General features: G+C 39.0%; 5 protein-coding genes and 1 pseudogene across 8 annotated transcripts; 3 read left to right on the top strand and 3 right to left on the bottom strand.

The window, feature by feature from the left end:
* Positions 1 to 21,448: 21,448 nt before the first annotated feature.
* Positions 21,449 to 21,967, bottom strand: LOC122668628 (GDSL esterase/lipase At5g45960-like). Its single transcript, XM_043865166.1, has one exon. The coding sequence runs from the start codon at positions 21,965 to 21,967 to the stop codon at positions 21,449 to 21,451; it is 519 nt and encodes a 172-aa protein (XP_043721101.1).
* Positions 21,968 to 58,571: 36,604 nt separating this feature from the next.
* LOC122668626 lies at positions 58,572 to 69,066 on the top strand (annotated as a pseudogene).
* A 19,252-nt stretch (positions 69,067 to 88,318) lies between these two features.
* Positions 88,319 to 88,975, bottom strand: LOC122668625. Its single transcript, XM_043865165.1, has one exon. The coding sequence runs from the start codon at positions 88,973 to 88,975 to the stop codon at positions 88,319 to 88,321; it is 657 nt and encodes a 218-aa protein (XP_043721100.1).
* Positions 88,976 to 90,503: 1,528 nt separating this feature from the next.
* LOC122668624 (probable protein phosphatase 2C 80) lies at positions 90,504 to 99,657 on the top strand. Its single transcript, XM_043865164.1, has 5 exons — positions 90,504 to 90,644; positions 98,245 to 98,351; positions 98,484 to 98,841; positions 99,052 to 99,201; positions 99,361 to 99,657. Exons 1-5 carry the CDS (start codon positions 90,504 to 90,506, stop codon positions 99,655 to 99,657), a joined length of 1,053 nt encoding a protein of 350 aa, XP_043721099.1.
* Positions 99,658 to 103,259: 3,602 nt separating this feature from the next.
* LOC122666541 (binding partner of ACD11 1-like) lies at positions 103,260 to 125,966 on the top strand. 3 transcript variants are annotated; one of them, XM_043862554.1, is made up of 6 exons: positions 103,260 to 103,412; positions 109,616 to 109,699; positions 110,687 to 110,790; positions 110,870 to 110,945; positions 111,074 to 111,157; positions 125,290 to 125,966. In XM_043862554.1, exons 1-6 carry the CDS (start codon positions 103,407 to 103,409, stop codon positions 125,866 to 125,868), a joined length of 933 nt encoding a protein of 310 aa, XP_043718489.1. In that variant the 5' UTR covers positions 103,260 to 103,406; the 3' UTR covers positions 125,869 to 125,966. The 3 variants fall into 3 exon arrangements, with proteins under 3 accessions (XP_043718489.1, XP_043718491.1, XP_043718490.1); XM_043862555.1 differs by having other exon boundaries at positions 103,261 to 103,412; positions 125,293 to 125,964; XM_043862556.1 differs by lacking the exon at positions 109,616 to 109,699 and having other exon boundaries at positions 125,290 to 125,965.
* Positions 125,967 to 136,710: 10,744 nt separating this feature from the next.
* LOC122667131 (cyclin-SDS-like) lies at positions 136,711 to 141,747 on the bottom strand. 2 transcript variants are annotated; one of them, XM_043863330.1, is made up of 7 exons: positions 140,349 to 141,747; positions 140,064 to 140,231; positions 138,785 to 138,951; positions 138,232 to 138,360; positions 137,280 to 137,460; positions 137,011 to 137,055; positions 136,711 to 136,856 (listed from the first exon to the last, which is right to left on the bottom strand). In XM_043863330.1, exons 1-7 carry the CDS (start codon positions 141,627 to 141,629, stop codon positions 136,824 to 136,826), a joined length of 2,004 nt encoding a protein of 667 aa, XP_043719265.1. In that variant the 5' UTR covers positions 141,630 to 141,747; the 3' UTR covers positions 136,711 to 136,823. The 2 variants fall into 2 exon arrangements, with proteins under 2 accessions (XP_043719265.1, XP_043719266.1); XM_043863331.1 differs by lacking the exons at positions 136,711 to 136,856; positions 137,011 to 137,055; positions 138,785 to 138,951 and having other exon boundaries at positions 137,302 to 137,460.
* Positions 141,748 to 144,179: the final 2,432 nt, after the last annotated feature.

Below are 144,179 nucleotides of genomic sequence, written 5' to 3'. Positions count from 1 at the left end.
TGTACATGTTAAAAAAGAAAAGAAAGAAGGAGAAGATTAATTAGTTGAGATAATGGTATATCCTAAGTCTGATATAACCCAACTTATTATTTATTGGAGTAGAACAAGGATTGGATCATGGGCTTTGTGGTTTTGATCTGAATTGACCCAATTTATTAGCAACATGGAAGTTATTTTAAGGAGACAATAATGAGATAAATAGTGAATATGAAGATGAATTTTTAGGAGATTTACAGTATTTAAAATGTCCTATTTCCCCTTCTTTAATTTGCTAGTTCCAATTCTGAGATTTGTTTTATTATATGGAACATTTTCTAAAGATCTACTAAACCGCTCCATGGTTCTTGATTCTTGTATCATCAAACTAAAAAAACAAAGAAAACAAAAATTTTCTAAAAATAAACAAGAGATTAAGTTTTTTTTTTGGAAAGGGAGCATATATAATATTATTATTATTACAAAGGAGGAATAGTGGGGGGGGAGGAGGTAACAGCGAGGAGGCTCAAACTCAAAACCTCCTAGTAAGCATGGCCATGAAGCGCACCACAACTCACCAGCTATGCTAGGCAGCTATTGTTACAAGAGATTAAGTTGATCATGGGTAGGGATGAAAACCACTTTGGGTCCCCTACTAAATAATCCATAAATTTAAGGAGAAAGTTTTACTCCATTGGAGTACAAAAATCCATGATCCAACCTAACAAGGCCTGGGTTAGGTTTTTCAACCCACATGCCACAAGTTAGGCCAAGATTGAGATTTATAGGCCTAGGATAGGACCGATTCGAGCTTGGGGAGAGGCCTTTGGTTGAACCGAGCCCGGTCCGGCCCAACCTTTTTATGAATGTATAGAATATCAGGTATAATTGTAGAAGAGGAGAGATAAATACAAGGATGCACTAGCGTACGCTATGTAGCTAGACATGGAACTCAATTTCTAATATCACATATACGTTAAAAAAAGGGGGGGGGGAAGCGGAGGGAAAGAAGATAGCCAAGTTGTGTGGCACTCACGCCCAGACACAAGAAAGGCGAAAAGAATGCCCCAACCCTTGTGAAATGAAAAAATCCCAGTCCTGTAAAGACGCGCGCGTTGGTGCAAGGGACACCTAGCCTGGTAATGACTCCTTCCAAAAAATAAAACAAAAATAGCCCCCGACATTGCCTAGCCTTGAAATGTGAAAAATGAGGGAAGGGTACCAAACCAAACATGTGCAATGAAATTGTTGGGGTAAAATCCACACATCACCTTATATGGTTTTGATTATAACAAATAAGTTAGTTACACTAACTTGTGTTTTACTGTATAGAGACCTTGCAAGAAATAAGTATCAAGTAAGGGGGAGCTTTCACAACATTATTGAACCTAGACAAAGTATCAAAGTATGGTGTGAAGAAAAAGACTGAGAGAAGGACTATATTCAAAGACCATGATCAAACATCTCAAATACAAGAGTTTTTATAAGCATGTATTCAATGTTTTTGTATTAAGATGTAGTTAAAGTTTAAGTCCATTTGTAATGCACACACTCACGCATGCATACATGTAGAGTGACCCTAGGAGGTGTTTTTACATGGACCTAACCTAAGCTAATGGCCCCACACTTGTCCAAACATGGACTTAGCCATTTTCAGCAAAATCAGCTGATCCGGCATATCGAATCCTAATCCGGCATGCCGAATCCATCTTGACCTGTTTGTTTGCAATCTCAGGGTTTGCTCACAGAGAGCAACCGGAATGTGCTACATCTGATCCGGCATACCGAATTGAGAATCTGGCATACCGAATCAGATCCAGCATACCGAATTGCAATATGTCTGTTGGGAATTAGCTGTTTGACAAAGGATAGATTCCATGATCCGGCATACCGAATTGGGAAACGGCATACCGGATTAGGACAGAATTATACCCTAAAAGGACAATGAACCTTAGATGCTTTGAGCACCTTTGCCTATAAATAGGTAAGCTCATTTGGACTAATGACAATCAATTAAGACTAATCAAAAGCATCGCAAAGGCATTCAAAGTGTTGAAGCATTCATTCATCAAAGCATTCAAGTTCACTTCCCTCTCTAGCTAATTATATTCACTTAGCATTGAAGCTTCAAAGTGGAAGTTAGCTACACATTCACTAAGGTTGAGGTAATCCTTACTTGGTAAAGTTCTCTTTATTATATCTTGTGAGTCCTCTTGCTTGAAATCAAGAGTAGTTAAATGTGTTGAGTCCTCTTGCTCATCAATCAAGAGTAGTTGGTTGTGTGAGTCCTTTTGCTCCTAATCAAAAGTTGTACGAGTTCTCTTACTCATTCTCAAGATTCTTTTTAGTGGAATTCTCTCTAAGGTGAGAGGAGTGGACGTAGGTATATTTGGCCGAACCATTATAAAATGATTGTGTTACTTTCACAATTTATTTGCTTTGTTTTATCAATTATTTTATTTCCGCACTATTTCCACTAGCTTTACCTATTCACCACCCCTCTAGGTGAATTTACATTTGGTATCAAAGCGGGAGCTCAAGACCATGATTGTTCTCAATCCAACTAAGAGTAAAGACCATGGGATCCTTTGTCAATCGTAAGGTTGAAGGATACAATATTATCCGACCACCCTTTTTTGAAGGTGAAGGATTTTCCTATTGGAAGAATCGCTTCAAGAACTTCGTTTGTGCCAACAATATCGATGCATGGGAAGTCATAAAAAATGAACCAAATACCATAGATAAACCCAAAGAAGAATGGACCCCTGCTGAAAAAGGAAAGATGCAACTCAACTTTGTAGCTATAAGCTATATTCAATGTGCTCTAGGAGAAAAGGAGTACAATAGAACTTGCATGTGTGACTCCGCCAAAGAGATGTTTGACAAGTTAGTTGTTACCTATGAAGGTACATCTGAAGTCAAACAATCTAAAATCGATATGCTTGTAAACGAGTATAAATTATTTAAAATGAAAAATGATGAAGATATCTATGCAATGTTTACTCGTTTTACTAATATTGTGAACAAGCTGAAGGGTTTAGGGAAAGTTTATTCTAATGGAGAAAATATCCGAAAGATATTGAGATCTCTTTCAAAAGAATGGAGACCCAAGACTACGGCAATCAAAGAGTCCAAAGGCATAGACAAGCTAAGCCTAGATGAGCTTTTGGGATCTCTACAAACTCATGAAATGGAGCTTAAACTTGACACCAAGGAAGATGAGCCTAAGGAACCAAAAAAGAAAGTTGTGGCTTTCAAATCTTATAAAATAAGTGACGATGAAGAGAGCTTTCGGAGGACGAAATTGCGTATCTTATCAAAAAGTTCTCAAGGTTTCTAAAGAATAAAGGCAAGACCTCATTCAACAAAAGGAGGTTCTCAAAAGATCAGAAAGGTAAGAGTCTTTCAAAAGATGCCACTGACTCATCTTCCAAAGATATTATTTGTTATGAGTGTAGGAAAACAGGACATTTTAGGGGAGATTGTTCTAAAATGAAGAAGTATAAAAAGGCCTACAAAGTCAAACACACTCTTGATTCAAGCGATGAAGAAGAAGATGACGAAGTATCTCAAGATGAAGAAGAACAAACCAATCTCGCACTCATGGCTACTGAAGACGAAGAATCTCAAAATGAGGTAACCCCCACTTCTCCATCTCATAAAGATAAAGATTTTTTGGAGCTAGAAGAGGCTTTTGAAGATCTCTATCAAAATGGTTTGGAACTAGCAACCACCAAAAAGAATCTCTTGAATGAGATCAACATTCTTAAAGACCAAAACACATTCCTAACTTCTCAAGTGAACAACTTAGAAGAAGAAAATGAGAAATTGTGTAAATCCCTAGAGTCATTCACAAATAGTAAGAAAACACTTGATATTCTACTTGAAAATGCCTCCAAAACACCTTTTAACAAAGAAGGGGTAGGCTATGATGTGAACAAGAGTTCAAATCAAACCAAAGAGGCAAGTTCAAGTAAAATAGCAAGTAAGAAGGTAAAGAAGAATAAGTATTGCAACTATTGCAAAAAGAGAGGACACTCTATTGAGGAATGCTACATTAGAAAGAAAAGTTCTCAATCCAAGAACACCAATCTCAATAGGAAGACCTCAACTATTCCTCAAGTGGTTGTTTGTAATAATTGCAATAAGAAAGGACATACCATTTGGAAATGTCGTCACATGGACCGATCTTTCTTTCATCCTAAAAGACCCTATAATGGTTAAAATAGGAGAAGTTATCCTAATAGGCAAAGCTCAAATAGAACCCCACCAAAAGTACAAAGACCACCTAAGAACCATGGACCCTATAAAGCACCTCAAAGCCAAAGACCTTGGAAACCTCAATCATACACAAATTGGTATGAGAACCAAAAGGAAAATGGTAACCAAATGGTTTGGAAACCAAGAGGAATGTATGATACTAACAATTATGGACCCAACTCTCAATAGGGACCAAAATTTTATTGAGTATCTCTTGTTTTGTAGAGCAACATGGAATGGTACATTGACAGTGGCTGCTCAAAACATATGACTTCCAACCCAATGTTGTTCTCTGAGCTCAAGAAGCAAAAAGGGGGATGGGTATCCTTTGGAGACAACAGCAAAGGTAGAATCATAAAAAATGGATCAATCAAGTTTAGAGGTACAGTGATTTCTAACATTAGTTTAGTTGATAACCTCAAGTATAATTTACTTAGTATAAGTCAACTATGCAACATTGGATATTATGTAAATTTTAATGCTTCTAAATGTGAGATCATGGATTCAAAAGATAATGTGATTCTTAAGGGTTGTAAAAAGAATAATGTGTACACTTGCATATTTAGTGTAAATTCTGTTGATGCATGCCTTATTTCTAAATCTGATGATGTTATTTTATGGCATAGGAAGTTAGGACACATTAATTCTAAGACTATTAGATCCCTATCCTCGAAAAATTTGGTGAGAAACCTACCTAAGTTGAACTTTGATAAGCAACACACGTGGAGCATGTCAAAGAAGTAAACTTACAAAGGTATCTCATAAGGCTATAAATTCTATTGCTACATCAAGACCTTTGCAACTACTTCACCTTGATTTATTTGGACCTATCCAAACCACGAGCCTAGGAGGTAAGAAGTATACATTTGTAATTATAGATGACTACTCTCGTTTCACCTGGACCCTCTTTCTCAAGCATAAAAATGATGCTTTTGAAGAATTTGTGTCTCTTTGTAAGAGAGTACAAAATTAGAAGGATTATATGATTACCTCTATCAAAAGTAATCATGGCGGTGAATTTGATAATATAGACGAATTTAGAGAGTTTTGTCGAAAACAAGGTATAATTCACAAATTTTTGGCTCCTAGAACACCACAATCTAATGGTGTGGTTGAAAGGAAGAATAGAACTATCCAAGAAACGGCTAGGACAATGCTCAATGAGTACTCCTTGCCTAAGTATTTTTGGGCCGAAGCTGTTCACACAGCATGTTATGTGTTAAACCGGATTTTGATAAGACCTATTTTATTACAGACCCCCTATGAACTTTTTCATAATAAGCTTCCTAAAGTTGATTACTTTAAAGTATTTGGTTATGCTTGTTTTATTCTTAACACTAAGGACAACTTAGGAAAGTTTGAGGAAAAAGCCGATGATGGTATTTTTCTAGGCTACTCCACAAATAGTAGAGCTTATAGAGTCTTTAATAAAAGAACACTAGTTGTGGAAGAATCTATGAATGTTAAATTTGATGAATCTATGGCAAAAGAAAAATATAAAGACCTAGAAGAAGATGATGAGGATGAAGTACTTAAAATTAGGAAGAGAGTTGAAAAAGTCACTCTAGATGAACCTAATGATCAAGTACATCAACTTCCCAAAGAAATTAGAACTGTTAAAGACCCCCCTCTTGACCTTGTCATTGGAAATCTTGATACAGGTATACAAACTAGGAGTAAAATCCAAAATGTTTGTTCCAATGTGGCCTTCATTTCTACCATCGAACCCAAGAATATCAAAGAAGCACTTTTGGATAGTAATTGGATAATTGCTATGCAAGAAGAGTTCAATCAATTTGAAAGAAATCAAGTTTGGGACTTAGTGCCAAGACCATCTAACACCAAAATTATTGGAACTAGATGGGTATTTAGAAATAAACTTGATGAAGATGGTAATATTATTAGAAACAAGGCTAGACTGGTTGCCCAAGGCTATAACCAACAGGAAGGTATTGACTTTGATGAGACATATGCACCTGTAGCAAGACTAGAATCTATTAGAATATTGCTTGCATTTGCTTGTCATAAGAATTTCAGGTTACATCAAATGGACGTGAAGAGTGCATTTTTAAATGGCTTCATCAATGAAGAAGTACACGTCATTCAACCACCTGGATTCGAAGACCCAAAGCATCCTGACTATGTCTACAAATTGAAGAAAGCTCTCTATGGCTTGAAACAAGCTCTAAGAGCATGGTACGACAGGCTGAGTAAGTTTTTGATAGATGATGGTTTTACTATGGGTAAGATAGATACTACTTTCTTTGTGAAACATAGAAATAAAGATCTAATCCTAGTTCAAATTTATGTAGATGACATCATTTTTGGTTCTACCAATGAATCTCTATGTCTTGATTTTAGTAAGAATATGAGTAGTGAATTTGAAATGAGTCTTATGGGTGAATTGAATTTCTTTTTAGGACTTCAAATAAAACAGACAACTAATGGGATTTTCATTAGTCTAACCAAGTATCTTAAAGAACTGTCATAGAAGTTTGACATCAATGGACAGAAGTCATCCAGTACTCCAATGAGCACATCTGTAACTCTTTCTAAGGATGAAGATGGAATCCCAGTTGACCCAACTAAGTATAGAGGCATGATAGGTTGCTTACTCTACCTAACGGCTAGTAGACCCGACATTATGTTTAGTGTCTGTGCTTGTGCTAGGTTTCAAGCCCAACCTATGCAATCTCATTTGAGTACTGTAAAGAGAATCTTTAAGTACTTAAAAGGAACTCCAAGCATTGGCATATGGTACCCTATGGACAATGACTTTAACCTTATTAGCTTCTCTGACGCCGACTTTACCGGGTGTCATGTTGATCGGAAGAGTACAAGTGGTACCTGTCACTTTCTTGGATCATGCTTAGTTTCGTGGTTTAGTAAGAAGTAAAATTCAGTCGCTCTATCTACCACCGAAGCTGAATACATCCCCGCTGGACGATGTTGTGCACAAGTGTTATGGATGAGGCAAACTCTCCAAGACTATGGAGTTAAGTTTGACACTTCCTCAATCCAATGTGATAACACCAGTGCTATTAATCTCAGTAAAAATCTGATTTTACACTCTCGAGCTAAACATATTGATATCCGTCATCACTTCTTACGTGATACTGCTCAAAGAGGTGAAATTCGTCTTGATTATATTGAGACCGAGAAGCAACTTGTAGATATCTTCACCAAACCCTGAGTGAAGAGAGGTTCTGCTCTCTTAGAAGAGACCTAGGGTTATGCAATCCTTTTGATTAAAGTTTGGTTGTTCATGAATTGAAAGTATATTTTGCTTGAAAAATGAATTTTGTTCATGAAGACCGGTTTTGATTCCCTTAATTCTACACAAGCGAGCATACTTACAGCAATTCAATCTTTGCCTCTCAATCTTGGACATCTACCATTTGACACACCGGGAGCTACTCCTCAAGCCGGTGCCTCTCATAGTGTTGCACCTCAAGGAGTTATTCTCTCTATCCCTCCATTTTCGGGGATGTCATCTCTAGATCCAACTGTCCATCCGGAGTGATCTTTATTGTTATTTCCTCCCTTGTCCCTTTTTGATAATGCCAAGGGGGGAGAGAAATTGGATTTTGAATTTGAATTTGGATTTATGTTTGACTATGTTTTGCTAATGCTATGTATACCTTTTCATTTCAATTAAGTCAATGCAAGTTTTTCATTAATACAAATTATGTGTTTTTTGATACTATCTTGATATTATAATATTTGGTACTAAATTATTTGTCATCATCAAAAAGGGGGAGATTGTTGGGGTAAAATCCACACATCACCTTATTTTGTTTTGATGATAACAAATAAGTTAGTTGAACTAACTTGTGTTTTACTGTATAGAGACCTTACAAGAAATAAGCATAAGTAAGGGGGAGTTTTCACAACATTATTGAACCTAGACAAAGTATCAAAGTATGGTGTGAAGAAAAAGATTAAGAGAAGGACTATGTTCAAAGACCATGATCAAGTATCTCAAATACAAGAGTTTTTATAAGCATGTGTTCAATGTTTTTGTATTAAGATGTAGTTAAAGTTTAAGTCCATTTGTAAGGCACACACTCACGCATTCATACATGTAGAGTAACCCTAGGAGGTGTTTTTACATGGACCTAACCTAAGCTAATGGCCCCACACTTGTCCAAACATGGACTTAGCCATTTTCAGCAAAATCAGCTGATCCAGCAATCCGAATCCTAATCCGGCATGCAGAATCCATCTTGACTTATTTGTTTGCAATCTTAGGGTTTGCTCACAGAGAGCAACCGGAATGTGCTACATCTGATCCGGCATACCGAATTAGATCCAGCATACCGAATTGTAATATGTCTGTTGGGAATTAGTCGTCTGACAACGGATAGATTCCATGATCCGGCATACCGAATTGGGAAATGACATACCGGATTAGGAGAGAATTATATCCTAAAATGGCAATGAACCTTAGATGCTTTGAGCACCTTTGCCTATAAATAGGTAAGCTCATTTGGATTAATGACAATCAATTAAGACTAATCAAAAGCATCGCAAAGGCATTCGAACTTGAACATTCAAAGTGTTGAAGCATTCATTCATTAAAGTATTCAAGTTCACTTCCCTCTCTAGCTAATTATATTCACTTAGCATTGAAGCTTCAAAGTGGAAGTTAGCTACACATTCACTAAGGTTGAGGTAATCCTTACTTAGAAAAGTTTTCTTTCGCAATTTATTTGCTTTGTTTTATCAATTGTTTTATTTCTGCACTATTTACACTAGCTTCACCTATTCACCTCCCTCTAGGTGAATTTACAGAAATACTTATGACTCAAAGTCTGGACTAAGACATTGTTGTTGTGGCTGGCAGGCTGGTAGCCTACTGTTCTCTTGGAACAGTTAAAAGGCCAAAGAGAGAGACAGAAGGAGACGGATGAATCGAGGAAGCGAGCGGAGACTACGAGAAGTCTTCTTCTTCCTCTCTAAGCCTGAATTTTGTGTTCTTATGGCTTAATGTTTAGATCCTTCTTGTATATCTGCTTCTCCAAATCGGTTCTTCGCCTTTCTCTTTATGGGTTCTGCTTTACCAAATCTCAAGATCGAGTTCTACAATAGTATGTTAGTCGTTCTCCATACTGTCTTTATTACTTAGAATTGGGGATACATCTATGATACTCTGTGTCGCTATGCTTTCCTCTCTTCAAGAAATCGACGGATTAGAGGAAGGGATTTCATTCCAGTAGCAGAGCTGTTTCAAACAAACCAAATTATCTATCTGTGAGTCCTTTCTACTTCTCAGTAGTATACATGTACAAACATGAAGATCTTTTATTATCCAAAATCTATGCATTTATTTAATTCTTTTGTGTTCATGCCTTCTGGATTCATAACCTTTACTACTTCATCCCTGTTTGCATACAACCATCCTTTCTATTCTCTGCCTAAATTATGGAGCCTATTTTTTCACTTGCGGAAAAGCCTGGTTCCTTGTGCCTCTTCACTTTCCTTTCCCCTTTCTAAGGTTGGTTCCATAGGAAGAGTTGAACAACCTTCTTTTACCCCTGCAACCCCCCAACCTTTGTGTTGGTGCTTGTGGAGAAGTCGTGTAAAGCTAATCTTTTTCCTGTGAAGAAGCAATCTTTTCCCATCCCTCTCTTGCCCTTCTCTTCTGGAGTAACTAGAACTAAGGCCAATCGACTGGCAGCAGAATTATCCTCGTTGCTTGATCTTCCAGATATGCAAATAGCTGCGGTGACTGTTGTTGAAGGGATCAACCATAAAGCAAAATAGAATCTTCATGTTTCGATTGCGGGATGGGTCTCCTGGTTTTCATCTGTTGATCCTTGTGCTCTGCAACGCATTTGGATGTTCATCTCTAAGGCTAGGTGACTGGTCGAAAAAAGTCACCGGGAGGACTATGAAGCTCATGGCCCTTAATTGTCGAGGGATGGGTCAGCCTCGACAAAGCGGGAAATCCGCAACCTCGTTAGTAAACATAGACCGATGGTGTATTTTCTCTCAGAGACTAAGAGAGCCAATCCTCAGCTTCATAGTTTTAGTAGATCTTTAACTCTTCCTAATTTTTTTTGTTCTCCTGCCTCTAATGGTGCTGGCAGTACTTTGTTGATGTGGAGTGACTCAGTTCAAGTGTCCATACTTTGGCAATCTGAGTGGTGTTATCACACAAAAATGTATTTTCAAGACCTGGACCAAATTTGGAATCTTACTTTTGTTTATATGAGTTGTGATGAAAGTAAGAAAAAAGACTAATTTGATTCTTTGCTCAACTTAGCATATTTCATTCAACATCCTTGGATCATAGCAGGAGATTGGAATGCATATCTCTCCCAAGAAGATAAAAGAGGTGGTAGAAATGTCACTCACTCCCAAATTTTGGTCTTCAATAATTTCATAAACAATGCATGTGTTGCAGACATTCATCAGCTTGGCACAAGCTTTACCTGGGATAATAGACAGTTTGGAGACCGAAGAATTGAAGCAAAGCTAGATAGATTCTTATCAAATGCAGACTGGACGTCTCTCTATCCTCAGGCAACAGTTTTTACTAAAATAGTCGTATCTTCGGACCACAAGGCTGTTGGGGTAAATTCCACACATCACCCATTATGATTTTGATGATAACAAATAAGTTAGTTGTACTAACTCTTGTCTAAAAGATGCATAGATAAGAGCAGAACATCAAGTGAGGGGGAGCACTCAATTCAAGAGATTGATGCTCAAAGCAAATTGAACTTGTCCAATCTTTCAAGACATCAAAGAATCATGAAGAATGGAGAACAATGTTTGAAGTCAAAGATCAAGACAACTTAGAGGAACTCACTTTGAAGATACCCATGTAAATAAGTGAAGTTCAAGACTTGAAGAATTGTGAAGACTTAGAAATGTACTAAGATTTAAATTCATTTGTTAAAGTCCATATGTAATGCACACACTCACGCATGCATACATGTAGTGTGACCCTAGGAGGTTGTTTTAGACACTTCTCACTTGGACTAAGACTAAAGAAATTGGCCCAGACTTGTCCAATGGAATCAACCCAAGTAAGTCCAATCAAGGACTTAATAATGTCAGCAAAAATTGTATGATCCAGCATACCGGATCATGAAACGGTATACCGGATCAATAGTAAATCTCAAAAAATGGGAAACAACAGCTCAGTTAAGCATACTAGATGAGGATCCAGCATACCGGATCATGAACCGGTATACCGGATCATAATCCAGCATACCGGATCACTTTATGACTGTTGAAATATGACCGTTATTCTCTTGTTTCTTAAGGAAAGTAGGTAGTCCGGCATACTAGATTCCCATCCAGCATACCGGATTACTTATAGAATGTGGGATTCTTTTCTTAATTGGATTCCTAATTGGTTCTAAGCCTCTAGCCTATAAATACCCTCTTGATTAGTGTTCTAAATACTACAACAATCATCAATCAAGAGCTCTAAGCAATCAAGCACTCCCTTGTGAGATTATTCTTTCAAGATCAAGAAGATCGAAGAAAATTCAATCTCATCTTTGCTCCTTCATACACACTTGCATCCAAGTTGCATACATTGAAAGGTAGCATCTTTTCTACTAAAGTTTAAGGTAACTCTAAATCATTTAGTAGTTCTTTTACTTTGTTTAAAGTTGTTGTTGAGTCCTCTTGCTCGAAATCAAGAGAAGGAGTCCTCTTGCTCGGAATCAAGAGTAGTGAGTCCTCTTGCTCGGAATCAAGATTGGTTGAGTCCTCTTGCTCGGAATTAAGATTGGTTGAGTCCTCTTGCTTGGAATGAAGGGTAGTTGAGTTCTCTTGCTCTTAATCAAGATTTGTACGAGTCCTCTTGCTCTTACTCAAGATTCGATTTAGTGAATTCTCTCTAAGGTGAGAGGAGTGGACGTAGGCACATATTGGCCGAACCACTATAAATCTCTTGTGTCACTCTTTGAGTTATTGCTTTGTTTATTGCTTGTCTTTATATTGGTAATTTGTTTTATTTCAGCATTATTTTTTATTTTCCTATCTTCACCTATTCACCCCCCTCTAGGTGAATTCACAAAGGCAATCATTCTCCAAACTGAGGAAACAAGAACAAGGTATAAACGTCTGTTCTGATTTGAAGCTCTATGGTTGGTGGAACCAGATTATATTGAAGTTTTAACATCTTGGGCTTCTAACTTTACTAGAGGATCCCCCTCTTACCAAATTTGCAAGAAGCTGGAAAAATTACAAAGCTACCTAAGAAATTGGAACAAATATAAGATTGGCAATATCTTTTCGAAGATGGAACAAACAAAAGCTTCTCTCACAAATATTTATCAAGTTCCCCCTGTGCAGAGAGATGATCATTGGTTTTTGGAAGAAAAATCTCAACTTGCCCATCTCAGAAAATGGGCTCATTAAGAAGAATTACTGTGGCAACAAAAATCTAGAGCCAATTGGATTAACAAAGGAGATAGAAATTCAAGATTTTTTCATCTTACTACCATCAAAAGAAGAGCAAGAAATGTGATCAGATCGGTCAATGTCCAAGGTCTAACCTTAACTGAAGAAGCTGATATTGGCAGAGAATTCAACACTTTCTTTAATAACCTCTACAACACAAGCAATCCAACTTTGAATGCAGATTACTTCATTCCCATTAGAGGTTGTATCACCCCTGAAGACAATATTATGCTCTCAAAACCTTTTTTTGATGAGGATATATTCAAAACAGTGATGGCAATGCCTTCCTACAAGTCTCCAGGACCTGATGGGTTTTCAGGTATGTTTTATCACAAATCTTGGAATGTGATAGGTAGTGAAGTTGTAAGTTGTGTCAAGAACTTCTTTCATACAGGAGCATTCTCACTACAGCTAATCCAAACCTTTATTGCTCTTATCTCAAAATCTGAGCACCCATCTTCAATTTCTGAGTATAGACCAATCAGCTTGTGCAACTTCATTTACAAAGTCATTTCAAAGCTCATTGTTAGCAGGCTTGACTTATTTTGGATCGGATAATCTCTTTCAATCAAAATTGTTTCATTAAAGGTTGCCACATCCAAGACAATGTCTTGATCTGTCATGAACTTCTGCATAAAATAAAAAACACAAGGAGAGGAAGATAAGGATGTTTTTCCATCAAGATACACATACAGAAAGCCTATGATAGGCTGGAATGGAGCTTTCTTAAAAGCACTCTCCTCAACTATGGTTTCGATGAGGTGTGGGTTAAAAGAATTATGTTCTGCGTGGAGAGTACACAGTTGGGCATTTTGATCAATGGTTCTCCTTTGCCTTACTTCAAGCCTACTAGAGGATTAAAACAAGGAGATCCTTTGTCCTCTTATCTGTTCGTTCTCTGTGCAGAGGTTCTTTCTACTAAGTTGGCTATTGCTCTTCAAGAAAATCACATTCATGGGCTTCAACTTTGTAGAGGAGAACATATTTCACATATGGCCTTTGCCGATGACCTAATTCTTTTGGGAAAGCATCTGTGTCAGAAGCAAGAGCCTTGAGTTCAGTTTTGGATGAATATTGCAAATTCTCAGGCCAAACAATCAATTTGAATAAATCCAGGGCTCAATTCAGCCCTAATGTGGATTCCTCTACTAAAAGACAACTTAGAGAATTCTTTTAGATAAGCCCTACATCTGCTTTGGATACATACTTGGGGATTCCATTCATCAGTGGCCAGTTGTCGAAGGCTCACTGCACAAGTCTGATTGACAGAGTGTCAAAGAAACTCCAACATTGGAAAACACAGTTTTTGAGCCCAGCTGGAAAACTTGTTTTGGAACAGTCTTCGTTATCAGCCATGCCCCTTTACATGATGTCATGCTTCAAGATCCCCTCCTCAGTTCACAAGACCTTGGATGCAACAAGTAGAATCTTTTTTTGGTCAAATGGAAGCAAATCCATGATCTCCATTGTGTCATGGAACACAATCTGTGAACCGAAAAGGTATGGCGGACTCAACATTAAACTATCAGCCTTAATGAATCTGGCTCTTCTCGCAAAGAAGGCTTGGGAACTTTTAACTCCCATATCATTATGGGGGAGGTTGATGAAAGAAAAACACTTTCTTTCCACTACCTTCCTTGAAACAAAATGCCTAGGAAATTCATCTTGGGGATAGAAATCAGTCTGCTCAGCTAGAGACCTTCTCCGCAAAGGTATTTTTTATCAAGTGGGGAATGGGTGCTCAATTGACCCTTGGAATGATTTCTGGATCCCCCATTTTCCTCCTCCTTTAGCTCCATACCCTTTACCACATGATCCTCCTAGAAGAGTTGGTCACTTCATTCACTCTCATACAGGATCTTGGAATTGGGGCTTGATTTTCAAGTGGTGGCCCCCAGATATTGCTTTAAGAATCATATCCATTACCATCCCTATTTTCCCAAGAGATGATTCCATCATATGTGCAGAAACATCGAATGGAAAATTCACTGTGGCATCCGCATACAATATTGCAACCAAGGGCTTTAACTTCTCCACGGATCCTCATTGGAACAAAATTTGGCATCTCCCAGCTGCCCCCAAGGTTCAACATCTCATTTGGAAAATCTTACACCACAAAGTCCCTCTTCCTAATCTTTTCAATAGAAGAGGCCTCTCCCTTGATCCGTAATGTCCTTTATGCCATCACCAAAATCAGACTAAAGATCACCTTTTCATGAAATGCAGCAGGATCCGACAAATATGGATACGATTGGGTTTATTCTCCAATAGCTCTCGCTCATCAATCTCTCTAGCAATCTTGGACTTCATCAAGCAGTAGAACAATTCTAGTAAAGAAAATATTCTGAAAATAGCTCTATGTTGCAGCATTATATGGAACATTTGGATTGGTTATTGGGATTTTCTGTTCAGGCAAAGAACTCTAAATACTAATGAGATAATTCTCCGAGCGATTGCTGGTGCTAGAGAACAAGTTGAGAACTTCCACTTCGAAAGGAGTAGAGAACCCAGACTTATCAAATGGATTCCTCCTAATTGACCCTGCTTAAAGTTCAACGTTGACAGCGCTAGTCAAGGGAATCCGGGTAGATCTGGTATTGGTGGCGTCTGCAGAAGCTCTAAATCTTTCACTTGCTGCTTCTCGGAAGGAATTGGTTGGAATTTTGCATTGGTAGCTGAAGCAACTGCCATCAAGAGAGCGCTCATGGTTGCCCTTTCCCTCAATCTCAAGAAGATCATCATTGAGAGCGACAGTCTTCTAATAATAAAGCTTCTCAATAATCATTCTCAAGCAATTCCTTGGCGGATCGCTCCACTAGTATCTGACAATTTTCACCTCAGCTGTATTTTTTAAGTTATCCACTTCGTACATTCCCTGAGAGAAGACAATGTTGTAGCTGATATTTTGGCTTCTAGAGGAGCATATTATCAATGTAACTCTTTCTCTCTTCATTCACCTCCTAGCTGTATTTCTCTCTTTTTGTACTCCAACTTTGTGGGAACGTTGTTCTCCCGTTAATAAAATTTCCTTATAAAAAAAAAAAAAAAACTCAAAGTCTGGACTGGTCGATCTGATCTGGTCTGGTCTGGTCTGGTCTGTTCAGAGAGAAATCAAGTTGATGGCAGTTTGACCATGTACACATGGTGCGAGGGACCCAAAAGACTTCTACACACGTGTCTAAGCTCACCATAACACGTGGTATGAACCAGACTTTTTACTTAATTGGGGGTGACGTTGGGAAATAGCGCAACAACAAGCACTCAATTTCAATAATTGGCCCTACTCCTCTTCCAAATTCCAATGTTCACTTCTCAACTAACTGTCTCATCTTTCTAACTCTTCTTGTAGGAGAGCTTATAAATAAATATATAACTCCCTAGTGGATACAGCAAGAATACTTATAATATCTTCTTCTTGATTTGTTCGCTCACCATCCCTCATCATCTTTCCTCTTATTTATCTTTTTTCTCTATCTTTCTTCTTCTTCTTTACGTTGGGCTAATTCTTATATATATAAAGGAGTTTTTGAATTTCTTGGCGTCCCTCATAGAGCCCTTTTGCTTATTCAGAGATTTGAATGAAATCATAGATGAGTCGGAAAAATTTGGTGGGGCCCATTTCCACCCCTCCCTTGGTACCCTGTTACTTAGGGAAATTATTTCTTTCTTTTCTCTTGAGGATGTTCATTTTAATGGCCCTAGATTCATTTGGACCAATAAACAAAAACCCCCCAAGCTTGTGAAAGAATGCCTTGATAGAGGATTGGCTCAACATACTTGGTTTTCTATTTTACCTGATGCTTCTATTACCAAACTGTCTGCTCTCGGCTCTGACCATAACCCTCTACTACTCTCCACGGCTGGATCCAGACCGAGTTATAAAAAAAATTTCATTTCCAAGATGCTTGGACATTTCACCCTGAATTCAAATCCTTTTGTAACAATTGTTGGAACCATCTCCAACAGGACCAAATCACTGTCAAACTTGCCTCCTTGGCTAACTCCCTCAGAATTTGGAACAAAAATACTTTTGGTCACGTTTTTAACCTAAAAAATAGACTCTTTGACCAATTTTTTGAAAGTGCTGATGGGAGTAACCCTAACTCTATTTTGCTTGGTAAAATTCAAAAACAGGCGGAATGGATTTTTTATGCTGAAGAGGCTTTTTGGATACAGAAATCGAGACATATGTATATTAAAGATGGGGATCGTAACACTAAATTTTTTCATGCTGTAGTTAAGACGAATCTCAGGAAAAGAAGGATCAATTTTATTCTTAACTCCTCAGGTAATAAGGTGGAGGGCCCGATGGCTATTGCTCACTCCTTTGCTTCCCACCTGAAGAATATTTTTACCTCTTCTAACCCCCTTGAGGCAGAATTTATTGAATGCTTATGCCCCCAGGCCATTTCCATTGCGGATTCGGATAGTCTTTGCTCTCTTCCAACATTGGAGGAGATTAAGAAGGTAGTTTTCTCTATGGGGTCCTTGAAAGGCCCTGGAATTGATGGGTTTCAGGCCGTTTTCTTCCAAAAATGCTGGGAACTTGTTTGCCCTGATATTTGGAAAATGGTAATTTCTTTCTTTAATAATGGATCTTTACCTCCTGGGCTAAACCATACTCTCATCTGTTTGATCCCCAAGGACTCTACTGCCTATGTTGAAGACTTTGCCGATTAGCCTTTGCAATGTTTCGTATAAAATAATCTCTAAATTAATGGCTAATCGCTTGAAGAACTACCTAAACACAATTATTTCACCCTTCCAAGCTGCTTTTGTGCCTGGCAGACAAACTATTGACAATATTGTTATGGCGCAGGAAATCTTTCACTTTCTCAATCGAACTAAAGGGAAGAAGAAATTTGCAGCTATCAAAATTGACATATCTAAGGCTTATGACCGTGTTGAATGGTGTTTGATAACGTCTCTATTTAAATTTCTGGGATTCGGTGAGAAATGGGTTTCCTTGATTAATTGTCTGATCTCATCTACCAGTTTTTCTATTAATTAAACTGAATGGGAGTCCCTTTGATAACTTTAGAGCCTCGAGGGGAATACGCCAAGGTTGCCCTCTAAGTCCATACCTTTTCTTTTTTGCTATGGAGGCTCTTTCTCATTTACTAACCACTTACCGTGATCTGAATTTGTTTCAAGGAATCAAGATATCTAGGTCAGCACCTGAAATATCACATTTATTCCTTGCTGATGATATGTTCATCTTTTACCGTGCTGAGCAGGAAGATCTTCTGACTATCAAGGCTATATTGGATCTTTTTTCTGACCTGTCTGGTCAAGAAATTAACTTGAAGAAGAGTGCAATTCATTTTAGTAAAAATGTTCCTACAATAGAGAGACATGCCCTTTGCTCTCTTATTGGTATCTTGGAAATGTCCAAGGACGCTACTTATTTGGGCACTAACCTATTTCATTGTAGATCAAAAATAAAAGATCTTAATGGGATTGTTACACGGATGCAACACAAATTGGCTAAATGGAAATCTAATTGTCTATCCTTTGTAGGTCGTGGGTATTGATAAAATCTGCATCAGCTGCAACTCCTTCCTACCTCAGGAACTGTTTCTTATTTCCATTAAAAGGGTGTCGTTAAATTAATTCTATTTGCTTTATTTTTTGGCTTGGAACTCCTGAGGGTCAGAAAAGAGAGCTTGTTACATCTCCTAGGACAAATTGTGCGTTCCCAAAGCCAAGGGGGGTCTGGGGTTTAGAAAGGCCGAACACCATAATAGAGCGCTCATCTTAAAAGTAGGTTGGAGGTTAATAACTGATACTTCTTCTGTTTGGTCCAGAGTTGTCAAGGGGAAGTACTTTTCAAATAATTCCTTTTTTGACCCTGCTACTAGGAAAAGGAAGGGTTCTTGGGTTTGGAATAGTATTACAAATATTATTCTGGATCTTGAAAAATCGGTCATTAGGAAGGTTGGCAACGGCAAATCCATCTTCTTATGGACTAAAAAATGGATTCCTTCTCTCCCTGGGAACCTTTTGAGCACTCTTTAACTTCTGTTAATAAGGATATGCTCTCTTATTCTATTCAAAAATATAGGATGAGAAGTTGTTGGGATGTCGATTCCCTTAACCAAGTTTTACCTCCCAATATCATTTCGCATTTAACTCTTCTCAATTTTTCTCATTGTGAAGATGGTTGGTGGTATATACCCTCCAAGTAAGGCCTCTTCAAAACTAAGTTAGCTGCCACTAGACTGAATCCTTCCATTAAGCGCTCATCTGATTAACAATGCTTGGTGGAAATTTTTTTGGAAACTTCACATCCATCCGAAATTTAAAATTTTCTTCTGGCGTCTTCTGAATACAGGACTCCCTATCAAGGCTGCTCTCTCAAAATGGCTTTTGATCTACCCTTCCTGTGCTCTTTGTGGAAATTGTGCAGAATCATACTGGCACTTATTCATATCTTGTGATTGGGTTAAACATCTATGGGTGGCAGGACCTCTGGGCTTGAGAACTGAATTTTTGGCCTCTCCAAATCTGCTAGAATTATGCATTTCTATGTTCCTCAAAACCAACCTCGAAAAATAATCTCTGGTCTGGCTTTTTAATGTTTTTATTATAACTTGCAATTTTATTTGGACTGCCCGAAATATGGCTGTGTTTGGGTCAGAGAGTCCTAATCCAACTCGGATTATAAACCTAATTTCACTTTATTTATCTGACATGAAAATATCCCCCCCCCCATATTGCATCCCCGAATGTAAATAATGACCCGGATATTTGCTTGTCTATTTCACAATTCCATGGTTTACCAAAACTACACTTTCATGTTTTAATTTGTGCAGGATACTACATACCAGGGTTGAGTATGGCGGGATGGTCTTACTTTTTTTTGACAGGAGGACGACTTATCTTTTTTGTTGCTGGTTTTTAGTCTGCTTCGTCGGAACTGGAGCCGGTATTGTACAATATTCAGACTGGGTTGGATCAAGCTTCAATTTTGGGGTTGTAGATTCAAGAAGTATGGTGTTCTTACCCTATGATCACCGATGTTCTTCCATCTCCAACCAAATCAGCCTGGCCCTGGCAGCATCTTAAAAATCTGCTTTATATTTCAGACTCGTATAGTAACATTAAGTTTATAGCTCAGGGAGAACCTTTTTGTATAACTGTAGCAATGAATGTGGCTCATCATGCACTAATCAACAAAACTGTATATACCTCCTTATCTTAATACATCTTTTCTTGTTTTATCACCAAAAAAAAAATTCTTATATATATATAGGCTTTGATAGAAAGAGTTTGGTAGAATATGGTCCCAACCATGTGGACTACATGGCTCGGATAGTTGTGATTTGTTGACTTACTATCCAATATACTTATATTTTTCAGTGTTTTTTAAGAAACCAAGTTGAAAAGGAAGTTAATTGGAAGAAGGAGATATATTAACGATTAAAAATTTGTAGTTTCGTTCATCTAACCAACCACTCTCTCTCTCTCTCTCTCTCTCTTGGTAAAATCTCAGTTTCATATTGACTACTATTATTTGTTGTATAATATGACTAGGAATCTTAGAACTATAGGTTACACGTGTCTAGTGAATGGTTGAGATTGACTATGCTTATAATAATTAAGGATGTAAACGGATCGAATTCCGTGGAATAGTGGCATTATCATATTCGTATCCATTATATTTGGAAGGATCCGGATAATATCCTATTAGTTTTTAGATAGATTCGGATAATTTTTGGATAATGAATTTTTGAATTCGGATTCTCCTAAATGGATATGAACATGGAACGAATAAGAATCTTCGACTATCCTTTAACATTTTTATCGTTTTGTTGATGAGGGGTTAGGGTTGAGACTTGAGAATTCAACCTAGGGGTGTAAATTTGGCCCTATCAGCCCAAGCTCGCCTTGGCCCACCCTTAGCCCGAACAGGGCCTGGGCTGGATTTTTCAACCCTGAGGGCGGGTTAGGGTTGAAATTTTTAGGCCCTGGGTCAGGGTTGGGTTGGGCCAGGGTTGAGCTAAGAGGACTCAAGGTTAGGCTAGGGTTTTAAAAAATCCGGCCCATGTTTCACCCCTATTTCACTGGTGAATGGTGACAAAAATCAAGGGCAAAAAAGTAATTAAAAAAATAATGTCGAAATTGTATTGATATTAGTACTAATGGCAATCAATGTGGGTCCCAATACATGTACATTTATGTATGTTAGGTGATGACATGTGTCCTTTTTTCCTTCTATAAATGTCCCTTAATACTGCTTTAGCTCAATCGGCAAGCCTCCAACCAACCGAGCTAATAGCTGTTGACAATAACATCACCACCTTAGATAAAAATCTTTAGATTTAAGGGAGGGAAAATTATCCTCTCCAATTCCTTAAAGTGTGGCAGTGCGGCAATGCTAGGTGGAGATGTCAACACCTGGGAGCTGCTGCATCCAACGATCCATAACAATGAGATCGGACCATTGGATGCAGCTGCTGCCAAGTGTCAACATCTCCACCTAGCACTACCGCACTTTAGGAATTGGAGAGGATAATAATCCACGGGGTTTCTTTGTAAAAGGAGGAGAAATGTCTTCACATCCATATGAGTGGCCCACTAATCTCATGGTCATGTTGCATTCTGATATTCAGAGATAGAGCTGGGCCCACAAGAAGTCTAAAATCAAAGATTTGGTATTGCTACAACTTTGGATGAATCCAGAATAGAATCGGTCCAGTCAATCCAGAATAGAATCGGTTGGTCCAAATTTAGATCCTGATTCCTTGTTTTAAAATCAACTGAAGGGGGTATATATGTCAATTTAAAAAGGAACAACGACATTTGTCATTTGATTACTAAACTTGTGCATGTGTGTGCGCTGACGGTGTACACTGCACTCTTGGAAGTGGACCAACTGAGTTGACATTTTTATAACAGAACTTATATCGGCCATCATGTCGTCCAATCTGGAACCGGCAGAGGCAAAGCTGACACCGGTGAGCAAGTCATGGTTGGTGATCTTTGGATCAAGGTAGGCTGGGACTGAATCCTTAATCCCTAGACTGGAAACGATCATGTCTGTAACGAGCTTTCCATTAGTGAAACGGCCAGTAGGGATACCACCTTGGAAGTCATGACCGTATGGAAGGTGATCACCATGCATTAGAGTTGTCAATCCATCGTTATTCCCTGGATCTAAAGTTGAATCACCAAAAGCAAACACAACAGTAATCTTGTGATTATTTGCTTCTTGTTCAGAAACCACAAGAAGAGAGAAAGAGGAAACAAGAAGAGTGAAGATGAGGAAGAAGTAGAACATTATGGCACGTCCCTTCTCCATTGTCGAGCACGCACCAGAACTGAACTGCACTGAACTATATCTGATCAATATATCTTCTTATAATATAATACTAATAATGGCTATACCATGTATTGACTCTATCTATATATAGGGTTTGATTTGATTGAAAGAGTTTAATTTGTTGACTAATATTAAGATAAGAGTCCCTCTTCAAACAAAGATCAATCTAACGTACTTAGTGTAATTTACCAACTCTAGTTAGAGTTGGTGTTGGAGTGGGAGTATATATATGGGTTTACTATGGACGGAAGGTTGTGATTCGATGAGTTCATAGTTACAGTTCATGTAGAACGCTGATAAGATGCCACTTGTCCTTCCAACAAAGAGTTTCATCCACTATTATCTTATTTTTTAAGGTTTTTTAAGAAACCAAGTTGAAAAGGAAGTTAATTGGAAGAAGGAGATATATTAACGATTAAAAATTTGTAGTTTCGTTCAACTAACCAACCACTCACTTTCTCTCTCTCTCTCTCTCTCTCTCTTGGTAAAATCTCAGTTTCATATTGACTACTATTATTTGTTGTATAATATGACTAGGAATCTTAGAACTATAGGTTACACGTGTCTAGTGAATGGTTGAGATTGACTATGCTTATAATAATTAAGGATGTAAACCGATCGAATTCCATGAAATAGTGGCATTATCATATTCGTATCCATTATATTTGGAAGGATCCGGATAATATCCTATTAGTTTTCAGATAGATTTGGATAATTTCCAGATAATGAATTTTTAAATTCGGATTCTCCTAAATGGATATGCACATGGATCGAATACGAATCTTCGACTATCCTTTGACATTTTTATCGTTTTGTAGATGAGGGGTTAGGGTTGAGACTTGAGAATTCAACCTAGGGGTGTAAATTTGGCCCTATCAGCCCAAGCTTGCCTTGGCCCACCCTTAGCCCGAACAGGGCCTGGGCTGGATTTTTCAACCTTGAGGGCGGGTTAGGGTTGAAATTTTTAGGCCCTGGGTTAGGGTTGGGTTGGGCCAGGGTTGAGCTAAGAGGACTCAAGGTTAGGCTAGGGTTTTAAAAAATCCGTCCCATGTTTCACCCCTATTTCACTGGTGGTACAAAAACCAAGGGCAAAAAAGTAATTAATAAAAATAAGGTCGAAATTGTATCGATATTAGTATTGATGGCAATCAATGTGGGTCCCAATACATGTACATTTATGTATGTTAGGTGATGACATGTGTCCTTTTTTCCTTCTATAAATGTCCCTTGATACTCCTTTAGTTCAACCGGCAAGCCTCCAACCAACCGAGCTAATAGCTATTGACAATAACATCACCACCTTAGATAAAAATCTTTTGATTTAAGGGAGGGAAAATTATCCTCTCCAATTCCTTAAAGTGTGGTAGTACTGCAATGCTAGGTGGAGATGTCAACACCTGGTAGCTGCTGCATCCAACGATCCATAACAATGAGATCAGACCATTGGATGCGACATCTGCTAGGTGTCAACATCTCCACCTAGCACTGCCGCACTTTAGGATATCGAGAGGATAATAATCCAGGGGGTTTCTTTATAAAAGGAGGAGAAATGTCTTCACATCCATATGAGTGGCCCACTAATCTCATGGTTATGTGGCATTCCGATATTCAGAGATAGAGTTGGGCCCACGAGAAATCTAAAATCAAAGATTCGGTATTGCTACAAATTTGGATGAATCTAGAATAGAATCGGTCCAGTCAATCCAGATTAGAATCGGTTGGTCCAAATTTAGATCCTGATTCCTTGTTTTTAAATCAACTGAAGGGTATATATGTCAATTTAAAAAGGAACAACGACATTTGTCATTTGACTACTGGAATTGTGCATGTGTATGCATTGACGGTGTGCACTGCACTCTTGGAAGTGAACCAACTAAGTTGACATTTTTATAACAAAACTTATATCGGTCGTCATGTCGTCCAATCCAGAACCGGTAGAGGCAGAGCTGACACCGGTGAGCAAGTCATGGTTGGTGATCTTTGGATCAAGGTAGGCTGGGACTGAAGGCTGGGACTGAATCTTTAATCCCTAGACTAGAAACGATCATTTCTGTAACGAGCTTTCCATTAGTGAAACGGCCTGTAGCGATACCACCTTCGAAGTCACGACCGTTTGGAAGGTGATCACCATGCATTAGAGTTGTCAATCCATCGTTATTCCATGGATCTAAAGTTGAATCACCAAAAGCAAACACAACAGTAATCTTTTGATTATTTGTTTCTTGTTCAGGAACCACAAGAAGAGAGAAAGAGGAAACAAGAAGAATGAAGATGAGGAAGAAGTAGAACATTATGGCACGTCCCTTCTCCATTGTCGAGCACGCACCAGAACTGAACTGCACCAAACTATATCTGATCAATATATCTTCTTATAATATAATACTAATAATGGCTATACCATGTATTGACTCTATCTATATATAGGGTTTGATTTGATTGAAAGAGTTTAATTTGTTGAATAATATTAAGATAAGAGTCCCTCTTCAAACAAAGATCAATCTAACATACGTAGTGTAATTTACCAACTCTAGTTAGAGTTGGGGTTGGAGTGGAAGTATATATATGGGTTTACTATGGACAGACGGTTGTGATTCGATGAGTTCATAGTTACACTTCATGTAGAACATTGATAAGATGCCACTTGTCCTTCCAACAAAGAGTTTCATCCATTATTATCTTATTTTTCAGTGTTTTTTAAGAAACCAAGTTGAAAAAGAAGTTAATTGGAAGAAGGAGATATATTAACGACTACAAATTTATAGTTTCGTTCATCTAACCAACCACTCTCTCTCTCTCTCTCTCTCTCGGTAAAATCTCAGTTTCATATTGACTACTATTATTTGTTGTATAATATGACTTGAAATCTTAGAAATATAGGTTACATGTGTCTAGTGAATGGTTGAGATTGACTATGCTTATAATAATTAAGGATGTAAAATGATCGAATTCCGTGGAATAGTGGCATTATCATATTCGTATCCATTATATTTGGAAGGATCTAGATAATATCCTATTAGTTTTCAGATAGATTCAGATAATTTTTTAATAATGAATTTTTGAATTTGGATTCTCCCAATTGGATATGAACTTGGATCGAATACAAATCTTTGACTATCCTTTGACATTTTTATCGTTTTATCGATGAGGGGTTAGGGTTGAGACCTGAGAATTCAACCTAGGGGTGTAAATTTGGCCCTATCAGTCCAAGCCCGCCTTGGCCCATCCTTAGCCCGAACAGGGCCTGGGCTGGATTTTTTAACCCTGAGGGCGGGTTAGGGTTGAAATTTTTAGGCCCTGGGTCAGGGATGGGTTGGGCTATGAGGACTCAAGGTTAGGCTAGGGTTTTAAAAAATCTGGCCCTTGTTTCACCCTTATTTCACGTGTGGTACAAAAACCAAGGGCAAAAAAGTAATTAAAAATAATAATGTCGAAATTGTATCGATATTAGTATTGATGGCAATCAATGTGGGTCCCAATACTTGTACATTTATGTATGTTAGGTGATGGCATGTGTCCTTTTTTCCTTCTATTAATGTCCCTTGATACTGCTTTAGTTCAACCAACAAGCCTCCAACCAACTGAGCTAATAGCTATTAACAATAACATCACCACCTTAGATAAAAATCTTTAGATTTAAGGGAGGGAAAATTACCCTCTCCCATTCCTTAAAGTGTGGCAGTGCGGCAATGGTAGGTGGAGATGTCAACACCTGGCAGCTGCTGCATCCAACGATCCATAACAATGAGATCGGACCATTGGATGCAGCTACTGCCAAGTGTCAACATCTCCACCTAGCACTGCCGCACTTTAGGAATTGGAGAGCATTTTAATCTGGGGGGTTTCTTTGTAAAAGGAGGAGAAATGTCTTCACATCCATATGAGTGGCCCACTAATCTCATGGTCATGTGGCATTCCGATATTCAGAGATAGAGCTGGGCCCACAAGAAGTCTAAAATCAAAGATTATGTATTGCTACAACTTTGGATGAATCTGGAATAGAATCGGTCCAGTCAATCCAGATTAGAATCGGTTGGACCCAATTCAGATCCCGATTCCTTGTTTTAAAATCAACTGAAGGGTATATATGTCAATTTAAAAAGGAACAACGGCATTTGTCATTTGACTACTAGAATTGTGCATGTGCGTGCGCTGGCGGTGTACAAAGAACACTTGGAAGTGGACCAACTGAGTTGACATTTTTATAACAAAATTTACATCGGCCGTCATGTCGTCCAATCCGGACCGGCAGAGGCAAAGCTAACACCGGTGAGCAAGTCATGGTTGGTGATCTTTGGATCAAGGTAGGCTAGGACTGAATCCTTAATCCCTAGACTGGAAACGATCATGCTTGTAATGAGCTTCCCATTAGTGAAACGGCTAGTAGGGATACCACCTTGAAAGTCATGACCGTATGGAAGGTGATCACCATGCATTAGAGTTGTCAATCCATCGTTATTCCCTGGATCTAAATTTGAATCACCAAAAGCAAACACAACATATTCTTGTGATTATTTGCTTCGTATTCGAAACCACAAGAAGAGAGAAAGAGGAAACAAGAAGTGTGAAGATGAGGAAGAAGTAGAACATTATGGCACGTCCCTTCTCCATTGTCAAGCACGCACAGAACTGAACTGCATCAATCGCATGAACTATATCTCGATCAATATATCTTCTTATAATATCATACTAATAATGGCCATACCATGTATTGACTCTATCTATACATAGGGTTTGATTTGACTGAAAGAGTTTAATTTGTTGAATAATATTAAGATAAGAGTCCCTCTTCAAACAAAGATCAATCTAACGTACGTAGTGTAATTTACCTACTCTAGTTAGAGTTGGGGTTGGAGTGGAAGTATATATATGGGTTTACTATGGACGGACGGTTGTGATTCGATGTGCTCATAGTTACACTTCTTGTAGAACACTGATAAGATGCCACTTGTCCTTCCAACAAAGAGTTTCATCCATTATTATCTTATTTTTTAGTGTTTTTTACGAAACCAAGTTGAAAAAGAAGTTAATTGGAAGAAGGAGATATATTAACGACTAAAAATTTATAGTTTCGTTCATCTAACCAACCGCTCTCTCTCTCTCTCTCTCTCTCGGTAAAATCTCGCTTTCATATTGACTACTATTATTTGTTGTATAATATGACTTGGAATCTTAGAAATATAGGTTACATGTGTCTAGTGAATGGTTGAGATTGACTATGCTTATAATAATTAAGGTTGTAAAAGGATCGAATTCCGTGGAATAGTGGCATTATCATATTCGTATCCATTATATTTGGAAGGATCTGGATAATATCCTATTAGTTTTCAGATAGATTCGGATAATTTTTGAATAATGAATTTTTTAATTTGGATTCTCCTAATTGGATATGAACATGGATCGAATACGAATCTTTGACTATCCTTTGACATTTTTATCGTTTTGTTGATGAGGGGTTAGGGTTGAGACTTGAGAATTTAACCTAGGGGTGTAAATTTTGCCCTATCAGCCCATGCTTGCCTTGGCCGACCCTTAGCCTGAACAGGGCTTGGGCTGGATTTTTCAACCTTGAGGGCGGGTTAGGGTTGAAATTTTCAGCCCTGGGTCGTGGTTGGGTTGGGCCGGGTTGAGCTAAGAGGACTCAAGGTTAGGATAGGGTTTTAAAAATCCAGCCCATATTTCACCCCTATTTCACTTTGGTGGTACAAAACCAAGGGCAAAAAGTAATTAAAAAAAATAATGTCAAAATTGTATCGATATTAGTATTGATGGAAATCAATGTGGGTCCCAATACATGTACATTTATGAATGTTAGGTGATGACATGTGTCTTTTTTTTCTTCTATAAATGTCCCTTTATACTGCTTTAGTTCAACTGGCAAGCCTCCATCCAACCGAGCTAATAGCTGTTGGCAATAACATCACCACCTTAGTTAAAAATCTTTAGATTTAAGGGACGAAAAATTATCCTCTCCAATTCCTTAAAGTGTGGCAGTGCGGCAATGCTAAGTGGAGATGTCAACACCTAGTAGCTGCTGCATCCAACGATCCATAACAATGAGATCGGACCATTGGATGCAGCTACTGCCAAGTGTCAACATCTCCACCTAGCACTGCCGCACTTTAGGAATTGGAGAGGATAATAATCCGGGGGGTTTCTTTGTAAAATGAGGAGAAATGTCTTCACTTCCATATGAGTGGCCCACTAATCTCATGGTCATGTGGCATTCTGATATTCAGAGATAGAGCTGGGCCCACAGGAAGTCTAAAATCAAAGATTCGGTATTGTTACAAATTTGGATGAATCCGAAATAGAATCGGTCCAGTCAATCTGGAATAGAATCGATTCGACCCAATTTAGATCCTGATTCCTTGTTTTTAAATCAACTGAAGGGTATATATGTCAATTTAAAAAGGAACAACGACATTTGTCATTTGACTACTGGAATTGTGGATGTGTGTGCGCTGAGAGTTGTATGGGTGGACAGTGGTTGAACCACATTGAACTATCTTGTCCTCTTCTGTTTTCTTCCCTTTTCCCGTTCTTTTACATTTATAACCCATTCATGGTTTCAACAAGGGCAAAAGCCTTCTATCCCGGAGCGTGGCTCTAGCGCCAAACACAGACCTTAAATGGCAAAAATCCCGCCCTATTGATGTTTCTTTGCGTTTCTCAGTCGATAATGGATCCCATGGATCCCGAGGAAGCTCTCGGACAGAAAACCTCCTCCAAAATCATATGGAAAAATGGTTCCCACATGTGGCAGTTATTTTTTCTATATGATCTATTTTAATATGGGAGAGGGTTTTTTACAAGGTATTTGCATGTTGCAACAATGACGGGTGAGAAAATGGTATCATCCATGTAGATTTACCCCAAGGGGTAGTTCAATTGGCAAAGTCGAACACCTCACATTAGGAGATAAAAAAAAAATTCATGTAGAATGAATTCTTTTCTTCTCAGGTCCCCCCTACCTGGTAAGGTTATCCGGTTCCTCTCATAGGGGGTCAGAAATGACGACTTATGAAAGGAACCAGACAACTGCACCGGGCAGGGAACCTGAGAGGATAATGATCCCATGTACAATCCACTGGGTCAAAATACGAAAGAGAGAGAGAGAGTTAGTGTGGCCCATTGTTTTTTTTTTGTGAGAAGAGTATAATTTTTGGTGATAAAGGCATGGACAGTAAAAAGATGGTTATAACATTTAGTTCACCACTTTGGTGACAAAATGTTGCACCCTTTAAATATTGTCACATGAACGGATGATGTAGCTGTCTTGATAATTTGATTTAGAGGTCATGTTACAGATTGGCCATGGTCAATTTTTACGGTTTAAAATTCGACTAAATACCCTCTTTTGTATTGACACCATAGTTCTAACATCCCCAAGAAGGTATTGTATTGATATATTAGCCGATATGTAGCAGTATCACCCGGGCGATAACTTTCCAATACCAATATGGATTAGGCGTATCAGCCAAAATATGGACCATTTGACGCTGCTACCAGACGATCCGTATTGGTAATCATACCGGTAACGATTGAGACCAATATAATATGGTTAAACTTAAAACCGTTGAAGTTGGTATAGAAAATTTGTTTATTGGAACGAAAAGAGAGTGAGCTTCTGGATCCTTTTTCTAGCGACGTTCGAAAAGCCTTCCCCCATGGCCATCGGAACCTTGGATCCGGCGGTCCCCCACAGAGCCTTTTCTCCCTCATCATCTCAGATTATGGTAGAGGGACCGAGGCATGATTGTTCACGTCCATGGACTAGTTTTTTCACTGGGAAACAAACACATGATGTCACTGAAGCACTTCCTTACGTGGAGCCCGTTATTATCAATGGTGTGAAGACAGCTCAATGCTGTGCCGAGGAGATAATGGAGGAGAAAAACCACTGGGAATCAGCCCTTGTGGGCTACGTATTTGGTCCAAAACCACCCTTTTACACCATGAAGAGATTTGCACAGGAAAAATGGGCGCACCTAGGTATGGTTAAGGTGTTCGGCCTTGATAGTGGTATCTTCATATTCGACTTCTAGGAGACAGATCTCAGTAGGAAAGCTCTTGAAGAAGGTCCCTAATCAATTGGTGCCAGGCCTCTAATCCTTCGACCTTGGTCCACTGATATCTGCCTCACGAAAAAGGAAGAAAATGAGCTCCCATTATGGATCATACTGTATGGTCTCAATCTCCATCTTTGGGGAAACCGCACACTGGGTGGCATTGCCAGTGTTATTGGAAAACCCATCTGTATGGACAAGCGCACAGCCAATCGCTAGAGACTTTCCTTTGCTAGACTCTGCGTTCTGGTTAACGCTAAGGATGGCCTCCCTTCCACCATCACCGTTAATCTCAAAGATGGTTCCTCGGTGGAAAAACACGCTGAATATGACTGAGCTCCTCCCATCTGCAGCAATTGCAATGTTTTCGGTCATAACGATAAATCATGCCTGAAGTCCACAACAGATCAGAACTTGAAGTCGCCTGAGATGAACCAAGACACCCATATGGTGGAAGAGTCGTGGCAGAAGCCAGCCCATCGGAGGAATAGGGGAAAATGCCACCTCGACCATGTCGGAACCTCTCATTCCCGGCAGATCGATCCTTCCATTCCTAGGGCCCTGATTCCCAGTTACCAGGATGATCCCAAGATCACACAATCCGCCCCGATTGAAGTAGAAATGGAAAAGGAGGATTCGATGTAGCCAACTACTGGAGCCTTGCCTTCTATTGCTCAATCAAATCTCTTATTTGATGGCCACGACTCGGATGATACTGCCACCATCCTTGGAAAGACCTTCCATGCAAACGAAGATCTTGGACTGATTCCCAACCCTACGTTCGTGCATGGGAGCCCACCCCCCGTTCACTCTACCGATGCCAACTCAGCCCCAAGCCAAGCACCCACGTGCGCTCAAACAGTGGAAATTACTGAACCCATGGTGAAGGATCCTAACAGAACCATACAGAAGCACAATCCCAATGCTGAAGCTCGGTGACATACCAAGAGCTCTCTGCAGTCTCTGGCAAGAACAATGGATAAGAATAAAGATCGACTCACCTCTGTTGACCTCCCTCCCAACAAAGGGAATTGCTTTAGTCTCCTTCAAGCTCATGAGGAGGCCACTGGTGATGGAGATGGCGTAGAAATTACCACCATTGGGATCGAGGGACGCTTGTGAGATCGTAGTCCAAGGAGGAGCAACCCTGTGCAATGCTCCACCACCCCCACCACCCAATGATTAAAATTGGTTCGTGGAACGCCAGGGGCATCAACAACCCTGGGAAATGCCACGCATGTATGGACTGGGCTATGAAGAACCAGCTTACTCTTTTCAGTTTGGTGGAAACCCGTGTTAAAAGTGGAAACTTTGACAGCACTTATCGTCATTTTGCTAGTCGATGGAAGTGCATCCATAACTACGACTCAGCTAGCAATGGCAGAATTTGGTTGCTTTGGGATGGCAAACTTCTGGATATCCACCCTCTTCACATCACCTCCCAGATGATTCACACGTAAGTGCTACTCAAGCACTCCCAGATTCTTGTCAACATCACCATTATCCATGGTGCGAGCTTTGCCTTTGAGAGAACTGAACTCTAGAACGACATCTCCAATCTCAGTCATTCTGTCTCCCTCCCTTGGATCCTTCTAGGAGATTTTAACTCTATTAAGTCCCTGGTTGAAAGGATTGGCGGCAGGCCGGTGACTTCCAAAATTACCAAGCCTATGACTTACTGCCTGGCTGCCTCAAACCTTACCGATCTGAAGTGGTCGGGCTGCAAGTTCACTTGGAGCAATCAAGGTGTGAACCACGACCGTATTGCTTGTTAGATAGATCATGTCTTGGTTGATCCCAATTGGCTCCAGGTCTTCCCCACATCGTTCACCATCTTCCAGAATCAGAATGTTTCGGACCATAGCCCTGTGGTCGTTTCTCTTGGCTCCAAACCTAGACCTCGTGGGAAACAATTTTTCTTCTTCAACCATTGGGCAAATCATGATGACTTTCTCCCCCTGGTCCAAGAGGTTTGGAATTTGAATATCACTGGCTCCCCCATGTTAAGGCTTCTTTTGCGAGTGAAAGTCCTCAAAAACAGGTTGAAGACTTGGAGCAAGAGAGCCTTCCATAATCTTGATAGAAGGATTCAAATGACTGAAGAGGTTGTTGATCACCTTCAATCTAACATTCAAGGAGGAATTACTGACGAGAATACTATTCAACAAGAAAAGGCTACAGTGTGTGATGAGTTAAGGAAACTCCTATCGACTAGGGAATCTGAGCTGAGGCAAAAAGCTTGTGTCAAATGGTTGACCCAAGGTGATGGCAATACCGAGTTCTTTCATCGCTCAATCAAGACTCGTAGATCTAGCAACCGGATCTCCATGATAAAGAATCTTGATGGTAATATGATCATAGAGGGTGAGGCCATTTGTATGGAAGTTGCCCACTTCTTTGAACAAGCCTACATGAGAACCCCCCAGTCTATCTGCAGCACCTTCGACCTTCTTATCGACAAATCTCTTTCTTCTGAAGAATCTCTCCTCATGAGTAGACCCTTCACTGTTGAGGAAATGAAGGGTGTTATCTTTGCTAAGGATAATGACAGCACTCCTGGTACTGATGGGTTCGGGACTTACTTCTTTAAAAAAGCTTGGGGTATTATTTGGCGGGACGTCTACCATTCCATACTTGAGTTCTTCCACACTCAAACCATGCCAAAGCAGTTAAGAATCTCCAAACTCACTTTAGTTCCAAAAGGGTCCTCCCAAGAGACTTTCAGTGATTTTTGGCCTATTGCTGTGAACCCGCTCCTCCAGATTTATAGCCGATTCTTCACAAGGTTATTGGCCAGAATCAATCTGCCTTTATCGAAGGAAAGCAGATCTCCGATAATATTCTCCTCTGTCAAGAGATTCTTCATGACTACCACAGGAACTTTGGCATAGCCTGCTTTGCAGCCAAAATTGACCTCCGAAAAGCGTATGACTCCGTTCAATGGAGTTTTCTTTTCTCTTTACTCCACAGGCTGAATTTCTCAACTCCCTTTATTGCTTGGATTGTCCAATGTGTTACTAATCTTTCTTATGTCATCTTCCTAAATGGCACCCCATCCCCCATGTTTTTTGCCAATAGGGGCCTGCGCCAGGGATGCCCGCTATCTCCTTTTCTCTTCAACATAGTGCTTCAAGTCTTCACAGACTCCCTCACCCATGCAGCTAGCGAGGGCCGATTTGCTTACCACGAATACTGTGATAAACCGGGCATCACCACTAGTTGCTTCACGGATGACCTGCTCATTTTTGGGAAAGCTTCTACTACAAATGTGGACACCCTTAAGCTCCTGCTCCAGCAGTTTTCAACTCTTTTAGGCCTCTCAATTAACCATGATAAATCCAGCTTGTATTTTGCAAATACCCCGATGGATCTGCAGGATTTTTTTTGCAACTCTTTGGATTTTCTCAAGGGGGTCTTACCGATAAAATATCTGGGAGTTACTCTTTCTTCTAAGGCCCTCCGGATCCATGACTTCGATGATCTGATCTCCAAGGTTGAGAAACAACTCTACTCGATCATGGAAAGAAAAGGCCCTCTCCTATGCAGGCCGGCTCACCCTTATCAAATCTGTGACCATGGGCACGGTGGCTTCTGAACGTCCTTCGCATTCCTCAAGGCATTCTCAACACCTTAGAGCGGCTGATGGCTAAATTTCGTTGGCAAGGCACCGAGGGAAAGGGATCTTATAAAGTGGCCTGGAAAACAGTGTGCCAGCCGCAAGAGGAAGGAGGGCTTGGTATTCGTCGCCTTGATGACTGGAACAGGGCCGCGTTGATGCGTCATGTTTACTCTCTGGCTGCAAATGTCTCAAACTGCTGGACCAGCTTCATAAAACACCGAGGGCTTCAAAAACACTCTGTTTGGTCACTCCCTACACCCTCAAAATGCTCTTTAACTCTCAAGTCTATTTTAAAAACTTGCCCTGCCGTAACTAAATGTATTCGCTACCTACTAAAGAATGGAGAGCGTACCCTCTTATGGTTCGACCCATGGCTCCCTGAAGGCCCATTACTTCAACCTGTAATTCTCCTAGCTGAAGCAGTTGGTCGTTCCCCCTTCGACAGTGTGAGTATTCTTCGCAATGAGGACGGAGATGAAGACTGGAACACTCCCTTCATAGACATTGACATTGCTGCTAGAGCCCAGGAAATTACTAAGATCAAGCTCATTCCCAAACTTCAGGAGGATCTTGCTACTTGGACCCCCATTTCCGATGGTAGGTACTCTCTCAAGACCGCTTGGAACTCTGTTACACAACCAGGTACCCAAGTGCCGTGGCACAAGCTGGTCTGGTTCCCAAAGGCCCAACCCCGCTTCTCCTTCATCGCCTGGCTGATGTTTAGAAATCGTCTCCCTACCCGCGGTCGGCTTGCTGCTTGGGGAGGTACCCTGGATGCCATCTGCCCCCTATGTAAAGAAGACATAGAGTCTAGAGATCATCTGTTCTACAATTGCCAGCCCTCCGCCTTCATCTAGAAAGAGGTCTTAAAGATTAATGGATTCAACAGGGACCCGCTTGGATCCTGGACCGAAGAAGCTACCTGGGCTATGCAACACTTCTCGGACAACTCGACTTGTAACCAGATTCGCAAATTCATTATGACTGCAACCATCTACAGGATCTGGGGATGAGAAACGAAAAGGTGTTTAAAAACACTGATAGCAATCCCAATGCGATTCTGGCTCGTATTATTCATGACACCCGGGCTAGGTTCTCTGAGTGGAATACTCCCCTTCCAGACACAAGCAGAAACAGGGAGTCTTCATCACGAGATGGCAAATTCAGGCGCCTTTCTCTCCCCCCCAGCCTCGCCCTCTTACTTGGCCCAATCCTCTTGCAGGTTGGACTGCGATCAACTGTGACAGCTTGATCAAGGGAAGACTCGGTGGATATGGTTCCTTGGGTCGCGATACTAATGGAGAAGTTCTCTTTGCCATTGCGGGTGCTGTGGAAGATGATAATATTATTCGAATGGAGCTAACGGCAATTCTTCATGGTCTTTGAATGGCTAATCGCATGGCTCTTACTCAAGTTCAGATCCGGTCTGACTCTCGGCTTGCGATCGAGGCCATCCTTGACAACTTCAAAATCCCTTGGTTTGCCATTGGGCTTGTGGACGAGATTCGGACCTTAAGTAGTACCCTCTCTTACTGCTCCTTCATTCATCATGTTCGTGAGCTTAACTCATGTGTTGATTTTCTTGCCGGCCTGCTGAGTACCCCTAATGAGATTCAGTTAGATGTCGATAGCCTCCCCCAATGAGCTTATCTCCCTTGTTAGGGATGATACCAGAGGGAAAGTTTTCTACAGAATGTAATCCCCTTCTTTATTCTTACTGATATAATATTCTCCCTTCTTCCAACAAAAAAAAAAACCGTTTAAGTTAATGGTTATGGGTCCTTATAAATCATGGACTTTTATGTTGTGGGCTTTGTATTTTGGTTCAGGCTTAATGGTTTTGGGCATTCATCAAGTTTAATGTACCTCTTTTATTGAAAGGGTTTTATAGACTTATTTGGCTTGAAGTGTGGGTCATAAAATGTGGGAAGTTTTATCGGAAAATAATCTCCTCCCGTTCCCTAGTGTCGGTAATAGGGGGGGTTGGATCCCACTCGGGCAGGGGTAGGATGGTCATTGCCATCCTCCTTATTACAAGCACTGGGGCAACTAGACCGGGCAGAGAATTGGAGAGGACAAAGATCTGGAGTCTATCTTAGAATAAAGCATTCTGAGCTGGACTAAACCAGGCCCGGATGACTTAATTAGACTCGACCCAATTGGTTCAATCCATTAGCCCGACCTGAAAATTCGGATAAGGGACCTCTAACTCGATCCAAGAACCCAATTTTTTACACGTACAACCCATCTATATCCTTCCCATCAATCCAATAAGTTTCCTCATTGCTATTAATTTGCCTATTATTATAAACATAGTCAATCTCAATCATTGATCAAACACGTGTAACTTAAAGTCCTTAGATTGATCAAAAAAATCTCAACCATTGATCAGACACATGTAATCTAAAGTCCTTAGATTCCTAATTATATTATATTATACAACAAATAATACTAATCAATATGAAACTAGAAGATCGAGAGAGAGAGAGACAGAGAAAGTGATTGGTTAGATGAAAGAAACTTCAAGTGTTTACTCTTTAATATTATCTCCTTCCAACTTCCTTTTCAATTTAGTTTCTTCAAAAAAAAAAAAAATAATGGATGAAACTCTTTCTTAGAAGGACAAATGACAACTTATCTGTGTTGTATATGAAGTGTAACCATAAACTCATGGAATCACAACCATCCGTCCTTACTAAACCGATATAATCCCACTCGAACTCCAACTCTAATTCCAATTAGAATTGGTAAATTACACTATGTAGGTATGTTACAAATCAAACCCTATATATAGAGTCAATCAATACATGATGGTATAGCCATTTTTATAAGACGATATATTGATATCAGATATAGTTCCGTTCAATTAAGTTCTAGTGCGTGCTGGACAATGGAGAAGGGACTTGCCATAATGTTCTACTTCTTCCTCATCTTCACTCTTCTTATTTCCTCTCTCTCTTCTTGTGGTTTCTGATCAAGAAGCAAATAATCACAAGATTACTGGTGTGTTTGCTTTTGGTGATTCAACTTTAGATCCAGGGAATAACGATGGATTGACAACTCTAATGCATGCTGATCACCTTCCATACGGTCATGACTTCGAAGGTGGTATCACTACAGGCCGTTTCACTAATGGCAAGCTCGTTACAGACATGATTGTTTTGAGTCTAGGGATTAAGGATTCAGTGCCAGCCTACCTTGATCCAAAGATCTCCAACCATGACTTGCTCACCGGTGTCAGCTTTGCCTCTGCCGGTTCCGGATTGGACGACATGACTACCGACATAAGTTCTATTATCAAAATGTCAACTCAGTTGGTCCACTTCCAAGAGTGCACCGCTAGGATCCAGTCTATAGTAAGAAACGCCACTGCAGATGAGATCATCGAGAACGCCATATTCACAGTTGGTGCTGCTACCAATGATATGTTGTTTAACTATTACGATTTACCGACAAGGAGGGTGGTGTATTCCTTGTCCGGTTACCATGATTTCCTTCTCAGTAATCTTGAGACTTTTGTCTCGGTTAGTAATAATTCTTTCTTGTTTATTTTTTTTACTCTTCATATTAGTGGGTCATTAATCTTGTTTGTTTTTTATTTCATATATTAATTGTTATGGATGGAAATTACAGGATCTTTATAGAAACGGAGCAAGAAAGATTTCGATAACGGGTCTCCCACCGGTTGGTTGTTTGCCGATTCAAGCGACTGTGGGTACTTTCACACCGGGTCCAAACATACTACAACATAAGTGTGTAGTTGAACAGAATGAGGATTCACAAGTCTACAATGCCAAGCTTCAAGGTTATATCACAAGGTGGGAAGCTACACTCCCTGGTGCCAAACTTGCTTATGCAGACATCTCTAGTCCCTTGATGGACATGATTCTCTATCCCAATAAATATGGTAAGTATGCATACAATTGTGATTTAATTAATCTTATTTCATTAATTAGCTTTATATATAGGCTTATGATGTACCTATTCCTGATTGATAAATTGGGTAATTGGTTCTATTTATAGGTTTTGAACAAACCCTAAAAGGGTGTTGTGGGACCGGATACTTAGAGATGGATGAACTGTGCAACAGTTTGACTACGCCAATCTGCTCAGACTCTTCCAAGTATATTTTCTTTGATGCCATCCACCCAACACAAGCAGCTTACCAGAATATTGCCAATGTCATGCAGCAAACTGTGATTCCTCATCTAGCTAATTAGATTAACATTTTTTAAGCTGCTTCAGTTTTTTTTTTTTTAACTTGGATATGAAAACATAATCACAATTTCATTAGAAGAGTTCATAAGATTTCACTTCTTTTTCTTTGGTAGTTTCAAAGTCTGTTTTTTTTATTTTTTATTTGAATGATTTGGAGTTTTGATTAGAGCCCGTTATTTGTAATAATTAGTTACAGCATAGTTAATACATATTTGTATTAAAGAAAATTAAGGTATTCTCTCTCTCTAACAATATGTGGATGCTTTGATCTTGGAAGGAAATGTTTCTCTAAGCTCTGAGATATACACCAAGGAATCCTCACTTCCCCAATCCCCACTCTTCGAGAGAGGGCTTTCACAACAGTTTTCTTCAAGTCGAAGTATTATGGTTCCCTACACCTGTGGACTTTATGGAGTCAGTAGCTAACATCACCGGTCATATGTTCTGAATAGGCTCACATTGAACTCCTATTATCCATTCTGCTTCTTCTTTACTCTTCTTTACTTCAATGATACTAACCAACATAGTATCAAAGCAAAATCTGGGAGGAATTAATAATACAACAAAATAACAATAGCAAAAGAAAAATGAAAAAAAAAAAATATCTAACACATACAGAACAAAATGATTTTACGTGATACAACCAAAATGGGGTAGGTCCATAACAAAGTAATAAATCAGAGCTTCCACTATTCTGATGAAGAAAATTACCCACCATCACACACACACCATCCATATTAACTTTGACGACGTCAGTACTCGGAGGAGTTCAAGCAATGTGGAAGGCAGTCCTTTGAAATGTTGAGTTAACGATTGTAGAGATGAACTTTGAAGCAACAACATTTTAAGAGATAAAAGATAGTGTTTACGTTTCTCCATTGGTGTCTAAATATATTATCAGTAAATGTGATCTATAAGTGCTAAATTATAGTAGACATTAGAGCCAATCTCATATTATTAATGGATGATCACAGAGGATGAATTAATAAGGAGACAATCCACATCACCCTTCTATGAGACACAATTGGATGCACAGAGACGTGGTACAGTTATATGTAAAAGCAGATTAAGAAACTTGATAAAATAACCTCATCAATATACCTGTACCAAATCAATATTCGGTACAGTATCGAAACCATATCGGTATACCGAAACTGTATCGATTCACATCCTTATTCCTATCTCCTTCATTCTCTGATTCTCTCTTTCGTTTTATTCTTTTTTATTGAGCAATTTTTTCATTTTTTTTAGTCCACTTCTTCTTCCTAGAATCGGTGATTCAAACAACATTGATACGGTTCGATTCGATATACCAATTCGATACCAATCTGATACTGATTTTGATTGTCATAACACTATAGCGGTAAATCTTTCCATAGCATGAGATCGTCATATTGCCATAGCGAAGTATATCACATCATACCACCACAACTGGCCATAGCAGTAGATCATCATAGCGATAGATCACCAAAGCGGTAGATCATTCTATAGCGCCATAATGGCATATCGCACCATAGCTACCAGAGGATCCGGACTCCAAAAGGTAAGAACCCAAGCCGGATTTAGATCCTCTCTCATGCGGATGCGTCTTCAATGCCCATCTGACGGTTGGGCTATCATGATGCAAACTCATGCACACATTTCGATGCACATCATTCCATCCCAGCCGTCAGATGCACTCTAGAGAGGCACCCACATGGGAGAGGATTTGTTTCTACTCAAGGCTGATCTTGTGTTAGGCTGTAACTTTGGATCTACGTTGACAAGTTTTTAATTAATGGAGAAAAAATATAAGAAAATAATAAAATAGATAAATTTTCTATTATCACCTCAATTTGTCTGCCTGTCAATTTCCTCAATGCCCTCTAATAGAGGGAGGTGGACCCCACCCGGGCAGTGTGTTCGGGCAAGGGGTAGGGTGGTCGATCATTTCTCCCCTATTAGATGGAATTGAGGAAATTGACGGGCAGATAAATTGAGAGGATAAAAATGGACTCGGCTCCTGTCCAGCATGCAGCGTCGGACATAGTGAACGTGAAAAGATTGCCTCACCCCTGCCCGAGAGCCTTGCCCGAGCAAAGGTGAGCCGGTCTTTTAACGCCTTACTGAGTCCTGCGCTGCACATGCAGCCCAGGCAGGGTGATGGACAGAACCCTTTTGGGATAAAGATCCGCAACTTATCAGCTTACATGAAGTGTAACTACTTGACTCGGCCGCCCGGTCGCCCTACACTACTGGCGCTTCAAAAGGCTATAAGAGATGAAAGAGGAGGAAAGGTCTGAACACGAATCACAACCGTCCATGCATGGTAAGCCCATGTAGTCCACTCACTATTCTACCAAACTCTTCCAATCCAATCAAAACCTATATATATATATATATATATATAAGCAGCTAATTAATCTCTCCCAACAACTTATAAGATTGATCTATTGCTGATGACCATGGAGAAGGGACCCACCATTTCTATCTTCTCCTTCTTCTTCCTCTTCTTTAGTTTAGTTGTTTTCAATTTCCCTCTTCTTGTGATTTCTCAAAATGCAAATCTCACAAAACCTCATAATCACAATATTACTGCCGTCTTTGCTTTTGGTGATTCAACTTTAGATCTAGGCAATAACGATAGATTGACCATCTCAATGCGAAGTGATCATCCACCATATGGCCGTGACTTCCAAAGTGGTATCGCTACCGGCCAATTCACTAATGGCTTACTCGTTACGGACATGATTGTTTCAAGTCTAGGGATTAAGGATTCAGTGCCAGCCTACCTTGATCCCAAGATCACCAACCATGACTTGCTCATCGGTGTCAATTTTGGCTCTGTCAGTTCCGGATTGGACGATATGACTGCCGATATAGGAAGTGTTATGCACATGTCAACTCAATTGGCCGATTTTCAGAAATGCTTAACTCGGATCCAAGCTACAGTAGGCAATGCAATTGCAACTAAGATCATCCAGAATGCCATATTCACGGTTGGTGCTGCAACCAATGACATGTTGTTTAACTACTATATATGATATACCCACAAGGAAGGCAGAGTATTCATCGCCGGCTTATCATGATTTCCTTCTTAGAAATCTTGAGATTTTCGTCGGGGTAAGAAATTATTTATTTATTTATTTATTTTTTACTAAAGATTCAGAAAAGAAAACTAGTCAAAGAAAATAAATAAAAGAAAACCGAAGGTGAAGCCACTAGTAGAAGCAACCCTCACAAGACCCATCCCAAGCACCTTCCGCATTATCATCAGCAAAGGAGATGGGACCTATTAGCGAATCAACCTAAATTTAGATCTTCCTTGTGCATCCCATAAGACTTCATGCTAACAAAATGGGGATATTCATCACAAAAATTATATGTTTGAGATGAAGCTGCGTTCTTAGTCAAAAGGTCCACAAACTAGGTTTTCTTCCTTGTAAAAGGGGAGATTTGCCACACAATTAAGTCAAGATAGATCTTTGGCACCCACCATTGATGAAGAAACATAACCGGCATCCTCTAGTTCACAACACATGAAATCGTCGATTTAGAGTCAGATTCAATCCATGACCGCCTTATTCCCATACATATAGCATGTTTAATACCATCAAAGAAGGGTAAAATTTGGCTGCTGCCCGTGTTGTAGCCATGTTCCTGTAACTCCAATCATATGGGATAATTTGGAATCCCTTAGGATATTTTGGAAACTACTAAAACCTAAGGGGGTATTTGTGAACCCAAAGGGAAAGGGAATTATTCCAAATTGGAGCCTGCAATTGGGGGTTGTAGGGTTGCAGCCAAAAATTTTCCATTAAAGAACACTTGTAACTTTTCTTGGTTGTCGTGTATTTTAATTTCATTGTTATGTAAATTACAGGGTCTTTATAGAAATGGAGCAAGAAAGATTATGATAACGGGGCTTCCACCAGTTGGTTGTTTGCCCATTCAAGCAACTGTGGGTACCTTTACACCGGGTCCTAACACACTAGAACATAAGTGTGTAGATCAACAGAACGTAGACTTGCAGGCCTACAATGCCAAACTTCAAGGTTATATCACAAGGTGGAAAGCTACACTCCCTGGTGCCAAACTTGCTTATGCGGACATCTACACTCCCTTGATGGACATGATTCTCTACCCCAACAAATATGGTACATACACAATTGTGACCAAATCTTATTTCATTAGCTTTACAGGCTTGAGATGTGTTATTCCTTATTGAGTTAGCTTTGGAATTGATTTTATTAGGTTTTGGGCATACCCTAAAAGGGTGTTGTGGGACCGGATACATAGAGATGGGTCCTTTGTGCAACAGTTGGACTCCAGTTTGCTCAGACTCCTCCAAGTATATTTTCTTTGATGCCATCCATCCAACACAAGCTGCTTACCAGAATATTGCCAACGTCATTCAGCAAAACGTGCTTCCTCATCTAGCTAATTAGATTAAAATTTCATACTGCTTTAGTTATTTTTTGGGTTAGTGTTCTCTGTGGGGGAGCAAGATTCCTGTGTGCATGCGGGGCCAATGAGAGCACGCATTGATATCATTTTTTCTTGTCAGATGCCTTGATATCATGGGGGATAGGATTTCTATCTTTCATGGGGGGTGGGGCGGTCATTTCGTTCTTTGGATATTAGGATGTGTTCAATGCACTCCCTCATAGAGAACTTTCTTTCATATTTTTTTTTGACTTGGATTTGTAAACATAATTTTAATATCATGATAAGAGTTCATAGGATTTCACTTCTTTTTCTGTAATCGTTTTAATGCCTTTTTTAGTTTGAATGATTTTGAGTTTGATTAAAACTCTCTATTTATAATAATTAATTTCAACATAGTTAATACATATTTGTATTAAACAAAATCAAGGTATTCTCTCTCCATCGTAATGCTTATCCACCCCTTTATTTACATAAGCATCCCAATGTGATTTTCTTTTTTTAATGTTCTATGACACGATAGAGTTTGAATCAACTGATCCAAATGTGAAATTTACCTATGGGAAGCCCTTATGGATTGTCATTCTTGTGCTGATTATTTATACATCTAACAACATATATGGATGTAAAGAAAGGTTTCCATATGATGTGATGTAATGGTAAACCCTATGTGCCAATCTTGAAGCTCTTGATCCAATTTTACTTATTGTGAATATACTTATGTAGGAAAGCAAACATGAGCCAGTCTTTTCGTCAAAAAAAAAAAATCATGACCCAGCCTCCATTCAAATATAGACGTCCGAGGAAGAAAACTATTTTGCAACACAACAGAGAAATTCTTTGATTCAGATAGAGACCACACCCTCTTATCCTTCAAGGCAATTGACGGGAGGGATGATATTTATTTGGTCACGTATTACCCTTAACTCCGGGGAGAGGGGGGGATGATATTTATTTGGTCACATCGAACCATTGAATAAATGGCTAAGTTTTGGTTTCAAATTTGAGTTTGTTTGGTTAAACGATTTAAACCTAATCGAATCGTTTAAACCAACTGTAAAACGTTTATGTAAACCGATTAATATATACATACAATATAAGTCATTCATTATTCAAATAACAATAACCAATTCAATCAATGTTAAGTTTGCATTTACTTGAATAAAAAATTAAAACTTGTAAGCAATTAATATAACCTTACAAGTATTATAGATATAAAAATAATTAATTCAATTCGATGTTTTTTTTTTTTGGTGTGTGATTAAAAGATCATGTATATAAAAGAGAATTAGGTTATACAAAAAGACAAGGAAATCTAGAAAACAAAAACAGGAACTTCAAGGCCCAATCAACTCCTACGACAAGGCCCTCAATGTAAGGTTACATATATTTCAATAAAAAACATAAAAAAACAGTTTCAATGAAAAAAAAAAAAAGCATTTAAAACCATTTAGATTATTTAATAAGTCCATTTAAATCGTAAACCATTGAAACCAAAACCGTTTAAAATTAAAATCGTTTAAACCAAAACCGTTGCTCTACGCTACGGTTGCAGCGCTTCAAAAGGCAGGATTAGAGATGAAAGAGGAGGAAAGGTTAAGGTTAATCGATTGAGTATGTTGGATAATAAGTCAAATAAGTCAACGAATCACAACTGTCCGAGCCATGTAGTCCACATGGTCGGGACCATATTCTACCAAACTCTTTCTATCAAAGCCTATATATATATATAAGAATTAGCCCAGCGTAAATAATCAAGCAGTAGGTGGTGGTGGTGAGTGTGAATTGGTTGATCAATCAGTACTGGTACGTGGTCTAGATTGATTGACCATGGAGAAAGGACGTGCGATATTCTTCTTCACTCTAGTTAGTGTCTCCTATTTCTCTGATCTTCTTGTAGTAGTAGTGGCTTCTTCTCAAATTAATCCTTAGAATTACAATATTACTGCTGTCTTTGTTTTCGGTGATTCAACTTTAGAAGCAGGCAATAATGACAGATTGACCACCTCACTCCGAAGTGATCATCCACCATACAGCCGTGACTTCAAAGGTGGTATCGCTACCGGCTGTTTCACAAATGGGAAACTCGTTACGGACATGATTGTTTCGAGTCTAGGGATTAAGGATTCTGTGCCAGCCTACCTTGATCCCAACATCACCAACCACGACTTGCTCACCGGTGTCAGTTTTGCCTCTGTTGGTACTTGGTACTAGATTGGATGACATGACTGCTAACTTAGGAAATGTAATACACATGTCAACTCAATTGATTGATTTTCAGAAATCCGTAGCTCTGATCCAGGCTACAGTAGGCAATGCCACTGCAGCTGATATAATCCAGAATGTCATATTCACAGTTGGTGCTTCAACCAACGATATGTTGTTTAACTATTACGATATACCCACAAGGAGGGCGGAGTATTCGTTGTCGGGTTACCAAGATTTTCTTCTTAGAAACCTTGAGACTTTTGTCAAGGTATGTATATAAGATTTTTTTTTTGGGATGAAAGAAAAATATATTAAAGAAGCACATAGAATCTTTAGCTTCTTATTTCATTAATATTGTTATGTAAATTAATTACAGGGTCTTTATAGAAATGGAGCAAGAAAGATTACGATAACGGGTCTTCCACCGGTTGGTTGTTTGCCAATTCAAGGGACAGTGAGTACCGTCACACCAGGTCCTAACATACTACAATATAAGTGTGTAGATGAACAAAATGTGGATTCGCAGTCCTACAACGCCAAGCTTCAAGGTTATATCACAAGGTGGGAAGCTACACTCCCTGGTGCCAAACTTGCTTATGCGGACATCTACACTCCCTTGATGGACATGATTCTCTATCCCAAGAAATATGGTAACTACACAATTGTGATTTAATTATTCTTATTTGATTAATTTTATAGACTTATGATGTATGTGTTCCGCCTGATTGATAAATTGGAATTGGTTCTATTAATTAGGTTTTGAGCATACCATACAAGGGTGTTGTGGGACCGAATACATAGAGATTGCTAGTCTGTGCAATAGTGTGACGCCAGTGTGCTCAGACTCTTCCAAGTATATTTTCTTTGATGCCATTTACCCAACACAAGCAACTTACCAGAATATTGCCAATGCCATTCTGCAAAATCTGATTCCTCATCTAGTTAATTAGATTACAATTTCACAGTAATGTTTATCTTCCCCATGTATTTACATAAGCATCCCAATATGTTTTTTTTTTTTTTTCTTATATGGTGTGATTACCCATGGGAAGCCCTTATGATTCTTGTGCTTAATATTATTTATACATCTAACAACATATATAGATGTAAAGAAAGATTTTCATGTGATGTAAAGGTAAGCCCTATATGCCAGTCTTGACGGTTGGGATCAAATTTTACTTATTGTGAATATATTTATATGTGTTTTGGATTCATTTGGGCTTGCTTGGATTGATCCCAGATAGGCTGCACTACGATTTGTAAATCCCTATATAATCTCAGGTTAATTTGGTCTGGCCAGCATCGAAATCTGACCCACATTGTAGCTTAAATTTGATGCTTAATTCACTTCACTCTTCTATGTGACACAATTAGGTACACAGAACAACGTTCAAAATCCAGGTGTCGGACTCAAAAATGACGACCTCATCCCACCCGGGCAGGGGGTGAGGTCGTCATTTCTGGCCTCCTATGAGAGGAACCTACGAACCTGACCGGGCAGGGAACCTGAGAGGAGTTAGATTCCATATACTCACACCATAACAAACTTTTTCCATCATCAGAATGTATATCTCTTTTTGGACAACCAGGTTTCTCATTGATATAACTTTACCTTATTTTTTGGGATAAAGATTATAGATAATTCGTGTGGTGCTTATTGGATATTTTGTATTTATGCACCCCCGCAGCCATCTTTTAGATTGAGGTTTTGGAATGACCTTGCCTCAACCAGGTTTAGGTGTATTATAACATATTATTATGATGTACCTGTTAGGTATTTTCTAAATGCGACATGTGGGCTTAATTAATAATCGGGTCGATCATTGATGGAGATCAAGAAATACAAGGGTTGATGTGGCTTGCTACTATTTTATTGAGATGGACCGGATCAGCCTAGCCCATTGTGAAAGTGGGTTAGGGTTTGGGGAGTATTATAAATACTAATGATGAGGGGTCCCTGCAGTCACTATTCTCTTTTCTCTTTTCTCCACAAGAAAGGGATCTATGGGAGAGTCTAGGAGACTGTGGAAGATCCCCATCGCGGTTATCCAAGATCATTTGAGGATTCACAACTATTATTCGATGGATCGTCGTTGTTCTTCGGTGTTTTCTTACCTATTCTTCACCAACATTCGTGGGTGCCAGGTTTGCCTTATTTCCCTGTTCCTTTTATTCAATCGTGTTCTAGATCTTTGTATAGGATGGATTCGGGTTTGACAAAATCCAATGTTTCTCTAACAAGTGGTATCAAAGCCATCCATATAGACCTAGAATTGATTGATTGCTTGTTTAAGAACATGAATCAATTTTTCAACAGCGAATAACGGATTTTTGATCTGATTTATGGTGAAACCGTCCCCCTCCCCCAACATATGGCCACACGTGCAAAGGCATGTGGATGTTTACTAGTATATATATATATATACTAATAAAGGTGCACGTGTGACCATACATGGATTCTAAGTAGATATATTAGTGAGTCTAACTTACAGAATCATGATATACTTTTCTTTACACTACCATTGGTTTTTAAATGAAAATATAGTTGTTTTGTTGATGTAGTAGTTGTTATATCCTGTTTTGTTTTGTAGTAATTTTTATAATGTCATGTTTTCTTATAGTTTAGTTATTTAAAACCCATATTTAAATTCTAGATGTTGTTTTCAAAGAAAGATGCTTAAAATGAAATAGAAAAATAATAAAATTCTTGATCTTTTGTTATTGTGATTCTATTGTTAGCTTTATTTTGAAGTTAAAATCATTCCCTAAAAAAAGAAATTGAAGTAAAATTTGAGATTGAATATATTTAAAATGCTACTATAGTTAATATTTACATTGTTCATTATCATCAATCCTTAAATAACTTCTAAATACACTCTTTGTAGCTATGGTTTTTAGCTTTCCAAATCTATTCCTTCTCAGTTTTTATCTTCTTCTTTTTTTTTTTATCTTCATTGTCTTCTAATGTAATGACTTCCTTCTTTTTCGCATTTTTTTCTTGAGTGTATCTGCAACGATTCTTTTGGATGTTCTACTTGAATTGTTCATGTCATCAATTTTGAAGTAGAAACAGTTTATTTGGGATATGTAAGACTTTAAAGACTCTTTATGCTGCAAAACAGAAAATAAACATTAAATATATATTTAATATTTGTTGTATTGATATATTGGTAAATTAGAATCTTACTTTTGTGTATACTCTGTATCATCATTTGCACATTTTTCGCATGTTGCTTTTGCTCCTTTAAGGTGTACCTTTTTGCTACATTTGTGCACGCGTTATATCATGGTTCTTTAGTTTCAACTTTTGACATTATTCCTCTAATATAATAAAACTTATTCTGCAAATTAGTATATGTTAGAACCCTTAAAGCAAAATTGAAAACAGTTGTTAAATTTTATATTTTACTAACTTAAGTTACAATATATTAATTTACTAAAATAAATCGTTCCGGACTGGTATCGATGGAGATCAGTATCGATTCCTGGCCGATCCTGTATCGGTGGATCAATACGGACAAGGATAAAAATGAAATTAAAAAAAAAAAAAAAAAAACAGTGGTAAACCTAACCGATCCCGACCGGCACGGATCGGTATCTACTGAGACCAATATCGATGCCTAGTCGATCCCATATCGATGGATTAGTACGAACAATGGTAAAAATATTTAAAAAATAACAATTTTTTTAGAAGAAAATAGGGTAATCTAACCGATGCAGACCGATCCGTGTTGATCGGGATCGATTAGGTTTACCCTTGTTTTCTTTAAAAAAAAAAAAAATTAGATGTTTTTTTAAACATTTTTTTCAATGTCCGTACCAATCCACCAATACGGGATCGGCCAGGAATCGGTATCGATCTCCATCTCCACCGATACCTATCGGGGACCTTATTTATCGGACTGCATCGGTTAGGTTACCCTATTTTCTTCCAAAAAAATAGTTTTTTTTTTAAAATATATTTTTACCTTTGTCTATACTGACCCACCAATAGAAGATCGACCAGGAATCAGTATTGGTCTCAGCGGATACCGATCTAAATTGATCTAGTAAAAATATACAAAAAAAAAATCTAATTTTTTAGCAAAAGAGTGTAGACCTAACCGACAGATCGATTTGGATCGGTATCGACTAAGACCAATACCAATTCTTGACTGATCCCGTATCAGTGGGTTAGTACAAACAAGGGTATAAATATATTAAAAAAAGTTTTTTTTTTTTTTTGAAGAAAATAGGGTAACCTAACCAATGCAATCCGATACATATCGTTCCAAACCGGTATCGGTGGAGACGGAGATCGGTATCGATTCCTGGATGATCCTGTATTGGTGGATCGGTACGAACAAGGGTAAAAATGTAATTTAAAAAAAAAAAAAGAAAAACAGGGTAGACCGAACCGATCTCGACTGGCACAGATCGGTATCTGCTGAGACCGATACCGATTCCTGGCCAATCCCATATAGATGGATTAATACGGACAAGGGTAAAAATATTTAAAAAATAATAATTTTTTGGGAAGAAAATAGGGTAATCTAACCGATGCAGACCGATCCGTGTTGGTCGGGATCGGTTAACCCTGTTTTTTTAAAAAAAAAATTAGATTTTTTTATTTTTTTACATTTTTTCCATTGTTCGTATCTATCCACCGATACGGGATCGGCCAGGAATCGGTATCGATCTCCATCTCCACCGATACCGATCGGGGACCGTATTTATCGAACTGCATCGGTTAGGTTACCCTATTTTCTTCCAAAAAATTAGTGTTGTTTATTTTAAATATATTATTACCTTTGTCCATACTGACCCAGCGATACAAGATCGACCCGGAATCGGTATTGGTCTCAGCCGATACCGATCTTAATCGATCTAGTAAAAATGTACAAAAAAAAATCTAATTTTTGAACAAAAAAAGTTTTTTTTTTTAAGAAAATTGGTTAACCTAACCGATACAATCCGATACATATCGTTTTGAACCGGTATTGTTGGAGATGGAGATCGGTATCGATTCCTGGTTGATCTTGTATAGGTGGATCGGTACGAACAAGGGTAAAAATGTAATTTAAAAAAAAAAAAAAACCGGGGTGAACCTAATCGATCCCGACCGGCACGGATCGGTATCTACTGAGACCAAGGATCTAAAACTCGGGTTTCGACAAAGTTTCAATCAGCCAAAAATCGAGTTCGTCTCGGTTTCGACCAAATCTCGGTTGAAACCTGAGATTTTTTTCCATTGATGGGGAAACCAAGGTTTCGACCCCAAAACAAGGTTTTTAAGGTCTAATTTTTTGCAGGTTGACTATTTTTCACATTTTAAACACGATCCATGAATTAATTACATTCACCAAAAAATCACTGAAAATGGTACTTGTGGTTATTGACCCAAGTTTACTAACATACGCACTGATACGATACAGACACTAAAGTGGTATTATAAATTTATAATTAGTTCACATAATTATAAAGTACTTGAACCCTGAATAATACATTGAATCCAAATAAAACATTAAGATGCCTCTCTTCAATTCCATGCGGAGTTTCTTGGTGGGCCTAATCTACGAGCAACAAACCACTGAAGATTGTGAAGCCGTTCCTCCGAATGCACAACATACGTATCCTATGATATGTTATGGGATCAATTGGCCTGATAGTCCATTACTGCCCAATGATAAGCCCCATCATCTACTTGGTCTGATAGTTCATTACTGCCCATGACATGTTTGCGATTGTCTTGCTTGTTGCTTTCTTCGATCCCATATATTGGCCAGTACGATTGTGTTTTAACAGTCTAGAAATCAGATTCTTTTTGTTTTTTGATAAATTGTCATAGAGATTTATTGACTCTTCTTCCCAAATGATAACTAGGTTTAATTAATGAACCACTTCAATAATTTGTGTAGGTCATGATTAATACCCAGTGTTTTTTTTCCTAATTCAGCAAGTTTTTTCTTTTTAATCAAGTAAGAACATATGAACACCAGATAGAAACATGGAGTATAGAGTTGTTGCCATTGCAATGAAAAAACTGTAAACGTTCTTTAGTGAACCCATTTTTTGTCATATCTATTCTCTTAAAGTATCAAGTACAAAAATTTGGAGAAAGAACAGATAATAAATCAAAGAATCACATTCTGTTGCTTGAATCTGGGATCATTCATGAAATGCAAAACCAGTTTTATTACAAAATTCTCAATAAAAAGTATAATATGTTTCGACTGTTTAAACCAAGGAAAAAGCATATCAATTGACCGTAGTTTCGATCGAAACCGTCGATTTAGATCGAAACCTGATCGTAACGGTCGAAACCAGATCGAGTTACGGGATTTTTAAAAGTTCCACTCCAACTCGTCTCGGAACCTGTCGAAACCGAGACAACTCGACGGTTTCGACAGGTTTCGATTGAGTTTACGATCCATGACTGAGACCGATACCGATTCTTGGACAATCCCATATCGATGGATTAGTACGGACAAAGGTTAAAATATTTAAAAATAATAATTTTTTGGGAAGAGAAAAGGGTAATCTAACCGATGCAGACCGATCCGTGTTGGTCGGGATCGGTTAGGTTTACCCCTGTTTTTTTTTTACATTTTTTTTCATTGTCCGTATCGATCCACCGATATGGGATCGGCTAGGAATCGGTATCGATCTCCATCTCCACCGATACCGATCGGGGACCGTATTTATTGGACTACATCGGTTAGGTTATCCTATTTTCTTCTAAAAAATTAGTTTTTTTTTTTTAAATATATTTTTACCTTTGTCTATACTGACGCATCGATACAAGATCGACTAGGAATCGGTATTGGTCTCAGCGGATACCGATCTAAATGGATCTATCTGTTAGGTTTACCTTTTTTTTTGTTCAAAAATTGAATGATTTTTTTTTACATATTCACCCTTGTCAGTACCAACCCACTGATACAGGATTGGCCAGGAATCGATATCGGTATTTGCTAAGGAATTGGATAGAGAGAGATCATAGAGAATAAAAAAAGATATTTAAAAAAAAAAAAAAAAAAAAACATTTTGAGATTTTTTGGATTCAAATAGAGAGAGAGAGAGAGAGAGGGGGGGAGATATCGTTGAGATTAAAGAAGTATTTTTTGAAAAAAAAAATAAAAAAACAACAAGCAAAAGGGATAGAGAGAGAATGAATATCTACTTTATTTAATTAAGGGGCTTTGTTTATTGCCTTAATTTTATGAGAGAATTGGAGAGATTTTCTCTCCATAATTGTTAACCGATTTACTTTTGGTAAATCTAATTTTGTGGAGAGAATTGGAGAGATTTGCTTTAAATAATAATAAATATTATCAATATTAATTAATAATTAATTTTAATTACAAACAGTAATTAATACTAAGGGTATCTAAAATTAAGAATTTATAAGAAAGAATGACATAAAGATTAAGATTTGAAGAATGGAATTTTAGATAAGACTGAAGGGTACAATAGGTAAATGAAAGATTTGCCATTAATTAAAAACAATAATAATTAATACTAAGGGTACCTAAGATTATGAAATTATAAGAAAGAATGACATAAATATTAAGAATTGAATAATCAAATTTTAAATAAGAATGAAGGGTAGAATAGGTAACTGAAAGATTTGCCACAACGTGCTTTTATATAATAGTATGATAGTATGATATATAGGCTTTGATAGACAGAATTTGGTAGAATGGTCCCGACCATGTGGACTACATGGCTCGGACCGTTGTGATTCGTTGAGTTATTATCCAACATACTCACTCGATTAACCTTAACCTTTCCTCCTCTCTCATCTCTAATCCCGCCTTTTGAAGCGCCGCGACTGTAGCATAGAGCAATGGTTTCGGTTTAAACGATTTTGGTTTTAAATGGTTTCGGTTTCAACAGTTTACGATTTTAAATGGATTTATTAAATAATCTAAATAATTTTAAACACTTTTTTTTTTATTATTGAAACTATTTTTTTATTTTTATTGAAATATATGTAAACTTAACATTGAGGGTCTTGTCATAGGAGGTGATTGGACCTTGCAGTTCCTATTTTTTGTTTTCTAGATTTCCTTGTCTTTTTATATATCGTAATTCTCTTTTATATACATGATCTTTTAAGCACACAAAAAAAAAAAAAAAAACATTGAATTGAATTGATTATTTTTATATCTTTAATACTTGTAAGGTTATAATAATTGTTTACAAGTTTTAATTTTTTATTCAAGTAAATGTAAACTTAACATTGATTGAATTGATTATTATTATTTTAATAATGAATGACTTATCTTGCATGTATATATTAACCGGTTTACATAAACGGTTTACAGAGAAGAGTGCCATGGGATTTTAAAATTTTCACTAGAGAAGAGTTAATGGAGCAGTTTTTTGTTCGTGCTTCTAACTTTTGAGAGGATTATGCCTAAGCTTGAAGCTTGTTTCTGCCCATGAAGGATCCCCGATATATCAGCTTCCAAAATATTTGTTGACTTGACAACAGCTGCAGAAACGTTAACAGCCTGGCCAACTATGACAATGCACATGTCAACTCAATTGGTTGATTTTTCAGAGATGCTTAGCTCGGATCGGGCCAGGCTACAATAGGCAATGACACTGCAAATAAGATCATCCAGAACGCCATATTCACGGTTGGTGCTGCAACCAACAACATGTTGTTTAACTACTATGATACACCCACAAGGAGGATGGACTATTCATTGCCGGCTTACCATGATTTCCTTCTCAAAAACCTTGAGAATTTTGTCAGGGTAAGAAATTATTACTTACTCTTTTTTGTTTTTGCTAAAGATCAATAGAGAAATATTATTAAAAAAAAAAAAGGGCACACGTTTTTTGTTTGGGAGCGCATATGGGCGTAGGCTGCACCCAGATACATGGGGCGGGACTTGGGGGGGATTTGGGTCATTCAGGGGGCGAGCCGGTCATTTTGCCCACCCCAAAATGTCTAGGCTTACCCTGTGCCCCTAGTGCAGAAAATGTTATTCCAAAAAAGACAGAAAAAATTAGAATGGAACCGCCTTTGGCATAGACATCAGTAGAAACAACTCTCACAAGACACCATCTCCATCACCATAACCTTTGGCATTGCCATCAACAAAGGAGATGGAAGCCATCAGCGAACAAACCTAAATTTAGATCTTCCTTGTGTATCCCATAAGACTTCATGTCTAATAATATGAAGATATTCATCCCAAAAATTATATGTTTGAGATGAAGCTGCGTTCTTAGCCAAAAGATTGGCAAACTTGGTTTCCTTCCCTGTAACAATGGGAGATCTGCCACACAATTGAGTAAAGATAGATCTTTGCCGCCCGCCACTAATAAAGAAACATAACCGGCATCCTTTGGTTCACAACACTTCGAATCATTGATTCAGAGTCAGATTCAATCACAACCGCCTTATTCCAATACGTATATCATGTTTAATACCATCAAAGAAGGCTTGTAACTTTTCTTGGTACTCATGTTTTTTAATTTCATTGTTCTGTAAACTATAGGGTCTTTATAGAAGTGGAGCAAGAAAGATTTCGATAATGGGTCTTCCACTAGTAGGTTGTTTGCCCATTCAAGTAACTGTGGGTACCTTTACACCAGGTCCTAACACACTAGAACATAAGTGTGTAGATCAACAGAACATGGACTCAGAGGCCTACAATGCCAAACTTCAGGGTTATATCACAAGGTGGCAAGCTACATTCCCAGTTGCCAAATTTGCTTATGCGGACACCAATAGTCCCTTGATGGACATGATTCTCAACCCCAAGAAATATGCTACATAAAAAATTGTGACCAAATCTTATTTCATTAGCTTTACAGGCTTGAAATGTGTTCCTCATGATTCAGTTTGTTTTGAAGGTTTTGACCATAACTTAGAATTGGTTCTATTAGGTTTTGAGCATACCCTAAAAGGGTGTTGTGGCACCGGATACGTAGAGATGGATCCTTTGTGCAACAATGGGGCACCACTCTGCTCAGACTCTTCCAAGTATATTTTCTTTGATGCCATCCACCCAATAGAAACCGCTTACCAGAATATTGCCAACGTCATTCAGCAAATTGTGCTTCCTCATCTAGCTAATTAGATTAAAATTTCAGACTACTTAGATATTTTTTGGTTCAATGTTCTCTATAGGGGAGCATGATCCCTGTGTGCATGCCGGGGCCAATGAGAGCACTCATTGATATCATGGGAGGTAGGATTTCTGTCTTTCATGGGTGTGGGGCGGTCATTTCACCCTTTGGGTTTTAAGATGTGTGCGATGCACTCTCTTATAGAGAACTTTCTTCCATTTTTTTTTTTTTTGACATGGATTTGTAATCATAATTATAATTTCATTAGAAGAGTTCATAGGATTTCACTTCGTTTTCTTTGATCGTTTTAATGACTTTTTTAGTTTGAATGATTTTGAGTTTGATTAAAACTCTATATTTGTAATAATTAGTTTTAACATAGTTAATACATGTTTGCATTAAACAAAATCAAGGTATTCTCTCTCCATGTAATGCTTATCCGCCCCATTTATTTACATAAGCATCCCAATATGTTTTTCTTTAATGTTCTATGATACGATTTTTTTTTTTTGGGGGATAAAAAGAGCTTTATTATGAAAACGTGAAAGCTTTGGCCAAGGATTACATAGATCAACAAGACATGGATAAAAAATGGGTCACACCATCGTACACGTCATCAATAGCGCCCTCCTTGCCAGGGAGTCAACACAACTATTATTCTTCCTTGGTACAATAATTCAAAACAGTTGATCCAAATGTGAAATTTACCTATGGGAAGCCCTTATGGATTGTCATTCTTGTGCTTATTATTTATATATCTAACGACATATATCATCCCCCCTTCTCCCCGGAGTTAAGGGTAAGATGTGACCAAATAAATATCATCCCTCCCATCAACTGCCTTGAAGGATAGGAGGGTGTGGTCTCTATCTGAATCAAAGAATTTCTCTGTTGTGTTGCAAAATGGTTTTCTTCCTCGGACATCTATATTTGGATGAAGGCTGGCTCATGATTTTTTTTTTGACGAAAAGACTGGCTCATGGTTGCTTTCCTACATAAATATATTCACAATAAGTAAAATTGGATCACGAGCTTCAAGATTGGCACATAGGGTTTACCATTACATCACATCACATGGAAACCTTTCTTTACATCTATATATGTCGTTAGATGTATAAATAATCAGCACAAGAATGACAATCCGTAAATAAAGGGGTGGATAAGCATTACGATGGAGAGAGAATACCTTGATTTTGTTTAATGCAAATATGTATTAACTATATTGAAATTAATTATTACAACTATAGAGTTTTAATCAAACTCAAAATCACTCAAACTAAAAAAGACATTAAAATGATTAAAGAAAAAGAAGTGAAATCCTATGAGCTCTTATAATGAAATTATAATTATGTTTACAAATCTAAGTTAAAAAAAATATGAAAGAAAGTTTTCTATGAGGGAGTGCATTGAACACATCCTAATATCCAAAGGACGAAATGACCGCCCCACCCCCCCCCCCATGAAAGATAGAAATCCTATCCCCCATGATATCAATGCATCTAACAAAAAAAAATGATATCAATGCGTGCTCTCATTGGCCTCTGCATGCACACAGGAATCTTGCTCCCCCACTGAGAACACTAACCCAAAAAATATCTAAAGCAGTATGAAATTTTAATCTAATTAGCTAGATGAGGAAGCACATTTTGCTGAATGACGTTGGCAATATTCTGGTAAGCGGTTTACGTTGGATGGATGGCATCAAAGAAAATATGCTTAGAAGAGTCTGAGAAAACTGGCGTCCAATTGTTGCACAAAGGACCCATCTCTACGTATCCGGTCCCACAACACCCTTTTAGGGTATGCCCAAAACCTAATAAAATCAATTCCAAAACTAACTTAATAATGAATAACACATCTCAAGCCTGTAAAGCTAATGAAATAAGATTTAGTCACAATTGTGTACATACCATATTTGTTGGGGTAGAGAATCATGTCCATCAAGGGAGTGTAGATGTCGCTATGCCAATCTATCGCTATGGCAATTTGACAGGGAGGCAAATTGAGGTGATAATAGGAAATTTATCTATTTTATTATTTTCTTATATTTTTTCTCCATTGATTAAAAACTTGGCAACGTAGGTCCAAAGTTACAACCTAACACAAGGTCAGCCTTGAGTAGAAACAGATCCTCTCCCATGTGGGTGCCTCTCTAGAGTGCATCTGACGGCTAGGAATGCATGAGGTGCATCGAGATATGTGCATGAGTTTGCATCATGATAGCCCAACCGTCAGATGGGCGTTGAAGACGCATCTGCATGAGAGAGGATCTAAATGCTTTGGTGATCTGTCGCTATGATGATCTACTGCTATGGTCAGTTGTGGTGCTATGATGTGATATATTTTGCTATGGCAATATGACGATCTCATGCTATGGAAAGATTTACCGCTATAGTGTTATGACAATCAAAATCAGTATCATTTCACTAAAAAAAAAAAAAAAAAATCAAAATCAGTATCAGATTGGTATCGAATTGGTATATCGAATCGAACTGTATCAATGTTGTTTGAATCACCGATTCTAGGAAGAAGAAGCGGACTAAAAAAATAAAAAAAAGTGCTACGTAAAAAAGAATAAAACGAAAGAGAGAATCAGAGAATGAAGAAGGTAGGAATAAGGATGTTAATCGATACGGTTTTGGTATACCGATATGGTTTCGATACTATACCGAATACTGATTTGGTACAGGTATATTGATGAGGTTATTTTATCAGGTTTCTTAATCTGGTTTTACATATAACTTTACCACGTCTCTGTGCATCCAATTGTCTCACATAGAAGGGTGATGTGGATTGACAAAACCATAGATAGGTATTTCCTAATCTTAGTGCAATCCAATCAAAGCCGAGATGAATATATCACATGCTTCAAGATTCCCAACCATTACTACGGGAGGGGAGAGAGAGAGAGAGAGAAATACACCTTAATTTTCTTTAATGCAAATATGTATTAACTATGTTGTAACTAATTATTACAAATAAGGGGTTCTAATCAAAACTCCAAATCATTCACAAAAAAAAAAAAAAAAAAGACTTTGAAACTACTAAAGAAAAAGAAGTGAAATCTTATTAACTCTTCTAATGAAATTGTGATTATGTTTTCATATCCAAGTGAAAAAGAAAAAAAAACAACTAAAGCACCCTAAAAATTTTTAATCTAATTAGCTAGATGAGGAATCACAGTTTGCTGCATGACATTGGCAATATTCTCGTAAGCTGCTTGTGTTGGATGGATGGCATCAAAGAAAATATACTTGGAAGAGTCTGAGCAGATTGGCGTAGTCAAACTATTGCACAGTTCACCCATCTCTAAGTATCCGGTCCCACAACACCCTTTTAGGGTTTGTTCAAAACCTATAAATAGAACCAATTATCCAATTTATCAATCAGGAATACGTACATCATAAGCCTATATATAAAGCTAATTAATGAAATAAGATTAATTAAATCACAATTGAATGCATACTTACCATATTTATTGGGATAGAGAATCATGTCCATCAAGGGACTATAGATGTCTGCATAAGCAAGTTTGGCACCAGGGAGTGTAGCTTCCCACCTTGTGATATAACCTTGAAGCTTGGCGTTGTAGACTTGTGAATCCTCATTCTGTTCGACTACACACTTATGTTGTAGTATGTTTGGACCCGGTGTGAAGGTACCCACAGTCGCTTGAATCGGCAAACAACCAACTGGTGGGAGACCCGTTATCGAAATCTTTCTTGCTCCATTTCTATAAAGATCCTGTAATTTCCATCCATAACAATATATGAAATGAAAAACAAACAAGATTAATTACCCATTAATATGATGAGTAAAAAAAATAAACAAGAAAGAATTATTACTGACCGAGACAAAAGTCTCAAGATTACTGAGAAGGAAATCATGGTAATCGGACAAGGAATACTCCACCCTCCTTGTGGGTAAATCGTAATAGTTAAACAACATATCATTGGTTGCAACACCAACTGTGAATATGGCGTTCTCGATGATCTCATCTGCAGTGGCGTTTCCTACTGTAGACTGGATCCTAGAGATGCAATCTTGGAAGTGGACCAACTGGGTTGACATTTTGATAACAGAACTTATGTCGGCAGTCATGTCGTCCAATCCGGAACCGGCAGAGGCAAAGCTGACACCGGTGAGCAAGTCATGGTTGGAGATCTTTGGATCAAGGTAGGCTGGCATTGAATCCTTAATCCCTAGACTCGAAACAATCATGTCTGTAACGAGATTGCCATTAGTGAAACGGCCCGTAGCGATACCACCTTCGAAGTCACGACCGTATGGAAGGTGATCAGCATGCATTAGAGTTGTCAATCCATCGTTATTCCCTGAATCTAAAGTTGAATCACCAAAAGCAAAAACACCAGTAATCTTGTGATTATTTGCTTCTTGATCAGAAACCACAAGAAGAGAGAAGAGGAAAGAAGAAGAGTGAAGATGAGGAAGAAGTAGAACATTATGGCACGTCCCTTCTCCATTGTCAAGCACGCACTAGAACTTAACTGAACTGAACTATATCTGATATCAATATATCGTCTTATAATAATGGCTATACCATGTATTGATTGACTCTATATATAGGGTTTGGTCGTAGTGTTATTTACCAATTCTAGTTGGAATTAGAGTTGGAGTTCGAGTGGGACTATATATATCGGTTTAGTAAGGACGGACGGTTGTGATTCCATGAGTTTATGGTTACACTTCATGTACAACACTGATAAGATGCCACTTGTCCTTTTAAGAAAGAGTTTCATCCATTATTTTTTTTTGAAGAAACCAAATTGAAAAGGAAGTTGGAAGGAGATAATATTAAAGAGTAAACACTTGAAGTTTCCTTCATCTAACCAATCACTCTCTCTCTCTCTATAGATCTTCTAGTTTCATATTGATTAGTATTATTTGTTGTATAATATAGTTAGGAATCTAAGGACTTTAGGTTACAGGTGTGTGATCAATGGTTGAGATTTTTTTGTCAATTTAAGGACTTTAAGTTACACGTGTTTGATGAATGGTTGTGATTGATCTCTATCTTTCTTCTTCTTCTTCTTCAACTCTGAACTGCGCTGGAAAACGATGGAAGTTAGTGATCTCTGCAAATTTCTTCATGGGTTGAAACCGGCGTTGGTGATGGTGATGGTTATGGTGATGGTGATGGCCATCTTCGCTGGCCGGGAGTCAATGTGTGCTATATATAAGCTTGCAACCATAGATGGGATGAATATCAGAATATTGGTCGCATACAGATATATATATTCGACCAATATTCTCATATTCATCCCATCTATGGTCAGTCACTAGCTAGCTACTGCAAAGAATTAATTAATGCATGAGATCGAGTTTATCTAATTATTAATGATCGAGATCGAGAGGACTTCTAATCTGTTCTTGGACATGTTCTTAATTTTCAAGCATTTCTTTGTGGGTTACTTGGGCGGGTAAGTCTTTCATTCTTGTACGTACGTGGATCGATACAAAACTGTACGTTGTTCTTCACTCTTCAGTACGTTGTGGTTTCCTGAACTGAACTGAATTCAGAATTCAAAGTTGAAAAGTGTAATATTTAGTAGTTAATGATGTAACAAACAAACAAACAAACAAACAAACCTCTTTCTCCGTTTTTCGCTTCCATAAATTCTGCACATCCCATTAAATATTAAATTGGACTCTTTTCAACTTATTATTAGTAGTGGGTCTGGGTCTAGTAGGGGCCGGTGTCGATCAAAAGCTGGCCCCCACTGATCATAGGTCCGGTCCGTCCAACCATAAACCCAACTAACTGGTTTAATTAAACCCGACTTAGTGGGTTTACTTGCTTAGCGAACGGTACAGTACAGTGTCGGGCTCGAGCCTAGACTAATTATCATTTGGGCGGGCGTTTAGTGTTTGGTTGTGGCTTAATTGTTGCATGCGCACCAAACGGGACCAATCATTTCTAGAATGTTTATAGTTTGATCAACTCCTTAATTTATAGCCCAATATAATTAGCATGCTTATAGACTGATTTGATTAACTAAATGATGTGGCTATGGTGTACGTACGTGTGGCCTTGAATTTGTGAGGATTGATCAGCCCTGACCAGGATCCACCGAATTAACACCCCTACTTAGTTCTGTCTTAACGTAAATATTTGATTAATCACAAAATTTTCTTTTTCATTGATGAGTTTTAGGGGATCGGTGGCTCAGAATCTATATGTGTTAAGTTTAAACTTAACATCAGCAATGACATTTGCAGCGGCCATGACAAATCTTGTTCCAGTCATAACCTATCTCTTAGCTGTGATTCTCAGGTTAGTTTTTTTTTTTTTTTTGTTTTTTTTTTGGTTTTTTTGTTTAATTAATAATAATATTGTGCGATGGAGATAAATCATGACCATTGATGGGGTTGACTAATCAAAGGATGGAGAGGCTGGGGATTAAGACGATAGCAGGGAAAGCACAGCTTGTGGGGACGGCCATAGGTATAGGAGGGGTAATGGTGCTGACATTCTACAAAGGACATGAGGTCATCATTTGGTCGACGAATATTGACCTTACACGTGGACTCGGTAATGCTAGATCAACCACATCAGCAACTACACATGCGGCTGGTAATCCTGCATTGGGATCAATCCTAGCCATTGGTTGTTGTTGGTGTTATGCAATCTGGTTGATTGTTCAGGTGTGATTTTACAACTAACATTGATCCCTAGCGGACTGCACTACCTAATTAATTCATCACCTCCACTGATTTGGAATTTCCCCTCGTTCTTCCTTTAATATATGCCTGCCGTTGATTTTGTAGACTAAGATGAGCGAGAGTTACCCTTGTCCCTTATCAAGCACGGCTCTGATGTGCTTGATGGGGTCTGCACAAAGTGCTATTAGCTATTTGCGTTGATCAGAAGTGGGAGGAGTGGAAGCTTGGATGGAACATCAGGCTTTTGACTGTACCTTACTCGGTATTGGGATTCCGATTGGACGAAGGAGATTGAATTTTTTTTTGTTTTTTTCTTTTTTTTTCTCTTGATTGATTGATGATTGAATTAGCTTAATATTTAATCTTAATGGAGACAGTGTGTTGCGGTGATGTAGGGAATATTGGCATTAGGGGTAATGTTTACGTTGGTAGCTTGGGGTGTAAGGATGTTTCCCCCAAACTCCACAGTCCGGGAAATTAGATCAAGAGAAGAGGGATCGTTCACAGTGGGGGTTCAACTCTTGCCTCGGTAATCCAAGTACTTTCACAAAGATAAATAGTAGTTGAAGACGAAGGAAACGTGTATTTATTGTGGACTCTTGTCCGGGATGAACAGTCTACAGTGCAATGCATAAAGGCACAGAAAATGAACTCCCTAAGATCACACCATTGCTAAGCTAGAATTCCGAAAGGAAAGATAAATGAAAGATGCAAGTTTTGGGTATTTGATTGATGATCCCCTCTACACTCTTCCCCTGCTATTTATGTGCTGTGCAGAATCACAGATTAGTTGGTCACCATGTTGGCCACTATTTCCCATACCTCCTGATTCTGCTCTAACTGTCTGCACGAAAAGTAACCACCTGATCAATCATAACCGTAAGTGTTGATTGATTGCAACTGCTAGTCCCTCTTGACCGAGCGCAGCGAACACCCCCCTCTGCCCGAGAGAAGCAATCTTCGGGCAGCTACCACTCTGGCTTTGTGACAGAAGATCCTAGGTGAAATTAGGGTGTAAACAATACCCCCGACAACCACTGTGGATGATGCTATAAAGTCCATATGTGGTTACATAAGACTCTCTGTCCCCATGCGCTCGGTCTCCTTTTGATGATTCCGGCTTAAGACCGATTCAAACAGCATCACCATTCATTCACGCACTATCACCATTGCGGGATTTGCCCCTAATTGAAGCACCTGCATTTCCTCTGGTTGGTGATGAGTTCCTTCAAAAGATTCTCCACATTTGCCCCTTGCTTCAGGAAAAATTAAAATAAAGTTTCCCCTGGTCATTACTAGACTACATATCAAGATGACATGTGTCCCATTAATACATATCATAAAAATTAAGGTCAACTTTAAAACCACTATATGGTTTCAAATAAAACCTTTGTGTTTTACCTCCACCACATATCAAGGTCACATGTCAACACATGTCATAAAGAAAAGCTATCCTTAAAACTACCACACGGTTGGCTTCAAGATTCAAACAACCGTAGTAGTATATAATTTATCTCTTATGCACACATGTCGCAACCATGTAAACCATCAAATTAGGAATGATGAGTCTCATCTTCAACCTTTCACGTACTAGCAGAGAATGGAAACGGATGAAATTGAGAATAAACTTTCACTACCAACCGCTGTTGTGGCTGTTACCGGCAAGGCTGGTACATAAGACATGCCCCCTGCCGATAGATTACAGCTTTTTGGTGCTCATTTACAATGGGATTTGCCCCCTGCTGAGCACCTTTTAGTGCCTGATTCGGGATTGGATTCCCTTCATTGGCAATTCTTCTTCTTGGCAATAGGATTCAATTCTAGCTGGTCTCCCACCGGGTATGCCAAAATGTTTCCACTAAATTCGGCATCGACAACGTGAATTGAAGATACCACAAAATGAATTGAATCAAGTAGTGGATTCTACCAGTGCCTTGGTAATCCAAGGACTTTTCAAAACAAATGCAAAGATTGCAATGCCAAGAAAAAGAAAAAGAAGAAATCAAATTAATTTTCTCTCCAGATACATCTATGGTAAAATGTTTACAAACCCTCCATTAACGCCCAATGACGCCTCTTTTGAGATGCTCCCATCTTGCCATTGAAGGAATGTAGAGATCTTCAATTTGACTTAGAAAATAGTACTGTTGAAGAGTAACTCCAACAGGTTCTTTTAAGGAAAAGAACAAAAACCATTTACAACTAAGAAAAGGAAAAAGAAAAAGACAATAAAAGATAAATGTAAAGACTTGTTTGGTTTGATTTGTGGATCACTTCTTCATCTCCAGCATCACTTATATAGTTGTTGTTGGCAATCCCTTGCAATTATTAGGTGGTTAAGTAACCTCCCATCTTCTTCACTTCTCATTTTTGAATTTAAATTTGAACACCTTTAGGTGGTTACGTAACTATCCATAACTTCCTTCACCACCTTCCTCCTTTGTTGTTCAAATTTCAAAAAAGAACCAATTACATGGCACGTGCAATGCACGGCCTTGAAGTATGCATGGCTTTTCGGTCATTGATCGTTTCTGACCATTTTCGATCATTGATCGTTTTCGGTCTGACTGCTTCTGACTATTTTCAATCACTGACCGTTTTTCGGTCACTTACTAACAAATCAGTCTTGACATAAATAGATTTCAGTCTATTTGTCTATTGACCGAAATTAGGTGTAAACAAAGGGCAAGGGGACCACTGTTTGTATCGATTTTCAACCCTCTGATGCTTTTGATGGTGGCAATCATGGGTTCCTTGTTCCTTGCCGAGAAGCTACATGTTGGAAGGTAAACAAAAATTTTGCATACTTTTCCTTAATTAGGGTTGGGGAAAGTTTTCATACACGGCTGTGTAAGCCGTGTATGTGAGAGGGTGGGAGTTTCAAGGCCTTAACTAATGGGTGGGGATTTATGACTTTTCCAACTCTTTATGAGAGGGGACATGACCGTGCATGCTTACACGGCCATGTATGAAAACTTCCCCCATTAGGTTTTGTTTGGTTGTGAAAAATGAATTTATGTGTCTCTCTGTCACTTTTTTATATTTTTAAATAAACATTTTCTTTTCTTTACTTGGCTTATTTTGCAGCCTAGTAGGGGCAGCGCTGATAGTGGTGGGGTTGTATGGGGTGTTGTGGGGAAAGGGGAAGGAGATGAAGAGGATGTCTCTGGTTAGGCGGCCATCTCAAAAGAGCTCCAAAGATGCTGGGAGCCAATTGAGGTGGTTGTTACTACCAATCCTTCTTCTTCTTCTTCTTCTTCTTCTTCAGTAACAACTACTAGTACAACAACTATAACTAGCACTACTATTGATACCAGCAGTTTCAACGGCAACCATAACATTGGCCTCTCATCGACTGCTCCTCATAACTTGGCCGCTGTAACCTTAGCAGCAGCAGCAGCAGGAGCAAAAGAAGAAGAGGAAGACCAGGAAGAAGTGGTGGTGTCACCCCGTACGACATCACTCACCGTGGAGCATTGTATTATTTTCTTGTTTTTAAAGAATTGCAATGGTACATACACAAGCAAACACTAGAGAACATGTCAATATGGTCAACTGTTTTTTTTTTTTTTTTTTTCATCGCCTGTTTAAATATTTCTTTTCTTCAGATTTTCTTTAATTATAGGAAGAGAGTATGGGGAGCAGCTAATTTACCTTCTTTTGCTTGTTCCAATTCTGAGACAATACCCATAGCTAGTACAAGAAAGAAGTGGAACTGAAAGAGTTTTAAGTTTTAGCACCATTCATTGAATGCAGTTATTGACTTCCAAGTGAAAATGTGATTTTTCAATTTTTTATTTCGTGGATGAAATAATTAATAATTTTCTTCTTCATAGGGAGTTAAGATCAAGGATTTTAAATTCGGAATTGGGGATGGAATCTATCGGAAGTGGTCTCAAAAACTCTATAATTGGCCCTCATATCTGAAAATACAATGGTTTGGTCCTAAAAACCCTAGAATCTGTCGTTTCAAAATGGTTGGAATCGATGAATTTTTTAAAAAGTGGTTGCGAACTACGAACCTCTCTCTTTGATATTTTCATTATTGGGAGTACGATTTTAAGAATCAGGAATCGGATCAGTGAATTGGTCAATCAATTCATATCGAAATTGTCCATGACCTATTCAGCCAATTTTTGCTGATTCGGGTCAAAATTGGCATTTATTGATTCAATTTCCAATTACGTTTTTGGAAACGTTACGTGGGAGTGGTAATCTAGGCCTAATCGTGATGAGAAATTAACCCAACCTGGTTGTAAGAAGGATCCCAAATCCCAACCTCGGTCATGGAGGGAGAGGGTAGGGGTGTCAAAATCTAGCTTGAACCGATCGCAACCAAATCGAAGGTGATATGAGCTTATTGGATCATGTTTCAAGCTGAGGTTTTGTGATACCGGTAGCAAAGCAGACCACATTGAAACTGAGAAGACACTGAACCGAAATAACATGATTATAAACAGATAGTTGCCCTAAATTCATATAAAAAACAGAAATCGGAGCACCCTTACTTGCTTATATTTACAAGGTAAACCGTCACAGAAATCGTGAATCATGTTTGGAACTCACTCATTCGCATACCGAAGCAAATCCAAACCGACCGATTGACACCCCTAGGAGAGGGTAAACCCAACCCTAAGCCATGCCAGAGAAGCCAGCCTTGGGTTTAAACTTAAGAGATTGAGCACAAGACGAACATAATATTTGAAGCCTAGCGGGTTTCATACCACGACAAGCACTTCTCAATTCTATCAACCCAAGCCCAAGCCATGTCTGAAAGATTTATGAACCCAAGCCCAATACAGATCTTGGGTTGAGCTCAACGGTTAGGCACCTAAGGAGACTAGTATAATAAACCATCCGGCCTCCCTCACCTGGAATCGGGATTCGGATTGGAAGAAAAAAACCCTAAACCCTCGTTTTCAAACAGAAACTGCCGCATTAATCCGATTTTTCAAAGCCTGCTACCCAAGTAACCTTCTCACTATAACTAAAGGGAATACAGATTTTGAAAGGAGACGAAAGAAGAAGAAGAAGATCTCTAAGAGATCGAGTCTCGCGTCGCTTGTTGTGTTTGGAAAAGAGCCAAACCTGTATCTATATGCAACCAAAATTCTCATATTATTGAAAGAGGGATCGATCGATAGATCAAGATATAGAATATGAGAATTTTGGTTGCTTATAGATACATGTTGAGTCTCAAAAAGAAAGAAATCAAAACAAATCTATATATGTTGTCTGCATCTCTGCATCTCGGTCTTTTTTTATTTTATTCAGATGCTAATAATATGTTAATCCTTTGCTTTATTTAATTATTTATATGATTGGATAATTAACCTGCACTTTCTTGGACATGTTCTTGCAGAGACTAAAGTTAACATTGATCGATGGTCGCTTTCCAGGCATTTTTATGTGGTATATTTGGCTAAGTCAGATTTGGTGCGATTTCTATTTCAATTGCAAATTGATTTCATGAAATAATGGGAAGGCTGAATTGGAATGAGAGGGATTTTATGGTGGGGGTGCTTCTTGTGGGTGTAGTGCAAGGGTGGGGAGGGGAGAGGGTTGACGTTACAGGGAATCGGGGTTCATGAGTGCAGGGGGAGATAGGAGAGAGGACATCGTAAGGATGGGGAGGCAGAGGCAAAGAGGTAGGGGGAGGGTAGCCTTAATATGGTTGTTGTTTGTGTTATGCTCTCTGGTTGATTGTCGGGTGTGATTTTACTGTAAGATTTCCATAAGGTGGGCTGGCATAGTCCCACTTTATTTTATTAAAATCGGTTTAGTTGTGTTGATGGGAGCTGCCTTAATGGTATGAGTCCAGTTATCATGTGTAGACCTAAAGTATTGTTTCCTTAATGGGAAGGAAACCCTAGTTTCTATGCAGGGTCGGTCCTTACCCTCACCACTATAAATAGTTGTCACTGGCCCATTAAGTGACTTCTTAGAGAAAACCTAAAGTCAAGTGGAAGAGGGGAGACCAGACCAACATACGTGTGTGACAGGGATCGTAAAGCAAGTTTTCTGCATCAGCCATGGATCCAGGTACGCCATTCGCACCTCCATAATTTATGTGTATGCTCATTGATCTCCATGAATGTTCCGCATGATTGCTTTTATCAATGGTATCAGAGTCTGCTCATGGTTGATCAATGAGGCTGCAATTTTTATTATTGTTATTGCATGTGAATGCATTGGATCCAGATAGATCAACAAAAAAAAAAAAAAAAAAAAAAAGATTGCATCGGCCATGGCTGAAACCATGGTCGTGTGAATGAAGCAAGTTCTCTCGGCATGTCTATGTTTTTGAAGCCACAAATGAAGAAAAATAAATAAAAATAAGGTGGAGACCCTTCTCCGGCCATCGTAGCTGTTATGCTGTGTTTTTTATTAAAAAAAAAAAAAAAAAAACTCTGTTTGGCACCGAACCTCGGCATTGTGGTCGCCAAAGGGAGAGGATTTTTTGCTGGGGTTACCAGTAGCCGCCGTGCCCCTATCCGGCCACCGCAAGGGGCGGCAGTGGGGTTCTTTTGAAACCCATAAATCTGGTTTTTATTTTTTATTTTTTTAAATTTGGTTGCTGTTTGGGTTTTTTGCCGGAATCCCATCCGTGGTTGAGGTCGGCAGAGGGAGTGAATTCTTCGTTGGGTTTTTCCCTAGCCGCCGACACCTATCTGGCCACCGGTAACGCTCAACGGTGGTGGGTTTTCACAAAACCCGTAGAGCTTTTACTTATTTTTTTCCCTGTTTGCATTTTCGGGAAGAAGACAGGGGAATATTCCCCTGTCGATTCCTTTCCTTTTAATTAAATATATATTTAAAAATAAAAAAAAAAAAAAAAAAAGGAAAGTCAAAAAATCAAATTGGTAAGTAATGGTTTGCTAACATGCGCCTTTGGGTTTTGCTAACATGCACCCGGGTCGGGTCGACCCGGTGACCCGGGTATGTGATCCGAATTTTGACCCGACTCGGGTTAACTGACCAGTTGACCGGCCACAGTTTGACCATTGACCAAAAAACAAAAAACAGAAATAGATACAGAAACGGAAAACAGAAAACAGAAACAGAAACAGAAACGAAAAATAGAAAACAGAAACAGAAATGAAGTTGTTTTGGTTTTTTATTTATAGTTTATTTCTGGTTTATTTCTCCTTTCATTTATAAACAGAAATAAACAATGAAGTTTTGGTTTCCATTCTGTTTCTATTTATACCTTGTGCTATTCTGATCTGTCACGATAGGGAACACATAGCTACTAACACTCAGAAAATTTTGATGTGTTTCCAATTTTCACATTGTGAGACTTTGTGATTGTCATTGTGTTGGCATATTATTTACTTGTTGGATCTAGCAATGGCATGATATGAACACCTTGGATATATATTGTTTGATATCTTTGTGTTCGAAATTACAGTATAAATCTTTGATGGAAATTGTTTAAAATTAAATGGGCATACAATAGCAATTCAGGTCTGTAGGGTTCCGTAATTTTAATAATTATGCTTCCACTCAGTGGGCTGATTGTTGAGGTTGTGAAATCGCTATTGACCATCCAGATGGATTGCAGTCAAGGAAACCATATGACGAACGATGTGCTCTTGCTACCACAGGTAAGTCTTCGTTTGGTCAGTTTCACTTGACGGTGTAAGGGTGACGTTTTGGGCTTCACAGCTTTGGAGGTTCTTGTCTTGCCACCACAGGTGACGGAATCTTTAGAGTGGTGTTGTTTCAAGCGTCTCGCCTTGCATGTGAGAGATTCCACTGCGTGTTGGGCGATCTTGCCACCATAGGTGTGACCCCGATGACGCCAGATCTTTGCCCAGTTTATGTTTTCCTACAGTTATTGAAAATAAAATTGGGATAAATCTGATTAATGACCCCAAATTAATCAATTTTGATTATATTCTTGGGATGTTGATATGCTTCCAGTTTTTTGCATATTGTATGTTTTGGTGAATATTTGTAATTATGTTTGTCAAATATGACTTCCCAATTATCTTCCATCAAAGTTCTAAATGGTTCAAATTTTGAGAAATGGAAAGATTCTCTTATAATTACTCTTGGGATTATGCGGCTTGATTTTGCCCTGAGAGTTGATGAGCCCGCCAAGCCCACAGCTGATAGTGACACTGCAGCAAAGGCTCTCTATGAAAAATGGGAGGAGTCAAATAGGTTGTGCTTATTGATCATGCAGCACACCATGGACAAAATGATAAAGAAGAGTGTGCCTGCAACTGAAAAGGCTAAGGATTTTCTTGTAGCTATCAGCAAGAAATTCACCAAACATGATAAGGCTGAAAATGGTACTTATATGGAATGGTTCACAAACACCGAGTATGATGGTACAAGTGGTGTACGCAACCATATCCTGAAAAGATGACCAACTATGCCAACAAGTTGGGGGAGATGGAAGTGACCCTATCAGATTCGTTTCTTGTGTGGCAGATTATGAAGTCACTTCCATCACAGTTTGAAAGTCTCAAGAGCTCCTATGGTGCTAATCAGGCGGAGTGGAGTCTTGAGGAGATGACTACCATATTGGTGCAGGAAGAAGAAAGAAAGAAAAAGGAGAAAGCAAATTCAGCCCATTTTGTTTCCAATAATGGGGGTAAGAAGAAGAAATTCAAGAAAAATTGGAAAGGCAAGAAGTCAGGTGGTTAGCAGGCAAAATCTGAGAAAACTGATCAGAGTTTGAAACCAAAGAGTGAAGCTTTCAAGGGAAAGTGTTATTTCTGTAAGAAGGATGGGCATAGGAAGACAGATTGTTTTGGATACAAGAAATGGCTTGAGAAGAAAGGTACATCTTTAGCGCTAGTGTGTCTTGAATCAAATTTAGTAAGTGTTTCCCCTGATTCGTGGTGGATTGATGCTGGAGTAACTATTCACATCACTAATTGTTTGCAGGAACTAAGAAACAGGAGGAAACCAAGTGAAGGAGAGATGGTGGTCTACATGGGGAATGGAGAGGTTGAATACATAGGAGTAGTTAGATTACATTTTTCTACTGGTTTTGTCTTGGATTTGAACAATGTGGTTTATGTACTGTCATTAGGCAGAAGTTGATTTCAGTTTCTAAACTTGATGATTGTGGTTACACTTTTAATATTGGTAGTGGGAAACTTTCTCTCTATTTTGGTTCTTTTTTAGTTGGCTCTGCATTATTGTGTGATGGCCTTTATAAATTTGATTTGGACACTACCTCTCCCAATCTTGTTAATTATGATGTTGCAAATATAGCTTCTAGTTCTAAACGTGGTAGGCTGGATGAGAATTCTTCTATGTTATGGCATAGACATTTAGGACACATCTCCCAACAGAGGATAGAACGGTTGATTAAGGATGGTACTCTTCCTCAGTTGGATTTCTCAGATTTTGGAACTTGTGTTGATTGCATTAAGGGGAAACACACCAGAGCTAAAAAGAATGGTGCAACCAGGAAAGGTGAGGTACTAGAGCTGGTTCATACAGACATCTGTGGTCCATTCACTCCTGCTGCCATGGGTGGCTACAGATATTTTATTACCTTTATCGATGACTTTTCTTGTTTTGGCTATATTTACCTTATTCAAGAAAAATCAGATTCCTTAGATGTTTTCAAAATTTTTAAGTCTGAGGTAGAACTTAAAAGGGAAAAGAAGATAAGGAGTGTGAGGTCTGATCGTGGTGGAGAATACTATGGCAGATATGATGAAACTGGGCACAACCCTAGACCGTTTGCTAGATTCTTACAAGAATGTGGTATTGATGCTCAATACACTATACCAGGATCCCCTGAGCAGAATGGGGTGGCTAAAAGGCGAAACCGTACCCTTATGGATATGGTCAAAAGCATGATAAGCAATTCATCTTTACCGGATTTTTTGTGGGATACATTAAAAACAGCAGTATATATTTTGAACAAAGTGCCTAGTAAGTCTGTTCCCAAAACTCCCTATGAGTTGTGGACTGGCAAGAAACCAAATTTGTCTCACCTACATGTTTGGGGTTGTGCAGCAGAGGTTAGACCTTTTAACCCTCAGATAAGGAAACTTGATCCTAAAACCATCAGTGGTCATTTTATTAGTTATTCAAAAAGATCAAGGGGTTACAGATTTTACTGTCCTACACATTCTACCAGAGTTGTGGAATCTGATCAGGCAGTTTTTCTTGAAGATAATATAGAAATTCAGACTGCTCAACCATGTAATTTGGTTTTTGAGGAGGAGCGTGTTCTTGTGCCTGTACCCTTGACACATCCGCCTACAGTAGTACAGCCTCAGACTATACAAGATAATGTTCCCACTCAAGAACCTATGGAGCCTGTAGTAGTTGAAGCTGCACCACCTGTAGTTGATGAGATTCAGGACCAGCCTGTAGTTGATGTTCCCTTGAGGAGATCTGAAAGACCTCGTAAGTCTGCTATATCTGATGATTATGTTGTTTATTTGCAAGAGCATGAGTATGATGTTGGTATGGATTTTGATCCAATTACTTTTGACCAAGCTGTTAATGGTCCAAATTCTTCAAAGTGGATGGTTGCTATGCATGAGGAATTGGATTTCATGTCAATTAATGGTGTTTGGGATTTGGTGAAATTGTCAGGAGAAAGTAAACCGATTGGTTGCAAATGGGTTTTCAAGACCAAGCGGGACTCCAAAGGCAAGATTGAACGTTACAAGGCCAGACTTGTAGCAAAAGGGTTCAGCCAGAGAGAGGGCATAGATTACAAGGAAACTTTTTCACCTGTCTCGACCAAGGATTCTTTTAGAATCATTATGGCGTTAGTAGCACATTTTGATTTGGAGCTTCATCAGATGGATGTCAGAACGGCTTTCCTTAACGAAAATCTGGAAGAAAATGTGTACATGATGCAACCACCTGGTTTCGAACAGGCTGGGAGTGAGCGTCTTGTATGTAAGCTCAAGAAATCTATTTATGGTTTGAAACAGGCATCTAGACAGTGGTACCTCAAGTTTGATAAAGTTGTTACATCTTGTGGTTTCAAGGAAAATCTGGTGGACCAGTGTATTTATCTGAAGATCAGTGGGAGTAAGTACATTTTCCTTGTGCTTTATGCTGATGACATTCTCCTTACCAGTAATGATGTTGGTCTTTTGCATGAGACAAAACAGTTGTTATCTAGTCACTTTGATATGAAGGATCTTGGTGAAGCCTCTTATTATGCCTTGGGTATTGAGATTCATCGTAACAGGTCTTGTGGCGTCCTTGGTTTGTCTCAGAAAGGCTACATTGAGAGGATACTGAAAAGATTTAACATGCTAGCTTGTTCACCCAGTAAGACACCTGTTGTGAAGGGGGATAAACTTGTTAAGTCTCAGAGTCCACAGACTGAATTGGAATGTAATCAAATGAAGAACATTCCTTATGCATCTGCTGTTGGTAGTTTGATGTATGCTCAAGTTTGTATACGGCCTGACATTGCCTATATCATTAGTGTACTTGGTAGGTACTTGAGCAATCCTGGTGAAGCGCATTGGGTAGCTGCCAAGAAAGTCATGAGATATCTACAGGGTACCAAAGATTTCATGCTTACTTATAGAAGATCTGATTCTCTTGATGTGGTTGGCTACACTAATGCAGATTTTGCAGGATGTCCAGATGATCTCAAGTCTACATCTGGATATGTTTTCCTCATGGCTGGTGGGGCTATATCTTGGAAGAGTGTCAAACAGACACTTATTGCATCCTCTACAATGCAGGCAGAGTATGTGGCGTGTTATGAGGCCACTGTTCAGGCATTATGGTTGAGGAACTTCATTTCAGGGCTACATATTGTTGATTCTATATCTAAGCCATTAAGGATTTTCTGTGACAACTCAGCTGCGGTTCATTTTGCTCATAACTGCAGAAGCACTTCTGGTTCCAAACACATTGACATTAAGTATTTTCTCGTCAGAGAGAAAATTCGGGAGTCACAGATAACAGTGGAGCACATCACTACAGATATTATGATTGCTGATCCTCTCACTAAGGGTTTAACTCCAAAAGTTTTTCAGGAGCATATTACTAAAATGGGATTAGTTTGCTCTTTTGATGCACTTTATTAGTGGGAGTTTTACTTCTGTATTCAGTTACTTTTGATTTTCAGTTATCCCATCTTATTATTACTATTCTCGAGAATACATGCATTGTTTTATGGCCATTTGTTTATGTGTATACACTTGGATAATTGCCTCCTACAGAATAAATTGAGGCCATAAGTGGTGTATTTACCTCATTCGGTATTCGAGGTTCCAGTCAATACACACACATCCAGTTAATAGCAAAAGTCTCACTTGGATTGAGAAATGGTGCTAGTGTCTTGGGACATTCGGATCCAGTCCCAATGAGCTTCCTTAGGTGAAGCATAAGCGTTTTGAGTGACACTTGCGGTTGATGAGACCTCCAATTTTTGTCTCATGTGGCTCATTCGGTTTTTGAGCCTGAACCAATTTGGAAATTGGCATGCTGATCACGGTCTCATGCATTTTCCATACCACACTCTCATACTATACAGTCCAAGTCGGTGAGGCAATAAGCACTTTGACGTGTTAGGTCCCTTGTCTCTTTAGCTGTGATGATCTGCACTGTTGGGTGTTTGTAGTTTCATTCGGATCAAGGCATCAGGTTTAAGGTGTACTCCATTCAACACTATCTTTTGTGGCCACAATCAATTTGTCTAAATCAGAGAGTCATTTTAAAATGATTTTCAAAACAAAACTTGTGACATATGCAGCCCAAGTGGGAGATTGTAAGATTTTCATAAGGTGGGCTGGCATAGTCCCACTTTATTTTATTAAAATCGGTTTAGTTGTGTTGATGGGAGCTGCCTTAATGGTATGAGTCAAGTTACCATGTGTGGACCTAAAGTATTGTTTCCTTAATGGAAAGGAAACCCTAGTTTATATGCAGGGTTGGTCCCTACCCTCACCACTATAAATAGTTGTCACTGGCTCATTAAGTGACTTCTTAGAGAAAACCTAAAGTCAAGTGGAAGAGGGAAGACCAGACCAACATATGTGTGCGACAGGGATCGTAAAGCAAGTTTTCTGCTTCAGCCATGGATCCAAGTACGCCATTCGCACCTCCATAATTTATGTGTATACTCATTGATCTCCATGAATGTTCCGCATGATTGCTTTTATCATTTACAACTAATAGGTCGCCCTCCAGGAATTTCTGTGTGGTTTATTTAGCTTAAAGTAAGTCATTCTGATTAGATCAAAACTGTTATTCAAGAACTTATATCATATAATCTTGTAATCTTTCATGATATGAATTCAGAATCTCAAACTTTGGTGTAATTTTTTCAATAAATGATTCATCAAACCTTTTTCTCCGTTTTCTTTTCTATAAATTCTGCGCGATTCCAATAAATTGGGGTCTTCTCAATTTATTTACTCGTTCTTTCAAGATTTAATTTCCTTTTGGTTGATTTGCTTAGATTTAAGACATTATTCTGTGTGGGGTGTCAAAAGCTAGCCAAGATTGATAGGTCCGACTCGAATCCATTGGTTCAAACCCAAAACTGTATCAACCAGTTAGTAAACGGTACAATATCGAGCCAAGACCGATTATAATTTGGGTGTTTACAGTGATTAATTGGTTGTAGCCCATTGGGCATCAACGTTTCCGGGCCAACCGTTTATAGCTTGTTTATAGCTTAATCAATTAGTTTATGGCATGTTTACAGCTTATATATAGCCCAATTAGCTTGACATTGATTACATATCGGTAACCAAATGGTCGAATATAAACGTGTCCATGCCTAGCCTAAATCCCTGATTAACTTAAATGGTGTAAGGCCACCCGATCAAAACCGACTGATTAACACCCCTAATTCTATCTTAGTAGGTGTTTGTTTAATAACAAAATTTTCTTCCTATTAACATTTTAGGGGGAATGGTTGTCTCAGAATCTCAGTGTCATTTTATAAAATTAACATCAAAATGACATTTGCATCGGCCACGAAAAACCTTGTGCCAGGCTGCCAGCCATAACTTTCCTCGTAGATGTGATTCTCAGATAAGTTTTGTGTTTTCCATTTATTGTTTTAATATGGTGTGATGGATATATCATGTCGGTTAATAGGGTTGACTAATCAAAGGATGGAGGAACATCCACATCAGCACCACATGCAGGTAATTAATAGCGCATTATGGGCTCAATCCTAGCCCTTGTTTTCTATTTGTGTAATGCACTCTGGTTAATTGAGATAGTGTGTTGCGGTGGGGTAGGGAATATTGGCATCAGGGATAATGTTTACGTTGATAGCTTGGGATGTAAGGGCAAGTGGACCACTGTTTGTATCGATTTTCAATCCTTTAACGCTTTTGATGGTGGCGATCATGGGTTCCTTATTCCTTGTCGAGAAGCTACATGTACAGATGTAAACGAATCGGATTCGGCTTGAATAGTGCTATATCCGCATCCGCATCCGATTAACTTTCGAATGGATTCGGATAGTTCTAAACAGATAGAATACGGATATGGATCGAATATTTTATCTATTTATATGTAAATATAGTTTTTCGGATAGCTATAGCCTATCCGAACGGATTCGGATAATGCTAAACAGATATGGAAACATATTTCGGCTATTCATTTACATCCCTAGCTACATGTTGGAAGGTAAAAAAAATTTGCATTGTTGCTTAATTAGGGTTTGTTTGGTTGTGGAAAATGGATACAAAATAAAAGACAATAAAAACATAATAACAAAGGAATAAAGTTTTTCTTTGTTTGTAAAAATTCCCTTCCTTACTGTTGATGTGATCATGTGATTAGACTCTTGTGCCAATTCATGGTAATGTTAGTTATTGTGAGAGGATTCTTCCTTCACCGTAGGTGAAAGAAAACTCGATCCTAAGAAGTAGAAAAAAAATGATGAGTTTATGTGTCGTTTTGTCACTTATTATAGTTTTAAATTTTTTTCTTTTCTTTTCTTGGTAACCAAACATAGCTTATTTTGCAGCCTAGTAAACTCAGAATGGGGATTAGGGTTGGAAGAAAAATTATTTGACACTTGGAATAGATTTTTTATTTTTTTTGGTAAACAAGACACTTGGAATAGATTGCAAGGATACATGGTAGTAAAAGGGACAGTTAACCGTCTCTTACGCTAACCCGATGAAAGAATAAGAGGATCGGAAAGCAGCCTCTTTCTGACTCGGTGAAGGTGGGTTTTGAAGTGTTTATTGGGGCCGAGGCAGTAAAATCCATGAGGCATTCTAGTCCATCACCAGTATTCTCTTAATTTGTTTCTTTTTTTTATTATTATTATTATATTAAATTAAATAAACTGCAAATTTGGATTTGAAGAACATAAAACTCAAAACTGTAAAATCAATGAGGCAATCTAGCTGTTTTCAAATAGTAGTCAAACAGCTAAATCATACAAACATTGCCGAAGATAAATTTTAGGAGATTTTTAAGGACATAATAATGAGATTTTTGAAGGTGCATAGTAGACAACAAGTGCACTACTTATAGGTGGAAAAATTATCTCCTCAGGTTCTCTGTCTGGTATAGTTCCCTACTGCCTCTAATAAGAGGGGGGTGGATCCCACCCGGGCAGTGTGTTCGGGTAGGGGGTAAGGTGGTCATTTTTACTCCCTATGAGAGGAATCGAACGAACTGTACTGGGCAGGGAACCTGAGAGGATAAAGATCCCTTATAGATGCCATACAATTGTTTTATCTTGGAAGACGATTGATGTTTGAAGGTCTACGGCTTCGAACACAGTGTCATGCCGGAAACCACCTAGCAGCTCGGATCCAACGGTTCGAACTCATTGACCCGGATCATTGAATGCCTGAGCTGCCAGGTATCGACATCCCCACCTGGCACTGCCGCACTACACACGTCTAGGAATTGGAGAGGATTAAAATTCGTGTCATGCCACATGACTCAATGGATTTTCATCCTCTCAAGTGCAGTTCACTACCTAGTACATCGGATGGTGGCCACTGCACTTGGGAGGATAAAAATTCAATGCACTTTAAAGGTGCACAACACCGCACTTGAGAGGATAAAAATTATGACTCAACCCTCCTACATCTTTGACATGTAATCCTGTTGCAAAACTATTGTCTTTCCACTAGATGCTTCTCTAACATCAAGAGCTACACAGAGGTTGGTTGAGTTACAAAGAGGTTGGTTGTGGCTCCGTGCTTAGTAGACCTACAAAACTGGATTTGTTGGTCAAACAACGGTCCAGGGATAAAAACATGGTTCCCTAGGGAAACCAATTAACTGAGAATTAGGGTATTGCACGCCTTGGGTTATCCCATGGTGTCCCATGGGTGCCCCATTTTAATTTTAGGGTCTCCCATGGGAACCCTAGTGCATCCCTAATAGGGCTTCTCCTTCCCTCATGTGTCCCACGCAATTATAGAACACATTAGGGACAAAGAAAATACATCTCTAGTCATCACATGGCAAGAGGGATCCGTCCCATACTCGAATGCGCAGCGGAAATTAATCGATTCGAGTTTCTTTCGCATCCCATAAATATTAATAATCAATGAACAGAAGGAATTAATAAAGAACTGCTAACCTGGTGAGCCTCAAGTGTTGCTCCTCCAATTGACAGTGGTTCTTCCTCCAGTGAGCGCTCCAAGCAAACAGATCTGAATCTCCAATGGTGCTACCAAGGTTCTACATGCCAATCCCAGATGCCCTCAAACTCCTCAACACAGATCTAGGGTTTCACAAACCCTAACTCTCAAACACAGGTGAGAGAAGCAAGAAGAAGAAGAGAGATCACAAGAGGGAGAGAGAGAAACCAAAAACGTAGGAGAGAGAATGTCTGCTCCAAAAACGTGGAGAGCTTCTCTCTTCTGCGTTTTATGGTCCCCTATTTATAATAATCGGGTTTAATTAAATCCTAGATAGATTTAATAGAGCCCTAGTGAGAGTCTGACTCTCTCTCTCTCAGTCTGGCAGTTCTGTTTAAACTCAAAGTGCTACACAGGTGAAGAAGCAGAATCTAATAGGGAAAATATTAATTAGATTCTTTATTTAATTATTAATGGATAATCACAATTAGCACCAAATCCATTAATTAAATAAAGAGCCAATTAAATTAGCAAATTCCAAATAACTCCCTATATGATAACAATTTATCATATACAACCCCCCCCACTAATCAACACCATCATTATGGAATCTAGAGCATGTACACATGTACTGCCAAACCCCAATCCATAGTACATGTCCATATAAGAGCGTCTGTGCATCCGATCGGGTCCCGCAAAACTCGATAAAACACTTTATTTGAAATAACTATAAATAATGTATCATTTTATGTAAAATAAATTTTGCAAAACCATTTCCAAAATGGTACTGGATCCAGATTCTGATCCGACCATGCACAGACAATCTCTATCTTGGTGTTCCCCAATCGGGCAGTGGTGACCGTGTTGGATAACTCCTTCACTCACAAAGTGTTCACGCATTCCCAGAACACCGACTTTGACTCGCTTGAGTCTCAGTCATTGATGAACCAAAGAATGCGATCACACTTTGTAGTGACAGGGTTCCCTCAGGTACAGGGTGTCGGTGACACATGTCTATCCCTTCCTACATCTGGCAGTAATACATGAGGGAATCGACAAAGTAGATTCTTCGCCAATGCACACATCAAACATGTGAGCACTCGCATTCGTACCCTGACATCACATGTCTAGGCATACCCAATGCGACGACCATATGATAAGGGTGCCCAGCCCAAACCCTAGTCGTGACTACCCTTTTAAGTATAACTTACGGACACATAATGCTCAAAAAGTTTATATCGCATGTGACAATATTAAACTAAAATGTATAAATGTTCAATACAAAGGTGAACCGGGTTGAACCGGACCGAACCGGGTTTGATGGACACACACTTGTCCAACAGGATTACCATAATGTGGTATCACATATTGGTGTAAGTGTAAGATAGGGGTGTAACCAGGGCTGAGTTTTTAAATTCCAAGCCCAACCCTAAGTCCCTTTAAATTAGTCCCAGACCCAGCCTATCGCAAGGTTAGGCTGGATATCTCAGCCCAAGCCCAGTAAGGCCAAGGAGGGTCGGGTCCTGATTGACTCTGGTCGTCCATATTTTTTTACTATTTCTAAACTGTAGGGTCGGGCTAGCTCTAGCTCTCTCTCCCCCTCCTCCCAACCCCCTTTTTGACTGTATGTATGATATAATTATGCATAATTGTATATTATAGATTTACATATGTTATAGATATTTATATATACGGGGTCAGTCTGGGACTAACTGGGTTGTAAGAAGGATCCCGAATCCCAACCTGGGTCATAGAGGGAGAGAGTAAACCCAACCGCCAATATAGATCTTGGGTTGACTAGTATAATAAACCAACCGGCCTCCCTCCTCCTCCAAACGAGTAAAACCTGGAATCGGGATTCGGATTGGAAGAAACCCCCCCCCCCTAAACCCTAGTTTTCATACAGAAACTGCCTTATTTGATCCGATTTTGCAAACCCTGCTCCCCAAGCAACCGCCATAGCTTTCCAGTGTAGTTGAAATAATCAAAACCTTGTCACCATCTATAACTATAAATACAGAGATTATTAAAGAAGAAGATGTAATAAAGTGAAGGAATCGCTCTTGTTGAGTTCGAAAAAAAGGCGAATATGTATCTGTAGGCAACCAAGATTCTTATTTTATATTATTGAAAAGAGGGATGAATAATTAATTAATATGAGAATCTTGGTTGCTACGGATACATGTTCGCTTTCCATTTTCTTAATTGGCTCATCAATTCCATTTTTCAATCTTGAGTCTCTGCAAAATAAATCATAACAAATCCATTTGTCTGCATCTGCATCTGAGTCTTGGAATTTCTTGATACCGTCTCTCTCTCTCTCTCAATTATTTCTTCTGAGGTCATTTTGTTTTAATTATATGGGATAATTAATCTGCATGTTCTTGGACATGTACGTTCTTGCAGAGAAATAAAAGACCAAAAATTAATGTGCATGGTTGGTTCGCCCTCCAGGAATTTCTGTGGTTTATTTTTCTTAGGTTCCGTTTGGTAACATTTCTGTTCTGGGAGAATGTTCTTTTCACAGAAGTACTCTTTTTCGATTTCTTGCTGTGAGAATACTTTCGTGAAAGAGAAATAACGTTTGGTAAAACTATTACAGAAGTGCTCCACGAACAAAAAAAGAACATAAACAGTGTTTGGCAAATATTTTATAAAATCACTTCTTTTATACAAAAAAATTACATAAATGCCATTATGTTCATTATTAATCCATAATCCTCCCAAAATCCTAGTTCATTCCATTTCTTTCCTTCTAGATTATCTACCAAATAGAATTTTGATAGAATCATGTTCCAGCCTATGTGTATGTGTGTGTGTGGGGGGGGGGGGGGGGGGGGGGGGGGGTGTCCATGCATATGCAAATAGACCCAAGAAATGCATCCATAGGAGAAAGACCAGCATACATGACACAGGCAGAATTAGAAAAGCTGTTGCAGCTTATGGGTCCAAATAGAATGCTTTTTTGGAAAAGCTTACTAAATATGTATTTATCCTTCAAAATGTAAACTACAAGTTGGGGAACCATGCCCCACGATTTTGATGAACAACATAATGTTCTTTTGTGAGTTTTGCTGGTATGGCAATTCTTCACCTCTAACCTTCTTCCATCTTCTCTTTCTCATTCATATTTCTTCTAAGTGTTCTATTGATTTCCAACATCCTTTCTCTCTAACCTTAATATTTTAGGCACTTAGCCTATCCATTAGAGCCTCTAATCATTCCAAGTTCAACCCCATCGGTTGTAGCCTTCTAGGGAATCAAAGCAATAGTTGATGGAAAACAACTGTTGAAAAAAGAAAACGATCCCTAAAGCAGGGTCCTAATGGCAGTATTTTAGGTTCCAGAACTGAATTCAACTAATGAATAAACAAGAACAACAAAAGTATAAGAATCAGATTTGATGTTCAGAAATCCAGATTTTGAAAAGTTTACTTGAAGTAGGATTCTGAAATTGATTTCAAGGTTTAGGGTTTAACAGAATTGAAACTAAAATTAAGGAACAAGAATTCAGAAGGAAAAACTGAAAGAGCAGAATCCTATCTAGGAAACAGAATCAAGAGAAGATAGAAAACTATCATGCATAGGATAAGAAAAGTTCGAATTTGATCTCCATCGATGGAGAAGAGAATAGGGATGGGAGCCAGAATCTCTGCTACTGAATCCACAGCAGCCACTACGTACATCTGAGTCCATAAGCCTGAAATCCAATAACCAGCAAAGCAAGAGCTCGCAAAGGGCCACAACCAAACTGCAAAGCCCAGAGTTTTTTTTTTTGGGGCTGAAGTCAGGGGTTTTCAGAGAGAAATAAAGGAAAATAAACGCAGGTTTTCAGAGAGAAATAAAAGAAAGAACGCAGGGGAGGGGCTGCGTTTTGGATTTCTTTATTTTTTTCCTCTGGGTTTTCTTCTTCGTTTCTTTTTCTTTTCCAGAGAGAAATAAAGGAAAAACATAGGTTTTAGATTTCCTTTTCTTTTCCATGGGTTTTCTTCTTCGTTTCAGAATTTTCCGATAGTAATAACTCCCTGAAATCTCAAAGATTCTGCTTGAGAGAGATAGAGTCACCTTCGTAGTTGCAGAGACCTTCGTTGTTGCAGAGAGGGTCCAGCTAGAGAGGAAGCGGATGCAGCAAGGGTTGTGTGGAGCAGCTAAAGTAAGTCAATCTGGTCAGATCGAAACTGTTATTCAAGAACTTATATCATATGATCTTGTAATCTTTCCTGATATGAATTCAGAATCTCAAACTTTGGTTTAATATTTTAGTAAATGACTTATCAAACTTTTTTCTCCGTTTTCTTTTCTATAAATTCTGCAATTCCAATATTTACTGGGTCTTTCAAGATTTAATTTCCTTTAATTTGGTTGATTTGCTTAGATTTAAGACATTATTCTGTATGGGGTGTCAAAAGCTGGCCAACACTGATAGGTCCAACTTGAATCCATCGGTTCAAACCCAAAACTGGATCAACCAGTTAGTAAACGGTACAATATCAGGCTAAGACCGATTATAATTTCTACAGTGCATTGGGCATCCAACCATGATTGTTCAGGTATGATTTTACTACAATCATCCCAAAATGAGTATTATCTTAATTCACATTCACTGATTTGGAATTTTTCTTGCTTTGATGTCGTTGATTTGATAGACTGACTAAGAGGTACCGTTGTCACGTATCATGCACGGCTCTAATGTGCTTGATAGGGTCAGTATAGAGCGCCGTATCCGCTATATCCCAAAATTTAATGACAAAGAACTAAGTTTTTCGTAGTATGTAAAATATTCCTTCTCTAGTGTTGATGTGATCATGTGATTTCACCACGGTGGTAGGGTGAGCCGGAGATGACATGCATTTATTATTCTCAAAACTCTATATGTTTTTGTGAACCCTTGGATGGTGGGTGAATCATCTTATGCGGGTGCATGATGGAGAAAATCTATCTCAAAAAAATAATAATAATTATTATTATTATTATGAGTTTATGCGTGTCTCTTTCTTCTTTTTCTAAAAATTTCATGTTTTCTTCTTTTCTTTGCTAAGCATATTTTAAAAAAAAATTAACAATTTACCAATTAATTCAACTGCGGTGATGTGAATTCTGTTTACAAAATTTTTTACAGTATAGTAGGAGCAGTTGATAATGGTGGGATTGCATACGGAATGGACATGTTCTTGCCGAGAAATAAACGACCAAAGTTAAGGTGGATCGATGGTCGCCTTCCAGGTTCTGTGTGTATCTTTCCATTCACTCTCATTTTAGAAAATCTGAAATCTTAAAAAGATTCTATGAATATGATAAGGTTTCTATTAGCCGATCGATGTCATAGGGATTTGTTTTACCAAATTTTTTTTTTCGGTAATAATTTGTTTTACCAATTTCCCTTCAAGAAATTAATTTGATTTGTTCCAAGTACAACTCTCAAGTATTTGAAGTTATGCAGTAAACGAGTACATAGTATAATTGAGGCCCAGCCTATCCCACATGGGTCGGGTTGGTCGGTTGGTCCTAGCTGCCCCTATGTTTTTTGACCGTATGTATGATATAATTATGTATAATTGTACAGGGGAAAAGAACGCTAGCTGGTCGCATGGCCCCCGTGGCTCCTCAGCCTAAACACAGAAGTGCACGAAAGTACCATGTTATCCGCATGGAAAAGCTGAAATCTCGCCCAAAGCGATGCTTGCGTGTGCGCAACCATTGGCCAGCATGTGTGTAGGCTGTAGAGGCCAAGGCAGTGATCTCCATATAAGACTATCTGACCCTATCCTAGGCCTAGAAATCTTAGCCCTCACATTCCATGGGCTGAAAAGCCCAATCCATTCCTTGTCGGGCTCAGGGTGAGGTTTGGCTCAGCGGTCCAAACATACACCTTTAGGGTGCAAGTTTGTTAATGGGCTCCACATAACTTTTTAACCTCCCTCAAGCAATGTGTTTGGGCAGGGGGTTAGGTTGTCATTTCCTGCCCCTTATGAGAGGAACTGGACCACTATACAGGGCAGGGAACGGACGACGATAATGATCCGTAAGAAGGATCTCAAGTCCCAACCTTGTTCATGGAGAGAGAGGGTAGGGGTGTCAAAACCAGCCTGAACCGACCGAAATTTAACGAGAAATCAATATGAGTTTCTTGGATCATGTTTCAAGCTGAGGTTTTGTGATACCGAAAGCAAACCGTATGGTACTAAAACCGATAAGATACTGAATCGAACTAAAAAACTGGACCAAAACCAAAATAACCCGATAAAAAAATGGGTAGCAGTTCTAAATTCATATAAATTTTTTGTATAATTTTATGGTAAACCGAAACCAAACCGGTTGTAAACCGTTAAGAGAAACCAATAAGAATTCGAAAGCAAACCAAAATCGTGGATCATGTTTTGGACTCACTCATTCTCATACCGAAACCAATCCAAACCAACCGATTGAAATTCTACGAGAGGGTAAACCCAACCCTAACCCAAGCCAGAAGCCAGCCTCGGGTTTAAGCTTAAGAGATTGAGCACAAGATGAACATAATATTTGAAGCTTGGCGAGTTTCAAATTGAGACAGTTGCACTTCTCAATTCGGTCAACCCAAGCCCAACCCATGTTTGAAAGATTTCTGAACCCAAGCCCAATATAGATCTTGGGTTGAGCTCAATGGTGATTAGTATAATAAACCATCAGGTTCCTCCAAACGAGCAAAACCCGGAATCGGGATTCAGATTGGAAGAAAAAACTCCTTAACCCTCATTTTCATACAGAAACTACCTATTTGATCCGGTTTTTCAAACCCTACTCCTCAAGCAACCTTCTCACTATAACTAAAGGGGATACAGATTTTCAAAGTAGTATTAAACTAGATTTGAATGGAATAGAATTGAATATCTTTCATTAAGGTTGGAAGGTAACTATATACAAAATAAGAGAGCAATTTGCTCTACAATTAGCTCCTAAGATTGAGCAATTATATCTACCAATTATCTCTACCTTACCTAAAAGAGAAGATACAGATATGGATACAGGGTGTCCAAGGACTAATTGAGAAACAAGATAAAAACATATCCGGATTGACTCGGCGCCATCTCATAGACAGCTAATACTCCCCTTCAAGGTGGAGCATGTAGGTCACGAATGCCTAACTTGGACTTTAAATGTTGAAATTGATCACGACCAAGGGACTTCGTAAACAAATCCGCGAGTTGATCAGCGAAGGGATTTTGGCAAGGCAAATCGGGCCTAGACGTAGTTTTTCTCGCACCACATGACAATCTATCTCGATGTGCTTGGTGCGCTCATGAAAACCGGGTTGGCAGCGATATGTATGGCTGCCTGATTATCACAATGAAGAGGAATAGGCATCTTTGGTGGTAAACGAGATCGCGTAATAGGTATGAGAGCCAGGTAATCTCACAAGTGGCGGCGCCATGGCTCGATACTCGCTTCGGAAGAACGGAAATCGTAGCCGCTTCTTTGTTTTCCAAGAAATCGGACTTGAGCCAAGAAAAATGCAATATCTGTTGTAGAGCGTCGAGTCATAGGACAGCTTGCCCAATCGAATCACAAAAAGCCTGTAGACAAAGATCGGATTTGGCGGAAGGAAGATCCCTTGGCCAGAGATCCTTTTAAGTATCGTAGTAAACGATTTGCAGCCTCCATGTGTGGTTGACGAGGTTGATGCATAAATTGACTTAAAATATTGACAGTGTAGACAATGTCCGGTCTTGTTATGTGAGATAAATCAAGCGACCAACCAAGCGCCGATAAGGTGAAGGATCGATAGAATGGTCCCCGTGGAATCGAAAGCTTGAGGTTCTGTTCCATTGGGAAATAGGTCGGTCGGCGCTACATGCCACAATCATTAAGAATATCAAGAGTATATTTGCGTTGGCAAAGGTAAAGACCTTGTTGAGAACGGGCAACCTCTATGCCAAGAAAGTACTTCAGATTTCCAATATCTTTTGTGTGAAATTGACCGCAAATGTGGGTTTTAATATCTTGAAGTAAAGTAGCATCCGAATCTGGTTATGAGGATGTCGTCAACGTAGACAAGAACGAAGACCGAGGCTGATTGCCGATGAAGAATGAACAATGAGTGGTCAGCCCGAGACCGAGTGAAACCAAAACTTAGTAGAGCGGTGGATAACTTTGAAAACCAATTTCGTGATGCTTGTTTGAGGCCATATAAAGACTTTTGTAATTTGCAAACAATGTTCTCCCTTTTGACGATAACCAGGTGGAGGAGTCATGTATACTTCTTCATGAAGATCCCCATGCAAAAGGCATTATTGACATCTAATTGATGAAGAGGCCATCCATGAGCTACCGCAATAGTAAGAAGAACCCTGGACAAGAACAAGTTTAGCGACAGGGCAAATGTATCATGGTAATCAAGGCCTTCAATCTGTGTATCCTTTAGCAACTAAACGAGCTTTGTATCGTTCCACGTAACCATCGGCCTTTCGTTTTATTTTGAAGACCCACTTGGATCCAATAGCTTTCTTACCGGGCGGGTAACGGAACAAGAGACCATGTATTATTGTTGGTTAGAGCAATAATCTCAGTGTTCATAGCGTCTCGCCACTCCCGATGTTTCATTGCTTGTGCAAACTGGTAGGCTCAGTGGTGACAGTTAGTGCAGTGAGAAAAGATAAATGTGATGGAGAGAACCGATGATAACTTAAGGAAGAAGTGAGAGGGTGACACGTCCTTGACCAACAAGGAAGACGAATTCGCTTGGGCAATAGACAAGTAGTAGTCATTGAGATAACTCGGGCTTTTGACGAGTGCGCAAGGGGCGCGTAGAAGGGATTGGGGCAGGGGGTGGAGAAGGAGAAGTGGGTGGGGTATTCCCGGTTGGGTTGGTGGCATTAATTGGAGCAATGGGAGTGAAGGTAGGTGGTGTCGTATCATTATCGATTTCAAAGGGAGGTAAAGGAAACACAAAAGAGGGGTAGGTGGTAGGAGATGAATATAACTGGTAAGGAAAAATGGTTTCATGAAATACTACATCACGAGAGACATAAATGATTTTGGTGGAAAGGTCATAAATTTTGAATCCTTTTTGTCCAGGGGGTACCCAACAAATATGCCAGGAGAAGCACGCTTATCAAATTTATGTTTGATATTGGTGTTTCGCCAAAACAAAGGCATCCAAAAACTTTAAGGTGAGAGAAGATGGGTTTTTTGTTGAAAAGGATATCATGGGGTGTTTTGTCATGTAACACGGAGTTGGTAAACGGTTGATTAGGTAAGCAAAGAAGAACACATTCTCCCCAAAATTGTAAGGGTAGATTGGCTTGGAAACGAAGAGCGCGGGCAATGTTAAGGAGGTGGCGGTGTTGCGCTCCACAACAAGATTTTGTTGTGGGGTGTCAACACAACTGATCAAGTTGCACTATGCCCAAGGAATGTAAAAGGGTGCTGGTTTCATTGTTAAAAACTCCCGTGCATTATCGAACGGAGTTGGCAAATGGAGGATTTGAATTGGGTCTTGACCATGTTGAAAAAATTACGAATGAGAAAATTGCCTCTCGATTTATGGGTCATTAAGTAAACCCATGTGCTACGTGAGTAATCGTCCACCACGGTTAAGAAATAACGAGCACCAGAAAAGGAGCGGGTACTATAAGGACCCCAAATGTCTAGATGTATTAATTCAAAACTAGATGTAGTAGAAATGATACTAGAAGAAAATGGTAAACGAGTTTGTTTTGCAAGTGGGCACACGGTACATGTGCCTTTATGAGAAAAAAAATATTATTGTCCATAGTTTGCAATTTATGGAAAATGGAGAATGCGGGATGGCCGAGGCGCTGCAAAAAGATCAAAATGTGAACCAGGGGTGTTGCGGAAGCCATGGGAAGGAGGACTCCAATAAGTAGAGACCACCATGTCTTTTACCCGTCGCAAAAGTCGCCTTCGTCACCGGTCCCGAACAAGCATGAATCACGAAGAAAAATAACACAACAATTAGACTCAGCAGTGAGTTTACTAATTGATAACAAATTGTATTGAAAAGTAGGAACGTGTAAGACATTTGAGAGAGTAATATTGGAAAATAAAGGAATTGTTCCAACATTAGTGACTGGGGCATTGGATCCATTGGGTAAACGAATAAAAGAAGGGGATTTGGATGGGGTATGAGATGAAAATAAATTAGAGTTTGAGACCATATGATCTGTTGCCCCAGTATCAACGATCCAAAAAAATGAAGAAGGCAATGCAAGAGAAGTACCTTGCGAAATTGGCTAATGGGTGAGGATTACCAACCAAGGAGAGAAAGAAGTCATGTATCTGCTCTACCGAGAGTGTGGGAAGAGCAAAGGTTGATGCGCAGTCGCTTGACTAAGACAAGTGCACAAATGGGCTGGTCAAGTGCGGTATTGCGAAGCCGCGGTTTGAGAGAGCCTCGACTAACGAATTGCAAGTGGGAACCATCAGTGAGTAACCGCGAAGAACGAGAGGAAGGATACCCATGTTGTTTGAAACATCGACCGTCGGAGTGGCCATCCATGTTGCTAAATTACAGTGATAGTGAGGCCGTTGTTGCCTTTGGAACCGGCGTGGAGGACGATTGCTGTTGTTGTTGGTAAGAGAAGAAGAGTGTCAGCGTGCATGGCGGCTTGATTGAGTGGAACAGACGAGATTCATGTAATGAACGCCGTCGTTCCTCTTGTAGAAGTAAGGAATATGCTTTGGCCATTGTTGGCAGGGGATCCATGAGAAGTATTTGACTTCGAACAGCAGAGTAAGAGTCATTGAGGCCTTGAAGGAAATCGATGAGAGCATCGGTTTCAACGTACCCATTGATGGTGGTCATGGTACCGCAAGTGCATGTAGGCAAGTGCGATCGGTATGAAGAAAGCTCATCCCGGAAGGCTTTGAGGGTGGTGTAGTATGCTGAAATTGAATCAGTCCCTTGGGAATGATTTGAAATGGAACGCCCGATCTCAAATATGGGGGCATTTTGTTGAGAAAAGCGATCGCCGAGATCGTTCCAAACATCCCGTGCATTGGTGGTCCATAGAATGCTATTGGCAATGGACGGATCGTGGAATGAATAAGCCAAGAGGTAACCATGGAGTTGCGCGCCTCCCAGCAGAAGATCAACGTAATCATCGGTAGGTTGTTCGATGGTGCCATCAATGAACCCGAGTTTGTTTTTCGCTTGAAGGGCCATGGTGATAGCACGACTCCATGTTGGAAAGTTGTCACCGTGAGTAGTTGGGTGACAAGGGGGTGCCAGGTTGATCGGAATTATGAAGATAGTAGGGGAAGTGGGATCGGAGGTTGGAGGTGGGGCTGCCATTGGAAAAGAGAGCTTGGATCGTTTTAGGCTTTGATACCATATTAAACTAGATTTGAATGGAATAGAATTGAATATCTTTCATTAAGGTTGGAAGGTAACTATATACAAAAGAAGAGAGCAATTTGCTCTACAATTAGCTCCTAAGATTGAGCAATTATATCTACCAATTATCTCTACCTTACCTAAAAGAGAAGATACAGATATGGATACAGGGTGTCCAAGGACTAATTGAGAAACAAGATAAAAACATATCCGGATTGACTCAGCGCCATCTCATAGACAGCTAATAAGTAGACGAAAGAAGAAGAAGATCTCTAAATGACTGAGTCGAGTCGCTTGTTGAGTTTGGAAAAGAGGAGGGCATGTATCTATAAGCGACCAAGATTCTCATATTATTGAAAAAGGGATCGATCGACATATAGGATAAAAATATATGAGAATTTTGGTCGCTATGGATACCTGTTCTCTTTCATTTTCTTTCTTGGTTTTCCTTTGCTTTCTCCATTGTCCGATTCATACGTGTTCCAACTTTCAATCCGAGTCTCAAAAAGAAATCAAAACAAATCTATATATGATGTCTGCATCTCTGCATCTGGGTGTTTTTTATTTTATTCGATGCTAATATTTTAATCGTATCCGTTTTTTATATTGCGATCTTCTGAGATCATTTTCTTTATTAATAATAAATTTTGTTCTTCTTATTGACCTTTTAGGATAACTTTGTGTGAAGCTTAACCTCAACATCAAGACATTTGTAGCCACCATGACAAACGGCAAACCTTGTTCCCGCTGACGGACCTGACTTATCACCCTTGGCCTTTTCCCTTTTCGGAGTTATTTGCAGAGTTCTCTTTGATTCACACTATTGGGAAGCAGTTTTCTGTCCGGGAGTGTGGCCTATGCCAACACTCCCAAGAGTCTATCTCTCTCTTCTTTAAAATAAGGTCAGTGATGTCTTTTCACATGGGGAGGAGAGAGATAGACTCATGGCAGTGCTGATGTATGCCACACTCCCAGACAGAGATCTTTTTCCCCACACTATTTTATGACTTTTAGGGTTTAGGGTTTTTTTTTTTTTGGTAATTTAAGGTTTAGGGTTTAGTGTCCATCATGATTTGCCAATCATCATCATTCTTATAATCTCATCATCATTCTTAATTTGGGGTTACAGTGCTTACATTACGCAAGCGTAGGAGACAGTGGGTTCTGTTGTTATTAAAATTACTTTATTAATTAGCTGGTCTTTTTTGGTTAATTTGAATATATATATATATGAATTACAGGAGTTGAAAGTTAAAGTTGAAGGAGATGTGATTGTTGCAGGACTGATGGAGTATTTGATAACCTATTCCAAGATGAAATAATAGAGACAGTAAACCTATTCACTGCTTGCGTAGGCATGTATCCATACTATTTGGCTCAGATGATTGCTGAAAATGCAGAGATCAGTTCCAAAGACTGCCATAAAATCAGTCCCTTCTCACTCTCTGCAGAGATAGCTGGTTATTACCATTCTGGTGGCAAGAAAGATGATATCACAGTAGTTGTTGCCTACGTTGTTCCATCATCATCCTAGCGGTGATGATTCATTTTCCACTTATCACTCAATAATAAAAAATAAAAAATAAAAAAAGAATGAAAGAGTACCCAATTAAGGAAATATACACTGATGATCGAATGTATTGTTTGCTGATTGTTAATAGTTGAGACATGTCTATTGTCATATATATATTTTTTCCCTTTGAGGATGAATAAAATTTTGCCCCCCCATATCTGGGGGGTTTCTACGTAAAAAAAAGAACATTCCGCATGTTTGGCTGTGGGTGTTTCATCATTCCGAGGCTGTGTTTCAAACTTTTGCTAAAATTCCAAAAACATGGCAATATTGGGAAACCCCTTATGGTAAGATTTTGCATTCTCAGATGATAAAATTAATTGTTTTTATCGTTCTAAAATGTGAAATTGACCTAGAATGCATTCTAAGAATACATACCAAACACTACTTAGTGTGCATCCACTTGGTACCCCTGGATTTTCGAAGCTTCATTTACCCTATTGTCGAAATTTGGGGTCATCTAACATGCCACTTGGTAAAAAATTGTTCTAACTAAATTGACTTTACTCCCCTTTCTTATTGCACTAAAATTGGAGAAACAGTATCTACGAGGTACCCAATGTCACAGATCTCACATCTAAATTTCATATAAAAAACAAGTGGATCCTGCCATGAAGCTCAATAATGATTTGGCGGCTAACCATTGGGAAGATTGGGAACCCCTTACCATGAATTTGATGGCTTTTCTCATGTATTTCCCATTACCAATTTACCATGTATGGTAATCACCCCCTGATTTTCACAATTTGGAACTTCTACTGTCGAGCTGCCCGGCAATACCATGTTGCCTAGACACGGTGAGGTGTGCAATGGCCGCCTTACCCCTGTCCAATCGCCTTGTCCGGGTGGGGGTAAGGCAGTCATTGCACGCCTCACCATGTCTGGGCAACACGATCCCACCGGGCAGTGCGGCAATAGAGGATCTGAATCCTAATTTTCAACACTTCTATCGAGTCGAGTTAGGATTACCCATCCAAGGTTATTTGGGTGGTAAATCTAACTATGCTTCAATGGAAGCATTATGTGGTAGTTTCAACCAGTGGAGGGAATGATCTATGTTGAAGGACATTTCCTCCCATGTATGTCCACGCAGCCTCTTGATAGCCCATGCAGCTTTTTTAGTCTTGAGTTTTTTCTATGCTTATTTTGTCACATGGTAGGATCAGTTTTGATTGAAACTCCATGTAACTATGTACGAGACTAGGGGTGAAACAAGGCTGGGTTGGGCTGGGCTAACACTGAATCTTCTTAGGTTAGCTCAGCCCAAACCCAAGCCAGCTCAGAACTCCAACTGAGATATCTCAGTCCAGGCCCAACTTTGCCAGGTTGGCCCTGATTGACCTTGATTTTTTTCAGGGTCAGGCTGGCCCTGATTGACTCTGATTCTATGCATTTTAAAAAAAAATAGGCACATGCTTGACATCACATCTTGAACACATACAACTTTGCATCACAATTCTATAGAAAATGAAAACCTCTGCTAAGATGTTATCTTACAATTTAACCCAAAAACTTAAAATGTCAAATACTTTGTCAACTTTCATTCAATAGGCAATTAGAGTCTAAACAAAAATTATAAAAGCTAAAGCATAACCTAATATAGGAGCATGCCGGGTTGGGCTCAGCCCAAGGCCTCAACTCTGGCCCAGCCCGACCTTAACCTAGGGTCTGAAAATTTCAACCCTAAACCACCCTCAGGGTTGAAAAAATACGACCCATGCCTTGTTCAGGCTCAGGGAGGGCTCGGGCTGATAGGGCCAAACTTACACCCCTATAAGAGACTTTGTGGTCTACCTGTCTATAAAGCTTTGGGGATGGGTACACGGTGATATTGACAAATCCAACAAATCTAACCCTACCAAATTTTCCACATGGCATGGCTTTTCAGGTAATGGTGTGACGAGATCCAGCCTAGCTAGTTGTTCCACCACTCGCTTGCTTTCAGTTCTTTTGTATGATACTAAACCTATATAGCTTGTACCAGGACTCTATAAATGATGCGTGCAAAGTCACATTTTCTCTTTAATGAGGGTAACTCCTATTATTTCACATAAATACTATATCAAGTACTACATTAAACATTTTTTTTTTTTTGTTATTTAAAAACTGTTTTCTTACCTGTGCTTTAAATAACTTTCGGGAATATAAAAAAGAAATAGTTTAAAAAATATTACCATTTTGATCATAAAAAGAGTTGTAGAATTAATGGACTTATGTATTGGTAAACCAAAAAAATTTAAAAGTGCTTTTTTACTAAAAGTGAAAGGAATCTATGGATGTCAAAATGACTTGCCTTCCTCTCAATGTCCGAACTATTTTCCCAATTATTTTCAGATTCGCACCCATGAGTGAACAGGTTCTCTTTCCATCGTGGGTGATATAAAAGTCAAGACTCTACCAAAATATATATATATATATATATATAGATAGATATAACTCAGGTCCAATAAAGAGTTATATGATCCAAATATTACCCCCACCCCAAATAAAAAGAAAATAATAGATTTCATAACCCAATTAATAGGTTTAAGACCACTTCAAATTGCCACGGACCAAATTGATCACACGATATAACCATCTAATTAAGATCAAGGTTTAGGAATTCGTGTGTTGGATTGAATTGGTTGACACCGATATTGATACCTGTTTTAATTTTTTACTTTTTTTGTCTAAAACGAAATTGATATATATATTTTTAATGATATTTGGTTGATACTGGATCGGTGGTAGAACATGAACAGAATATAAAATTGTCAAAATGATGTTGGTATTAGGGATGCAAGTTTGGCCTTGTTGGCCGAGCCCACTCTGACCCACCCCAAGCCCACTTGGGCTAAATACCTTGGCCTTGAGGGTGGGTCATGCCAGGTAAGGGTTGAGCCCCAGTACAGCCCTGTCTTCTTTTTCTCCCTAGCTTAACCCAACACCTACATTTCCTTGCCCTTCGCATGGTCAAGGTTAATCAGAGTCAGTCTAGCCCGACCGTAAGGGCGGGTTAAGGTTGGATTTTCATATCCTAAGTTAGGATCAAATTGAGCCTGAGCTTAGCTCTGGGGACTCAGGGTTGGATTGGGGTTTTAAAAAACCTGGTCGTGAGGGCGGACAAGATTGAATTTTCAAACCTTAATTCAGGATCGAGTTGAGCCTGAGCTTAGCTTTGGGGACTCATGGTTGAGATGGTGTTTTAAAAAGCCCGGCCCAACCTGACCTTGTTGCGGAAGACACAAGTCAAAACGTGGTCAAAAGTGTTCTGACAAGGGTGTTTTACAAGTGATTCATCATCAAAATATGCACAGTTCTAGGTAAGGGTGTCAATTTGGGACCGGAACTGGGAACCGTCCCAATACCATCCCGCTAAAACCCAATACCGTACCGTCCCATTTACGGTACTGGTATTTGATTTTGCTACCGAATGATAAATGGGATGGGATGGTTCTGGGACTGGATTCCCAACGGAACCAGTACCGAAATACCAATAAAGTACCGGAATGGTACCGGACATACTAATACCGTTTAGAAAAGAAAATATATATAAGATCTTTTCTTTTTGGGAGAAAAAATAGGATATAAGAATTATATTTATGATGCATTAGGTACGGGACAGCCGCAGCTCTTGAAGTCTCGCCTCTCAAAATCCTGGTTCAGTGCTACTCTCTCTTCCTGCAAGCAACTTCATGTACCAGGTTTTTCTTTTTTCCACTCAGTAGTACCATGTGACAGTAACATGTGTGATAATAAGGTTTTGTTTGGAAAATCAAAGAGGAAAACACAATCGGATTTTTCCATTAGGAACAATTAAACTTCTTCCTTTTTCTACAGTGCCTAGAACCGTTTAGGAACCGGTACCGTCCCGTCCCGCTAGTAATCGGGACTGTGATCTAGGTTTGGTCCCGTTAAGTAAATGGGACGGTACTGGGATTGACACTTTTGGTACCGGTACAGGTACCGTCCCATCCCAAGTACCGGGAACCGCCCCAATTGACACCCTTAGTTCTAGGTACACCTAAATCCTTTCTCTATGTTTCGTTACATTGTGTTCTAGGTTTCTCTGTATGGTTTGTGATCGGGGTTTTGCACCAAAGATTTAATTTAACAGTTTCCACACTATAAGTCTGTGTGTTTCAGACTTTTGCTAAAATTCCAAACATGATCCTGTGAAGAGAAGGCTCTCTTGAGTCTACCTAGGTATGGTATGGTTTGGAATGGCCAGATGGTGAATTTCTCAGCCAAGATTAATCATATAACCCTCAATTTATTGGGATGCACCCTTATATTTGCATGCACCCAGTTTGAGGTCCAGAGAGAGGGAGAGGGCAGGAAGAGAAAGGGGATGGTGATGGACGGCAACTTGTGGTGGTGGGATGCGAAGAAGACAAACTGTTTTTAGCTTTGAGGTTGAACGGTCTAGATGAAGGGATCTTTTAAGATTGGAGGCCTATGACATTTTCGTGATATGAGTATAAGTCACAAGTTATTGTGAAACTAAGCATAATCATTAATTTATTTAAAAATAATAAAAAATGTCACTCATCCTCATCGGGTTTGACTTGTTTGCCACAAGGTTTTGAGGAGGGCAAGTCTAATAAAAAACCTGATTTTCTAACTATGGAAATGACAAGATTAACCTTTATTGGAGAAAAAGTTGCATTATCTTAAAAGGGCGCGCAAAAAGAAACATTATAATTCATTAGTTCACCACTTTGTTTGCAATTTTCATTTTGCATAACACACATTTTTTTCTTTCAATGACGTAAATCCTGTTAATTCACATAAATACTATATTAAGTACTACATTAAAAAAAAATTAAGCTTTTTAAAAACTTGTTTTTTTTAACCTCTACGTTAAATAACTCTTGGGAATATGAGAAATGAGCATTTTAAACTTTAAAAATGGTTACAAATTCGTAGTTTTTTTTTTTTTTTTTTACAATTTCGTAGTTCACCATTTTGGTCACAAAAGAATTGTAGATTTAATGGACTTAATGTATTGGTACTTTAAAAAATATAAAAAAGTCAAATTTTCTTTCACCAAGTGAAGGAGGGAATCCATGGATATCAAAATAACTTGCCCTCCTCCCTATACGAATGTCCGAACTATTTTACCAATTGTTTCAAGGTTCTTCCCACCCATGAGTGAACAGGTTCTCCTTCCATGGTGGCCTCGTGGGTCATATAAACTTGGTCCAAAAAGAATTATATGATCCAAATATTACCTCCCACCTCCAAATAAAATGAAAATAATACAGAGCGTGAGATCACTCTGGTCATGTAGCCCTTGAATCAGCGTGGCACACAAGGGCATCAGCATAGAATGTTATTTTTTATTTCAGGGAGGTAGGGCATTACTTTCACACCCTCCTGTACACGCAGGGACATCAACATAGCACCTTATGTGTCTATCTCTCTATTCCCCCATTGAAATGACTCCCTTACCCCTCAAAAGGAGAAAGAGAGATAGATACATAGGGTGCTAGCATACGATGTATTACTAGCATACCCAATCTTTTCCCATACTTTTATTTAACAGGATAACCTAAATGTAAATCTTTGTTTTTTGAATTTAATCCTATTCAATATATTAGTTTATAAAATGCATATTGTCGAAGACATAAATCAGTCTAGATATTTGAATGTGTACACTCCCTTTGGTGGAGGTTTATGTGCATGTGTGCGCCACAATTTAAGAAAAATAAACAAAAATAAAAACAGGAGAAAAAATAAATAAGGCCCATGAGTAACAAAATGAAGTAACTCATCCAAGCCTTAGAAGAGAACCCTACGTGTGGCATGGTAAGTGAGGCAATCCGAAGTCCAAACCATTAAATTGAAAGAAGATCACTTGTATCGGGCCGTCAACTATCAAATTTCAGCCCCTACCTCAATTAGATGGCCCACCATATATTGCATGGTATTCATAAATTTTTCATAAGTTTACATCATTCAATCATAAATGGTTATTGACCCAAAATTGAAACAAGAGCAGGGGATAGTGCCCCCCCTACCTCAAAAGAAATTTGGGCAATTTGGCCAAATTGTATCCAAATTCTAAAAAGAATATACGTCAAGTTTTCGAGGTTTATTTAGTAATCTCCCGAATATTAAAAATTTAGTAAAGGGGGAGCATTTCGTGCACAACCGTATAAAGGCGGCGTATGACAATTCATAAAATAGAGGGGTTTGATCATTTCGATCATATTATTTCCATTCAAAGACATCGTGTGCAACTGGCCACCATGCACATCCATACACAAAACATTTTGCCTTTAATTTACAGATGAGAGTTAGAATGCAAGAAGCCTATATGCAAAGTAAAGGTATATGTTCTAGCCTACATATTTGAAGACCACCGGTAATGAGCCCCCTTCCCTCCACCCCTCTCTTACAATGTAATTCCTATATGATGTATTCTGTTAGACCCATTTATGATCCCCAGCACCTATAACTAATATAAGGAAAGAGAACGCTACCTGGTCGCATGACCAGTGCCTAGACACAGGGCAACGTAAAATGACCATCGCACCATCAGAAATTTCTGCCTTTCCATGCATATAGTGGTCATTTCATGTGGCACAATGTTTAGATACAAGAGTACACCACGCAACCAGGTAGCATTCTTTTCTCCCTAAATTAAATAAGGGAAAAAGTTCTCTGTCTGGGAGTGTGGCCTACGCCAGTACTCTCATGAGTCTATCTCTCTCCTCCCCATGTGAAAAGACACCTCTGCCCCCTTATTTTAAGGAGGAGAGAGATAGACACATGGGAGTGCTGGCATAGGCCACACGCCCATACAGAAAACTGCTTCCCATTAAATAAATAAATAAATAAGACTACATACTTTGCCTTATGGGCCGGTTTGAACCTTTTCAAGGCACATGAATTATAGGAGGGGTTAAGAATAGAATCAGGTCCTTAATTGCCAAAGTACCATACCATGGCCGGATGGCCCAGTCCATGACCGACTAGAAATTTTTGTTTAAGACCTGCAAGAATTAAATACACGCTTAATAATTAGTGTTGATCCATGGAGGAAAACTGTGTACAAAATCCTCACCGTCAATTTCAATTCGTTTATTATAACAATCAACGGTAAAAAATCAATAGCTTGAGAAAAAAGCAAACTCAATCCAGCAACGCAAGTAAATCTTTTACATCTTTTACATGTTTGAATTCTTACTTAATTAAGAGAGTCCACTAGTCACTACCTCCACTTCCATAGTTCCACCTCTCGCTTTCTATTTTTTTCTATTCGTCTTAATTAGCAGTAGCGAGAAGTGAAAGTAGCATAACCAAAAAAGGTAACAAATCTTCTTTCTTTCTCTTTCGTTTCTGTTCCATCTTTTGTTTTTTTAGATAGATATTTATCAGTTCCAGAATCAGTTCGAATGACCATGTTAGGGTTTAGTAGTTCGGACTTCGGACATCAAAACTGATTTTCTTTAGTTAGGGTTTTGTGGTTGGGATTTCAAAAACCTGTGTTTTCTTTACTTCTTTTCGCTCTCTAAGAAATTTGTTTTTGTTGATGTAGAAGGATATATTCAGAATGAGCACCGTAGTAGTCGATGATGAAAGGCCATCAAAGGTTCGTCGCCTTTGTTGTTCAGACTCCTCAGTTCCAGCAACTCCTTTTCATGGGTACGTACGTTAGAACTTCTCCGTTTTTGTAAAAACCCTAAAAAAAATCTTCTAAAATGGCTAGCTAGTTCTACAACGTTTTAAGTAATGATGATGATCGATGATCTGTGTCACAAACAATGTTAATTGCAGGATTATTAATGATGTTTCTATTATTCCAAGAAAGAGGAAGTTGAAGCTGCTGATGGGTTCTTCTTACCTACCGAAGGAGAATTTGTTTAAACCTGAAGGGGAAGATGCCCACTTCATCTGTGAAGAGCAGCAAGTGTTTGGTGTGGCTGATGGGGTGGGATCATGGGCTAAGAAGGGAATTGATGCCGGAGAATATGCTCGGGAACTCATGTCAAATTCTGTAATGGCAGTCCAAAATGCACCCATTAATAAGGGTTATTGTGTGGATCCATTGATTGTACTCGAAGAGGCCTTCTCTAACACCAATGCTCAAGGCTCTTCCACTGCTTGTATCCTAGCCTTGGCAGATGATGATAACGTAAGCTAGTAGCGTTCCTCTCTTTTTTCCTCTTTTTTTTTTTTTTTTTTTTTTAATGATTTTTAGGGTTTAATTAGGGTTTTATTAATGTCCATTATTAATTGTTTGATTCATTTGTAATAATCTGTTTTAACTATCTTTACTATTGATCAATAACCTTGTATTATTAATTAAACTCTTCCATTAATCTTCGTTTGGGCCCGGTTACAGTGCTTACATTACGCAAGTGTAGGAGACAGTGGGTTCTTGTTGATCAGAGGGGAAGAACTAATCTACAATTCCCCCTCGCAACAACGCCGGTTCAATTGCCCATTTCAACTTGGGAAACACCCTCGGAGTGACAATCCCACTGCAGCTTTTGTAAGTATTTTTATTATTTAATTTACACAATTGAATTGAATGAATTTATATAAATATACTTTTTTGGAATTGAAACCAATTTCTGTTATTATTCGAGTTACTTGATTAATTAACTGGTCTTTTTTGGTTAATTTGAATATATACATATATGAATTACAGGAGTTCAAAGTTGAAGTTGAAGAAGGAGATGTGATTGTTGCAGGGACTGATGGACTATTTGATAACCTATTCCAAGAAGAAATAATAGAGACAGTAAATCTATTCACTGCTTGCATAGGGATGTATCCATACTATTTGGCTAAGATGATTGCTGAAAATGCAGAGATGAGTTCCAAAGACAGCGATAAAATTAGTCCCTTCTCAGTCTCTACAGAGATGGCTGGTTATTACCATTCTGGTGGCAAGAAAGATGACATCACAGTTGTAGTTGCCTATGTTGTTCCATCATCATCCTAGGCTTGATTAATATCCCACGTATCACTCAATAATAAATAAATAAATAATAAGGAAAGGATGAAAGAATACCCAATTAAGGAAATATACACTGATGATCAAATGTATTGTTTTGCTGATTGTTAATAGTTGAGACATGTCTATTGTAATATATATATTTTTCCCCCTTGAGGATGAATAAAATTTCGCCCCCTTCATGGGGTTTTCGCTTAAAAAAAAATTTAGACATGTGACATATTTAGCCGTGGATGTTTCCACAGTTTGAAGCTGTGTGTTTCAGACTTTTTCTAAAATTCCAAAAAACATGGTAAAATATTGAGAAACCTCTTGATAGGTCATGCATGCATTTGGTGGCCTTTCGCATGTATTTCCATTACCATGTATGATATTTTCCCCTTTGATTTTCAAAGCTTCTATTGAGTTAAGTTCTTTAGACTTTCCTTCTCTAGTTGAACCACACATCATATCCAAGGTTATTTTGGTGGCAAATCTAACTATGCTTCATGAAAGGATTATGTGGAAGTTTCAACCAGTGGAGGGAATGGTTTAGGTTGAATATGTATCCGATATATAGAACACCCAAATTGATTCATTTATCATCCCATGTATGTCCATGCATCTTGTTGAAAACCATCTTCTCATTTTGAAGAAATCTCTTTTATTTTGTGCAACTGTTTTGATTGAAACTAGACATGTAAGCGACTAGAGGTGATACAAGGCTGGGCTGGGCTGGGTTGGGTTGGGACCAACTCCCAATCCTCTTACCTTAGCTTAGCTCAGCCAAAGCCCAACCCAGCCCTGAGGTCGGGCTGAGATATCTCAGTCCAGGCCCAACCTTGCCTTACTAGGCCGGATTGGCCTTGATTGACCTTGATTTTTGTCAGGGTTAGATTGATCCTGATTGACCCTGGGTCTATGTATTTAAAAAAATAAAATAAAATAAACACATGTTTGACATCACATCTTGAACACATACAACTTTGCGTCACAATTCTATAAAAAATGAACGCCTCTGCTGAGATGTTATTTTACAATTTAATCAAAAAATTTAAAATATTAAAATACTTTGTCAAACTTTCATTCAATAGACAATGACAGTCTAAATAAAAATTATAAAAAGGTAAAGCATAACCTAATACAGGGCCGGATTGGACTAGGTTGGGCTCAGCCCAAGGCCTCAACCCTGGCCCAGCCCAACCCTAACCCGTCCTCAAGTTTGAAAATTAATCTAGTCCAGGCCTTGTTCAGGCTCAAGGTGGGCTCGGGCTGACAGGGCCAAAATTACATCCCTATAAGAGACATTTTGGTCTACCTGTCTTTAAAGCTTTGGGTATGGGTATACGATGATATTGACAAATCCAAAAAATCCAACCCTACCAAATTTGCCACATGGCATGGCTTTCCAAATAATGGTGTGATGAGATCAAGCCTAGCTAGTTGCTCACTTGCTCCACCACTCCCTTGCTTTCAGTTCCTTTGTATTTTACTAAACCTATATCAGCCTATACCAGAGCTCTATAAATAACACGTCCAAAGTCACATTTTCTCTGTTATTTCACATAAGTACTATATTAAGTACTAGATTAAACAATTCTTAATTTTTTAAAAACTGTTTTATTTGTTTTTAACTAAGTGAAAGGAATCCATGGATGTCAAAATGACTTGCCTTCCTCTCAATGTCCGAATTAACTATTCTCCTAATTGTTTCAGGATTCCCACCCATGACTCCATGAGTGAACAGTCCCACTCCAAATAAAAATAAAATAATATTAGGGATGTAAACGGATCGGATTCAGCTCAGATAGTGCTCTATCCGCATCTGTATTCGATTAGTTTTCCGACAGATTCGGATAGTAGTAAACGGATACAGACACAGATACAGATCACAGATATTTTATCCGTTTATATATAAATATAACTTTTTGGACAACTATAGTCTATCCGTATCCGCATCCATTTAGCTTTCGAACGGATTCGAACGGTGCTAAATGGATACTAATACAAATACGAAAACGAATTTTGACTATTCATTTACATCCCTAAGTAACATACTACATAACCCAATTAATAGGTTTAAGACCACTTCAACTTGCCAAGGACCAATTTGATTCCACGATATCAAGCAATTAAACCATCTAATCAAGATCAGTAACCCTTTTTCAACCAGATTCATGAGACACGTGGCATGTTAGGTATCCCATATCCAAAATACCGTTACAGTGGGTCCCAAAATGTTGGCAAGAGAGACGAGATAGCGGGTCACAACTCACAACTCACAAAGTATAGGAATTCGTGTATTGGATTGTATCGGCTAATCTATAATGGTATCGGTTGACACCGATATTGATACCTAGTCTTTTTTTGGCAAAACGAAGTTGATACTAAATCAGTGGTATAAAATGAACAGAAGGTAAAATTGTCAAATTAATGTTGGTATTAGGGGGATGCAAGTTTGGTCTTGTTGGCCCGAACCCACCCTGAGCCTAAACAAGGCCTGGGCTAAATATCTTGACCTTGATGGTGGGTTAGGCCAGGTCAGGGTTGAGGCTTTGTGTTGAGCCCAATACAGAACTGTCTTCTTCTTTCTTCTTTATTTTTTCATCTTCTCCCCGGTTTAACCCAATTCCTGCATCTCCCTTCCTCTTCTCATAATCAAGGTTAATCAGGGTCAGTCTAGCCCGACCCTAAAAATAGGTTAAGGTTGGATTTTCAGACCCTAAGTCAGGATCGAACTGGGCTTGTTTAGCTCATGAGACGTAGGGTTGGGTTTGGGTTTTAAAAAGCCTAGCCCAACCTGACCCTATTGCAACCTAACTAGTATCCATATATCTGAGGCAAGGTTCAAAATCTAGTATCGGTCATTGCCAAAACCTTTTCGAATTGGGATCGGATCGGTCAAAAAACTCCCAAAATTGTTTTTTTGTGGATCGGATCATGTATCGGCCAAAGTTGGTGGGTGTTTTGATCTCGGGATCGGATTGGCCGATATTATTCGGTCGGATCGATCAGAAATCGATTGGGATCGGTCAATATCGATCAAGATAATATAAAAAAAACTTAAAAACTTTGAAAAAAAAAAATTCAATCGGATCGGTCAAGGATCGGATTGGATCGACCGATCCAGGGAACGATCCAGTCAAACCTTGTTGTATCGGTCTAATCTCGGGATTGGCCTCGACCAATACCGATCCGATCCAAACAATATCGGCCGATCCGATCCGAGATTCAGAACCATGATCTGAGGACAAAAATCTCCAATACAGAACAATACATATTGCTGATATTGGTATCGATATTGATATCGGTCCGATCCGATACCATGAACTAAATCCATGGCGGGTCATACACTCATCACGCTCAGGTCCCATGCAGTCACGCGATCACATTCTTTAATCTTTATTTTTGTTTTGGGCGCTTTTATTTTTGCATTGGAAAGGAAATCTGCTTAAGAAATGCAAAAACCGACCAACTCCCACCACTCGAAAATTTTACGAACATTTTGAGGGCGCGAGAACTTCCCGCTGCGAGCAGTTGGTCCTGACGTGGCTGTCAGTGAAACTGAAATCCATCTATCTCACTCATCTGCAGTTACATTCCTTCAATCTCATTTTTTTTTCAGTAATTGTTATATTTTCCATCATCTGCATTCCTAATTCTTTCATGGAAATCTTTCTCTCCTAGTGTTCTCAGATTTGGTTTCTAATTTTTCAGAGATCTATCATTTTCTTGCGAATTCCTTTAACCAATTTCAAATGTCGGTAAGTTATTGATCTTATTACTGTTCATGAAGTTGAGAGTTAAATTTTAGTCCAGAAATCAGTTGATTATTAGGTCTGTTTAGCTTCTAAATTGGGATGTAGTAATAGTGGTTCTTTTTCATTAATGCGAACTGATGCATTGGATTGAAATGCTGTTTACTAATGTTCATTGTTCTCTTATTAAAATTATTTAAGTTTTTTGTTTGGTAATGTACATTGTTGGGGATCTGCAACATATGAATATATAATGTATATTGTCTAGGCTCTTTAGGTTTTTTTGCCGTTCTCTGGGTAAGCCTAAGAGTAATGGTCATTGCCAATCCAGAAATGAAACTGCTTCTTGTTTGGTCATTGAGGGATGGCGTGAACCCCAGACTCTTGATTTTTAGACTTGTTAGACTCTGGTTCATCATTTGGATTTGTTACCGTTTATAAGGCGCATCAGGATGCCGTTGTTGCTTTTGGTTTGATCTGGAATTTATCTATAGTAATTTGATCACTGGCTTTAGTCATTTCAATGGAGTTGATGATATTCTTGTTGCGATAGGGGTTTGTAGGATTATGGGAATTCTTTGTGAACACAGAGAGGCGTGAGGGAGAGAGTGTGTAATCTTTTCTCCTTTGTTAGTGAAAACTGCTCTCATCTCTCCGTGGACGTAGGCACCTTGCCGAACCACGTAAATCCTTGCGTTGTGGTTGTGTGATTATTTCTTTCTATTTTTTGTTCGTTTTCTGCACCGTGCATTGGATTTCATTTTTACAATTCTGCTTTCATTTGTTCGACCAGAGTGTTTTGTGGCTCTTGTCTTGGGTCGTTGTGGAGTTTATAGTGGAAAATGGTTGAACTTTTTAAACTTTTTTTTCCCCCCTTCCTTTTGGGACGGTTTGGAATTTTCCTTTAATTAGATTACAAAACCAGATTATCAACCGATAAAAGATCACAAAAGCAAACTGACCTGTTTCAGTGTCATAACATAAACCCTTTCCAAACTCCTTTAATGAGCTTTACCACGGATTGGGTTGAATTAAGATTAACAATCAGCATAAGAACAACTTATTGAGTCCTTCAATCCTCTGATAATCCATGTTGAGCAACAAGACATTAAAGCGAACAACTACTTGAGTCTTATCTCTTTAGCAGTTCATGGTGGAAAACCATTCCCATATCTGGTGAACTAAGAGAGTAAATCAAAAGACTAATAGGGAAAAACTCCCAAGCTTTTAGGATTCAAAGGAGTTGTGGGCTATCTCATTAAGCCCCCAAGTCGGTTTTGGAGTTTCCAACACAGTTTTAAGAAAAAATCTAGGAGTGCATACTCTTTGTATACCTTGTCTGTTGGAGGTTCCAATGCAAAGTTGATCCATGTCATGAGCCCAGATTCTCATGGTGGTGTTGATATTGTTGAAGATGGGTTGTTGGACACTCTTGAAATGAGAACCGTGGAGGGAGAAGAAACTCTGGAGGAAGGGGAGTTCAGATTTCCTCACTGCTCTCGGGACAAGGAGTTGGCTGTCCCTCATCCTATTCCATTAACTGGTGGTGAATACCAATGTAAAGCTAGGTTAGAGTTAACCCAGCCCCAATTAAACCCAGAATAATTCACAGCGGTCAACTAATATTAACCCCAACAGCAGGATTTAAGCAAGGGCCGAAACTCAGATGTAAGGCCTCGATTGTAACCCAAAAATCCAGCCACTCAATAGGGCTGATAGCAAGGTCAAGTGCAAGTCCTAGGGTATTCAGCAAACCCTCCAAACTGGGATAGAATAGGATGTCCAGATCACCAATTATCAACAAACCACAAAATTAGAAAGTAGAAATCAGTGGATAAAAATCAAACCAGCCTGTAGAAAGTCTCCAAATTCAGGTTGAATGGAGATGAGATTGAAGAGGGGCTGCACTCCAAATTTTAGCCAATTCTGATGGCTAGAAGTTGAGATATGAAGACAACCCCAAATTAAAAGGTTTGGAGATAACTTGCAAACCAGTACCGCACTTGGGCTCCAAGTAAGATCGAGTGTAAGGTTTGCAGGGGTGATGTCTTGCAGCAAGTTTGGTGTAATTTTGATGGGCAGAAGTGAAGTTATGGGGGTGAAATGAAAATAGAAGTTAATGAAACTAGAAGGTTTCAGCCTGTGGAATGGGTTGAAAGTGAGGATCAAGTGGGGGGAATGGTGTGCTTCAAAACCCAGCAGATTGTGATGTAAGGTTGTGAAGTTATGAGGCTCTGAAGTTGCAGTAACAGTCAACTCGCAGGACAGCAGCAGCAACAGCTTTGTATATACTTGGAGAATAGCAGCAGTCTTTGATGGTTCTTCCCAGTACTTGTGTTGATCACAGGGCAGCAGCAACACAACAGTGGATAGATTGCAATGGAGGAGAAGATAGAAGAGAAAGGGGGGGGGGGGGGAGTAGGGGAATGACTCTCTCAGCCTGGGTTTCTCACCCACAGCTATCCCAGCTGTTGAAACGAGGTGGATCTCCCATACTTCGATGGCAAGCTTGGGCCAGAAAATTCTATTCTCAAAATTGTGTTCCTTCATTACAATAAGAGGTCTATTAATAACTTAGGCAAGCTTACAATAAAAATAGAAATTACTAAATCCTAACTAAAATAGAAGGTAATTAAAATTAGAAACTACTAGGCTTCATAATTCAGCCACATGCAAGGAACAAATTAGAAATTAATAAATATAGAAACTACTAAAGTTCACCAATCCTAATTGACTGGTCAAAGGAGGATCTTATCAAAATCGTTGGGCATCTTTGGTCCCTGCTTGGCTGGCTCGAGCTGGTCCAGTTCTGGCCCAACAAGGGACCTGGTTCGATTGGTCTTTTGCTTCTTCCTCTGGCCAGAATCTACATCAAATACTCTTATAATGAAGGGGTTCGAAGGACTAGGGGTTGGAAATATCTCTTCTTGAGAATCCAGGAGTACGAGGAGGGAATGCTCCTTCACTTTGTGGAGCCTTGTCTAGTTGATGGTAAGCATGTAGTTGTATGTCCGACAGAGGTAATTAGATCCGAGATGGTGCTTTTGGAGAACATATTAGTGGGCCAATTCCTAGGTAAGAGACCACCTTTTTTGGCTGTGAAAAACTCCCTTACAAACCAATGATGTTGTGTTGGGGGAATCGAAGTATTGTTTGCAGGATTCTGGCTTTTTTGTTTTCAAACTCTCCTCCGAGGATGACAAATTCAGAATACTTGAAGGAGGTGTGCGGTATGTTCAGTGTAAACCTATTGTTCTTAGGCCTGGGTTCCCCCCCCCCCCCCCATTTGGACTTGTCTAGGGCTTCCCTGACTTCCTTCCCAATCTGGGTGAACTTACCGGGACTACCTTTCCATCTTTGGTCGGAAGAGGCCTTGAGTAGAATAGGAAGCGTCATTGAGAATCCATTATTCACTGATAAATGCACTAAATTGAAAGGAAGTTTGTCTTATGCCTGAATGTGCGTGGATTTTCAGCTGATTCAGAGTTGATTGAATCAGTTGTTATTCAAGGAGAAGGTGGTAGGCCATTCTTCCAATCTGTGACGTATGACTGGAGGCCTGCCCGGTGCTCATATTGTAAGGTCTTTGAGCATGCTGATAACCAATGTCCCATCCTTGACAGTGTGACTAAGGCCCCCATTCAAGACATAGGAAATGAGGAGGTAATTTCTGCAGGTGTGAAGGACTTTCAGCAACTGAGGGGGAGAAGGAATAGGAAAAATGGCAAATCAATCATTCTCAGATAGCATCTGGGAGAAGGAGATGCAGTTCCAATTTTTCCGGAGAAGGAGAAGGAAACTTGCAGTGGTGGCGAACATGACCTTGTGAAACAAGGGGAAGGGGTTGCTGTGGAGTTGTTGAAGTAGGCCCCAATTCAGTCATATCAAGTTCATATTCAAAATGCGATATAGGGGGTGTTTCCTCTCCTATGTTGCAACACTGCACCCTTGATACTCGTTCAATTGGAGGGTCTACTTTGGGTAATGGTAGAAGGTTTGCAGTTCAAAGGGAGCTGGACGAGGAACACCTTGCTGCTATTGGAGTTGAAGAACAGATGGAAGGCCTTGTCCTTGATAGAGACATTTCGAAATTAGCTAAGACTGAGGTAGGTGATGTTTAGTGAAGATGGTAGCTTGCCCTTTTCATGTAAAAACCCCAATCTGTCGCACCCTGATGTAAACCAGCATGGAGAAAATAATGTGGGAGTGAGGACAGGTTGGATGATGTGGCAGCTCAAGATGGCATTGGCTGCAGAAGAAGTAACAAATTAAGAAATTTAAAAGCTTCTAATCAGGTTTCTGATGTGGCTGGGGAGAAGAGGCCAATAAAGATGGAGATAGGGGTGCCAGCAAAGATGGTGATGTGGTTGACACCACGGAGGATGAGTCATCCAAATTGAGCTCACCTATAGGTGAGGCTTGGTACTGTCATGTTAAAGAGATTCTTGAAGGCATTCCATCTGCTAATGGGGAGGACGATTCAAATCGCTCAACAGTGTTCTTTCCTCCCATAGGACCCCTATTCGTGGAACTGAGTAATGAGGACCCTTGTCAAGGTGGTAACAGTGAAGAACAGAATTGCACCTAGGTGCGGTTGGAAGGTACTCTATGGGTACGACTCATGTTAATGCCAACTCCATGCAAGTTGGAAGGAAGTCTCAGCATGTGGATTGGGTGAGCTCCTCCATTGCTACAAAGAATCGTCGTGGGATCTGGGTGATTCCTCCCATGCCTTCAAAGATTGATTTTGGGCAAAAGTCCATCTTAGGTCCATCTACTTCTCATCCACCCCAGTCGGTCAGGGTCACTAGGAGTAGGTCCAAGTGACTGGGTGATTTTTGGATGTCTTTTTGATGTCGATGAAGAAGAAGTTGATGGTGGTTAGAAGGGGTGGGGTACTTTTGATCATCTTATTGCTTGCCCCGATTGGCTAGGTTGTTTCTAGAGGCAGTCTCTGTCCTTTTTGTTTCCTCTTCGGTTTTCCTTCTAGCTTGTTTCGGCTGTAGGGATAAGCCGTTGATTTTGTTGTGAAGGTTTCTCCTTGTATTTGTTTATTATTTTTCCTTTTTTTTTCTTATTTTTTCCCCTATTTTTTAAGGGGAAAGAATTTTTGGGCTTTCTTGAATGTACATTCATTTACCACCCCCCCAAAAAAAAAATCAGCATAAAATGACCCATTGATGTTGCATAATTTATAATAGATTCATGGAAATGAGATATATTTTTTATGAAGATTGGTCTGTCGGATGATTCATAATCACCATCCTTTGGTATCTCAATTTTTTCAGCTCAAGGGTCATGTTTTTTTTTTTTTTAAATTTTGAAGCTGAATCTTGATCCTCTTGACGTTAAAGTGATTGAATTTGTGAGACAATTAATCTTTAATGTTGACAAGCTGGTAGATGACATACCTCAAGCCTTATCAGTTTGGCTCCTAGCACTGCAACAACAGATGCATAATCAGTCAATGCATATGGAAAGGAGTAGATATCATACCTTAAACAGATAGAAAAACAGTAATCTATTAACTAAACTCCCAACTACAAGGTTTCCCCAACATATCCTTTCTTCTTCTCCTTCCATTAAAGTTTCAAATCATTGCTCTCCTTGCTCACCTAACTGCAGAGAAGGAATCCTACCAACTCCAGCCTTGGCCTCCCACCAAGGTTTCCCTACTGCATGCCACACTAGAGCAGTTTTGAATTCCACAAAACTATGCTCCATCTCTAACACTACTAACAAGATCAAGGCTGAATTATTTCTCAAATTGTTCGTAGTGGGTATAATCCCTATTCTTTTTTTAAAACTTCATGGAAATAAAAGAAACTCCTATATATGGTAGGGAGAATCCCTTGCATCTTAAGTCTTCTTCAAAATAGAAACTATTCTAGAACCTTAATGAAATAGAAACTAATTACTTAATCCTTTATAGGACTTAAATCCCTAACACTGATGTCTATCTCTTTCCAATTTGAACCGTCATGATTACTGATGTCTTTTCAAATAAGCACCCTTTGGCTAATGCTGTCATTTTCTTTTGCATGCTACCTTTATTCACTATATTTGGTCTGGGTACAGCAAACTACATACGTCTATGTCATTATTGAAATTTTGAAGTAGTTCTATTAACATATATTTTGCTTGACTGCTTTTGCCTTTTGGTTTTCCTTTTCTCCCCAAGAAGCACCTAATTGGCATGTTATGTGCAGGTCCCAGTGTATCAAAGTGATCCGAACAAAGGTTCAGATCCCCCATTGACCATTACATCGAATTGGACGATCAATGTTTCAGATGTGAGATAAAAATTTAATTGAAATTCCATTATCTAGTTGAGATTATAACATCCTTACAAGCTGGGTTCCACTAGGGGTGCACTATCTGTTTACTCAAAATAATTGCAGATTCAAAACTCCAGTGATCAACTAATCATAATGATGTGCAAAGAAAGACGATGGTCTAGGAAATGGAGACAATTTAGGGAAATTTGTCCTGATCTCCATTCTTCAAAAGGTGATTAATATAATCTCCTCACTTAAAAACAATTAATTGAGCTCTAAAGAGGAAGAATTAATCACCTAAACGTCCCCTTTCTAATGGGGGTAGAAGGGGGGGGGGCATCTGTCACAAAATGCCCATGTTACTTCTAAAATGGTTACAGGTTATAAAGAGTCATTAACTAGGTGGTTGAAATCTCTTTCCTCTCTCTTACCCCCTCAGTTTTTACCAGTTTGGTTCAACTCAACCCTTTTTGCAGACCCTACCATTAGTTAATAACTAGAGAAGGGAGGGTAGTGAGCAAGTCATATAGATGGGACCAAACAAAGGTGAAAAGTGGAAAATAAAAAAAAGTTAATAGACGTATATGGAATCATTAGAAGGTGAAATCTGGGTATCTTCATTCTTAAGTTCCCTAATTAATTAATTTTTACCAAGGGAGATTCCATTAATTACTTTTTTTTTTCTTAAAAGAAGGGAGGTCAAGGTATATTTTCCCATCAAATTATTTTATCACTGTAATTCTGTTTACAGTCTGATGTTGTAGTTAATCCTTTTTGTCGTAAGCATGTGTCAGTCATTCAGACTGTTTTCATTTGCTGCTAGGCTTTGTCAGACTTGTGTTTCTGCTATTATTTCCTTAATTTTTGGGATCCTAATTTTGACTTTAATGTTCTCAACACACTTTGTACATACTTATTGATGAATTTTCATTTGCAATTTTTCTTTTGAATTGTTGGGAAATTACAGCCCATCATACACTATTTTGCTCTTTCCTGTTACAGACAAGGACAGTGAAAGTCAGCAATATTTCATTGGCTGTATCAGAGCAGGACATCAAACATTTCTTCTCTTTCTCTGGTGATATTCAATATGTTGAGATGCAAAGGTTGGTCTCTTATTATGTATCTGCTAACTGGTTTGTTACTAGTTCAATTCTGAAGAAAACTTGCATCACCTAATTTTAGGGAATCTGAAAGTTCTCAGCTTGCATATGTTACATTCAAGGATTCGCAGGGAGCAGACACAGCCGTTCTTCTATCGGTAAGTAAATTGTCTATTATAGGAATAGTGGTTAGGATTTAGAGGGTTAAACCTTTAGGGTATCATGTACTGACATTTAAACACTCTGAATCTTTTCTGTTTGGACTGTCTTTGAAAAATTCATGCAGGGAGCCACCATCTATGATCTTCCTGCCTATATAACACCGGTTGAGAATTACCAGCTGCCCCCTGAAGCTATTCCAGAGAACATGGTAATTCTGTGGTTCTGTCAAAATTCTCTGTTTATATATTTTGCAAGTATGGTTATTCCTCAATTGTTATAGCAGTAGGGAATTTCAACCTGTATGTACAAGGCATTTGGGGTGTTTCCCCTTGAGATGTTACCCAAGTACCTGATGTCTCCCTTGATTTAAGCCACATGGAGGGTTGATATTGCCATTCTGCTATTGGATAGGCAACAGGTATTGGGTACACCACATGTCAAATTTGTGGTCCAGTGCAACTGTATGCTCTACTAAGTACTGATCCGTTTTCTTTGTATTATTGACTGCCAGACCCTTTATCAAGGATTGACTTTTCAACCATTTTTAAAGCATTATTTTTCGACGAGGCAAAATCCTTTTCTGCTGAAATTTTCATGAGTATGGTGTGCATGGTTCGTGATCTCGGTATCGGCTGGATCGGATTGGCCGATACGGATCAGGATCGTCCAAACTCGGGCAAATATGACACTTTTGTTCCTGTTTTCTTATAAAAAAAAGTATTTTTTTACATTTTTACCCCTGTTCGTACAGCTGGATCGGATCGGTATCGAGATCAGTCTCGGCTGATATTGATCCGATCCGGCCAAAATCGGCCGATCCTATCCGATACCTCAAACTATGATGGTGTGACATGGACATGTGACCTCTATGCTTAGTGCCAACTAAGTTGCCATAGAGCAGAACCAAGGTATGTTTAGAGCTTGGCTAGGTGAGTATACATATTGATATAGAGACAGGATAGCTTCATTTAGCCAAACTTTCCTTTTCAGCTGAAGTTTTCCATGTTGAATTGGTGCAAATTAAGCTGCCACATAGCAGGAGTAGCTATGTAATTGGAAGGGGATTCTTGTTTTTGGTGTATTTTATTGACCCTGGTGGGTTCAGGTTATATTGAAACATGATTAGTTATAGCCTATATATCGGCTCCTTTCTTCTAGTTTCTTATAGTTGGAAGTTAAAGAATGTAAGAGAACAAGGAGACAGATGAAAGTAGAAGGTTGGAGAAGAAGAACAAGAAAAGGAGAAGATAAATTGTTATGTATGTCTCGAATTCTTGGACCCGTTTCGAAGAATGACCCGCCCTCGACATTTTTGGTGGCAACCCGATGGAGGAGTATTTATGTTCCTTACCCGCTTTATTGTAAAGATGTGTAAGATTTGGGGTTTTTCGTTCTAGGGTTTCTGAGAGAGAGCAGCAGCGCCGTTTTGGGTGTTCTTGAGATCTCCATTGTAATCTTTTCTCCGATTTGCATAGTGAATCATCTTCGCCTTGGCCTGTGGATGTAGCACACCATACTGATGTGTGAACCACGTTATATCTCTGTGTCCTCTTACTATTTCTTGTTTCTTTTTTTTTGTGTTTTTGGTTGGTGTTTGCTATAACAAACTGGTATCAGAGCTCTTGGTTGCTTCGATCACTGCATCCATGGCTCCTACATTAACGAAGTTCGATATTGACAAGTTCGATGGGAGCATTAGCTTCAGCTTATGGCAAGTTCGGATGATGGCTGTTCTTACACAGCAAGACTTGAGGGAAGCCCTATTTGGAAAGGCGAAGAAACCTGCAACTATATCCGAGGAGGAGTGGAACAAGATGGATATCAAAGCCCTTTCGGCTATCCAGTTATGTCTTCCAAATGATGTTTTGCAAGAAGTTCTCTCAGAGAAGACGGCTGCTGAGTTGTGGGTGAAGTTGGAAAACCTATATCTCACCAAATCTCTCACCAACAGGTTGAGATTAAAGCAACGTTTATATACCCTTCGTATGGGTAAAGGTAGTTCACTTAAATCCCATATTTCTGATTTCAATTCTATTGTTACTGATTTGAAAGCAGTAGATGTAAAAATTGATGATGAAGATTTAGCTCTGTTACTGTTATGTTCTCTGCCTCCATCATATAAGAATTTTAGGGACACCATGATTTATGGTAGAGAGACCATCTCTGTTGAGGATGTTAAAACGAATCTGCTAAGCAAGTAGGAAATTGATGATGAGTTGACATTAAGTAAATCAGAGGGTGTTGGTTTGGTGGTTAGAGGGAGAACTTCTGAAAGAGGTTCAGACAGTGACAAGAAGAAGGCTAGATCAAAATCTAGGCACAAGAATTTGTCTTGCAATTACTGCAAGAAGAAGGGGCACATTAAATCTGAATGCTACAAGCTTTTAAATAAGCAAAAGGCAAGTGGTGGTATCCAAAACCAATAGAAGAAAGAAAGCTCTGTAGAGGCTAGTATTGCTGCAGATGAGAATGATTCTGAGATGCTTTTGGTGACTGATGACAGAATCAGATCACATGATGAATGGATTCTTGATTCCGGGTGTTCCTACCATATGTGTCCTAACCGTGAATGGTTCTCCACATATGAATCAGTTCAAGGTGGAGTTGTGTTGATGGGCAACAATGTTTCTTGTAAAATAGTTGGAAAGGGGACAGTCAGAATTAAGATGCATGATGGCATTATCAGAACCTTGTCTAATGTTAGACATGTTCCTGACTTGAAGAAGAATCTCATCAGTTTATGCACTTTTGATTCAAATGGGTGTAAATATACAGCTGAAGGTGGAGTCATGAGGATCAGTAAGGGTGCTCTCTTGTTGATGAAAGGAGTGAAGATTGGTAGTCTGTATGTGTTGCAAGGTATTACAGTCACTGGTTCAATTGCAGCAGCTTCATTATCTATGTCTAAGTCTGATGCTACAAATTTATGGCACATGAGATTGGGTCATATGAGTGAAAGAGGGATGGCATCGTTGAGTAAAAGAGGTCTATTATGTGGTCAGAGTACAGGTAAAATGGAGTTCTGTGAACATTGTGTGTTTGGAAAGCAGAAGAGGGTCAGCTTCAGTATTGCTATTCACAAGACCAAGGGAACTCTGGACTACATTCATTCAGATCTTTGGGGGTCCTCCAAGGTTCCCTCCATGGGGAATGGTGCTAGATATTTGCTCACTTTCATTGATTATTTTTCTAGGAAGGTCTGGGTCTATTTCTTGAAGCACAAAAACGAAGTATTTGTTACTTTTAAGCAGTGGAAAATTTTGCTTGAGAAACAGACCGGGAAGCAAATTAAGAGGTTGAGAACCGACAATGGCCTAGAATTCTGTGAAGGTGATTTCAATGAGTTTTGCAAGAATGAGGGGATTGCAAGACACCACACAGTTGTGAAGACACCCCAGCAGAATGGAGTTGCAAAACGTATGAACAGAACCTCGTTAGAAAAGGCAAGGTGTATGTTGTCAAATGCAGGATTGGGCAAGGAGTTTTGGGCAGAAGCAGTAAACACAGCAGCTTGGTTGGTGAATAGGTCTCCTTGTACAGCTATTGAGTGCAAGACTCCAGAGGAGGTCTGATCAGGTAAGCCTGTAGACTACTCAAATTTAAAGATTTTTGGATGTCCTGCTTATGCACATGTGAATGATGGGAAGTTGGAATCTAGGGTCAAGAAATGTATTTTTCTTGGGTATGGATCTGGAGTAAAGGGATTCAGGTTGTGGTGCCCTGATCCAAAGTCTCCTAAATTTCTTATTAGCAGAGATGTTACTTTTGATGAGTCTGCTATGTTGCATCCTAGGAAAGAAACTCACATTCAGTATGATGAAAGGCAGAAAAATTCTGGGGAGAAGGTGGAGTTTGAAATTAATGGTCCATCTTCAAACAAATCAAAATCTACTTCAGTTCAGCTGCCTACTTTCACTGAAGAAGATGAAGCTCAAGGGGATCAAGAAGAAGAGCGGTATAGCATTGCCAAGCATAGACCAAGAAGGAATGTTAGACCACCACAAAAATATGGGCATGCTGAAATTGTTGCTTATGAATTGTCTGTTGCAGATACAATTGAAAATAGTGAGCCTGCAACATATTCAGAAGCTATTTCTTCAGTTGATTCCACAAAGTGGTTGATTGCCATGAATGAGGAGATTGAATCTCTTCATAAAAATCAGACTTGGGAGCTTGTCAAGCCGCCAAGAGGGAAGAAAATTGTTGGCTGCAAATGGGTTTTCAAAAGGAAGGAATCTACCTCAAGTGTTGAAAGTGCTAGGTACAAGGCAAGATTGGTTGCAAAGGGCTACAGTCAGGTATATGGTGTTGATTTTAATGATGTTTTCTCACCTGTTGTTAAGCATAGCTCTATTCGTGTCTTGCTTGCTTTAGTTGCCGTGCATGATTTGGAGTTGGAGCAACTCGATGTGAAAACAACATTCTTGCATGGTGAATTAGAAGAACAGGTTTATATGCATCAACCTGAGGGTTTTGTTACTGAGGGTAAGGAGGACCATGTATGCTTATTGAAGAAGTCTCTTTATGGTTTGAAGCAGTCTCCTAGACAGTGGTATAAGAGGTTTGATTCTGTTATGGCAAGTTTTGGTTACAATAGGTGCCAACATAACTGTTGTGTATATTTCAGAGAACTCTTTGATGGCTCATTCATATATTTGCTGTTATATGTTGATGATATATTGATTGCAACCAAAGATATGAATGAGATTAATAGGTTGAAGCAACAGTTAAATTCTGAATTTGAGATGAAGGATTTGGGGGCAGCAAGGAAGATTCTTGGTATGGAAATTAAGAGGGATAGAAAAGTAGGGAAGCTGTGGCTATCTCAACAGAAATACATTGAGAAGGTATTGGAGCGTTTTGGCATGAAAGATGCCAAACTTGTAAGTACTCCTATTGCATCTCATTTTAGACTTTCAGCTGCTCTATCACCTCAGACAGATGAAGAGGTGAAGTACATGTTACATGTTCCATACTCTAGTGTAGTTGGTTCCATTATGTATGCTATGGTTTGTACACGTCCTGACATTTCACAGGCAGTTAGTGTGGTGAGTAGGTATCTGTCATGTCCAGGTAAAACTCACTGGGAAGCAGTGATATGGATACTTAGGTATTTGAAGGGGACCTCTGGTATTTGCTTGGAGTTTGGAAGGAATGGTGACAGCTTATCTGGTTATGTTGATTCAGATTATGCAGGTGATCTTGACAATAGGAGATCACTCACAGGTTATGTATTTACTCTTAAAGGATGTGCGGTTAGTTGGAAAGCTACTTTACAGGCTACAATTGCATTATCTACTACTAAAGCAGAGTATATGGCAGTGACTGAGGCAGTTAAAGAAGCTATTTGGCTTAGAGGTTTGTTGGGAGAGCTCAGCATGGATCATGATGTGACTATTGTCCACTGTGATAGCCAGAGTGCTATTCACTTGACTAGAGATCAGATGTATCATGAGAGGACAAAGCACATTGATGTTCGGTATCATTTTGTTAGAGAGATAGTTACTCAAGGCAATATTCAAGTGTTGAAGATTGGTACTGAAGACAATCCAGCTGATATGTTGACAAAGCCTTTATGTGCTACCAAGTTCGAGCATTGCTTGAACTTGATTGGAGTTTGCCACGTTTGAGTTGAGCCTTTTTGGAAGGGCTATTGGAGAAGATGAAGATTTCAGCTATGTATTTGCATGTTAGAGGAGAATTCAAGCCATGGTGGAGATTTGTTATGTATGTCTTGAATTCTTTGACCCGTTTCGAAGAATGACCCGGTCCGACATTTTTGGTGGCGACCTGATGGATCGACTTGGATCCGATGGAGGAGTATTTATGTTCCTTACCCGCTTTATTGTAAAAATGTGTAAGATTTGGGGTTTTTCGTTCTAGGGTTTCTGAGAGAGAGCAGCAGCGCCGTTTTGGGTGTTCTTGAGATCTCCATTGTAATCTTTTCTCCGATTTGCATAGTGAATCATCTTCGCCTTCGCCCGTGGATGTAGCACACCATACTGGTGTGTGAACCACGTTATATCTCTGTGTCCTCTTGCTATTTCTTGTTTCTTTTTTTGGGTTTTTGGTTGGTGTTTGCTATAACATAGATGATGGTGCAATGATGTGTTGACATGATTTCTTCAATGATTTCACATAGCAGCCCCTTCCTTGGAACCCCTTTGTAACCTAGGGGTCCAAAGAGAGGGAAAGGAGGTGAAGGGCTTGTAGGATGACTCTCAAACTAACAATGTGCGCTCTGATACCAAGTTGGAAGTTAGAATGTAAGAGAACAAGGAGAAAGATGAAAGTAGAAGGTTGGAGGAGAAGAAGAAGAAGAAAAGGGGAAGAGAGATGATGGTGCAATGTTGTGTGTTGGAGAATTATCTCTACCACACCTATATTACTTCACTAATAAGATGAAAGGAATTACATAAACCTCCCTAGGGAGGTAAAAGGTAAAAAAGAGAAATTACAATATAAGACAACTAGACTATGTTCTAGTTCCTAAAATACCCTTATTACATAAAATCTACTTACTCCATCTCCCCCCTAAATTTTTTTTCTTCTAAAAGTTACTCTCTTATTAGGTTATTTATATTAGGGAAAATTTCTATCACTCCCTTGAACTTACACTCTATTTACTATTTTACTCAGACTCCCCTGTCAGAAATTTTACCTCTGATTCCCCCCCAAAATTAAACATTTACCTCGTCTTCTCCCCTATTATTTTGAAATGGCCAAATTACCCTTCCTAATGACCTGTTAACCGGTTGTCATCACCTTACACTATTTTTTCTTGTTATATTTATTTTATCATTAAATCATTGTCGTCTTCTTCTTCTTCCTCCTCCACGGAATACATCCTCCGCTTCTAACCACGTTGGCACACCCCCACCCCACCCCTGTTGCAACCTTAGGATCACCCTTGCCCCCCCTATCCCTACCCCTACGCCTCCCTCCCTTGTTACCGCAGCCCACCATTCTACCTTGCCCCCTCCCACCAGAACCCACCCGTGTTACATACTCAGCCCCACCACTGCTACACATTCTACCCTTGCAATTTCAACCTCCCAAGCATCCTCCCTTCTGAACGTATCCCCACCCCACCCCACCCCTACTGCAACCCGACGACCATCCCACCCCGACCCTACAAATCCCACCTTGCCCCACCCTACAAATACCTTCCCCACCCCCACTCCTGAGTGAGAGAGAAAGAGAGAGAAAGTAATGTCAGACTGGAATACCAGTCCCAAAAAACCCACAAAATTTCAAATAGGAACAGAACCACAATTAGAAACTTAGAGTTTTATGATCAAACCAGCCAAGTGATGGTCACCCCACTTGGATCGAGTGTAGAGAACAGTAGGGGGAAGCTTGCCTCCAAAATTGGTTCAATTCTGATGGTCTGATGTAGAGGTATCAAAGAGTTACCAAAATAGAAGGTTGTGAAAAAGCCCTTAAAAAGGTCTGGACTTGAGGTGCAGATCGAGTGAAGAAGGGATGGAGATGATCCTCTGCTGAAAGTCTCAGCAAATTGTGCTGGTGGATTTGGAAGATGTGAGAGATTTCCCAAATTCGAAGGTTGTAGCCTACAGGCCTAACCAGTCCGCAGAACCCTCTCAAACTGGGGTCGAGTAGAGATGATGGTTGGGAGGTTGTATGCTCCAAAAATCTGCTAGAACTGTTGGCCACTTGTTGAGATTGATCTCTACAATTCACAGCACCAATTCTGGGATTGCAGAGCAGCAGCAAGGTGGTTCGATCCTCTTAACTGAAGAACAGCAACAGCCACACTCCCATACTCGATGACTAATCTGGCCAGAAGATTCTTTTCTCAAATTGTGTTCCTTCATTAAGATGTGATGCCTATTAATAGCTTAGGCAAGCTTACAATAGAATAGAAACTTTCCAAAATAAAAACTAATCGAAAGTAGAAACTCAGTAAAATAGAAACTGCTAAATCCTAACTAAAATAGAAGGTAACTAAATAAAAACTACTTGCCTTTATAATTCAGCCACATGCAAGGAATAAATTAGAAACTACTTAAGTGCACCATTCCTAGCTGACTGGTCAAGGAAAAATCCTAACAAAATCATGGAGCATCTTTGACTGGTCAAGGGGGATCCTATCACAATCGTGGGGTAAAATAGATCCCTGCTTGGCTGGCTCGAGTTGGTCCTGCTGGGCTGGCTCGAGCTGGTCCATCTCTGGCCCAAAAAGGGGCCTGGTTCGATGAGTCTTTTGTCTCTTCCTCTAGCCAGAATCTACATCAGAAAGGGAATGGATGAATGGATGAATGATTCTTCGTATTGACAATTTTCTGAAAATCCCATTTTTATAGAGCAGAAATATGAAGGCTTCCATGAAATCTTGGAAGACATGCTCTTAGGAATGCAGAGTTGCCCACTGCCCTGTTGGTTCCATGATTGTAAATGTGTGGGCTGATGTAATGTGATGCCGTTTCTTCCTCCTTTTTTCAGCTCCAATTTGTACCCTCTCAAATCTCATCCAAAAATACTGAAATAGACAAAAGAAGAGAGAGATGCAGATGCCGACACAGCAACAGGACAGGTTGAAGCTTCTGTTTGTTGTTAGCAAGCCATGGCGATATATTATATCGCTACAATCCAAGCCTCGATTCTCATCTTCTCAACTTCATTTTCCTCTTTTATTTGGAATCTAAGGCAACCCTTAGTCGTAGATTGTGGTTAGATTTTCTTTTCATAGTTTTGCTTTTCAAATATATGCTATGTAAAAAGAATAGGCAAAAAATTATTGTTACAAGGGAATATTATTTCTGTAGAACTGCACAAGGTATAGAGGATAACGTTGAGGTCGGAGAATGTGGAAGCGAATTGGTGAGGACAAAGGGGCTATTTTGAAGACCAGATTTGAAGAGGTGAGAGTGGACTTGAGTGAGTTTGGGGATGGAGTTAAAAGTCTCTAGCAGAGGTAAGTAGCTCTGTTCTGCTTCTCTCTTGCTGCTGTACTTGTTGTTGTCTGAAAAGTGAAGCGCAAATGTTCCAGTTGTTGAAGGCAGTATTAAGGTGGATATTGTTTTGAATGATCGACTGGCTTTAGTTTTGATTGACGAAAAGTGCATTGTAATCTTGGATCCTAGATCTCCATGAATGGAAAATTGGCAATGGAACCTCTCTCTCGATCTCACCCACGCCTCTTGACCAGTCTCTTCGATTCAGGTGTACAAAATCATAGATCATCTTAGTCATTGTCTCACCAAGTGAATTCGGTGAAACCATTGAAGAGTGTGTGTGGGTGGCCGCGGGGTTGCAGCAGGGATGTGTGATGTAGGTTTATCACCAAATTGAGCTTCTTTCCCTAGAAATAAGTCTAGGGTTGGGTTATGGACATGTTGGGCCTTTGATCCCATGGGTTTTCTATGTAATAGGCCACTTTAATGGGCCTAAAATATGGGTACATAGGTTGCATACGGGATTAACCCAATACTTAATTTATTTTCATGTTTTAGTGTTTTAAATTGAACCAGTTGAACCACTGGTCCAATTTAAGTGATTTTAGAATATTCTCTTAGGATAAAATCTTTTTTAACTTAAGTCATATTTTAGGGTCCACACCTCTACACTAATTTTAGAGGGAGTATTTTGTATGAGGAGTCAGCCTAGTGATCAAACGCCTAGGCTGAATAGGAATTAGGCCATTGGACATATTATAAATAAAGTAGTTCGTGGGAGGCTCCCCACAATTCAGAATTCAAAAATCAATCTCTTGCTTGCTGCTGCCTTGCTCTATTGAGTGTTGCCATGTGAGTCATATCAAGGTGAAGGGACTGGTGGATCTCCAGTGGACTCCTTGCATCTTGTAGATCGGAGGACCTGCTACTTGTCTTCAAGCTGCTGCCATTGGAAACCTGCAACTCCAAGTAAGTGGTTAATATTATTAGCCATTCCCCTTCTTCTCCTAATCCTCTAAACCCAGCCCCATCGATCCCCATTGTCATCCACCATTAAAACCTATCGATCTATTAAACCCAAAACCTTCACAATTCTGTCCAACACAATTCCACCATCAAATTTTATCCAATTTTCAACCATAGTACCCTCACAGCATTCCCTTCACTCGATCCTAACCTCAGCCCCATCCCATCATCTAAACCCTAATTCCCCTCAACTCCCTTTAAAACCCAAAACCCTAAATTACAGTTCAACCACATCCAGCCTCCATACCTTGGCCGGGTGACCCTCTCTACTCCTAGAAAACTCGACCTGAAGCCCTTGCCCTAATTCCACTTCTAAACCCTAGATTCCATCACTTAAATCTTTTCCAAAACCCAAAACCCTAACCCTAGTTGCTGCCCAAATCCGTCTTACCTACTTTTAACCATCCAAAACCTATAAAACCTAGCTCATTAGACTCCCCTACACCTGCCTAGCTTTACCATATAAGATACATCCCTATTGACCTAACCCTAACCCTAAAATTGACCTAAAACCTCAATTCTGCCCCCATCGAACCACAGTTTAACAGGTCCTGGTTGTCTGGCTCCTAGTAGGTCTCCTACCTATCTAGGACTACATTAATGGGGGTGGGGGTGGGGGCGGGGGCGGGGGTGGGGGTGGGATGCGATGCATCAGAAGAGGAAGGGATGCATTCGGAAGAAGAAGATAAAGTTAAAAAAGGAGGATTAAATAATAAAATTAACAAAATAAAAAACAATTAAAAAAAATAGAGAAAGGTGATGAGAATCGGTTTAAAGGTCGTTAGGAGGGGGTAATTTGGCCATTTCAAGATAACAAGGGAGAAGAAGAGGTAAGAGTTCACTTTTTTGGGGGAATCAGAGGTGAAACTTTTGACAGGGGAGTTTGAGTAAATAGAGTGTAAGTTTAGGGGAGTGATAGAAATTTTTCCTTTATATTATTGTCTGCCAACCATAAATTATTCTACCTTCTTCTCTGCCGAATCAGGATTGTCTTAGGTTGGGTGGATTGTTAGGCTGATCGTTGTTTCGCGTTTGGGTCAGCGAAAATTTGTACTGAATCTGACCTGTTTCCTTCCTATTGCTTAGGTTCTCACCTTGAGACTTATAAAACTGAGAACTCTTGTTGAGACTAGCTGGAGATTGGTTGGATAGACATGTTGGTTTCCAACTGAAATGGGTCTAAACCATGGTTTAAGATTTCGGCGAGGTCTCGCCAAGATCTCACTATTATCTCGGTTTTGCAGGTTGTCGAGTCGAGATTGAAGGCGATACAGGAATCATGCAATAACTCGACCGAGATCTCGGTCACTCGCCGAGATCTCATGATATATCTCGGTATCGGTCGAACCAGACCATCTTAAAGCTTAAAAAATACCGAGTCTCGTCAAGATTTTGACCCCTCTCGCCTATCTCTCTCCTGTCTTGTCTCTGTGAAGGGGAAACTCCATATTTGGGTACTTTTTTCAGTTTTTTTTGGCAAATCACACTTCCAAGTCCCAACTAAAGCTTGATTCATTGAAGATTGAAGCTGCAAATCTCATCTTCAAGCTGCATTGCATCTCAAGAACATTGTTTGGTATTCATCTCAAAAACTATTTTTTCATAGAAACATGATCTTTAGGGTCTTGCCCCCCAGCCATACATGTCGGTTCCGGTTCTAGTTCTGCGGGCACCATCTAGTAGCGGTGGCTCTCGATTGAGTTCCTTATGTTTCGGAGATATATACCCTAGGTTAGGGTACCTCTAGTACGCTGATGACTCGATTTATAGGGCTATTATGCATGATTTTGAGCATTACTTCCACCATCATATGTCATGACCAGCCTTTGTGATGCAATCAGAGTAGAGCTTGATTCAACAACAACAACGTGGTCATTTTGATGATCCGGCCTGACACTCATTTCAGTACTAGCTTGTATTTATTTAATTTATGTGACTATGTCTCTTTCTAAGTTTCTAACAATTATGAACAAACAATCGAACCATCAGGCCATCACTATGTATGATTATGAAATATGAATATGATGCCTAAGGCTTAAATGGTTTATGGTTTGATGTATTTTAGGTCCTAGGGCTTATTTAAGTTGTTTTACACCTCTACTTTATTATATGAGTTCTTAATATTGTTTGGAATAGCCTAGGGTAGACCTCACGCACGCTGTGGACTGTCAACTTAGGGTCCGTAGTCAAAGTACCATTTGGGTTTGAATTTGTTAAAACTAATGGTTCCACTGTGTTTAGAAGGCCTAAAATAGGGGGAATGCCAAGTTTCAGCCCCTATCTTGGCCATATGGCCACCGAAACCAACCATCAAGTTGAGAAAAAGAAACACAAGATCTCGCCGAGATCTCAGTATATCTCGGTTTCATGGCCTGGCGAAACCAGTGGCAAAACCGAGACCTAAAACCTTGGTCTAAACAGGATTCATGAAGCCAACCCCATTCAGTTGGGATGAGGCTTATTTTCGTTCAGTTGACTTATAGAGACCCCTGCCCAGTCAAACTCCTATTCTGAATAGAAATTGCCTACTCAGATTGAATTAAATATCTAACCCAATACAAGAATATCTCCTGCTGGAATTCTCTCATTTAAAAATCCTAACTAACTTCCCTTCGTGAAAAGAATTATTACCATTCTCCTCTCTAACTGGACTACTACCAAAAGGGAAGGAAGCTCCTGAATTACTTCCTAAGAACTCTTTATAGAAAATGTGAACATATTACGGCAAAAACAAAAACGGCTTTGAATTGAAATAAAATCACAAAAAGGTTCTGCATGTGTTTTAGTACCAAAAGCATAGTTGTGACTGCGACTAGGCGACCCAAGGCATTGGAGGAGCGCCTAGGTGCGCAATATATAAGTATATGTAATGTAGCAAAGATAATTTATATAATTAGGCTTATATGCAACATAGAAGCCATATCAGTGCAATATGATATAATTATGCTAGTAATGACCTATTATGAGAAAACCAACATTTAATAAATAGAGCATAGGATATAGTATAAGCATATTCATCGAAAAATAAAATAAACATAAATCAATGTAAACTCGTCAATGTGTCAACAAGGTGTGCCGTCATCTTGGACCCCAAGAAAAAGCCTGGCTACCTAGATGTCTAGGTGACACCTTGACAACTATGACCAAAAGTGAAGGACCCGTTGTTTGTTTTATTTTGGAGTTCTAGTCCTGCTAAAATTGAAGATGGAGATCTTTCTTCTCAAAGTTTCGGAAGTTTCTCTTGGTGTATGGTATTTAGTTCTAACCATATTTAAATTTTAGAATGCTTCCTTAGTATTGACTTTTGGGGCAAAATGGTCAATATCTGACTTGTACAGCGGGGCCTGTGTACGATATAATGCTTGCTTTTGCATATGCTTTGACTCGTGAACCCAGACTCCAGGGGAGAACTTGAATACTGTTAATAGTAAAAGTGAAATCATTCTTCTTATGACCATTTCTGTTCTTAGTGAGTTAGTGTTGGTTAAATAAATAAAATCTCATCACTTTGCAAAATGACCACAACTTATTCTAAAATGACTTAATAGCCAGTTGTTCATTGTAGATAAATGCTGAATTTTATTGTTACAGTTTGTTGAAATTCATATTTAACACTGATTTCAATCATGTCGCACATTTTGGTCACAATCCCATTGAATGGTCAGCTAGTTGTCTGCCGAATGGCCCAAATCTTATATTGTAGATCAACATTCCATTCATGTTCTATATTGTTGAAATTTGAAGCTTTTGACGTCTTTCTTGACTCTGCAGTTGCAATCAACTGTTTTTTCGTTTGACCATTTTTAACTCCACCACCAAGTACCCTGGATTTTAATCTATTGAATTATAAAAGTTGTTGCTGACAAACTTTCTGGTCGAAAAGATCGTAACCAAAAAAGTGTAGTATCATGTTGGCTATGCTATTAAAAAGTTGGTACTGACAAACTTTCAATTTGAGAAGCATCTTTTGTTTATTAACGTAATCCAATGCACACCAATCATAGATCAAATAAACAGGCAACCTCTTCATGCTTCCATGAGGATTATACTTGCCACCAAATGTCTGGTGACCCACTTTGGGATTGAAATAAAAAAATTTCTGGGTAAAATATGTACCAAGCTTTTTAAAAGAAATCAGGATTTTTTGGATAAGTGAAATCATGTTTTGTAATTTGTCCATGTTGATCTTACCAGAGGAGAAGAGGACACTGAAGTTTGTATTGATTTATGTTCTGTTCTGTTCTTAATGGGTGTATTATTGTCAGTAAATTACCACATTAACACCCCTGATAGATTTTATGATTTGTTTGTACAGACATAGTCTGGCTAAGATTGAATCTTGTTTTCCTCTTTTTTTAAAGCAATTTCATTCTAATAATTTTTTATTATATGGTAGAAGCCTTCTAATGCCAATTCAGCTGTTAAGAAGGCCGAGGATGTCGTGACCAGCATGCTTGCTATGGGCTTTGTACTGGGGAAGGATGCCTTCAACAAGGCAAGGGCCTTTGATGAACGGCATCACTTGATGTCGAATGCCTCTGATACTGTTGAGTCCCTTGACAGAAGGATGGGCCTGAGGGAAAAGATAAGCATTGGGACTTCTATGGTCAATGAGAAGATGAAGGAGATGGACGAGCGGTTCCAGGTGTCTGAGATGACAAGATCAGCCATTGGATTGGCTGAGCAGAAGGCAAGCAGCGCAGGGTCAGCCCTGATGAACTACCACTACATCTCAACTGGTGCATCATGGGTGTCAAGTGCCTTAAGCATGGTTGCCAAGGCAGCTGAGGATTTGAGCCAGACTACCAAGGAGAAGGTTGACAAAGCTGAGGAAGAGAAGAAAGAGACTATCTATAGGTATAGAACAGGGATTGTTAATGACTTTGCCTCTCTCCATCTCAATGAGCCTTCAACAGGGGAGCCCCCAATGGTGCCAATCGATGCAGCCGATGAAGGTAAGCTCGGCATCATATGATTGCTGAGTTCTATATTTTTATATTTTGATTTTCAGTTTTTCCCACTTCTTGTATATTGTTTTCTTCTGTTGGATTGAATTTGATAGAGTGCTTAGTTGTTGTAGAATGTAGACCATGTAAATAAATGCATTTAAAGACTTTCGCCTTCCCTGACACTCTTTGTTTGGGACTCCTCTTCCTATTAATTCACCATGGTTTGGGAGTCCCTATTTTGACCTTTGGAAATCCACATAGCTTCCTAGTTAATTGTTACAAATCTTTTGACAATTCACACTTCAAAAGTTTGGAAATGATTTGCAACTGCCTGGTTTAAAGCTCGTCTCCCTCCCTTCCTGACAAAGAAATGACCAAAATGCTGCAGCTTTCTTTTTTTTTTGGTTCAATATAAATGAATCTTTTATTGTCAACAAATGAACCATAGGAGAGAATTTCAGTCGTTTCGTCATAGAAACTTGAAACATCGCATGGTGGAAATAATTACTGCGATTGGATAATTAATACAGTTGAATAAGAATATATGGTATAGTTACAGTATATCAGAAGACACTGAGACCTCAAGAAGAAGAAGGTTATAAACCAAGGGGTGGAAATAACAAATTTCATATGCAGTTTTAACTGAAGTTGAGAGACGGAAGACAATAATAATATTGGGATTTTTGAGAGGAGACTATAGTTAATCCAAAATTTTAGTCAGATAGCTTTGTGAAATTCATGTTATTATTTCCTCATAACTGTTTGATCGATAACACCACGGGGTTTGAGTGTATGTCCTTCATGGATGGATTCTAAGCGGCCCTTACAGGCCTCCATCAGTTCCGTAAAGATCGGAGGGCCGTTCTCCGGTCTTAGAACTAGATTAAAAGAGTTCAACCCGGATAAATTTCTCCGTAAACCACATTGTTTGGCCGTTAACTTATATTGGTCGAGTTTATTAGTGGATGGGGATTTTACTATGGACAGTCCAAGATCTCCTACTAATGTGAAGGAAAGTTGATCTATAATGCAAGGGTAATAAAATAATAAAATAATAAAATAAAAAGGAGAAAAAGAGGATAGAGTTTTGCTTTACAGACGAAACAATGGCGTCTAGCTTGGGTAAGGAAGCCTATCTCATCTCTAAGAGATAAAGTTAGGGATTTAATTTGCACTCTTCTATTTCATATTAGCCTATTAAATAGGGAAAGCCAAACAAGTAGTAAAATTTACAACTGGTAAAACTTCCACACGTATAACTCAAATAACTACCTAAATAACTATAGTATTATAAGTAACATATTATAAATAAAATAATAATTAAATAATACGTAACATTCCTTCTCCCTTGAAAGACAAGGACAAAGAAATTAAAAAAATAATAATTCCACCAGGATCACATATCGTAATATGGAATATTATCCCAATTACTAAAGTCAGAATAATAATCTCATGATGATCCAATCCTGTTGCCGAGAATGGAAACTCCTTGAAGGATATTTTCTTCTTTTTCTTCATCTTCTTCGTCATCTTCTTTTTCTTCTTTATCTTCTTCATCTTCTTCGTTGGCTGCATTGGGTACACCATTATGGCTATCTTTTCTTCCTTCGATCTCCTTACCTTGCTTGAAGATGCTTCTATTGCAAGGTTTGTTACATGTGAGATAATCTAGAAATAAAATAATAAAAAGAAGATAAATAATGGGGGAGAGAAAGATATGAGAGAGAAATAATAGAGGAAGATAAGAGAGCGGGATAAGGGTTTTGGGGCTTTACGGATGAAGTCGAGCTTCTGGCTTGTTGGGAGGTAGCCGACCTCTCTCAAGATAAATTCAAGATTAGTTTAAATTTTCCAAAGTCCTTTCTTTACTCGTTACTCTACTATTTATAAAAATCAAATTACAATAGTAGTTATCCATAACTCCTTACCTTTTCCCTGATTTAACTCGAACTACCATACTTCTCTCCACTACTTATAACTATTTACCCACGTACTACAATAACTACAACATTTAAACACAATAATAATAATAATTAAAACATACAAAATCTTAACTAACTATTCCCTCCTAAACCGATAATAGCCTGTCCATTACATGCATAACAATCCATCCCCCTAAAATTTGGTCTTGTCCTCAAGACCACTAAATTGCAAATAAAATTTTAATTCCACCTAGATCCTAAATCTTGTTGGGATAAGTCCCAAGTTGCTTCCGTCGATTGCTAATGTTACGCCCACAAACTCGTCGGTCCAACAATACTTGAAGAACCTGATGAAAATTCTGTACGGATCGAATAGGTCAATCACTATTGAACAAATCGTTTCCATCCACTCTTGTTTTAAGCCGTTAAATAGATGAGGATATTCCCGTATAGACCCGAGACGATCGATTTCCTCCACTGTGCCTGATTCTGATGCCATTTGTTACATGCAAGATAATCTAGAAATAAAATAACAAAAAGAAGAGAAATAATAGGGGGAGAGAGAGAGAGAGATAATAGGGGAAGATAAGAGAGAGGAATACGGGTTTTGGGGCTGTACAGACGAAGCCGAGCGTTTGGCTTGTTGTGAGGCAGCCTGCCTCTCTCAAGATAAACTCAAGATTAGTTTAAATTTTCCGAAGTTCTTTCTTTACTTGTTACTCTACTATTTATAAAAATCAAATTACAATAGTAGTTATCCATAACTACTTATCCTTTCCGTAAGTTAACTCTAACTACCACACTTCTCTCCACTACTTATAACTATTTAGCCACGTACAGACGTACTACAACATTTAAATATAATGATAATAATAATAATAATAATAATAATAATAATAATAAAAATATATAAAATCTTAACTATCTATTCCCTCCTTAACCGATAATAGCCCGTCCATTACATACATAACATGACAGAATTGTTTTTGTTGTTTGGAGTGTGGTTTGCATTCCAAAAGTGTAAGGTGTGGCTATTAAGTGCTCCTGGCTATAAATTGAGCTATACTCAACCTACAGTGTTTGAGTCTGATAATTACCTTTTATGTTGAATGTCCAAAATGCTCTTTACTGCTCCAGAGTTTCATCTAAGCACAATGATGGCCATTGCTTCAAGAGATTTCTCTTCACTACAGGTGAATAAAACTCTATCCTTGAAAATGTCTCTTTGTGGGGATCTTTGCAAATATGTTGTTGTGGAATGTTCTTTGTGCCCAACTTTACTTAAGTCACCCTTTCGATCCTTGGTTGATGGTCCCAATATGCCCTATCTCGATCATTGATTGGCTCATCAGGCCCTTGTCTTGCCCTCGTAGGACGTCTCTGGCCTGCTAGGACGGATTGGACCCAACTCTGGTCCAAATCCGGCTTGACTAGAAACACCACATGAAGTAAATACTTCCTCTCAGAACAATGATGGATTGACATCTACCCTTATACCTGCCTCAAAGATTTATATCATTAGGGCTGAAGATGAACTAAGGCGTGTTGAAGTTATGTCCCCAATAGTTATAGAGGAAATGAGACTGAGCCAGATGTATGTAGAAGCCCTATTTCTCACAAATAGAAAACCAGGGATATCTCTAACCTAATTGTTCATGACTTCAAGAAGTTTCATATTTCTATATTTACTTGTTCAGTAACCCCATCAGTGGGGATCTTTGCAAATATGTTGTTGTGGAATGTTCTTTGTGCCCAACTTTACTTAAGTCACCCATTCGATCCTTGGTTGATGGTCCCAATATGCCCTATCTCGATCATTGATTGGCTCATCAGGCCCTTGTCTTGCCCTCGTAGGACGTCTCTGGCCTGCTAGGACGGATTGGACCCAACTCTGGTCCAACTCCGGCTTGACTAGAAACACCACATGAAGTAAATACTTCCTCTCAGAACAATGATGGATTGACATCTACCCTTATACCTGCCTCAAAGATTTATATCATTAGGGCTGAAGATGAACTAAGGCGTGTTGAAGTTATGTCCCCAATAGTTATAGAGGAAATGAGACTGAGCCAGATGTATGTAGAAGCCCTATTTCTCACAAATAGAAAACCAGGGATATCTCTAACCTAATTGTTCATGACTTCAAGAAGTTTCATATTTCTATATTTACTTGTTCAGTAACCCCATCAGTGGCACAAAAACCACCGCGGAAGAGTAAAGCATGTAGGTAGCATTTACACATCTCAGTTACAGAAAGGAATCCTTCTAATCAACCTTCAACCTCACGACCTTTTAAGTCAGTTGATAGGTTTTGGATGGCTATCCTACAATAGCCCCCATGGGGCATGAGTCTTATTTGTTGGAATTGCCAAGGGATTGGACGACTCTTGACCATTCAATATCTGAGCACTCTGTGCTCCTCAATCCAACCATACCTAGTTTTCCTTTTGGAAACTAAGCAAAAACAGACTCATATCTCTAAAATCAATCGTAAGTGGGGCTTTACAAACATCTTCCGTGTTGACCCCACTTGCCGCTCATGCGGCAGTGCTCTTATGTGGAATGACACCATAGATGATTCCTTGCTCTCAACTCTTGATAGGTTGGTGGTTGTAAATACCTCATTTTGTCATTCCCCCCGGAGGCTTCCTGTGACGATGATGAGCATCTTCCAAGGCATAGAGTCGATGTATCTGTAGATGTAGCGCAAGTACACATTCCCGAATTCGTCCATAGATTGTTCTTCTTACTATGTCTATATTTAGAAACAATAAAATGGCCTAAACTATCTCGAATAATCACACCACACCCAACATATGATCGATTTGTTAACCAAGCATCAATCGTGAACACAAAGGTATTAACATGAGTGGAGACACTGCATTTTGACACCTTGGGAGATCGTCCCGGCAATGATGATCCAGGCCCAACTAGCTCTTGTGGTGACTAAATGACAAAAATTATCATATCACCCCTACCCTTATTTTTGTACCAAGACTGTCTCAAATAGAGTCAAGACCCCTAGGATATCCCCTGAGTGAAATTTCTCCCAACTCCGACACCTTTTGCAAAAATGACCATTTTGTCCCTAGTATTTTTCTCGATATTTGAACCACCTTGGTTTGGGTCAAAACTTTTTATTTAGTCTCATATGAATATTTTAAAGATGCATGTAAAATTTCATTCAAATCCGCCATCTTTTGGTACTTCTTTGATTAAATGACAATTTTACCCTTGGCAGTTTCTCGGTATCCATAACTCCCTATGTAACCTGAAAACCTTTGGATGACCTTATTTAATCATATTAGGCTTGTACGTAAAGTTTTGTGAGACTCCAATACCATTCAGACCTCGATCGATTTGAAAAATCATTTCTATGAATTTTTTATTATTTTTGTGCCACTATTTGGTAGAATCTAGACATGATTGCCATGCAGATTGAAACTACATGTCGAGATCTTCACGGTGATATGTGGCACGTCAAAATCAGCCCCACAATTTGTGAGAAATTAACATTTTTAATCCCAACCTTTAAAATAGAATCTTTGATAAAAAAAAAAAAATTTTTACTTCTGAGCCAACCTAGGTCACCCGAGTCAGCTCAGGTCAACTTAAGCTGATCCAATTGGGCCCAACACATGCTAGCATGGGCTTGTGAGGCTTGCCATGCCCATGCCCTGGTGGGCTTGTGTTACACAGGCCTGGCAAGCTTGCAGTAGGGCTTGCGTGCACGCCAAGCCATGGTAGGGCTTGCGTTCTACGCACGCCCTTGAGGCCATGCCCACTAGAAATCTCGTATCATATACATATATGATATGTTACATCTTTGTAAATAGTATTAATTACATCTATAGACATAATTAAAACTGTATACTACTCAAAAAGTGTATCTACACCAAAAGTCTTTGATTTGTGATCTCCTCTCTGATCAACTACCTAGAGGTTCTGACATCTTTCCTCTTAGTCTTCCTTGTGCAATCAACACACTTGCACTCCACATACACATGCTCTGTAAAAAACAACCATAACTATGGAGTGAGCTAACTAGCTTAGTGAGAAAGAATACAGTTCATCTCATGCCCATGAATATACCAATCAATCTATGAACATGCTACTATAATAACTGTAACTCTGAAATATGATATCTGATCATATTAACTACATGCTTGTATTTAAAATAATGCACACTTTACTTGTCTTTTGCTTCACATGTCTTTTACTGTATTTCTAAGTTTGGCCAACTGTCTCAATGACTTGCCACTCTATATCTCATAACTATGAGGTCTCAGTCTCAATATGAAGGAGACTGTAATGTATCGCCGTCACATCCTGATAGCCATCTCCAGTGTACTGTTACGTATCATTGTTGCACACTGGAGACACATCTCACTCGTGCCATTACGTATCGCCATCGCACGGCCCCAATATATTATTGCGTATCGTTGTCATATGTTGGAAGGAGACCTATCTATACCTGGTCTAGTACTTAAACCTACTGGAAAAGGTTGGCAGTCACAGGGTCTTACTATTTTGTTCTTTACTTTACTTACTTTCTTTACTGACCTTTATTTCCAGTTCTCAATATCTATCTCAACTCTAGGATGAGCTGGACATTGATAGAACCCCTCCTATCCCTCCCTATTGTGGAGTGGATATTGAGGGATCCCATACTAGCCCTCTCAATCCATTTGTTGAAATAGACTTATCAACCTTTAGTTTCAGTTCTTTTCTGTGCTTTTCTGTTCTTTTATTTATCATGCCTCACTATACTTAACAATTTATAAAAACACATAACTTTATTTCTATATAAAACATAAGCAATCTCAGAGGTATAATACTATAAACAATTTTAGGAAAACATGCAAAGATATGATAGGACTCCCCTCATCTATTTGTTTCTGTACTATGCTATGTGTCTACTATCCTCAACAGTAAATCTGACAAACCTTTGTCACCTTTCAGATCAATTTTGTATGCGACATTTCATAATCATTAAACTTCTCGTTAATACTATTGGAATAGTGGGTAAGGTCCCCCACCACCCTTACTTAATTAAACTTATCTCTACAGCCCTACCTAGGCATCTAGGTACCACCAATCGGCCCATAGGTCGAACCAATAGTCCAAATTGGAAAAACCTAAACCCTAAACTAGGATTTTTACTACTTTGACTTCTATAACTTTGTGGGATCTTATCCCTTTTCTATGAAATTCGTTTTAATACGCACAACACTAACATGGAGCTTCCTAACAGATCAAATCATTACAAAACACCCAAAGGAATCAAAATGAAACCTAGGGTTTAACTTTTTTTAACCGAAAATCCCTAGTGAAGTTGATATTAGGTTTCCTTCAACCCAAGGTGCGCTTCCCCTCGATCATGCAATGATCCTAATGCTCTAAATTCTCTTTCCTTTCTTCCTCCTTTTCCTCTTTCTTTCCTCTCTCTTTTTTGTCTTTGGAATGACCTAAAATGAGCCAAAACCCCCTTTTAAAAGCCAAATCTCGGGTTACTTTTCATTGTACCGGCTCACTGGATCCCGCAATCGACTAGCCGGATGGGAACTGAAGGCCTCGATACACACACACAAAGGGCATGAAGATAACACTCCTGTTTCTTTTCCAGAACTGACTTTTTGTATTTCTATTATTGAACCAAATTTTTGGACAAAAAACCATGTTTGATAACGGATATTAATTTCAATTTTTGGTCCAGAAAAGAAACAGAAATGTGTTTGTTATGCACAATCATTTTTGTTTATAGAATTTCTATAAAATTTAAAAGATGCCATTGAATACGCAAAAATTTGGTGGAGGTGGTGGTGGCGGCAGCAGTGTGATGGTGGCAGTGATGGAGATGGTGGCGGTGGAGACAGTGGTGCCGATGATGGAGGTGGTGGTGGTGGAGGTGTTGACAGTGGTAGTAGTGGTGGTGGCGGTGGAGGTGGTGGTAGCAGTGGTGGGGGAGGTGGCGGTGGTGGCAACAAGGGTGGTGGAGGAGGTGGCAGTGGTGGTTGAAGTTGCATTGGAAGTGATGTTTTATTTTGAAAAAGAAATTACTGCTTCATCCATCAAATTAACCATGTGCTCATTAAAGAACAACTCCCCCCTTATTTCTTCCTTTTATTTCTAGGACAAAGGACCCTAAAATTGGAGCTTCTTTCCCCCCCCCCCCCTATTTCTCAGTAACTTTTTTGTCTTTGTTCATTCCTAGAAAACAAAAAATGAACTGGTGTTAACAAACAAATTTATGCTCTTTTTTTATTCCTAGGAACAAAAAAACCATAGAGAAATAGAAGTGTAATCATGTAGGCCCTAAGTGCCATCGCCCCCTTTACTCCGTAATCCAGAATGACCCTTCAGAAGACTTTTCCTTTCTTGTGAGATAAGAAGTGGAAAATTTCTTGAGCAATGACAATATTGTCAGCAATTTGCCTTCTAGGGATGAAAACAACTTGAAAAGGTGATATGAAAGAGGGTAGAAAGATCTTAAGCCTAGAAGCCAGAAGTTTGACAATAATTTTATAAGAGACATTGCAAAGGCTAAGAGGCTTAGAATCCAAAACTCTAGATGCATCATCCTTTTTTGCGATAAGACAGAGTAATGCATGGCTTACTCCAAAAGGGAGGAGGTTCCCATTAAAAAAATCTACAACAAAGTTGGACACATTAGGAGCAACCAGGTCCCAAAATTTTTGGAAGAAACAAACTTGAAAACCATCAAAACCAGAGAAATAGAAGTGTAATCACCCCCTTTACTCCGTAATCTGGCACGACCCTTAAGAAGGCTTTTCCAAGCCCAATAATTATTAGGACGCTTGGTAGCCTCCAAAATATTTGTGTGAGTGAAGTTAGGACCTTTAAGCACTTGAACCCATTATACTTTAGGCTCAATGACATCTTTGTTAGAGGATCAAAAGGGACAATACCAATTGGTACAAGTGATATCCTTGTATATTTCAACTCATGTGACCATTTACCAAGAAAAACAACTCATGTGACCTGGATCTAGTCCAAAATTTTTTGGGTAGAAGATCAGTCCAATTAGTTGACACTGTTAGAAGGTATTTCGGAAGGATATGAGTAGCTGTTGGTGGAGACAGATCATAAAGATTTGGTGCCTTATATTCCACGTGGGTTGTGTTATCCAACTCTAGAAGTAAAACCTGTAGTGGATGATATACTCCATTTGTCATCCTATTTTATTTCTTGTTCGTTTTCATATGTTTCAAGGGAGGTAAATAGTGTAGCTGACTCCCTGGCGAGGAAGGCGCTGTTGGTAACATGCACAACAGTCTGGCCAAATTCTGATCCATGGATTCAGGAGTGATGTTCAACTCCATCCATGTGTAATTCATGCACGTTTATCTTTATAAAGTTTCTCATGTTACTACCCAAAAAAAAAAAATGTTGTTGATGTGTTGCATGTCATTTTTATTTTTATGGATTTAAAGACTTACTATACCCATGTCACCTTCTATTCATTTAGTTCTAGTCCCTTTCAATGGATATCATGCTTTGAAGAAAATTGAGTAAATTCTATGTTCTTTGGTATAACAGCTGAAGATCCAAGAGAACAAAATTTTAATATTTGATGGACAAAAATTCTAAACTTGGTGGGCACATGGTTGAAATGGGACCCAAATTTGGCAAATGAATAATTAAAGAGATATAGTACCCATCAAGTGGTTGATCTTATTTGCTGAACCCTTTGTGTGTCTCAAAATATGGACCATGAGGGACCCCTTTCCTTCACAGGACGGTGTACAAGTTTTAATGGAGTTTTCAAGAAGGAGGAAGATTAAATCATTCCGTAGACTTAGGCAGTATTATAGACCACATAACTCTCTTATTTCTTATGTGTGTGCGTTTGCATTTTTTTTATGGCATACACAAATTTGTGGACATGTACGGTTTTATGTATCTGCAAAACCACTTCTCGATCTATCCTATGTTCAGATCAAGAGAGTGAAATGAATCAATCATTCATATGAAAACTCCTGGCCCGGTCAGGGTGGTGGGTGTTGAGGCCTACCTCGGAATATCACACTATGGTATCACCCTGTGTCTCTGCCTCATGATGTGTCCTTGTCGCCCAAGACAGGCAGGAGTAGCCGCCATATGCAACGGCTGGTGTATTAGAGGCAGATTGGTGAACAGAATACGGCCCGACCCTAACAGAGTAGAGCAAGTTCTCCCTTCTTCTGCTTGAAGGTAGTGTCATCGAATTCCTTTAAGATTTCACGAAACAGAAGTTGTTTCCCCAAAATAGCTAACCCCAAGTCCAGCATTGTCTAAACCAAGATCATCCCTTTTGCGAAGAAAGGGTGAAGCTTCCAGGGCCAAGATAAGATAATCACTACTTTGACATAGTGGAAACTTGAACTCCTCATCTCACCCGAATCCTAGTCATCTTTAGGTCTGTTATGTAGTTCATAACCAGGTGGAGGTGATATATAAGAATTCTAAAGCATAAGTTGATGCTTTTTGACATGATTATCCACCCTGAATCGGAGCGTATTATCTGATTGTTAGTTGTCAAATCTTGGGGGGGCTAATTTGGTTACTCGCAGGTGTACAAATAGCTTCTCAATCTCTAGAGATAATAATGCATCAAATGGTTCGGACCTCGGAGAGTTAGTTGTCAAATCTTGGGACATTCTCTGGTGTCTACTTAGGAATCAAAGAGAAGAGACCTTTATCATCCCCAAAAGGGATCAGAATAAGAAAAAAGAAAATTTCAATCACAATTGAGAGGATTAGGCAGTGCCCATCACTTATATATTGGGAGCTTTTATATACTGAGCTAATCATTCGCTCAGTATGTGGTTTTGAAAAAATTGACAAACAGTACATATTCCAATTTTTGAGTAAAAATGATTACAACAATGAAAATTCTATGCATACAGTTTTCTTACTACGAATACAGCATAGTAAGATTACCTCAATTTCTTTTGTTAGGATTGGAATCTATCTTGATTTACCGGCCTGTTATATTTTCCCAGTCTAATGAAACAAATGCCTTCAGTGAGTAGGATAGATGAGTTCTTGTTGGTTCTCTAACAGACGCAGTTCACCAACCACTCGAGGCTCTGTCAAGTTAATAAATCATTGACACGAGGGACCAGCATTAATTAATTAAGTTTAAGAAAGAAATATCATATTATGTCATGTATGTGGTTCAAGTGTCAAGTATATACTGAGACTAGCTAGAAGAGAATTGCGACTTGGTTGTGTTTTAAATACCTTTATGCACTCAGGTAGATCATCTTTTTTTGTTCTAACATGAGTCTGCCAAAAAAACAGGAATTTCAGCTAATTAATATTTCAATGGAAGGAGAAGAAGAGGCTTTAGTAACAGAGTTTCCGTTGAAACTTAAAGTGATTGAATTGCGATTATTATAAGCAAGGTCGACAAAGTCAACCAAAAACTTAGACGATGATCGAGCACCATAGAAAAATTGATCCATGTAACTGGATGAAGATTGTATATGTTAGTTTCAAAGGATAAGTACCTCCATGACCCATTGGCAGGATGAGTCGTGATTGCCTGCTAGTGATGCAAGGATGACTAACCCAGCTGCTACTGTTGAGGGCCAGAAGCATAGGTGCCTGTGGTCCAGCATTGACAGCACTGCGAGGTACTTGGCCCTCTTCTCCACCTCTGCGTCAGCTTTGGCTGCCTTCAGGTAGAACCTATAAACACATTGTAACTTCTTTTATTTAATCTTAAAAGGGTTAAGATATATATATTTTTCCACTCAAACAAAACCATGTAATATTAAGGACCGTACATGACCGAGCAAATTATGTATCTCATACTAGATCAAGAAAAGAAAAATTACATATCTGATGATCAAGAGGTGATCATGATGAATTAACCGACTAATTGTTTTTCAGCATTTAGCCCCTCCCCCACACCCAAAAAAAAAAAGGAAAAATCTCTTTTCACATCCTATATAAGATGCAATTAGGTTCACCGTTAACCCTTTGGTGGATGCGATTGATGTTTAGAAAATTTGTAGCAAGTCATCACCATCTTGTAGGTAGATCAGGAAATCAAATCAGCCTTTTGGATTGGAGTACTCAACTCGAGGGAGTATGAACAATCGAAGGAATGGCCTTTTCTTTGTCTCCTCACAGGACAGATTCCCGATCACGGGCTTTATCTGGCTCAGCTTGACAGGGGCCTTTGTTTTTTTAGACATATATCAGCCTAATCTTGGGGTCAGACCCTGCTAATGAGCTGAAAATTGTGAGTCCATTTTAAAGCCCATGAGCAAGTTGATTCAGGCCCAAATTTATAAAGCTCATTCAGAGTTGGCTTTAGGCCCAAAATAGGTACGGCTCACACAGAATGAATTGACTCAAGCCCGAGCCTACATTACAAATTACCATGTCTTGGCCCATTGACTGTTATCATCGGAGGCAAATTAATTCTACGATAATGGAGTCATTGGAGCGTACCATAAGAAGTTGTACGTCGTGGGCAAGAAACATTGGAAGTTTAGAACCTCTTGCACCAGCCATTCCATAGCCACCACTTCGCAGCTGCTGTACACAGTGCTCCCCACATGGAAAATCTTTTGTCGAATGCTGAAACGCCCATATGATTACATAATTAGTGAAAACAACAATCAATCTGGACGGTGTGAGACTCAGGTAATTCCTTAAGTACCATCTGAAATCAAAGACTTTATTCTATTTAATCTTCTTCATACCATATTTACCATCAAATTAAACTTCCATTCTATGATTAAATTAAGATAATTTCATTGATAATTAGATAGTTTGTGTACAAGAGAACGCACATGCATCAGTTAAATAGAACCTTCTATGAAAGCTAGGGACTTGGCATTAGCTAGCGCCTAAGCCGTTAATTAAACCTACGTATAGATCAAATCAAAGTGAATATAGCTAGAGAGGCTTGGATGATCAGACGAGAGAACGAGCCCAAAATCCAAATTCAATATTTCAAGTAGGTAAGCATATATATATTTTGGGGAGAAGATAGTACTACCAGTTTAAGGGTTGATTTTCTTCAATCCTGGTGGCCAGAGTGAGACAAGCAATTCCAACAACTTGAAGGTTTCTTTTTTGTTTGAAGAATCCTTTGCCCAGGAACCTATCGAAGAAGCTAACCCCTAAAAACATCGTCTCGGACTGAAGCTCCTTTGCATTCGATTGCTGCTTATCGAGAAAGACATTCACAATTCAATTAGAAATGGGCAAGTAAGGCGGAATGATGATATATCATGTACCTACAAAGTAAAGGAATAGTACTGTTGTCTACGTAGCATCTAGATTGCCGGTCTTCCTCTGGGAAGTGCAATCTATATATAAAGTTATCAAGTTATGTTAATAATAGTCTCGTGATTTATTGAATTTTCCTAAATTCCTACTGCAATTAAAGTCATATCCACTATCTATAATTCAGTAAGGAGGGGGTCTCTGAGCAATGCACCAATGACCTGATACCTCAGAGAACCTTTTCCCAATTCATTAATTGAAATGAAATAGTACCAAAATAAATTACAAATTGAAATAAAAGTCTCCTCAAACATAAAGTAATTACTAATCAGTCACCCGAAATCCATAAGAAAGGAAAGTGATGATTTAAATATTTTTGGTACCTTCTTACTGAATGGTTGTTATCATTCAGACAAGTTTAATGTAGGGCTAACAGCTAAACATATTTTTTTTTGGTAATAAGGCTAACAGCTAAACTAATTACTAATTAGGGATGGATCACTGTATCATTTTGTGTATAACTAAACTAGGTGGAGAACCGAAGATCTCTACGTCTCCAACCCTTGTCCTGTCGTGTGACCTTCTCCAACAGCGACTTCTATAAACTCTTGATTCGATTGGACGCGCACATGCGTTTGTCAGTTAAAGGGTTTTGTGAATTGCGATTGGGCCGCAAGCTCCAGTTGTTTCCAAGGAAACGAAATAACTACTTCTCTTTGCATAACTACAAGTTGACAACTCAAATGACGAGAACACCCTTGAGTCACTTTAGGTTTTAGATAGACAATAGGGATACAAGAATCCGACCATACGAGGACTCAAGGACATTCGTTGGATTGACCACTAAGTGGGGGGACCACACAATCGAACTGAAGCGTACTTTGCTCTATAATCGGGAAGTAGGGAAGCAATTAACCAATCAGCGATCATGTATAAGCAACTACGCAATTAATAAGGCAACAGTAGGGAAGCAATTACCCAATCAGCGATCATGTATAAGCAACTACGCAACAAATAAGGAAAAAGTGGATGATCCGTTAACACCTCACCTCAACTATCCAGTTAACCATCAGTAACCGTTCCTGAAGGACAAGCTCGCCGTACTCCGTCGTTGAGTAGTAATCCTCAATGTAGTCGTGTAGGAAATTTTGCCTTCTCTCTCTGTGCCTTAAGTTTCTGTAGCTTTCTTCGTGTTCCTCGTCTTCGAACCTCAACAACTGAACCAAAAATTGAATCACAGAGAAAAAATTAAGAGAAAATCAAACAGTAAAACAGAACAAGAATGTAACTGACTGAGTTCCTATGTATGGACTTTGAGAGCCTACTGAGCTTACTATAAACTGGTCGGGATTCTGTTCTTCAACTTTTGAAGAGGCTATGCCATTAGGATGAGAACTCGACTTTGAGAATTGTTGCGAGAATTGAAGAAACAACGAGAAACAAGGTGACGTAATTGAATTTCCGTATGACCGTTCGGAAAAATCGCTTGGAGACTCGGCGTCAAACCAGTTGTCTGAGAACTCTCCATCGGAAATTGAAGGGAAGAGCTCTGATTCGAGATTGGAGATTGTCATTTCCTGGCTTGTTGAACTATATGAATCGTCTTCATGCGAGAGATTTTCTAAACAAGTTAGGTCGACATCACAATCGAATTCCTTTGGTTTTTTCTCTGCAGTGGACTCTGAATTGGGGACAACTAAATTCGTCTCAACGCAATTTCTTGAAAATTCGGAAAATTCAGACACCTGACCTCTATCTTCCCCCTCCGTTGTCTTTATGCATGAATCATCAGCAGGTGGATATAGATTTTGGTTTCTCGCTTCAGTAAGCGATTCAAGGCAAGAAATCTCCGAAATAGACTCATTCTGTCCGATTGCAAGAGAATTTCCTGATGCGTTATCTCTTTCTGTACGCGAATTCTCTGAGAAACTTCGTAATTTTTCTTGAGGAGTAGAGATTTGAACACAAGAGCTTTCGGAAAACGAGATCGCTGCGGAAGCTGCATTTCCTTCTCCTTCGCCAGCCTTTGAAACTCCATTACCCGATCCGGTTTTCAACTTCAGATTTCTCTCTGGAAACTCGTCAGTTTTGCTGAGAAATCGAGTCTCTACTCCACAAAACGATTCTAAGCAAGACGATTCTGATAATTCCACTGTAACATCTTCAACTTCTTTATTCTCCACCGTCTTTTCAATTTCTCTCTGTCTGTGATAAGACCTCGTTATTCTCCGGCATTCTTCCTCAGGAATCTTCTCCAATTGATGGAAACTTTGATCATCTACTTCAAATACAACTTCAGACCTTCCTGTCTCCTCAAACTTTCTCTTCCGGCGAGAAGATCTCTGTTTCTTCTTCAACTTCTCATTACCGACTGAGATCCAGTTCGAAGTACACGAAAGGTCGTCGGGAAAACATGAAGAGGAACTGGAAGCTTCTGCCAAAACTGATAAGCCTGGCTTATTATCAGAAAACAACAAATTCGAAGATCCAACGAGTACTGGAGAGATCTGGAATCGCTTACGACGAGGAATTTTCGAACGAAACTTCTTCTTGTACGCGATTGCTCCAATTTCTATCTTTCTTTGTTGAAGAATCGAAGTCTCGGTTTTCTTCATCTCAGCTGATTTTCATTTAGAGATTCCAAATCAAACTTTTCTGATCCTTTCTTTGTCTGGAAAGTTCGAGAGCTGCAAGATTTAGGGTTAGCGTTCGTTGAAGACGACTAGTGATTCAGTGAAAGAGGCGAAGGCGAGCACTACTTCCACTGTTCTACACTAACAGAGTTCTAAGTTTCAAGTTGCAACCGTTTGGGAAAACGTTGGTGACCATCATCTACTCCCTATATATATGTGCTTGTGGTCCCTCGGAATCACTTTCTCAGCCACGTCCGTACGTGAACAAGCACATGTGTGACATGCCCTGCGCTGCATTTCTTACTCCCCCAACTTTTTTGAGTCACGTTCAGACAAGAAGTCGAAAACACAGATATATTGTCGTGAGAGGATGGAAATTTCACCCTCTCAAGAGGCATGAATGTTTCGTTTTTTTGTACTACCAAAAGCTACTAGTATCTATGTAGTGAGTTTTGTTTGGGTGTACTGAACCTTACAAAGCTTTTAGATGTTGTTTTCTGAAAGACCTTAATTATCAGACCATCTGATTGATTTAATCTAATGAAAGCCACTTGATCGCTACCACATCCTGGGCCAATCAGGAAGCATGGAAAAGAATCCTAAGATATTTCTATTCCCTCAGAAGTCGCATGTGCGGGGCACGTGGCACCTTAGATGGCTTTCGTATATAAGTGGACCTCTCTTTATCCAACGATCCCATGCCTGGAGTGCATGCAATGTAGCAAAACCCACCACGTTTAGAGCATGAATGAGAGGAAGCGAGTTTCCACCGTCGACCTTGTAGAATGTAGTTCTAGGCCTCGAGTCAAGTTCCTTTGAACTTATATGTTCACCAGCATGTACGTTGCAGGTGCTAACAACTGGTCCTTTTGTTTTCATAGGTGTCCTTTAAGTGCAGTTCGGGTTCACGTACTAGAAACATCTTGTACGCCCTTGAGCCGACGAAATAGAATCTACTTTGTGTGCACTATTTTATGGATTCCATCTCATCAGCTCAGGTACGAGATGGTTCTCATACATGAACCTGAGCCAAACTCCCCCTTTTTTGCCCTTTAAATGGCAGTAAATGGGATAGATGTTGGTACTTGAAGCGTACATATAGAGGATTTGGACCCCTATGCTAGAGGTTATCTTTGGAAGCTTGACTTTGGAGTCTTAACTTGAATACCTGTTGTTGTGGAGGAAAACTGTGACGTCATGGAATGAGGTCACCTATAAGTAAGAAGATGATGATAGAGCAAAAGAGATGACCGGAGTTGAGTCCGGTGGTAACTCATTGATGCTTAAGTCAGTATTCTTCATAATAACAGTAATTTGTATGGAGAACTAAAAGAGCAAGAAGCAGAAGAAATTATTATGTACCTTATGTCCCTTCTTTCCTATATATAGGCTAGAGAATGATGTAACCCTAATCGCAATGAGTAGTGAATGGACATCTTATTGGCAATTACATCTGCCCCATACCCCTTTTTATTAAAGTAAAGGGCCAGAAATTTACTTACATCGAGCTTGGGCTCAACTAAGCACACTACGTCAGGAGAGTGCTCTTTAAAGATTATTCCTAAGGCTCTTCTACGAACAACCATCATCACCCCCGTGATGTTCATGAATAGGATCTTCATGGATCAATTGTGAGTGAGGTTTCGTGTTTTTTCTCATAATTTTTTGTATGACCACCATTGTGTTGTCTTTGATATTGAGCAGGTTGACCGATCCCCTCTTGATCAGAGCGATCCTACACCTTTGCAGCTGCATTAATTTCCCTTTCCTTTACTTTTTAGGTAAGAAACCACCACAGTGCCACCTGCAATAGAGCAAGTAGGTAACAAGTTATTGGAATAGAGCCGTTCGTATGTAGCCGTTTTGTTACCGTTGGCTTCCTTGTATATGAGGGTGTGTGAGTGTGTTTTAAGAATAATAAGAAAGACTGTTTAGTTTCACCGTGGATGTAGGTGTTTACCACTGAACCACGTTAAATCCTTTTGTTCTCCTTGTGTGTTTAATCTCCTTTCTCTATATGGTATTAGAGCGTTTGATCCACAAGGGACTTTGAGATGGATTAAGAGACGTTGAAGACGTTTCAGATTGTTATCTTTTTCTTCTCTCAAGAACAACTGAATAGAGAGAAGCTAGAAGATTGGCACTACTTCCTATATTTTATCAACAAACTATTGGAGAAGTCAGCTCCTTGGAAACACTTCACATACCATTAGATACGTTGGAAGGTTGTTATTCCTTTCTATTTTTTCTCAAAGGAAGGCTGGTATTCATTCTCTTGGCCTCAGAATCTGGCCCTTTTGGTAATATCTCCTACATCTTTTTTCGGTAAGAAGCATTTATCAAAATTAAATGTTAGTGCTTTTCATCTCTCTTCTAACCGTTGATTAAAAAATTTCTTACATTCCCTTTGTGCTCCCTTTCTTTTCTCTGTTACTTTCTTCTTCCTCTGTTGTGAAGATTCTTTGAAAAATCGTTTTTTGGTCTCCTACAACGAAGAAACTTGAAGAAAGGATTTCTCATCCAAGTAAGTTT

Source organism: Telopea speciosissima, chromosome 7 (assembly GCF_018873765.1).
Source record: "Telopea speciosissima isolate NSW1024214 ecotype Mountain lineage chromosome 7, Tspe_v1, whole genome shotgun sequence".
NCBI classification, from domain to species: Eukaryota; Viridiplantae; Streptophyta; class Magnoliopsida; order Proteales; family Proteaceae; genus Telopea; species Telopea speciosissima.
Note: the sequence above shows the minus strand (reverse complement) of the source record. Positions and strands in the feature narration are given on the sequence as shown.

Bases quoted from the DNA above. Each gene is read 5' to 3' on its own strand.
- LOC122668624 (XM_043865164.1), top strand. From the start codon at position 90,504: ATGTATCCATACTATTTGGCTCAGATGATTGCTGAAAATGCAGAGATC. The intron at 98,842-99,051 runs GTAAGCTAGTAG...GCCCGGTTACAG, and splicing joins CCTTGGCAGATGATGATAAC to TGCTTACATTACGCAAGTGT. The intron at 99,202-99,360 runs GTAAGTATTTTT...TATGAATTACAG, and splicing joins ACAATCCCACTGCAGCTTTT to GAGTTCAAAGTTGAAGTTGA.
- LOC122668628 (XM_043865166.1), bottom strand. From the start codon at position 21,967: ATGGAGAAGGGACGTGCCATAATGTTCTACTTCTTCCTCATCTTCACT.
- LOC122668625 (XM_043865165.1), bottom strand. From the start codon at position 88,975: ATGGCCCTTCAAGCGAAAAACAAACTCGGGTTCATTGATGGCACCATC.
- LOC122666541 (XM_043862554.1), top strand. The intron at 110,791-110,869 runs GTTGGTCTCTTA...ACCTAATTTTAG, and splicing joins CAATATGTTGAGATGCAAAG to GGAATCTGAAAGTTCTCAGC. The intron at 110,946-111,073 runs GTAAGTAAATTG...AAATTCATGCAG, and splicing joins ACACAGCCGTTCTTCTATCG to GGAGCCACCATCTATGATCT.
- LOC122667131 (XM_043863330.1), bottom strand. From the start codon at position 141,629: ATGAAGAAAACCGAGACTTCGATTCTTCAACAAAGAAAGATAGAAATT. The intron at 138,952-140,063 runs GTGAGGTGTTAA...CTCGATAAGCAG, and splicing joins TGGTTAACTGGATAGTTGAG to CAATCGAATGCAAAGGAGCT. The intron at 137,461-138,231 runs GTACGCTCCAAT...ATGTGTTTATAG, and splicing joins ACGACGTACAACTTCTTATG to GTTCTACCTGAAGGCAGCCA.